Source organism: Eleutherodactylus coqui, chromosome 2, assembly GCF_035609145.1.
Source record: "Eleutherodactylus coqui strain aEleCoq1 chromosome 2, aEleCoq1.hap1, whole genome shotgun sequence".
NCBI classification, from domain to species: domain Eukaryota; kingdom Metazoa; phylum Chordata; class Amphibia; order Anura; family Eleutherodactylidae; genus Eleutherodactylus; species Eleutherodactylus coqui.
The window spans coordinates 27,491,223-27,604,435 of record NC_089838.1 but is presented as its reverse complement, the minus strand read 5'-3'; the positions used below and the strand labels follow the sequence as shown (position 1 = coordinate 27,604,435).

The 113,213-nt window shown below is 45.2% G+C and overlaps 2 protein-coding genes and 1 long non-coding RNA gene across 5 annotated transcripts; 2 read left to right on the top strand and 1 right to left on the bottom strand.

Annotated features, from left to right (window-relative positions):
• Positions 1-19,506: 19,506 nt before the first annotated feature.
• On the top strand, positions 19,507-39,993 carry LOC136609917 (troponin I, slow skeletal muscle-like). The gene is made up of 6 exons (XM_066589203.1): positions 19,507-19,851; positions 21,453-21,494; positions 32,693-32,824; positions 34,006-34,095; positions 36,366-36,539; positions 39,877-39,993. Exons 1-6 carry the CDS (start codon positions 19,507-19,509, stop codon positions 39,970-39,972), a joined length of 879 nt encoding a protein of 292 aa, XP_066445300.1. The 3' UTR covers positions 39,973-39,993.
• A 14,644-nt stretch (positions 39,994-54,637) lies between these two features.
• On the bottom strand, positions 54,638-65,406 carry LOC136611197 (uncharacterized). Its single transcript, XR_010790231.1, has 3 exons — positions 65,368-65,406; positions 62,837-62,988; positions 54,638-54,723 (listed from the first exon to the last, which is right to left on the bottom strand). It is a non-coding gene; the product is annotated as an uncharacterized lncRNA (long non-coding RNA).
• Positions 65,407-65,663: 257 nt separating this feature from the next.
• Positions 65,664-92,208, top strand: BPGM (bisphosphoglycerate mutase). 3 transcript variants are annotated; one of them, XM_066590511.1, is made up of 3 exons: positions 65,664-65,750; positions 73,509-74,162; positions 90,419-92,208. In XM_066590511.1, the coding sequence occupies exons 2-3, from the start codon at positions 73,562-73,564 to the stop codon at positions 90,595-90,597; spliced, it is 780 nt and encodes a 259-aa protein (XP_066446608.1). In that variant the 5' UTR covers positions 65,664-65,750; positions 73,509-73,561; the 3' UTR covers positions 90,598-92,208. The 3 variants fall into 3 exon arrangements, with proteins under 3 accessions (XP_066446608.1, XP_066446606.1, XP_066446607.1); XM_066590509.1 differs by lacking the exon at positions 65,664-65,750 and adding an exon at positions 68,102-68,235; XM_066590510.1 differs by lacking the exon at positions 65,664-65,750 and adding an exon at positions 68,115-68,231.
• Positions 92,209-113,213: the final 21,005 nt, after the last annotated feature.

Genomic DNA, 113,213 nt, shown 5'->3' with positions numbered 1-113,213 from the left:
GAACCTGTTCCGTCCCTACGGCACTAAATAGGTTTACGTATAAAAAGTGGCCGATTTCTTTGGTGCTGCGCGCCAACTTCAGAGGGTAACCAGCGTCACGGGCGGGCAAGTATAAGAAATCCATCACCTTGCCCCGTGTCACATCCCCAGTTTATGGTGCTGTGAGGACGCGACCCGCCGGTTTTGGGACGCAGTACATCCCCTGTAGTTGATTCTGTCGGTGTCGCTCCGTTCTGCCAATTCTTGGTGTTGATTTCCTGCAGTGGAGTTAGCAGTCACTGGTGTCTAGCTGTACTATGCTCTGATTGGTTAGCGCTGATCAGTCACAGAGCAGGCATACTGCATCGGTAGTCCTAACGCCACCAGTGCACCATTAGGTAGTCTAAAGATGATGACAGCCATCTTGGCCGCCCGAGAACAGAATCCCAACCCGGCTGAACCGAACAATGGCCGACACAATCCACTACAGGTAATGTTCCTCTGGACATCCCCTCTGTAGTTACAGTAGTCGCTAACAGAGCTGAACTGGATCGGCTAGAACCCTGCAGCTGTGCCTCGGTAGGGGGCGCCCAGCGGTAACGTGATCATCGGGTTGAATAGCAGAAGTAGCACTTCTGCTTCCTCTCTTCACTACGTAGCGCTCATTGAGCGCTATGTAGCCTGCAAAGGACAGGACAGAAGTGGTTAAAAACCACCTCTGCCTTCTCCTCCGGGTCCTTGGCTGTCACTAATAGCCGAAGACCCAACCTTACTATTTGTGGTAATATAAGTGCACTACTGCCTGTTTACAAGGAAAGATATGTCGTTCAGTTTTCTGCATGCAGTCTGATGGAACTCGCACAGGAAGATCATTCGTGTAAACACACTCTAAGGCCGGGCTCATACGGGAGAACTGGATCCCGCAGCGGAATCCGGTTGTGACCCTGGCCAGCAACCCTGCATACTTGCATAATCTGTAATGCAATGACTGTGGACGCTCACCATGTTTATTGCGTGTGGGCTGTGGGTCAGACGGCCTCTATTGACTTCAGTGGAGGCTGTTCACGAGAAATCCACGGCAAAATAGAAAATGGTGCAATTTTTTACATTTTTTTTTTCCTTTTCTCCACTTGCAGAATACACAATTGTTATCTGCGAGTGTGAAGGAAAAATCAAAAATACATGTTTTTCAATTACCGCATTTTGCCGCAGATCCTCTGTGTGGATTCCACAGTTGGAATCCACCGGTGTGAAGCCGGCCTAAGGGCTTATTCAGACGACAGTATATCGGCCGCGTATTCACGCCGGCCGATATACGGCATTCCTCTCTGCAGGGGGAGGAGGCTGAAAGAGCCAGGAGCAGTGCTCTGAGCCACCGCCCCTCTGCACTATTAGCAATGAGGGGGGCGGAGCTAATTCCCAGAACTTAGCCCCGTCCCGTCTCCGCTCTTGCAGTATGACGTAATGCTATAGCATTACATCATGCTGCATTCTGACAGGCAGCCTACCAAGCCACCCCACAGGGATGGCTTGATAGGCATACTGCCAAGACAGCCCTCGGGCCTTTCGAAAGATCTCCAGCTGCCATGACACTTGCACGGCTCCCCTGATCTCACCGCGATGGGGCCGTACGGGACGGATTTAAATGCCGCTGTCAGAATTGACAGCAGCATTTAAAGGGTTAATAGCTGCCAGTGACCGATTGCAGCTATTGCCTGCGGGTGTCAGCCATAATAAAAAGCTGACGCCCGCGCTGTATTCCATACATGTCCTGCAATGGCAGGACGTAAAAACACTATGGGGCCGTCACTAAGGGGTTATCATGGAGGGGAAATATTAGCAGATTTGTTAAGGATTTTGACATTGAACACATAGAAACGTTCATAAAAAGCTGTACATGTGAATGGAGGTCCTAAAGCTGGAGGCAGATAACACAAGATCACTCCCTGACAATAAGTAATGGCCACAACCCACCTCCTCCCCTCCCTGCAGGCACCAATTTTGTGCTTTATGTGTCTGTTCACTGATCAGCAGTTTTGGTGAGACACTTATTAGCGTTATCGCCATCAGGAGAATTTACACGTACCGAAATATAATCTGTTGACTGGTTAAAGGGCGTGAGGTTCTTTGGTGGGCATGTATTTGAAAATTTGACCCTTTCCCAATGCATGCTCATTGGTTGCCTAGTCAACTATTGAGTCGGAGGACAAAAAAGTGAGAGACAGTAAGTGTTCTTTCGAAGACCAATGAGTGTTAAGTGGGGGGGGGGATGGTAAAAAAGAAAGCAGCAACCAATCAGGGTTTGGTGGAAGGCACATGCCGAAGAAGCGCACACCTCCCACCAGAGTTTTTGTCTAGTCGCTGAAAGACAATAATTACCTGTTTTCTCCAGATGATTAATCAACCAGCAACTATTTTTAGGTATGTTGAAACAAAGCGGCTAGTGAAGAAATTCTAATGCGTCACCCTGTTTATACAGAACTGTTGCTTACATTCACTCTATTGAGTGATTGTTCGGACAGTAATTGTCCTGTGTAAATCCACCCTAAGGCCTATTACATGGTACGCCAATTGTACAACTCCTAAATATGAGGCAAGAATGGTTTTGAGCAGGTTTGGATGTTTTGTGTGATGAGTTGTACTGTTTTACATATGTCCATATCTCAAAGACGTCAGTAATATAATTGGACGCATTAGAAATTGGAGTCAAAATCAGTGGCAGAAATGCCAACAACCTCCGATATGCAGATGACACCACCCTGCTTGTGGAAAGTGAGAGGGACCTGGAATACCTTATCCAACAAGTGCAAAAGGAAGGTGGACGCATGGGACTGTACCTCAACAGCAAGAAAATGAGTCATGACCGCGGTAGGCAACAGTACAGCGAGCATAAACATCAACAACGAAGAAGTGGAGTCGGTCCAAGAATTCATCTTTCTTGGATCCAAAATCGCTCGCAACGGGCAATCTGGACCTGAGATCAAGAGATGCATTACACTTGGTAGGAATGCAATGCGAGGAATGGAAAAGATCTGGAAAAGCAGGATATTAGCATTGCAACAAAAACCAGATGGGTCGATGCAATCGTCTTTCCCATAACGACGTTTGGTTGTGAAAATTGGACGCTCAGAAAAACGGACAGAAGGAAAATTGATGCGTTTGAACTCTGGTGCTGGAGGAGAATGCTGCGGATACTTTGGACCACCATGACAACGAACAAGGTAGTGTTAGATCGCGGCAAACCAAAAATATCACTAGAGGGCAAAATCATCAAACAGCGGCTCTCTTTTTTTGGCCATGTGATTCGCGCTAACTCACTGGAAACAGTACTGATGCTTGGCAAAGTCAGTGGAAAGAGAAGATCAGGACCACAAAGAACAAGATGGTTAGATACAATCAAGGCCACCACCAACATCTCAATCGCCGAACTGAAAGAAGCAGTGAAAGGCAGGAATGCGTGGAGAACATTGATCCATGGAGTGACTGAAAGTCCATGCGACTGAATGGATAATCATAGTCATCAATATATTTGGCACATAGTAGATGCCAACTTCTGCATTCAGCAAAAATTAGATTGTTAGCTCACAAGCCCAGGGAATCTAGCAGAAACAAAATGTCACAAGTCTAATAACACACGTAAAAAAAATTGCAAACACAATACTGAAATGCTTCATAGTAAGTGTTGAAGTGCACGATATATTACTCTTGACTGCATAGCAGGCTATATGGGTGAAGTGTCGGCAGCCTGCGTTCCCTGTCATACATCACCAGCCGTCAGCTGCCGGGGTAAAGGTGAGCCTAGTAACTGGAAAGACAGTGATCTCTGTTCATAGCGCATGGTTCAGGATGTCAGCGGGGGATGGAATAGGCTCTTGAAATAAATTCTCTCCCAGATGAGCAATTTAAAGATCTGCTGCCTTATGGGTCCTGAGGCAGAAAGCAGCCTGAGGCATGTCTCCTCCATCTGGTATCTTCCTTTGTATCTTGAAGCAGAGCTGGAGCCGCCAAAATGACCGCTTCCTGCTTTGTCCGTGAGCCAATTCCGAGGTGAACGGACGGGCACCACGTCACAAGCAGTGCCTGCTGTGGGCGGCCCGTCCGTCCTGGCTGAGCTCGGAGTTTTGCGCATGCGCAGTGGAGAGGCGGCCCGTCCTGACTCTTGTCAGAGGGCACCTGTCTTCTGCGCCTGCGCGCAATCCCGGAGGGGGGTGTCCCGTCCTGGTTTGCCGATGGAAGATGAATGCCTGCTGGGAGATGCCCCGGCTGCACAACAACAGAAAAAAGGTAAGTATAAGGTTTTTATGCTTTAGCACGCCAAAAATCATGCGTTCCTTGTCTCCATTAGGCAGACCAGGGAACAAGGGCTGTTAAAGGATAAAAACCTTATTCGTGTCAGAACCCCTTTAAGGTAGTAACAAGCCTGGTGATTAACCCTTTCCAATCCACTGTCTGACGTCTGAAGACATTATGATTTAAGGCTGTACAGCTCCGATGTTGGAAGATGTCCATCAGTGTTCTCTTACTGCATATTGCCAGCCCCTCTCCTGTCGGAGCCTATCCAATGTGTCACCTCATGCAGTACTGACTTTAGCCAGCAGATAGCGTTGTTGTATAATGGCAGAAAAAGAGTAAGCCCCCAGGATACAAATTGGATTGGAAAGGGTTAAGGGGTTAAGATAAATTGGCCTTCTGTTCTCTCACTTGGAAAATTATCAAAAATAATGATTTTATTTTTACTTCTCAGCTTTTACGTGACTCTGGCGTAGCGTTACGCCATAAATACTGGTGTAGAAAAGTTGTAAAATTTGGCGCAAGACCTGCTTGCGCAAAAATGTTATTACTTTTCTATCCTCTGCTTGTCCTTACCACGTTCATGCAACGTGACTGGCCACCCCAGAACTGACATGATTTATGTATTATTATGACATAATAGTCTATGAGCCTATGTCAGGATGAGCCTAATATAAAGAGCCATGTGTCTGTTCATGTATTGGGTGCATGGTGCGCCGGGGGAAACTATACTAAGACCGGCGTTGGAAATGCTGATCTTAATAAATTTACCCCAAAGTTTTCTGTTGTACTTGGACGAACAATCATGGTGGGGGAAGAGAAGGTTGCGGGCTAGCCACAGTAGATGGTACCCTGGCAGATCAAGCTTTCTTCGTGCCGCTCAGTCACATTGCATGGAGGCATCACAGCCCAACGCTTCCTCTATGTCTTCAGCGCTTAGAACAATGTACCTATGGAGTACTGGAAATGGGAGCAGTCAGACTCTAAGGCCTCATGTACACTTGCACGCATGGATACCACTGCTGAATCCCGCAGTAGTATCCGCACGTGCCCGCGGACATGGAGAGGAAAAGACATGTTCTTACCTCTCCAGATCCACTGCGGGTCTGCTCTGAGCCGGCCGGATCTTCTTTCTTCAGCACGGCGGATGCGTCTGGGAGCAACGGCCGACGCGCCCGGCACATGCGCAATGCTTTCTTTTTTGTTTTTGAATCCCCTGCTTTCCCGTGGATCCGCGGCACCCCCACAGTGACAGCTGCGGGTGTATCACGGCTGCCATTAACTTCAATGCCAGCCGTCCCTGCAGATCCACAGGAAAATGAAGCATGCTGCAATTTTTTCTCTCGTGTGCAAATCACATCCACGTGCTTTAAATTGACGAGCGGATGCTAATACAGCCCTATGGGCGGCAGGAAGTGTGGATCTCCCGCCCGTGGACATTGGGCTTAAAGCTGACCAGAACTCACAGCAGCAGCTAAAGATGTCTTTGTATCAAACTTTGCAGAGGTGAGGGTTTTGTATAAAGTGAGGGCCAGAGCTGAACCCACTACATACACCAGTGGTTGGCTGTCTTTGACAGCTGATACACGGCTACAACGACTACGAATTCCAGTTGCAGCTGTTAATCATTTAGATGCCCCTGTCAACTCTGACTGGCATTTAAATGTACTGAGAGAGGAAGTTCTTTCAGTCTCCAGAATGGCCCTCACACAATGAGATCATGTGTTGCCCCCAGGGCTACCATTTATTGCTGTCTACTAAGCCAGGCCTGTGGCAGGGCTTAATAGGTGAATGAAAAAAAAAACAGCAACATGGTGCAATACTGAAGTATTGTAGTGTATTGTATGAGCAATCAAATGATCGGTAGTTCAAGTTCCTTATGGGGACTTAAAAAAAAAAGTTAAAATAATAATTAAAATAAAAGTATTTTTTTTATTCTAAAAAAAAAAAAAAATAGAAAAAAAAGCTTTTTCCATTTTAAAAATGAAAAATCAACAAGGGCAAGGTAGGGTGGTGATTAACAGTCACAGTATGGCAGTGCCATCCAGTCTTGGTATGGTAATGTTATCCAGTTGTGGTGTGTTGGTAATACAGAGCAGGTGGTTGTTGGGACTCAAGCTAAACTTTTGCACCAGGGCCCGTGAGCCTGCCACTACGCCCCTGGTATGTCACATTCAACATATAGCTTCAGATTCAAGATCCGAGTTGTTTCCTTTTTTCTCCACAGTCCCATTAAGTCTTCTTTCCAAAGTGTAAGCATCTCAGAAATACATGTTGGATACATTACATATGTGCGGTGCAGATATGGGAGTAGCCTAGAAGTAGGGGGTCAGCTACACATTTTTTAATATGCCATTCCTACTGACATTGTGGGCTAAAGGTGGCCAGCTGGAGGTTTCTCTACCAGCGGTGTAACTATAGGGTGCAGTCATATCGGACGTCTCATACACTTTATCATATGTTAGAAAGCTTGCTGCTTAAGAATGGCACTTGATAACCAGAGAGGGGGAATATAGGAATAGATTTGGTATAGCGACCATCAAGCTAGACTGCTGATATCCAGCTGTTTTTGGACATTGAGCCAGATCATGATCCATGGTAAGTATGGAACTACCTCTCTGGAAAACAGCGAAAGGGACAATTGCTCCTAAAAATTGAGCTGAAAACGGTGTCCTATAGTTCCCAAATAATGTGACCATATAGAAACCAAATAACAGTGCTATACAGTACCAACATAGTAATACTATATTGTGCCCATATATTGCCACCATAGAGTACACAAAAAAATGATATTGTGCTGAAATAGTGGAACCCAATTATCAGAGCTTCTGCATACAGTACCCAAATAATATCAAAAAGTAACCAAGTAATAGTACTATACAATGCCGATATATTGCTCACAAATAGAATTGCTATACTGTGTCCACATACCACCAAATAACAGTGCTATATAGTGTCTGTATATCGCCACCATACAGGATATAAAGTGTTGGATCATTCACTACTCAATTGGTTTAACCCTTTCCAATCCACTGTCTGATGTCTGAAGACATTATGATTTAAGGCTGTACAGCTCCGATGCTGGAGGACGTCCGTTGGGGTTCTCTTACTGTGTATTGCCAGCCTCTCTGCTGTCGGAGCCTATCCAACGTGTCACCTCATGCAGTACTGGCTTTAGCCAGCAGATAGCGCCATTGTATAACGGTAGAAAAAGAGTAAGCCCCCTAGGAAAACCAGGATACAAATTGGATTGGAAAGGGTTAAATAACGATTGTTCAGTTGTTCCCATTGGTACTGCGACATGAATGATCCTGTAAAGAAGAAATAGAACAATTTATCTGTGTTTAACCTGACCGCCCGAGCAAACTGCTCAGGTAACGGATTATTGCTATGTGTAAAAGTACCCTAAAAAGAAAAAAGGTTTGGTGCCGTATCATATCTACAAGATCACTTGGTTTCTCTTGCTGAGAACAATCACATTTTAAAGTACCCTAAGAAATGTTGTCATGTTGTCTTCTATACATTGCCTGAATAATACCACCCTACAATACTCAAATAACAGTGCTATACGGCAAACTAAACACTGCCACCATACAGAACCCATGTAGGAAGGCTATATAGTGCTCAATATAAAAGTACTATGCAGTGCCACAGAGGAGCCAAATAATAGTACTATACAGTGTCTAAATATTTTCACCATATAGGGTACAGATAGCATTGCCATATTGTGCCCAAATATTACCGCCAGACTGAACTGCTTTACAAAAACAATACAATATAATCCATACATGCTGCCAAACAGTCCCCAAATAACACAGTGCGCAAGTGATGCTGCCAAACAGTGCTATACCGTCCATGCTGGATGCCACCCATTCAACTGCCACCTCAACTGAACAATTAGGTGCCCAAAGGCATATTATGGAATCAGAGGCGTAACTTGAAGCTTCTGGGCCGCAATGCAAAATCTGTAACAGGGTCCCCAAATACAATGGTTTATTCATAGTACTGGGCTCCCTATATAGAGAAGAGAGGCCTTATGGGCCCTCTAAGGCTCCTGGGCCCGGGTGCAACCGCATCCCCTGCATCCCTTAGGCCTTAGTCAGACGGCCGCCCTTTTTAACGCGCGATTTGCGCATGCGCATGCGTCCGGCGATTTTTTTAAAACCATTGCTTTGCAATGGTATCAGACACATGAGCGCTTTTTATGCGCTCGTCCGATAAATTATAGAACAGAAATCGCAGATCGCACCTATCTGCGATCTGCGATTCCTGTTCTCTTCTCTATATGCGCTCAATGGGGCCGGCGGCAGCAGCGTCGACCCCATTGAGAACATATAGAAGACAAATCATTCTTCTCTGCCACAGCTGTTCCAGCTGTGGCAGAGAAGAACGATGTTTGCCCATTGAATTCAATGGAGCCGGCAATACAGCCAGCTCCATTGAAAGCAATGGGCTGCCGGTGTGCGCGGGATGAATTGTCGGGAAGGGCTTAAATATATAAGCCCTTCCCTGCAATTCATCCAGAAAAGTGTTAAAATAAAAAATATATATATACTCACCTGCTCCCGGCAGCCGGAGTTCCGCGGGGCCGGCAGTGGGTGTGAAGGGGGTGTGAGTCAGACCTGCCCCCTGATTGGCTCAGCACTGAGCCAATCAGAGGCAGGTCTGACTCACACCCATTCATGAATTCATGATTGGGTGTGAATTCACGAATTGGTGTGAGTCAGACCTGCCTCTGATTGGCTCAGCGCTGAGCCAATCAGGGGGCAAGTCTGACTCACACCCCCTTCACACCCACTGCAGGCCGGCCGCGCGGAACTCCGGCTGCCGGGACAAGGTGAGTATATATATATATATTTTTTATTTTAACACTTTTCTGGATGAATTGCAGGGAAGGGCTTATATATTTAATCCCTTCCCGACAATTCATCCCACACTCGCCCGCAGCGCATTGCTTTCAATGGAGCCGCTGTATTGCCGGCTCCATTGAATGCAATGCGCTGGACAGCTCCGACCCGTTTCTAATGAAACGCGGCTAGGAGCAGATTTTCGGGCGATTTTCGGGCACCGGTCACGCGATTTGCGGATGCGCATCCGTCATGCGATCCACAAATCGTGCGAAAAAACGCCCGTCTGACTAAGGCCTCATAGTTACGCCCCTGTATGGAATCCATACCCCCAAAAAGCTTGTAACAAATCTGCCATGTCTCAATGTAACCTAAATGGTAAATGCAGCCGGCTATATGGCCATAGCATAACTAGGCAGATTTGCCACTCAGGTGTTTGGGAAAGCTGGGTAATATCTCCCGTATTGGTTGTCAGGCAGCTTATCTAATGGATGGACATATAAAGAAAGGGGTTTTAGAATTCTCAGCTTTGGGGACCTAAGAGCCATATATCTATTGGGGTTTTAGGGGTAAGTGCCCTTCGTAAGAATGTCTGGTCCTACGAGTCACATCTACCAGGAACCTGTCGGCTGGTGGCATTTGTTCTGGGCTGGCACCATTTGTTTCCATACCCAGAGATGCCAAGGCTAATTTTTGTCCAGCAACGTAGTTTATATTTATTAGGAACTCCAGTGTAAGGTCAGAAGAATGACAAGGAACAATAGGAGCGTGGCTGTGTTCTACAAATAGACCGCATGCCTGAGAGTATTGTTTCACGCCATTATTGCTATTCTACCTAGTCCTATGGGAGTAAAGGGCACTCATCACCAGGAGACAGGCCGTTACAAGGGTTGTGTCACGAAGACAACCCCTGTCCATATGCCCAATTATGGACGTCATGGGGGGGGGGGGGGGTCCCGGGGCAGAGAGCAGTGCTTCCTTTTCTAGCAGATTCAAGACATCCTTGCTGATTCTTTCTACTATATTTCCCCTACCTCTGCCACAGTCTGCCAAGGACTTAAGCGATCATCTGATCTCCATGGGGACAACCTTCAAAAAGGGATTGCCTCTGATGAAACAACCCCTTTAACACCTATATTGAGAATTAAAGGGTTATTCCGGTACCAACAAGCCCATAGAATAGGGGATAAGTAGCTGATCGGGGAGGGTCCACTTTCAAGACCATCATGATAACGGGGGTCCAGTCGGTCCCCGAATGAATGAAGCGCAGGTCGGGCAGGCGCACTGTGCGCCATTTATTTCAGTAAGAACGCCGGAGATTGCTACACATCTTTATTCAGTCTCTAAGGGTGAATTCACATGAACGTATATCGGCTCAGTTTTCACGCCGAGCCGATATACGTTGTCCTCGTGTGCAGGGGGGGGGGGGGGGAGGATAGAAGAGCCAGAAGCAGGAACTAAGCTCCCGCCCCCTCTCTGCCTCCTCTCCGCCCCTCTGCACTATTTGCAATGGGGAGAGGCGGGACAGGGACAGGGCTAATTCGCGGCACTTAGCCCCGCCGCCGTCCCGCCTCTCCCCATTGCAAATAGTGCAGAGGGGCGGAGAGGGGGTGGGGAGGAGGCGGGAGCTCAGTTCCTGCTCCTGGCTCTTCCATCCCCCCCCCCCCCCCCCCCGCACACGAGGACAACGTATATCGGCTCGGCGTGAAAACGGAGCCGATATACGTTCGTGTGAACGCATCCTTAGGGCGCCCACCCACTGGCGTTTTTTTTTCCTTTGCGTTTTGCGTTTTTTCTCAAGAGCAATTAGTTTTGAATGTGTTCCTGTCCACTGGCGTTTTTTTTTTCGGTCCGTTGCGTTTTTTAACATAGGAACTGTCAGTTGCATATGTGTCCTTATTTTTCTCGTAATGCACCCATGAATGTCAATGGAAATGGCGCGAAAATGCCGCAAAAACGCCGCAAAAAACGCTGCCGAAAACGCGCCGAAAACGCTGCGTTTTTCACGCACGGAAATCGCAAACGCCAGTGGGTGGGCGCCCTAAGGCTGGATTCAGACGAATGTATATCGGCTGGGTTTTCACGCCGGCCGATATACGGCGTCTCTCTCTGCAGGAGGGGAGGCTGGAAGAGCCAGGAGCAGTGCTCTGAGCTCCCGCCCCCTCTCTACCTTCCTGCACTATTTTCAATGAGGGAAGGTGGGATGGGGCGGGGCTAATTCTCATAATTTAGCCCCGTCCCGCCTCCTTTCATTGCAAATAGTGCAGAGGGGTGGAGAGGAGGCAGAGAGGGGGCGGGAGCTCAGTTCCTGCTCCTGGCTTTTCCATCCCCCCCCCCCCCCCCTGCAGATGAGGACACCGTATATCGGCTCGGCGTGAAAACCGAGCTGATATACGTTCGTCTGCATCCAGCCTAACTGTTTATATGTGTGTAGCCACGGTCGACGTACACCATGGCATTTATCAGTTGGATTTGCAGACCTTCTGTCTTTTTGATCTTCCCTAAATAATATGTTAACGAACAACTAATAAGCACTTTGTGTAAAATGGTTCCCACAACCGCCGCTCGTACGCTCCCGCGACTTGTCTGCATGATAGCTGCTCAATGTACAGGCGTACTACTTGTCATTTCTTTAGCCTCAGCTGGCATCCAAGCCAATGTATGATCTGCAAGTTGGGCTTAAGGAATGAGGCGGTAACTTCACCACAACACATGTGCCGCTTTGTGAGATATTTTAGGTTCAACGAATGTGTGAAATGACCTTCCTAATTCCATTACAAAGGGCACCTTGTCATCAAGCCCATATAGGCTATAGGATGGAACAGCGGGCATCAGATCTGCCCACAATGCAACCAAGATCAAATTTCCAGCAGACAAGGCCATGGTCAAGAAAGATGCTATTTTAACAACCCATTCATAAGGGGAGACAATAGGAGAAGCTCAGTCACTGCAGATCCTCTCTTCAGGAAGACACATACAAGGTAAATTCACAGTCAGCTTATTAAGGGTTAATAACAACCGTATTGTAGAGATTCTATGTATGCCAGCCGTTGATTGTAGTGTTCCCTTTCTCTTCACGCCTCAGCTCCTGCAGAACCTCATAATACATATATCACATGTTACAGAACCACTTTGTGAAAAGTAGCAAGAAACGTAAAAGCAGTTCTGAAGCAGCTGAGGCGTGTATTATGGGAACTAATGGCCTCCCACTAACAATATAAGAAGAAACCTCAGAGTTCTGTGTGTAGATGCGCCCAGCCCGCCGGATTCTAGCTTTATACAGAACTGCGCAAAATGTTAGGCAGGTGTGAAAAAAAAGCTGCAGAGTAAGAATGCTTTCAAAACTAGAAGTGGTAATACCCTGTTTCCCTGAAAATAAGACATAGCATGATTTTCCAGAATTTTTAAGGATCCAAAATGATTTTTCAGGCTTTTTTGAGGATGCTTGAAATATAAGCCCTACTCCAAAATTAAGCCCTGCTAACAGTTAATTAAAAAAGTCAATTTAAATAGTGTCCAGGCAGCTATACATGTAAAAAAGTTAAACCTTTTGAACAAAAATTAATATAAGACACTGTCTTATTTTCGGGGAAACAGGGTAGTTTATTTCTGTCATGTAACAAAATGCAAAGGGAAGTAAGCATGACCCGTCTTTCATCTGCTGCACTAAGGCTAGTTTCACATCTGTGTTGGAACCTCCGGCTGCAGATCCTGCACAAAATCCCGGAAGGAGAAGCACTGCATACAGCTGAGCAGAAACCGATCGGACCTCATTATAGTCAGTGGGGTCTGTTTGGTGCTGTTCGCTTACGTCCTAAGACAGAGCCAATCAGCACGGGGCTCCATTTGTGGAGCAGGAAAGCAGAACTTCCGACGCAGGAGTGAAACCACCCTAAGTTTCCTTGGCTCTTTACTGTATATATGATCCTCAGCATCGCCCATTTCTTTGTGCTTCTTTAAAAGAGCTTCAACGGAACTCCTTGGACCCCCAGTTTGCTTTGAAACCTTTGCCTGGCAGAGACCCTGCTGATGCAGTATAACTACCTTGTGCCTGGTTTCTCAGTCTTGACCTGTGACATGAAACTGTCTTCCACAACCTCACCTTTGTAGCAGAGTCTGGCTGTTCCTCATCCAGTTTTAAGCCTCCTTCACTGCTGGTTCTGATTCCGTTTCAACCTGCCCTATGATGATTAGCACCTCTTTGGTATACTTGGTTATCATACACTTGATTGTGTGCCTAGAAGAGTTGATGTTGTTTTAAAGGCAAAGGGGGGTGATCACACCAAAAATGGATTTGGATTTAGATTTTTATTTTATTCATTATTTTTGCATTTTGTTAAAAAAATAAACTATTATACTTTTATATTTGAAAGCATTCTTACTTTGCAACATTTTTTCTACCCCTTCCTTAAACTTTTGCACAGTATTGCATATATTGTCACTATTCTTATAATCTATGAGGTGGGGACTCTATCTGATCCATCCATCCATCCATCCATCTATCTTACCAGAATGCATAGAAAATATTGCTACCTATTCCTCACTTGTACTATAAACTACACCGGCTGTACAAATCCAACATAGTGGATCAATGTATCGACAGATTATAATTTACACAAATGGGCTAGCCAAAGGCATTGTTGGCCACCGGTGAGATGACCTCAATGATGGGTCTGTTAGGCATCCTAGACTTGATTGAACTTCAATTCCAAAACTTAAAATTTGTAATATCGCCGTCTCTCCTCTAGGTGGTGCTAGACACCATTATCCAGAGAGAACGGGATTCTATTACTATTAACTTTGATTATAAATGCTTTGTGTATCTTGTTGAAAAATTCTATCAATGAAAACTGTAATTATACATAATCAAATATTGGCTGGCTGCACACGGCCGGATTTGAATTGGGAAACTGCAATTGGCACCCGCACGCACCATCCGCTGTTTTTGAGTCGGCCATAGTAAAGAATGATTGTATGCAGCTCCACGCACACATGGAGACCAAGCAGGGGAGACGATCCACTGTGCATCCGCGTAGAAAAACCAAAGAATCCGCGATAGTCCGCAAGCATTTTAAATTAATTTCCACAATGAATCGCAAGTCTTCCGCGGCGGAAATCCGCATGTGCAGGTGGCTTATATCTATCTATCTATCTATCTATCTAATATCTATCTATTTATCTATGTATGTATCTATCTCATATCTATCTATCTCATATCTATCTATCTATCTATCTATCTATCTATCTATCTATCTATCTATCACATATATATCTAATATCTATCTATCTATCTATCTATCTATCTATCTATCTATCTATCTATCTATCTATCTATCTATCTATCTATCTATCTATCTATCTATCTATCTATCTATCTATCTATCTCCAGGTTATAAGATGTATAACATGACTGTATGTGATGACCAACCACATTATTGCAGGCATTGTTATGTATATGTGAATTGCTGTACCATTGTATAGTGTGCCTTTAAAAGGGTTGTCTAGAGTTAGAAAAATATGGCTGCTTTCTTCTAAACACAGCACCACCCTTGTCCATAGGGTTGTGTTTGGTATTACAGCTCAGCTCTATTGAAGTGAATGAGAGTTTAGCTGCAATCCACGGACAAGGGTGGCACTGTGTTTGGAAGTAAGCTAACCCTGTACAACCCCTTTAACTCATTTAGGACCAAGCACAGCAAATTTACAGCGTTTGGTCCTGGGCTTTAATCTCAGACGATAGTAAAAATAAGGCGAGGGATTAACCCCTTGAGTGGCACGCCCGGAAAATTTCCGGGGACGAGCTCCACTGCTCATAGCAACATAGCCCGGAAGATTTCCGGGCTATGTATCACTATGGGAGCTGCAGAGCACAATGCCACAAGCTGTGACAGTGTGCTCTGCCTGCACAGACCCACAGAGAACAAAGCAAGGGCTTTGAAAAACCAGCAGAAGATATTGCCGACATGTCGGCAATGTCCTGCTTTGTTTACAAGTTGCCATAGAGACCATCGGCTTGTCAGAAGCAAGCCAATGGTCTCTGTGGCAGGGAGAGCTGGTTGTTAGCTGTCAGAGGACAGCTAGGTACTAGCTCTTACAGCAGAGATCAGAGAAAACCTCCGATCTCTGCTGTGTTAACCCTTTACATGCTGCAGTCTATGTGACTGTAAAGGGCTGTCACCATCAGACCCCCGGAATGTGATCAGGGGTCCTGATGGGTCCCTGTGGAAGTCCCCTAAAGGGACAAAAAAAAAACAACATTTTTTAAAAATTAAAAAAAAAAAAAAGTTAAAAAATTAGTAAAAAAATTAAAAAAAACACTTGTCTCCCTTTACTTTGTAAAAAATCAAAAATACAATCACACATGTGGTATCCGTGTGCGTCGTAATGACCCAGAGAAGGAAGTTAATACATTATTTAACCCCTTAATGACATGGCCCCTTTTTTTCTTTTTTCCCCATTTCTTTTTTTTCCTCCCCCCTGTTTAAAAAATCACAACTTGTCCCGCAAAAAAACAAGCCCTCATATGGCCATGTCAATGGAAAAATGAAAAAGTTATGGCTCTTGAGACGCAACTGCAAAACTAGTTGAAATTCAATGATTAGACCATTTAAAAAAACCTGCCCTGGTGGGCACGACAGGGTGGTAGGAAACCTGCCACTCAAGGGGTTAAAGCCTTTGCTTCTACAATCAATCAGAAGCAGGATGGGTTGTCAGCTGTTAGACACAGCTGATAACTCAGAGGAGGAGGAAGAAGTGGTTTTTAACCCCTTCTGCATTCTCCTTTCACTAGTACATAGCGCTCAACGAACGCTACGTACTAAGGAGGGAAAGTGGAGATTCCCTGGCACAGCAGAGCTGTAAGGTCCCAGCAGACCCCGTTGAGCTCTGCAAGTGTCTATTGTCAATACAGTGGATGTTTTACCCTGTAACCGGGGCTCCTATGGATGCGGCTCCCATAAATTCCCAGTTACAGTGGAAAAGTGTCAAATAAAAAAAAATAAAACATGAATGTCCCCCAGAGGTCTTATATGACATCACAGGGACATAGTTAGTAAAAAAAAACATAATTACATACATAAGTAAAACAAAATGGCAGAATAAAATAAAAATATATACATTAGAAAAACAATAACCCAAAGCCGACGCCAACTGAAACTGATGCTTTATGCACCCTGTAATGTCAAACTATGCATATTATATATCAGAACATCTGAAACAACACGAGGAACCCATACTTTATTTTAGTGTAAATATACTAATATAAAAAAACAAACAACTATAAATGTTATAATTTTTTTAAATTTTTTTTACCCCAAATAAAACTAAAAAACGTGAAAAAAGGTCAGGGAAAAAAAGATATAAAAATATAGCCCTATATGTCACGGAAAAAAAAATGCAGCCAAAATACTTTTGGTAGCTGAAGGAAAAAAATAGTAAAACCACAACATGGGTAAAATCCCTAAAAAGTGTCTCGTCCTTAAGAGTTTAAAGAAGTGACCAGAGTCTGTGACCAAGACACCCTGCAAACTGCCCGCTCTGACTCTGCCGCCCTGTGCGCAGGGCAAAGACCATCCTGTCTCTTTGAACAGTCATGCTGTATTAAAGGAGATGTCCCGCGGCAGCAAGTGGGTCTATACACTTCTGTATGGCCATATTAATGCACTTTGTAATGTACATTGTGCATTAATTATGAGCCATACAGAAGTTATAAAAAGTTTTATACTTACCTGCTCCGTTGCTAGCGTCCTCGTCTCCATGGTGCCGACTAATTTTCGCCCTCCGATGGCCAAATTAGCCGCGCTTGCGCAGTCCGGGTCTTCTCCTGTTCTCTATGGGGCTCCGTGTAGCTCCGTGTAGCTCCGCCCCGTCACGTGCCGATTCCAGCCAATCAGGAGGCTGGAATCGGCAGTGGACCGCACAGAAGAGCTGCGGTCCACGAAGACGGAGGATCCCGGCGGCCATCTTCAGCAGGTGAGTATGAAGACGCCGGACCGCCGGGATTCAGGTAAGCGCTGTGCGGGTGGGTTTTTTAACCCCTGCATCGGGGTTGTCTCGCGCCGAACGGGGGGGGGGTTTAAAAAAAAAAAAACCCGTTTCGGCGCGGGACATCTCCTTTAAAAGAAGATCTTGGTCCTTCCTATATGGACTGTTATGGAAGATGAGTGCTGATTGAGTCTATATCCAACTAACCAATGCTTACCACCTTTACTGCCCATGCTGCTGTATGCTGGATTGCCTGGAGCAGCTGTGGGAGCTGGCCAGAAGTACTGACTACTGGGGAACGAGTTTCTCTGTGCTACCCTAGGCAAAATAAATAATGGCCCCCTTCCTCTGTTTTTCTTCCTTTTCAGACATAATCATGCCTCTACAATTTCTGCTATTAACATAGCTTTATATATTTTAACAGCTGTGAAACTGCAATCATGTCTAAGAGGTAAGCCACATTAACACATCTGTATGCTTAGCAGTCGGCTGTTATGTTCCATGAACACAATAAACACTTTAAAGAGCAACTACTTGTTCAGGTATATAGTGCCTTCTATATACCGTATAGAGATGTATAGAGAGTGCTATATACCTCTATGAAGCCGTCTACAGCTGCCGGAAGCAGCTGAAACCCAATGAAAATAGCTGAGGGGGCATAGCTCTTGGGCTCTGCAGCCCCCTTCAATCTAGTGATCAGAAAGGGTCTCGGTAGTGGGACCGCCACTGATCAATAATTTTGACATGTCTCTATGAGAATGCAGTTAATCTTCAATTATGTAGCTGTCGAGAGGTAAATTCAGATCTTGGCCTCTGCTGGATAGAGGTGCATTCAGAGGTTTTCAATGGTGGTCAGAGGTAAATTCAGAGATTGTCAATGGTGGTCAGAGGTAAATTCAGAGATTGTCAATGGTGGTCAGAGGTAAATTCAGAGATTGGCCACTAGTGGTCAGAAGTAGATTCAGAGGTTGTCAATGGCGGGCAGAAATAAATACAGAGATTGGTCCCTGGTGGTTAAGTGGTATATTTACTCATTGATTCTTAGGGTCAGTGATTATGCAGAGATTAATCCCTGGTGGTCAGTGGTATATTCAGTGATTAATGCATAGAGGTCAAAGGTACATTTGGAGATTGGTGGTCATGTGTGAGCGACATTTACATTCTGGATTTCCAAATGTTAAGTTTAATAAATTAAGTAAACTATTCTATGAGTAGACCCTTGTCAGAGGTACATTTAGAGATTGGTCCCTGGTGGGCAATATTGGCCCCTAGAGATGAGTGGTGCAGCCAGAAGTTGATCTCAGCTATTTAGTGGTACATTTGTGTTCCGATTAGAGATGAGCGAGCGTACTCGGAAAAGCACTACTCGCTCGAGTAATTTGCTTTATCCGAGTATCGCTGTGCTCGTCCCTGAAGATTCGGGTGCCGCTGCGGCTGACAGGTGAGTCGCAGCGGGGAGCAGGGGAGAGCGGGCGGGAGAGAGGGAGAGAAAGATCTCCCCTCCATTCCTCCCCGCTCTCCCCTGCAACTCCCCGCTCCGTGCCGGCACCCGAATCTTCAGGGACGAGCACAGCGATACTCGGATAAAGCAAATTACTCGAGCGAGTAGTGCTTTTCCGAGTACGCTCGCTCATCCCTAGTTCCGATCCCTGGTAGTCAGAGGTACATTCAATAACTGTTCCCTAGTGGTGTGTGGTACATTGATTCAATAACTGTTTCCTAGTGGATAGTTATTGCTACTAGTGCCCGGGGATCAAACGTACATTTCAGATTCTTACTTCGTGGTTGATGTTGATACTCAATTACTGTTCCCTGGTGGTCAGGGGTACATTCAGTAATGGTTAATTTAATAACTTCGTGCCAGGTGGTTCATTTAGTGATACATCAGTGTCCCTGGTCGTTAGTGGTATGGTCACTGTCTCTTTTCAGCGAACAGTTGCTATAGTAGCTAGTTTTAGAAATGGTATTCAGTCCCTGGAGGTCTTCTAAAATACAAAGGTTTATCAAAATGATGGAAACACCTCGGATTGATAATGCTGTTGGTAATGTATGCAGTAATAACACAACCCTGACCCTGTGTATGCAAACCAATAGTAAAACAGCAATAGTTCATCTTCATAGGGCATTTTCTGTTCCGGATGTTGCAAGATGTTCGACCTTAAGGACCTTCAGAGAGGGAAGGTTATTGGCGCTCATCAAGTTGGAGCATCTGTCAGCAAAACCAGTGCTGTATCTAAAGGGAAGTCATAACAGCATACATTACAGCTAAACGTAATAGTGACCGAAAGTGTCAATTCAGTGGCTGTCGAGCTCCGTCATCATCAGCGATTTGCAAACCACTGGTTACACAAACGAGTGCACAGACAATTAAAATGTTGCCATTTGGTCTGATGTTCCATCGAAGAACATGGTTATGCCTGGCATATGCCAAAGAATGCCATCATCCCATCTTTCTGCTTCCCACAGTCAAGCAGGTGCTGGATCCATCATCGTTTGGACAACCAGCGCCTGGTTTTCGGCAGGACACATCGGCGCCTTAAAAGGAACAGTGACTGCCAAGGACTATAATGACATTTTGGCTGATCAGGACTGCCCAGTGGTGGAGGCCTTGTTTGCTGATGGAGATGTGATTTTCCAGGATGATAATGCCCCTGCCCATGCAGTTCGCTATGTCCAGGCGTGGTTTCAGGAGTATGAAGTCAAAGATCAGCATCTTTCATGGCCAGCACAGTTACCCGATCGTGAAACAAGAGTGAGAACGTGTTATTCCCCAGCAACATCTCTCCTGGGGCTTGAGCAGTTATTGCATGTCAAGTGGTCTAGAATCATAGAATGGTAGAGTTGGAAGAAACATCCAGGGTCTTTGGGTCCAACCCCCTGCTAAGTGCAGGATTTACTAAATCATCCCATGTCTGTCCAGCCTCTGTCCAAAGACTTCCATTGAAGGAGAACTCCCCACCTCCCATGGCAACCTGTTCCACTCATTGATCTCCCATACTGTCAGAAAGTTTTTTCTAATATCTAATTTGTGTCTCCTCCCTTTCAGTTTCATCCCATTGCTTCTAGTCTTTCCTTGTGCAAATGAGAATAGAGCTGATCCCTCTGCAGTGTGACAGCCCTTCAGATATTTGTAGACAGCTATTACGTCTCCTCTCAGCCTTCTTTTTTGCAAGCTAAACATTCCCAGATCCTTTAACTGTTCCTCATAGGACATGATTTGCAGACCGCTCACCATCCTGGTAGCTCTTCTCTGAACTTGTTCCAATTGTCAATGTCTTTTTTAAATATTGGTGCCAGAACTGGACACAGTACTCCAGATGAGGTCTGACCAAGAAAGAGTAGAGGGGGATAATTACCTCACGTGATCTAAACTCTATGCTTCTCTTAATACATCCCAGAATTTTCCTTTTTTGCTACTGCATCACACTGTCGACTCATGTTCATTCTATGTTCTATTAGTAGACCCACGTCTTTTTCACATGTGCTGCTGCTTAGCACAATTCTTCCCATTGTGTATGTGCTTTTATTCATTTTTTTGCCCAGATGTAGTACTTTGCATTTCTTCTTATTAAATAACATTTTTAAGTTGCTGCCCACTGTTCAAACTTGTCCAGATCTTTTCGAATCATCTCTCTTCTCCATTGTTAGCCATCCATCCTAGCTTTGCGTCGTCGGCAAACTTGCTCAGTTTCCCCTCAATTCCCTCCTCTAAACCATTTATAAAAATGTTAACAACACTTGGCCTAGAACAAAGCCTTGTGGTACCCCATTCCATAATATTGTATTATACACCATTCAGCGCTTGTATGAGTCTATTCTAAACCAAATTCATACTGAATTAATTGTTAAAGGCATCCTACACATGGCTAATACAGAAGTCTCATCAAATATCTAGGTGTTTCCATTATTTTGATAAACCCATGTATGTTCCAGCATAGAGGAAATACAGTCCTCTGCACTATAACTCATTTAATAACTGGGTCCAACCCTGTCCCCTGTGGATTTTGAGGCAGCTTTCGAGGCTCAGAGATCTACAGCAGCAAAAGGGGAGTGTGTTGATCTTGTGGGAGACAGTGACCTGTCCGTCTCGGTGGTTAGGCTACTGATGAGCGTAATAAGGCATATGGGGGCGAGGGGAGGTCACATTATAAAAACATTCATAGAAAACACTTGAATTTAAGATATATTTCCATGCCCCATCCATATACTAAATGAACCATTTGTTTTCTTCCCTTTGGATATGGTCATGTGATTTTTACAGCAATGAGGTAAGTTTAATATTCATTTTTGGCTTAATAATTGACTACGCCCCGCAGCTTACAAGTATCTAACACTTCTTTTTATTTATCTCAGAGGAAATCTAAAATCCCGGCTTCCAGGAAGCTGCTTCTTAAGGTAAGAAGAATATAAAACATATTATGTGGTTCGAGTAACTTGCAGTGTAAAGGCCACAGTATGTCCACCTATGCAATCATAGGTGTCTCTAAAGACCCCATTGCTTTCATGATGGGGCTTCCCTGCATGGAGATTAGACCGGTGACCCCGGAGTGCAGAATAAAATCATGTTACAGGTTTTCCATGGATCAGTTTCAGTGTGACTCCACATTAGATGGTAATATCCAGTGATCTGAGCAACTTCCAACGAGGGATGATCATCGATGCTAGACTAGCTGGGTACCACTGGCGTAACTATAGGGGATGCAGGGGATGCGGTTGCACCCGGGCCCAGGAGCCTTGGGGGGCCCATTAGGCCTCTCTTCTCCATATAGGGAGCCCAGTACTATGAAGAAAGCATTATAGTTGGGGGCCCTGTTACAGGTTCTCATTGGGGCCCAGGAGCTTCAAGTTACGCCTCTACTGGGTACATTTCATACACTGACAACCTTGTGGGGTTTTCTCGTATACCAAGAATGGTGTGATCACGGAAAAACATCCAACGAAAGGGGATTCTGTGAATGCAAATAGTTAGTTGACAAATGGGGTCTGAAGACGATGTCAAGAATCGTTCTGATGAACAGGCGTTACGTAGTCTAGGAAATTGTGACCAAATACAACACTGGTGCTCTAAGTAACCAAATGCACATCTTGTCGTTCCTTAGCACGGATGGGCTATAACTGCAGGCAACCAGTTCCAGCATCATTGTGTCTAAGAGAAACAGAAAGTCAAGACCAGTGGGCAAGAGTGCAAAAATTGCTTAATTAGGCTATCTTCACACGGGCAAGAGTGATATTGGACCAAGAAACCTGGCCCGATATCACCTTGGTCATGTGAAGGTACACATGAAGAATTTCCGCCCGTGGAAGCTGCCATTGGATTGCGTTAGCAAACGCAATCCTAGGCAGACTGACGCGATTTGTCTGCGCGAAATCACGCGCAGAAAACTAATCCCGGCATGCTCTATTTCACTCCCCGGCCTCTGGCTCCGGTCTGCGGAAGCAGGTGAGTACGCGCTAGTCCCTGCAGGGGCATGAGTCGGGTCCCGCTGTGAGAATTCTCGCAGCCGGATCTGACCCGGCCGTCTGCAGGCGGCCTTAAGCAGTGAAAAAACATCACAAGGTCAGATGAATCCAAATTTCTGTTGCTTATGGGAAAGTCAGAATTTTGCGCAAACAGCGTGAGCCGGTGACCTCTGCCTGTCAGCTGTTCAGAGCATGTCAGCACCTCCACTTAATTTACAGCAACTGCAAAAAGTTATCCTGTCCACGTGGGGCAACATTAATTTGATTAGTTTGCCCCTTAGGAGCCCTGAGATGCTGTTTTTACACAGAATTTGCTAAATTCGCTTTTCACATTTAACATAGCACACGCCGCACCGCCATATATCATAGAAGTAATCTCCATAGCCAGCTCCGCCCTAGCAGCGGTCTATAGGTAAGTTCTGCGGTAGGCTGGACACTGGATTCAAAGCTGAGCAGGGAGATGACAGCGGGAAGAATTCTCAAGCAACTTGCCATAACGCCTGGGAGACCATCGTGCCGGGGATACAGACGCTGGCTGGGGAGGTGAGTATTGCATTTTTTCTTTACCTAGTATATACTCGAGTATAGCTAGGCTTATACTCGAGTCAATAAGTTTTACCAGTTTTTTGTGGTAAAATTTATTGACCCGGCTTATACTCGGGTCGGCTAATACTTGAGTATGTACAGTATGTATTCCAGCATTATGCTGCACCTGCTCATATCACTGCTTCTCTATGTATGTACCCATCTATTAACCTTCTTCTATCACTTCACAGTTACACATGTAGCCCAGTACTATACTGCACTCATTGATATTCTGCAAAAAACAAAACTTCATATGGCTATTTTTTTCAGTTCATGTAACAAAAAAAGAAAATGAAGATTAAAATCCAGAATCATCCATAAATTAAAAAAAAAAAAAGAAAAAATCGAGATTTTCATTTTTGGCAAAATCGCCCAGCCCTAGTCTCTAATAAAGTGAGCATTCAGTGTATGTGTGGCAAACATCAGGCAACCTCAATATGCATAATGCTGTTTTCATGCAGTTCGATGTAGAATATATACACAGACGCTTATAGACCTTCTCCATATAACTTCACACTTATCACATTTTATCAGTCCTGCATTATTACCGAAATTTATAATGAGTGGAATTGCCAAAAAGTCTTAAATTCTAGATTAAAAAGAGAGCTGGAGGAGAAATCTCTTGGCCAGAGCATGCTGTTGGCACACAGAGATAATTCCTCAACGTCTAATGGAGTCGGGTATGTTATCGTCCGGAGTGACAGATGTGGAGAGAGAACAATTGTCATTGCCCTGAGGGCGGCTTACAACACCCCTCAGTTTTACTCAGAGTCTCGCTCTGAATAATGAGGGAAATAATATTTTCTTTACAGGACGACCAGGTGCGCATGAAATAAAGCTGGATTAATAACCGTCATTAACGGAGGCACCCTGGCTGGGGCACTGTCCGACACTATTCACTTCAGACTAATAATGGGGGTAGTTCAGCTGGCACTATTCAACATGGCAACCTGTCAGGTACTTTCATACCTGCCACTACTTGGTACTGTTGTATCTTGTCTCCACCAGAAGAATCGGAGGAGAAAAGATGCACGCCCAAAACTTGATTGGCTGGGCCGGATAATCAGCTCTTCCAGTTTCGTCGATGTCTGTTTCCTCCTCCCCTCCACTACATTCCCCCGCTGTCAAGTTCCCATGGCGGCAAACCTCTGAAGGCAGCACCGCTGTGGGCTCGTAGCTCCGCATTGCCCGGAGACCTTCTCCCCTACCGGTGGCCACAGAGCTTCTTCCCTGCCAGCGCTGGCGCCTTTTTCCCCCCCTCCCCGCTGTCACTGCCCCCTGGCCACACTTTTTACCTTGTAGTCTCAATGTCCAGTAGATGTCCTAAAGGGTGCAGCACACTCTTAAAAGCGCAGCACAAGCACCCAACTTTTTGTCCCAAACCTACTGAGATGCTACTTGGGTTATGTAAGGCACTCTCCCCCATGGGAGGGTGCCTGAACAATAGGTTCTGTGCTGGTGTTCCTGTTTTATCGATTGACTCCTGGTTTTGACTCTTGCCTGTGTATCCAGCTGTCTGTCCTGAACTCGGCTTGTTCTTTCGCTAAGATTTGCTTAACCTGACCCTCGGCCTGACTCTCCGTATTATTACAGCCTGGTATATTAATTACATCCCTGCTATCCCTCCGGTACCTGACTTCGGTGCTTCTATCCTGCCCATGTCAGTTGTCACTACACCGAGAATACTCCTGGGAAAGTCACTTGGAGGCTTCTTCACCAAAGACCAGATCTCTCAGAAAGTGGTTAAAGGGTGAAAACCAGAGGACCCCTTGGTGCGACTCTCAGGAGAAGCCCAAAGTCAAATGGGTCAGTGACCCAGTGGGACCACACTCGCTGCTTGACACAGGATAGTTGGGACAAATAATGGGTCACTCTGACTGGCACAATTGTTTAGGGCACTCTAGCTGGCACTATTTATCTGGCTACACCAACTGACATTGTTAGTGGAGGCACAAATAATGGGTGCATTCTGGCTGGCACTATTCATAAAGACATGCTGACAAGTATTTTTATAAGGGCACTCCAGCTGGCACTATTTTTGGGGAACTTTGGCTGGCACTATTCATAGGATTTGGCTGCGAGGCCTTCCAGCTGGCACTTTTCATGGGATTCAGCTGACAGTTCATGAGTGGAGGTATAGTCAGTATTTCAGGTTGGGAAGCATGTATAAAAATCATCTTACTTAAAATATTTCTTAAAAGCTATCATCTCTAAAAAAAAAAAAAAAGGAACAATGAACTACAGGCACATTAACCTCTTAATGCCACATGACGTAAGATTACGTCATGGCAGTGGGATACTTAACGCAACATGACGTAACCTTATGTCATGTGGAAGCCGCGAGATCAGAAGAGATCCCGCGGCATCCGGCAGTGGGAGCCGGCTCAACAGCGTGGGTGCATCGGGACAGCGACCCCGGCTGTTAACCCCTTACACTCCGTGATCTATGTAGACGTCATTGGACCCCGTGATGTAATCGCGGAGGGCCGACGGGTTGCCAGGGTAACAGGACGCCAGATAGAGGCGTCCTGCTCTGCCAGTGCTTATAATTGCTATAACAAGCGATAAGACATTGCAGGACAGAAGTCCTGCAATGCTTTATCATAGTGATCATAGGTGTTATGCATCAAGTCCCCTACAGGGACATAAAAAGTGTAAAAATAAAAATAAAAAATAGAAAACATATATATGTGTATATAAAACTGTGCTTTTCCCCCTATTAGTAGAAAAAATGTAAAAAAATTAAAATCCTACATATTTGGTATCGCCATATCCATAACAACTCATACAACAAGTTGAACACACTTGTTATCCTATATGGCAAAAAGCGTTTAAAGAAAATTAAGAAACTGAGGCAAAATGCTTATTTTTTTCATTTTGCCTCCCAAAAAACACAATAAAAACCCATATGAACCCCAAAATGGTACCCATAAAAACTACAGCTCTTTATGCAAAAAACAAGCCCTCACAGAGCCCCATCCATGAAAAAATGAAAAAATAGGACTTTGAATGCAGCGATTTAGAAAAAAATATAATTTAACAAAGGGGTTCTACTGCGGAAAAGTGGAAAAACCTACAAAAAAACCCAAAAAACCTATTTTGGTATTACTGCAATCGTACCGACCTGCAGAAAGAAATGTATCGTGTCATTTACGCTGCATGCTTAATGCTGGAGAGAGAAAAAAATCCCCCCAAAACAATGACGGAATTGATGCGTTTCCTCTCCGTTTTATCATAACAAAACGAATAAAAGTTTTACAATATAGTCTGTGTATCCAAAAATGGCGCCAGTAAAAACAGTTTGCCACGCAAAAAACAAGCCCTCCTACAGCAGCGTAGATGGAAAAATAAAAAAGTTATGGCTTCTAACAAATTGGAATGAAAATCCCCCAAAAATCGTTGCGTCCTCAACGCCAAAATAGGCCATGTCCTTAAGGGGTTAACACTAGAGATGAGCGAACACCAAAATGTTCGGGTGTTCGTTATTCGGAACGAACTTCCCGTGATGCTCGAGGGTTCGTTTCGAACAACGAACCCCATTGAAGTCAATGGGCGACCAGAGCATTTTTGTATTTCGCCGATGCTCGCTAAGGTTTTCATGTGTGAAAATCTGGGCAATTCAAGAAAGTGATGGGAATGACACAGTGACGGATAGGGCAGGCGAGGGGCTACATGTTGGGCTGCATCTCAAGTTCACAGGTCCCACTATTAAGCCACAATAGCGGCAAGAGTGCCCCCCCCCCCACTGTCAGCATAAAGATCGTTCTCCTCTGCCATAGCTGTAACAGCTGTAGCAGAGAAGAACGATGTTTGCCCATTGAATTCAATGGAGCGGCAATACAGCATGTTCCACTGAATGCAATGGGCTGCCGGCGATCGCAGGATGAATGGTCGGAAAGGGGTTAAATATATAACCCCTTCCCTGCAATTCATCCAGAAATGTGTTACACTAAAAATATATACCAGCGTATAAGGCGACGGGGCGTATAAGACGACCCCCCAACTGTCACCTTATACGCCGGTAATACAGTGGAGCAAAGAATAAAAATCATTACTTACGTTTTTAGATGCTCTGCGGCGCTCCTGCAGGCTGTCACTCCCTCCTAATCCACGGCAGACAAGCTTTCTCTATGAAAGGCTTTAAATCCCTGCCTCCAGGAAGACACGTGCCTTCAGCTAATCACAGCCAATGACAATGATGTCATTGAATGGCTGTGATTGGCTGTGTTTCTGGAGGCGGGGATTTCAAGCCTTTCGTGGAGAAAGGAATACTCTGCCGTGGATTAGGAGGGAGTGACAGCCTGCAGGAGCGCCGCAGATCATCTAAAAACGTAAGTAATGATTTTTATTCTTTGCTCCACTGTATTACCGGCGTATAAGGTGACAGTTGGGGGGTCGTCTTATACGCCCCGTCGCCTTATACGCCGGTATATATTTTTAGTGTAACACATTTCTGGATGAATTGCAGGAAAGGGGTTATATATTTAACCCCTTTCCGACCATTCATCCTGCGATCGCCGGCAGCCCATTGCATTCAGTGGAACATGCTGTATTGCCGCTCCATTGAATTCAATGGGCAAACATCGTTCTTCTCTGCTACAGCTGTTACAGCTGTGCCAGAGAAGAAGGATTTGTCTTCTATATGTTCTCAATGGGGTCAGCGCTGCTGCCGCTGGCCCCATTGAGCGCATATAGAATGCATCCATAGCGAACCGCGGGAGGGGCAGACTTTTATATCAGGCGGACACCTTATCTCCCCAGCCACTCACAGCAGGGGGGTGGTATAGGGCTTAAACGTTGCAGGGGGAAGTTGTAATGCCTTCCCTGTCTTTATATTGGCCAAAAAAAAGCGCTAACGTCTCAGGGAAGAAAGTTAAAGTAACCCGGACACCGCATGGTGTTCGTTACGGATAACGAACATACCGAACACCCTAATATTCGCACGAATATCAAGCTCGGAAGAACACGTTCGCTCATCTCTAGTTAACACCCACAAAACAGAAAGATGAAGTTATCATCATAGGGCTGGAAAATAGCTGCCCCCTTGTACCTATGAGAAAGCTGGGTGATAACCAATATAGCCAGCTCCCAGATGGGTTTCTGTTGCTCAGCTTTCCTAGTGTCCTGAGCAGCAATGAGTGGCAGTGCAGATGTATAACCGCTTTTAGGGAGGTAGTTGGGCGCAGCGCATAGTGATCTCCATATACAGTGAATGTGCCATTCTCTTGGCCCCAGCCATCGTACATTTATCTCCTATCTTGTGTATGAGTGATGCATGTTTTTGGTGGGATGACCCCTTTAAGGGGCAGTTCTTACACAAATATGTTTTGTATGGTTTATGCCATGTCTGTGATGATATCTCCTGCAGCCAGATCAGCCTTATCTCCCTACCCAGAAATGCCACAAAATGTCTCTATGAATCAGCATGTGACAATCAGACCAAGCCGAGAGCCGTGAAGTCAGGGCCGTGCCGTCAGCCTGGACATCCGCGTTATCAGCACGCTCCTCTCCCTGCTGGCTCCTCATCTTATGTAACTTTCTATAATGGAAAATCTTCTATGATTATGTAGAATTTTCCCAAGTGCCGTAGCAAAAAAAATCCCCGAAATAATATAATAAAAATGGAACATAATAAAATGCAATGATTCTAAAAAAATAACCGCAGTCATTGTTGCAGAATGCACTTAATTTGGCGCTGCATTTCCCAGTAGAAGGCACATTGGAGTAGGTGCGCTGCTGAGGAATAAGGGTTGTCTAGGTCGATGGCTGCACACCAGGGGCGTAAGTAAAGGCTCAGGGGCCCTGATGCAAAAAGTGAGCTGGGGCCCCCCCTCTATCTGTTTCTGTACCCGTACCCATACCTAAACCATGCTGCACAGAGACATAACTTGAAGCTTTTGGGCCCCAATGCAAAACCTATAACAGGGCCCCGAACTATAATGCTTTATTCATAGTACTGGGCTCCCTATATGGAGAAGAGAGGCCTTATGGGCCCCCTAAGGCTCCTGGGACCGGGTGCCACCGCATCCCCTGCACCCTCTATAGTTACGCCCCTGCTGCACGCTTCAACGGTTAGATTCCAGCGTTTTTAACCTCCACCCGCTTTCTGTCTGACAACGCACCTAAACACCAGAAATCCAACGTGGCATACGTTTCTCTGATTATTCTGCAAAATCGGTCAGTAGGTGGAAGATTTAGGCAAATCTGTACAAAAGGTGACCAAATAGAGAGAAGGAATCCGATGGTGAGAAGTAGGATATCAGCGCCGGATGTCAGAGAGTAGGGTAAAAATAATTGTAGTCCAGTTCATTTTAAAGTGGTTGTGCGGGATTTTAAAGACATGGCTGCTTTCTTCCAGAAACAGCGCCACACTTGTCTGAAGGTTGTGTCAGGCATTGCAGCTCAGACCCATTTAGTTTCAACAAAGGGCAATGTGACGCAGAAAGGTAGAACATGCCACAATTTGTTTCTCGCATCACTCACGTGTATGACGCCCCCCCCCCAAAATAGGGCTCATATTCGTGTGAGACTTGTGCGCCTTGCAACGCACAAATCTCGCAAGCTTTTCTCGCCCGTATGAAAACAGCTTTACTGATATACGAACAGTTTTAGGTTTTGGGTGGATAAGCTCATGTGATTGACAATTATATCATAGATGTTATATACATATTTTTATAGATATTGCTTTTTAAGCTACTTTTAGGGTGCCTTCACACTGGCAATGAAATCACCTGATTTCCCAGCACTGCAAGGCTGCAAGAAGTCGCAAAAGTATGAAGCCAATGGCTTCAAATGGCGCCCTGCATATGTGCGATGTTCATGTCCATTCTTTTTGCAATCTTTCCCTATTCTTACCAATGGGGCCGGTGGCAGCAGCGCCAGTCCATTGAAATCAATGGGAGATGCTCGCTATCAGTGGAAGGCGACTTCCAGTAGCGAGTATTTTCAGGGGGTGGGGCCTTGAAATATAAGCACCCCCTCGTATATAATTCATGAACTGTAGAAACATTAAAAAAAAATATATATATTAATACATCACCTTGGAAACACAGTCATCTCTGGTGCGTCTTAAAGCAGGTCCCCGGCACTCTTTTTCTCCTTTTCTTCTGGCTGGGGATTTAAAATTCCCTGCCTCTTGAAAGAGCTGCCTCTGATTGGCTGAGCACTGTGACCAATCAGAGGCAGCGCCCAGCCGTCCTTGAATAAAACCAAGTGACTATCGGGTCGTGTAAACAGGAGCCTCTCTATGTTTGAACAACTCCTATTTACTGTGAATGGAGGTGGGGGTCCGGAACACCCCCCGGCCGCTCCATCTCCATTCATTTAAACAACTATTGCTCCTTGGTAACATGCATGAGTGATGGGGCGGTGGTCCGTGGGATGTCTATCAGGTGCCTATATGCCGACAATCGGTCCATGTAAAGGTACCCTTCCATTTGTCAGTGCGTCTTATCATATCACTGATCAGGTTACAGCAGCTGTGAAAAGGCTTCAATTCTTCAAGACTTCTGAGAAGACATGTTTAAAGCGACCCTGTAGTCCTGAACAAACAAAAATGGCAGCCTGATGCGCACTACATGGTCTCTGACTGGCCAGTGCGGTTCACATGGGCAGCACTGGTCAATCAAAGCCGGTGTAACGTCTCAGACGAACGATGCATACTAATGCGCAGTGTGCGTCAGGCAGTCATCGGTGCGGCCATCTTTGTTTGTCCAGGACTGGAAGGTCACTTTAATTACTAAGCCTCTAACACAAAAGATGTGTGAGGGTACGGTCGCTCAAAGCGATTGCCACACAATGCCAGTGGGTATGAGATGCAGCTGAAAGCTATGTCTAGCTGTGTCTCAGTAATGATCTAGGCTGGGTTCACACGGGCGAGTGCAATATATGTCGGAGAAATTGGGATGGATATCGCACTCTTTAAAATCCGGAGCGGATCACCCGCAGCGTCATCCGCGCCCCATAGGGATGCATTGGACCACCGCAGGTAATTAAATACCTGCAGATGTCATGTTCCACTGAAGTGCGGATTGCGTGTGCGGGAAAACACCAGCGGCATGCTCCATTTTAGTGCGGGTCTCCAGCGCGGACTTCTATCGAAGCCTATGGAAGCCGCCTGGATCCGCGGCACACCCGCAGCTGAATTTCTGCTCTCTGTCGCGGGAGAGCAGGAGTTAGAAAAAAAATAGAGTGCACGGCGCATGCGCGCGGGCCAAAGAAAGAAGATGCGGCCACGATGGAGGGCAGATCCGCAGCGTCCGGACAGGTAAGTAATTCTTCTCTTCAGGCCTCATGTCCGCGGGAAAGCAGGGACCCGCTATGGATTCTGCATGAAGAATCCGCGGCGGGCCTGATTTTCCCCGTGGACTTGAGGCCTTAAACTTACAAGTTTAGATGTGAGTGCAATCCATTTTTGCTTAAAAAACGCATCGCATCTATGTATTTGCAGTTCTCAAACAAGTGAAAAAAATCGCAAGTGCTTCCAATAGTTTTAGTGGTAAAAATCGCATTGCCATCCCATGGTATGCAAATACGTACGATGTGTTGTTTTTTTTACGTCCATAGGACGTAATAGGCGATTTCTTGCAAGGAATCCCCCAGAATTACGACATGCAGCAAGGGTGATCAATGAGTGGAAAAGTTTGCCACGGGAGGTGGTGAGTTCTCCTTAAATGGAAGTGTTCAAACAAAGGCTGGACAAATATCTGTTTGGGATGATTTAGTGAATCCTGCACTGAGCAGGGGGTTGGACCAGATGACCCTGGAGGTCCCTTCCAACTCTACCATTCCATTCTATGATTCATTCGGCCTTACATACTATGCTACTATCCCCCCTTCCCCAACAACCCCATACACATACACTCTCAATTTTTCTATATTGCAGCATTGCTATGAATGAAAAATCACTCATATGAAAAAACACATTGAAATCAAATGGGTTATATTGTTATCGGACAAAGCTCCACCCGTGTGAAACCAGCCTCAGGCGGTTATTGACTTTTCATGGGTATTGGTTGTACAGTTTGCCTAAAACCACCTAACTGTTAACTCTGCACAGTCTGGAACCAAACTCTGATAGTTGGTTGTATTCTAATGGGTTGCCTTCACGTTGACTCTTGATGAAGAATGGATGGATGACAGACAATGAAAAAGAGTTATCACTTCAAATAGGCAATGAAAAAGTGAGGGGGGGCATTATGATTAGAGATGAGCGAGTACCTGCCCGCTCAATGACCGAAGGTTCGGGTGCCGGCGCGGGGGTGCGGTGAGTAGCGGCAGTCAGCAGGAGGGAGCAGGGGGGAGAGAGGGAGAGAGCGATCTCCCCTCCGTTCCGCCCCGCTCTCCCCCACAGCTCCTTGCCCGCCGCCGGCACCCGAACCTTCGGTCTCGAGCGGGCAGGTACTCGCTAATGGCAATGCTTGCTCGAGCAATTGCCTTTAGTGAGTATACTCGCTCATCTCTAATTATGATGCCAGCTTCTGACCATCTACCATTATATGTTTTGCCTCGGATTTGCTGAATTATATATTGAGCTGCTCTTTTCATAGACTCTTTTGCTTGCAAAAGCCACTGAAGATCTAGAAAACGAGAAAAGAGAATCCGAAGAGGAAAAGGCAAGGATTCTATCAGAGAAGGTTCCTCCCCTACAGAGTCACGGGCTGAGCCTCCAGGAGTTACAGGTAATAATCTGCATGGTTCGTAGGTTGACTCAGCCTTCCATCCTTCCGAGGTCGGTAAAATGAGTACCCAGTAAATAAATGACCTGAAAGCGCCGCGGAATGAGTTGGCGCTATACAAATAACACGATTTATTTAATACAACCTTAAATGGGCTGAATGCAAATGCCCACAAAAAGCTGATTTTGTTTAGGGAAGGCCAACCAAGAATTTGTTCTGCAGCTACAGGACACTACAGGGGTAATATAATATTACCACTTACATAACCATCCAGCCTGTAATAGAAGGATGGCACAAGGTCCACCAGAACAGGAGCGCTCTCCATTCTGAGTTCATGAGCAAGGTCCACCAGAACAGGAGCGCTCTCCATTCTGAGTTCATGAGCAAGGTCCACCAGAACAGGAGCGCTCTCCATTCTGAGTTCATGAGCAAGGTCCACCAGAACAGGAGCGCTCTCCATTCTGAGCCCTTGAGCAAGGTCCACCAGAACAGGAGCGCTCTCCATTCTGAGTCCTTGAGCAAGGTCCACCAGAACAGGAGCGCTCTCCATTCTGAGTTCATGAGCAAGGTCCACCAGAACAGGAGCGCTCTCCATTCTGAGTTCATGAGCAAGGTCCACCAGAACAGGAGCGCTCTCCATTCTGAGTCCTTGAGCAAGGTCCACCAGGTAGCCAGCAGGAATTTCCATTCTGAATCCGAATGTTATTTTACTATAAATGTAAGTGCGGGTTTTATATTTGTTTATCTCCTGAAGAAAGGGATTCAATTACTCCTGAAATGCGTTGGGTGGTGTAACAATAAACTACACTGTACTTCTGTGAGTACCCATTTGCTATTATCCATCCATTATCGATTCCCTTGGAGGCTATCATTCTGTTGAGTGCCCTCTATTGCTTTCCTCTTGCCTGCAAGTGGGGGAACCATCTCTATGATGTTCATAATCCCTTATAGGACGTATGACAGGGGTTGTGCTCTTGTGGCACAACCCTATTAATGCTTCTCTATGGCAAAAAACATCCAACTTGGCTGGACTTGGGTAGAGCAGCCTTATTTTCCATAGGTTTTATTGGAGAAATGCCATTACCTTTTTACAACCCGATCCCTAGTCTTACTGTACTTACCCTTACTATATTACTTCACAGCTCCTTTATTGCATTGTTTTTTGTGTGCTTTTTTTTTTTTAGCAATTATGCATAAAACTTCACAAACAGATCCAGGTCGTTGATGAAGAACGTTATGATATTGAAGATAAAGTCAAAAAGAATGCTATGGAAGTAAGATTTCTCTGATTTCTCTTGTGTTGTTGTCAGTTATCTATGGCGGGTCCGAGGACCATTGCACAACAGTCGTCGCCTGCAGTTTTTTGGGCTTCTGCCTTTTTGGACATAGCTATAACCTTGGAAGTGCTGCATCCTGTCGCCCCCCTGTTATGACTAGCCAATCACATGGAAGAGCTAGTGACCCTTACCAGATCCATAGTAAATGGGATTTTACAATAAAAAATATTATAGTTGGAGTAGGTCCAACTGTACACTGAACGATACCCTATAAGATACCTTCTGTTAGCGCCCTCCTATATGGTGTTCTATTATACACAGTACACATTTACTGTACACATGCACTATACAATATGGTGCCTAAATACCAGTGCCATACATTGGCCCAATGGCACTGCTGTTCACTAAATTTATACAGTGCCACTACCATCATACTGTAATATACACTACAGTGCCATGCAATGCCTAATTAAATGCCACCATATAATGTTGAAATCATACTAATATATAGTATCCAAAGAACAGCTGCACATAGAAGGTAATCTAATAGCAGTCCTAAATACGGTAGTACTGCAACACAATTAAAGGGGTTGTCCCGCGGCAGCAAGTGGGTCTATACACTTCTGTATGGCCATAATAATGCACTTTGTAATATACATTGTGCATTAATTATGAGCCATACAGAAGTTATAAAAAGTTTTATACTTACCTGCTCCGTTGCTGGCGTCCTCGTCTCCATGGTGCCGACTAATTTTCGCCCTCCGATGGCCAAATTAGCCGCGCTTGCGCAGTCCAGGTCTTCTCCTGTTCTCTATGGGGCTCCGTGTAGCTCCGTGTAGCTCCGCCCCGTCACGTGCCGATTCCAGCCAATCAGGAGGCTGGAATCGGCAATGGACCGCACAGAAGAGCTGCGGTCCACGGAGGCAGAGGATCCCGGCGGCCATCTTCACAGGTAAGTATAGAAGTCACCGGAGCGCGGGGATTAAGGTAAGCGCTCCGGTGAGCTTTCTGTACGTCCCTGCATCGGGGTTGTCTCGCGCCGAACGGGGGGGGGGTTGAAAAAAAAAAAAAACCCGTTTCGGCGCGGGTTATTAAGATTCATGGTTGTACCAAGCTTCCAGTGCCAGGGCATTTCATATGCCCCCTTGAATTCAGTGGCTGTACCTGCAGTACCCAACCAGGCCACTGCAATACGGACAGTGCTGCTATCTGTGCTGGGAGTCAGCTGATCCAGAGTGACAGACTCCCGTCAATCAACTACTGATGACCTATCCTGAGGAGAGGTGATCAATTGTAAAGGTCCGGACATCCATTTTAGCATTATTGTCGAGAACTGCAAAATGAGCATTTCTCTAATATCTTTTACCAATCTCACTCCTTCTAAAGGAATCCCATAAATAATCGTGAAGCATAGTGGTGCATACATAAGTCACTATTACTGCCCTACTGGTCACATGAGCACACCAGGGCAGCATTCATGTAAGTAAGCTGGTAGATTGAAGGCTCATTCCCTTGAGGTCCTGCATCAGACTAAGGGTATGTGTACGGATACAATCCACGTTAGATAAATCCAGCGTGGATCCGCCAACATAATCCGAGGCAGAATTCTGAAGCCGAGCCTCGTATTTGCATTTAAGGATGCTGCAGATCCGCACATAGATTAGCCTCTTTCGATAGGGATAAGTAATAGAGATGAGCGAGTATACTCGCTAAGGCACATTACTCGAGCGAGTAGTGCCTTAGCCGAGTATCTCCCCGCTCGTCTGTAAAGATACGGGGGCCGGCGCGGGTGACAGGTGAGTTGCGGGGGGGAGAGAGGGAGAGAGAGATCTCCCCTCCGTTCCTCCCCGCCGCTCCCCGGCCCCCGTCGGCCCCCGAATCTTTAGAGACGAGCGGGGAGATACTCGGCTAAGGCACTACTCGCTCGAGTAATGTGCCTTAGCGAGTATACTCGCTCATCTCTAATAAGCAACATGCTGATGTCCCAAAGCGAACTGCATGCGAGTGACATGTCACAACTTTTTTTTTTTACCCGCAATGCAGATTTCAAATCTGTGCCATATCAGCTATAGACGCGGATTCCCATTCCAATTAATGGGCAGTGTAATCATCACAGATTTTCTTCTGAGTTTGCCACGGAATCGTAGCAGACTCTATGTGGAGTCCATGTAAAATCAACAACAAATTCTGCTGCATGGTCTAACACTGCTACTGATTTTCCGCCTTTCATTTTTCACATTTTTTCCTTATTTTTTTTCCCCTAACAGATTGAGAGTTTAAATCAAAAAATTTTTGACCTGAAGGGAAAATTCAAGCGCCCAAACCTGCGCAGAGTCCGTATCTCCGCAGATGCCATGCTTAAAGCCCTGCTGGGTTCCACACACAAAGTCTCTTTAGATCTGAGGGCCAACTTGAAGTCAGTCAAAAAGGAGGATGAGAAGGTAAGTAGTTGGTCAGTGACATATAAGCTCACCAGAATTTATGCCGCTCATGAAAAAATCCAACCCATTAAAGAAGATTAGAGATGAGCGAGCATGCTCGGTTAAAGAAATTACTCGAGCGAGCATCAGTCTTTTTGAGTAACTGCCTACTCGTCCAAAAAGATTCAGGGGGCGGCGGGAGGAGATCTCTCTCTTTCTCTCCCCCCTCCCCCAAACCCCGCTACCCGCCGCCCCCCCCCCCCCCCCCCGAATCTTTTCGGATGAGTAGGCAGTTATTCGAAAAGACCGATGCTCGCTTGAGTAATGACCTATCCGCTCTGACATGTCTGATGAAATCCATGGGAGCTATACCTTCTATTGCACTTCTGTCTCCGAACACAATGTGGATGCCCGGCCCCACTGCAGTGATCAGCAGATCGCTCTGGACCCTCAATGGTGGACTGTTGCCAATCAACTATTGATGACCTATCCTGAGGATAGCTCATCAATACTGTAAGGGGTTAACTGCTCGGAATACCCCCTTTAAAGTAAAAAATAAAAAAAACCCAGTCTTCACAACAAGAAAAAAATAAATAAAGCATTGAAAAGCTGGTATCGCTGCGCTTGTAAAAGACCAATTTTTTGAATATCATAGTATCAATCCTACACGGTGAACACCATCAGAGAAGAAACATGCAATGCCCTGACTCCAAGAACAGAATTGAATGAAAACGGATGCAAGAATCATATGTACCTTTAACCCTTTCCAATCCAATTTCTATCCTGGTTTTCCTAGGGGGCTTACTCTTATTCTGCCGTTATACAACGGCGCTATCTGCTGGCTAAAGCCAGTACTGCATGAGGTGATACATTGGATAGGCTCTGACAGCAGAGAGGCTGGCAATATACAGTAAGAGAACCCCGACGGACGTCTTCCAACATCGGAGCTGTAAGCCATAAATCATAATGTCTTCAGATGGCAGACAGTGGATTGGAAAGGGTTAAAATGGTACCAATAACAACCGTAGGTCACGTTGCAAAAAATGAGCCTCCATACAACCCCATAGATGGAGAAGTAACAAAGTTGTGGGGGTCAAAAATGTCTACAGAAAACAAAAACAAAACCCCAACAATGGTGGACTCAGAAAGCTGATTGGCTGCTGAGTCCACTGAATGCATCTAAGTTGTCTTCGAGTGAACACTCACTGCTGCCGTCTCTCGCTGGTTCGCCGGAACAGTCAACGCAGCGCAAGTTTATCCATGAAGACCAGAACCAGCGAGGGACTGTAGCAGAAAGTGTTCTTCAGAGGACCAGCAAGGACGGTTCAGTCGAGGATCACTCGCACATATTTATGTACTTTTGGGAATCAGTGAGCGTTAAGTGGAAGGGCAAAATGTGAAATAAAAGGAGCCAATCAGCATTTAGTGGGGGGTGCATATCTCTCTACAAAACTGTTGGCTAGTCAGTGAAGAACAACTATTACCTGTTTACACCAGACAATAATTAATGAACCAGTGACTATTTTTAGGTGAGCTGAAATCTAGCAGCTAGTGAATGAACGGTTGGTGCCGTGCTTATACAGAAAAAGTGTTGCTTACATTTGCTGTATCGAGCGACGATTCAGACAATGGTTGTCCACGTTAAGCCACCATTAGTGAAATATGCTCCACCCATGCCCTGTTAAACCAGCAGCACTGTGCCCATAGTGATATACAGTTCATAATATCACAGCTGCCAAGGTTATACAGTCATATAGAGCCCAGTGGTGGAGTGGACTGTCCCACGTGAAAAAGTGTCATGAATTTATAGTGGTACAGTGGCCCAGTTGAGTACTACTGTACTTACTGTTGCCCTCATCCACTGACGGCTCGATTATTGCAACTCGTTGCTGATCGGCCTCCCCTGTGCCGGACTCTACCCTCTCCGATCCATCCTGAATACGGCAGCCAGGCTCATCTTCCTGTCCAGCCGCTACTCGGATGCCTCTGCCCTGTGCCAGTCACTGTACTGGCTGCCCGTTAAATATAGAATTCAATTTAAACTCGCTACCTTCATTCACAAAGCCCTCCACAGCACAGCGCCCCCCTATATCGCCTCCCTCATCTCAATCCATCACCCAGCCCTGGCTCTCCACTCTGCTAACGAAACCAGACAGAGCGCCCCTTTAATTCGAACTTCTCATTCCCGCCTCCAAGACTTCTCCAGAGCAGCACCGGTCCTCTGGAACGCACTGCCAAAGGCTACCCGGGCAATCCAGGACTCGCAGAACTTCAGGCGTGCTCTAAAAACGCACCTCTTCAGGGAGGCATACCGCATTCCCTAAACAAACCCCTCTGTACTCCGCCTGATAACATGCTCTCTGACCTACTGACTGCAATCCCTGCTAGCCATCATAAACCGCTCCTGCAGTCATACCGATTCTGCCGTCACACGGCTAAATGTCTGACCATTGTCTATGTGTATAGAATCCCTCACTCTCCACCTCCCCATACCGCACACATCTCCAGCCCCTTTACCTTCTGCTCACCCCATTACTTGTAGTATGTAAGCTCGTTGGAGCAGGACCCTCACCCCTATTGTTTCCATCAACTGATTACTATGTAACCGTGGTTCTATAATGTTTGTACTTTTTGTCTTTCTGTATTCCCCCCTGTCTATGTAAACGCTGCGGAATATGATGGCGCTATACAAATAAAGATTATTATTATTATTATTATTACTACTCTAGTCCAGCTTGCACAGTCACATAATGCCCTCAGGGAAGCAATAGACTAGTATCCTGGACTTCCCTATGTAGCACATAAATGTTGTATGCCAAACACATGTGACATAGTATTATAATTAGAGATGAGCGAGCATTGTCCTTAGCGAGTACCTGCCTGCTCAGAACATAAGGTTCGGGTGCCGGCAGCGGGCGGGGATCGGCGGGGGAGAACAGGGGGGAACGGAGGGGAGATCTCTCTCTCCCCCCTGCTCCCCCCTGCTCACTCCCGCTACTTACCGCTCACCCGCGCCGGCACCCGAACCTTTTCTTCCGAGCAGGCAGGTACTCGCTAAGGACAATGCTCGCTCATCTCTAATTATAATGTATCTGATACACCGAGTAGTGTCCTGTCTCAGGTTATATGCGGTTATAATGGGGTATATGCTCACAAAGAGGATAACATTGTAATATAATGCACTGATCCAGGTGACACAGTGGTATACATAATATCCAGGTGACACAGTGGTTACACCGCTCTGGTAGTTTCCTAGATTCCCAGCACTACAGCTCACCTAGGACCGTGAATGTTAATGGTGGTGGGACCCTCTTGGGTTCCATATGTGGTTTAATGGTGATTGTTTGGTCTATTACAGGAGAAGACTGTTGAGGTTACTGACTGGCGTAAAAACATTGAAGCCATGTCCGGCATGGAGGGCAGAAAGAAGAAGTTTGACACCAGTAACGCATAAAATGGAAACAAACCATTACAGGTAATACAATCCCAGCTCATCAGCCTGAGTGTGATGGGATACGTAGCGGAGAACACTAGCCTCATTGCCAGGTTCACTAGTCTCAGTGCCTCAGTATCTCATCCCATTGTCACAATGACTAAACCTATTGCCACGGTCACTAGTCGCATTGTCTCAGCCATTAGTCCCTTTATGTCTATTACTAGTTCCATTGCCTTATGGCCCATTTACACGGGACGACAATCGGGCAAACGACTGCACGAGTGCTGACGTCACCGTGATTCACGGCCCGATATCGCGCTCCCCAGCATGTGAAAGCCCCGTGGATGCGAGGCGTTTTCATGTGAATACAGGGGATAAAGGGAATCCTCGCCGCGGCAGAGGATCGCGATCATCTCACATTGCTATCAATAGGGCCGGCGTTGCTGCCGCTGGCCTCATTGAAAACAATGGGTGATCTCGCAGAAAAAACGAATATACTGGTGCCATGCAGGAAAACATTGCTAATGCGCATGAACCCATTCAAAAGATTACTTGTGCGAGATTTGTGTGTCTCGCAATGCACAGATCTCGTGCAATTTGCTGGCCAGTGTGAAGAAGCCCTAAGGTCGTTAGCACTCGTGCAGACTGTTTAGACAGGCAGAGTTTGCCTCTGGATCATGGGCTTCTCATTCATCGCTTCACCTTCCGTTTACACGGAACGAGAAACCAGTGAGCCAGCGATAGTTTTTATGCTGACTGAAAGTCAGTAATAACGAACTGCGAACAAATAGCGAGTATTTATTTTCTTGCATTTACACTAAACGATTATTGTTCATTTGAATGGATTTTGAGCGATAATCATTACATGTAAATGGGCCATTAGTTAGGATTCTCGTATTTTACTCTCTTATCCCAATATAAAAGTCAGTAGCCCTGCTTCCCTGCTTGTCCAATTGCTTTAGTCACTAGTCTCACTGCCTATTTCACTAGTCATGATGCTTTAGTCACTAGTCCCACTGTCTATTGCACTCGTTGTAACTTTAGTTTCTAGTCGTTCTGCCTATTCCACTAGTCTTAAGGACTATTTAGACACAAAGATGATCACTCAAAAGATGGCTTTTGAGTAGAGATGAGCGAGTATACTCGCTGAGGCACATTACTCAAGTGAGTAGTGCCTTAGCCAAGTATCTCCCCGCTTGTCTTTAAAGATTCAGGGCCGGGGGACAGCGGGGAGGAACGGAGGGGAGATCTCTCTCTCCCTCTCTCCCCCCCGTAACTCACCTGTCACCCGCGCCGGCCCCTGAATCTTTAGAGACGAGCGGGGAGATACTCGGCTAAGGCACTAATCTCTCGAGTAATGTGCCTTAGGGTGCATTCACACGAACGTATATCGGCTCGGTTTTCACGCGGAGCCGATATACGTCGTCCTCATCTGCAGGGGGGGGAGGATGGAAGAGCCAGGAGCAGGAACTGAGCTCCCGCCCCCTCTCTGCCTCCTCTCCACCCCCTATCCGCCCCTCTGCACTATTTGCAATGAAAAAAGGCGGGATGGGGGTGGGGCTAAGTAACGAGAAGGAGCCCTGCCCCCGTCCCGCCTCTCCCCATTGCAAATAGTGCAGAGGGGCGGAGAGGAGGCAGAGAGGGGGCGGGAGCTCAGTTCCTGCTCCTGACTCTTCCATCCTCCCCCCCCCCCCCTGCAGATGAGGTCGACGTATATCGGCTCGGCGTGAAAATTGAGCCGATATACGTTCGTGTGAATGCAGCCTCAGCGAGTATACTCGCTCATCTCTACTTTTGAGTGTTCATTTTGCATAAACTACTACTTGGTACTAATGTACTGTATTCAGGGAACAGACCATCCGCTGTTCTCTGAATAAATTCCCTTTGTTTTGCAGCGGGGCTGACAGCTGAGACGATGTAATCAGCGCTCCCCAGGCAGAACACAGCATGCGGTCCGTCTTATCAACTCTTCTGCCGAACGATGCATTTCATGCTGAACTGAAAATCATCGTTTGTCAGAAATGTGAAAGGTGGGCATATTTACACCCAATGATTATCGCTCAAAAGACGGCTTTTAGGGTGCATTCACACGAACGTATATCGGCTCGGTTTTCACGCCGAGCCGACATACGTCGTCCTCATGTGCAGGGGGGGGATGGAAGAGCCAGGAGCAGGAACTGAGCTCCCGCCCCTCTCTGCCTCCTCTCCGCCCCTCTGCACTATTTGCAATGAGAGGAGGTGGGACGTGGGCGGGGCTAAGTGGCGCGAATTAGCCCCGCCCCTGTCCCACCTCTCCCCATTGCAAGTAGTGCAGAGGAGCGGAGAGGAGGCAGAGAGGAGGCGGGAGCTCAGTTCCTGCTCCTGGCTCTTCCATCCTCCCCCCCTGCAGATGAGGTCGACGTATATCGGCTCAGCGTGAAAACCGAGCCAATATACGTTCGTGTGAATGCCCCCTTAAGGGAATTTTGAGTGATAATCATTGTGTCTAAATGGGTCTTTACTGCTTTTGTCATTAGTCCTACTTCACTAGTCTGATTGTTTTAGCCACGAGTCCCGTGCCTGTTTCAGTCGTCTTATTGCTTTAGGTTGCATTCCCACGAACGTATATTGGCTCGGTTTTCACGCCGAGCCGATATACGTTGCCCTCGTGTGCAGAGGGGGGGGGGAGGATGGAAGAGCCAGGAGCAGGAACTGAGCTCCCGCCCCCTCTCTGCCTCCTCTCCACCCCCTCTGCACTATTTGCAATGGGGAGAGGTGGGGCGGGGCTAAGTTTCGCGAATTAGCCCCGCCCCCATCCCACTTCTCTTCATTGCAAATAGTGCAGAGGGGCGGAGAGGAGGCAGAGAGGAGGCGGGAGCTCAGTTCCTGCTCCTGGCTCTTCCATCCTCCCCCCCCCCCCCTGCAGATGAGGACAACGTACATTGGCTCGGCGTGAAAACCGAGCCGATATATGTTCGTGGGAATGCAGCCTTAGTCACTAGTCCCACTGCTTATTTCACTAGTTATTTTGCTCTTGTTACTAGTTTCTCTGCCAATTATACTTGTCATATTGCTACACTCACTAATTGTCTGTCTATTTCAGTAGTCCTATTAGTTTGGACACTAGTCCCTTTGCCTATTTTACTAGTCCTATTTCTTTAGTCATTAATCCAAGCGCCTAGCTCAGTAGTCTTATTGCTATAGTGACTGCTTCCCCTTCCAATATTACCAGGCCCATTGCTCTGATCACAAGTCACATCGTTTATTTAATTAGCCCCATTGCACTAATCACTAACCCATTTGGCTCATTCACTAGCACCTGTGCCACAGTCATAAGCACTTGTGCCTTAGGCCTCATTCATACAAGTTTGGCGATTTTTGTCAGCCCACATCGCAGCCGAAAATCCCATGAACCAAGTTGTGGCTTAATCTCGCGTTTTCTCAACCATTTACATGTCAAGGTGCAATGTATATACTCCGCAGCCCGGAATTCCTTCGGCCGGCATAAATCTTTCAACTGGCTCAATGGAGCCAGCTGACATAGTTTGACATAGTGCTGCTAAACTTCCTTCCTCATCCCTCCCCTTTCCAGCAGCTCCCATAGGCTTCTATGGGAGCTGCTGGCTAATCGCGGCCAAAAGATAGGGCAAGACCTATCTTTGCCAGTAGCGTCAAAATTCAGCCACCGGAATCAGCAGTGTATGTGCTATTTTTTCCAACCGGCTGATTTTAAACGGCTAAACATCGCCCATCTGAACGAATGCATTGAAATCCACTGCTTCAGGTGGTTGCCATTTTTGGATGATGTGTCATCGTGGCTAAATTTAAGCCGCGATTAAACACTTATGTGAATAAGCCCTTAGGCTGGCGTCACACGGGCATATGCGCATTTATGCACTCATTTCCGTCACAAATTTGAGAGATGGGCATTGTATTTTTGTGCTTGCCTGTACGTATTTTGCGTGCGCATGCGTATTCGCTCCCATTGATTGCAATGGGCAATTAAGTTAATTAGTTCAATATGTGCAAGAAAATAGAGCATTTGCACAGGGAAGGAGCACATGTTGACCTAATTACACTAATTGCCTATTTCAATAAATAGCATGGTTGTGTGTGTTTTTTTGCACGCACAAATATACATGCCTTTCCTGCACAAAACCCACAACTCTATACACAGGCAAAGCTGCAACACCCATTGGGCAAACATGACACCGGCCATAGGGATTATCAACACTAACACGTCGGTGTCGCATTTTACGGGTGCGGTATGCAGTGAATAGAACCCATTGATTTCAATGGGTTTGTTCATGTGCGGGTTTTTTTTTTTTTGCACACGCATTTCAGTTACGCAAAAAAATCCCGCAACCTGTCCTATTTTTGTGCTTTGTGCGTACGAAAATAGCACATATTTAACTTAATTGCCGATTTAAATCAATAAAAGCATGCTTGCAAATTTTTTTGCACGTGCAAATGGACAGGGCATGCAAAAAATACAAAAAAGTAAGCCTGCGCGCGCAAAAAACGCAGTGGCCATTGCGCAAATGCGCACGTAAATATGCTTACGTCTGTGTGAAGCCAGTCTGGGGCAACAACTTTTTAGTGGTTGGAAAAGCTGAGTGGCAAATACTATGCCCACCATGACTGCTTCCACATGGGGGACTCACTGCTTCTACACCACACTATAAAGAGGGAGGTTTACCATTCAGGATCCTACGAAAGCTAGACAAAAACTGTGTTGGCGAACAGACTACCGTGTTTCCCCAAAAATAAGACAGTGTCTTATATTAATTTTTGTTCAAAAAGGTTGAACTTTTTTTTACACGTGTAGCTGCCTGGACACTGTTTAAATTGACTTTTTTAAATTAACTGTTAGCAGGGCTTAATTTTGGAGTAGGGCTTATATTTCAAGCATCTTCAAAAAGCCTGAAAAATCATTTTGCATCCTCAAAAATTCTGGAAAATCATGCCATGTCTTATTTTCAGGGTATGTCTTATTTTCAGGAAAACAGGGTAGACGCTACTCAGCTTTCCTGGAAACAGACTGAATGTGGCCAAATACAGCAATGGCAGTGAAAATGAAAAGTTTTTGAAACTCCTCAAGCCCCTCTACCTGCGGTCTACCCCTGAGGGGGGTCTCTGTCACCTTGTGTTACTGCTGCCTGGCACTGGCTTGGCTGATGCTGGCATGTAGTGGCGCTGTTGTGTTTCCTTCATTAGACCTACGGCGCACGCTCGTTATGAGCTACCGCTTATCAGGCTTCCGCAGGGCTGCTTCACTGTGACATTGACCTTAACAGTTCAGGTCACATCAAAAGGGAGCCAAAAAACGGAAAAACACTGGAGGCTTTTTTTTCTCTTCAAATACAACGTGTTTTATCTGTCTGATCCAGCGTCCAATAATCCAGAATTTCTCAATAATCTGGCACTTATTCCCCAGCACGTAATCGCACAGATAATTATAATTTAAAGGGGTTGTCCACTGGGGGGGGGGGGAACATAGCCTATGGCCAGAGGGGATGTATGTGTATTTTTTCCCCTGCGGTTAGGGCTTAGATTATAGCATTCCCTACTGTCAAAGTCGCATCGCATGAAAAATGCGTTTTCGTGCGATGCAACAGAGAGGAAGGCTCCATAGGTGAACATGGGCTACAAAACCTCACGAGTCACGGGCATATCGCCGGACCCGCGAGGTTTTTGTGTCGGGTTGTCGTAGGCTACAAAACATTGGATGGCCTTCACATACATGCGATTTGTAGCGTTGTAGCAACGCTACAAAATCGCGCGACTTTGTCGCCCGTGTGAAGGAGGCATAAGGCCACTCTCACACATGCGCTTTTTACCGCAGTGTTTTAAACGCCGCGGTAATCGCAGGAGAACGATCCCATTGATTTCAATGGGGCCTCGCAGACATGCACTCGATCATGGCGTATTTTACTGCGTTTAGCACTAGAGATGAGCGAACGTACTCGTTTAGGGCGATTTCGCACCGCTTTTTTTGAGTAACTGACTACTCGGAGCGAAAAGATTCAGGGGGCGCGGGGGTTGCAGAGGGGAGTGGGGGGGGGGGGGGAGAGAGAGAGAGAGAGCTTCCCCCTGTTCCCCACTGCTACCCCCCGCTCCACCACCACGCCGCCCCCCGGCGCCCCCTGAATCTTTTCGCCCGAGTAGTCAGTTACTCGATAAAAGCGCTGCTCGATTGCGAACCACTGAGGCCAGCAATTGGCCTTTGCAGTCATGTGCTTAGACATCATGTGACTGCACTACCTAGAAGCAGGAAGAGGACAGAGGAGGCTGGAGCACCCAGGACGTCGGTAAAGTCAATATTATTTCTTTTTCACACCGCCCAAACTTTTAGGCTATTTTAACTCCCACCGGACACCCATTTAAATTAAAGCATAGCGGAGATTGAGCAGAGAGGAGATTATATGTAACAGTTTTGCCTCAGTTTTTGTTGCAATTTTTCCTAACAATTGTGGCAAAATGTGTTACAAAGTGCCACGTGCGAATTCTCCATTAAAAAGGTTTTCCGGCACTAAGATATTAATGACAGATCTGTGGGGATCCTCTTCTCTGCACCCCAAAAATCAGCTAATTAAAGTGGCGAGTGCTGGTTTCACTCTACTGTATACCAAGTAGAGCGCTGTACATCTCTTAGTGTCTGTGTTTGGTATAGCAGCTCGATTCCATTGACTTAAATCAGACTTAGCTGCTTTTAGGTCGTGTGACCAATGAACATGACGTCATAGGCATGAGAAGAGGATGCAGAGCTCACTAGAGTGCTGCGGCCTCGTTAATCAGCTGCCTGGCAGGGGTCCCGATTGGTGGATCCTCCACTGATCTGTTATTGGTGACCTATCCTGAGGATGGGTCATTAATATCTTAGTCCCGGTTTATAGCATCATATATTGTAATTGTGCCCTCCTTACGGCCCTTAAAAAAAAATTATAATGTTATATATCTTTCTATTATGACCAATAATCCGGAATATCTGATAACCTGACACCCACCATACCAGATTAAAGGAATTTCACTGCAATCAGATTATATTTTGCAAGGTACCTGTGAGTGTAAGTAGTCATCCTTAGGGCGCCTGCACACGAGCGGAAATTCCGTGGCTGGATTTCCCGCGGAATTTCCGCCCCTGGAAGCTACCATAGGATTGTGTTAACTAACGCAATCCTATGCAGACGGCCGCGGCATGCTGTATTTCTCGCAGAGCCCCGCACAGAAATGTCACTCACCGGCCGCCGGTCCCGCTCTGCGCATGCGCCGGTTGCCCGGCAGCCGGCACATGAAAGGGCCGGGGCCGTGGGAGAGGTGAGTGCCCGCGCTGCTCTCTGCAGATGCTCGGGTCGAGTCCTGCTGCGAGAATTATCGCAGCCGGATCCTACCCGGCCGTCTGCAGGCAGCCTTACCGTAGCATCATGCTTGGTCACTGCCCTACTGCTTTGCAATGTGGGAGATGAAGTGTTCTGTTGACACACAGATTCTCCCATCTAAGGATCCTTATACATTGGACGGTTTTGGAGCATGTAAGTGTCTGGCAGTCGTCCCAAGGATTATAGCTCCTGTCGTTTCATCCAGGAGTGAGGATCAATGAGTGAATGGAGGTGGAGCGGGCCGGAGATCAATACCAACCGCCCACCTCCATGCACAGTAAACAGGCAGTCATTCATAGATGAAAAACTGCCTGTTTACACGGGCAGATCGTTGTTTGATCTTCATGCCTGCAGAAATTGGTCGTTCAATCGATGGCAGCAGTTACACTGCATGATTATCATACAGATTTGCACAATCCAGCGAGAATCTGAAGGATAATCGTTCCAAGTAAAAGGGCCTTAAGCAGTAAAGATGATCTACTGCTCCGGCAATGCACTACAGCGGAGTATACTGTAAAATAAAGTATATTTATCGTCTACTGAAACGCGCTGCGACTGTAACGTACTTTGCATTTTAATTCTTCATCGTTTTGTAGCTTTCTGTCAGTGAACGGATCAGGGCTCCCTTTGTCCTGCGCTCATACATTTTGACAGGGGATGAAAGACATATTTGCCATATTTTTTTAAAGATGGCTGGATTCATATGGCTGCATCTTGGCTGCTGATGGATAGTAAGTAGCAAAATTCTGAATGGAGCTCTGGATATGAATGAGATATAACACATGGCGTAAGTTAAGGACATGATAAAGTAGAGCAATGTAGTTACTCAGCAATATATATATGTCTTATAGGCGGCGAAAAATATTACTCAGCATTATATGTATCTGAGGTCTACATGTTACAAAGCAACCACATGAACGCTGCCTTACAGCATTTTGTAAGAGGTAAAGAATCCTTTCCATGGCGGCGCTATATTTCCGGAGACCACAGGTAGTGCATAGCATAGCATGAATCACTTCTACCACACTAATGATTCAAACCTGAAACTTATAAGTAAGCCACAGAACCACTCATAAAAGTGTGTGCCAACCTCAGATGCTCTTTAAACATCTTAGCCCCATGTGCTAACTTTAGAGGCTCTACCACTGATGTGCCCAATGATGTCTTGACCCCATGTGCTCACTTTAGAGGCTCTACCACTGATGTGCCCAATGATGTCTTGACCCTATGTGCTCACTTTAGAGGCTCTACCACTGATGTGTCCAATGATGTCTTGGCCCCATGTGCTAACTTTAGAGGCTCTACCACTGATGTACCCAATGATGTCTTGACCCCATGTGCTAACTTTAGAGGCTCTACCACTGATGTGCCCAATGATGTCTTGACCCCATGTGCTCACTTTAGAGGCTCTACCACTGATGTGCCCAATGATGTCTTGACCCCATGTGCTAACTGTAGAGGCTCTACCACTGATGTGTCCAATGATGTCTTGACCCTATGTGCTCACTTTAGAGGCTCTACCACTGATGTGCCCAATGATTTCTTGACCCCATGTGCTCACTTTAGAGGCTCTACCACTGATGTGCCCAATGATGTCTTGACCCTATGTGCTAACTTTAGAGGCTCTACCACTGATGTGTCCAATGATTTCTTGACCCCATGTGCTAACTTTAGAGGCTCTACCACTGATGTGTCCAATGATGTCTTGACCCCATGTGCTAACTTTAGAGGCTCTACCACTGATGTGTCCAATGATGTCTTGACCCCATGTGCTCACTTTAGAGGCTCTACCACTGATGTGCCCAATGATGTCTTGATCCCATGTGCTCACTTTAGAAGCTCTACCACTGATGTACCCAATGATGTCTTGACCCCATGTGCTCACTTTAGAGGCTCTACCACTGATGTGCCCAATGATGTCTTGATCCCATGTGCTCACTTTAGAAGCTCTACCACTGATGTGCCCAATGATGTCTTGGCCCCATGTGCTAATTTGAGAGGCTCTAGTACCACTGTTGTGCCCAATCACGTCTTGGCCCCATACAATTAAAATAAATTGTCCAAAGCAAACAAATTCCTACAGCCTCTATTAGTGCCGCTGTCTGAAGTTCTCCCTCTTTTTTCCTGGTTGTGTTCCTAAGCCTTAGCTGCTTTCCAGGTTGTCTGTCACAAATGCACCCTTTAAGAGGGCTTCATGCGATGGCCAGGAGTACAGAAAGATCTGAGCAGGCCATGCTGCCCCATCCCTGTTACTCCCATGAAAGTGAATGGGAGTTAAGGAAACCATGCAGAACAGTCCATAACTCCTGACCATACCTGGCCACTGCATGCAGTCTGCTGAGGGTGGTGGGGCTTCGTTCTTGACATAAGTGTGGATCTCAGAGGTGGGACCTGCATCCATCACATTTTAATAGCATACCCTGAGCACACTTTATGTTATACAAGCCTGAGATGGGAATACCCCTTCGGCCAAGAAACATGTGCATTGCAGGCGCACAAATATGAACCCCATTCTTTTTAATGGAGTCATATACACGAGCAATGTTAAAAAAAAAAAATCATGGCATGCTCTATCTTTTTGTGTTCCTCGGAACAGATTGCCCATTGATTTCATTTGAATCTTTAACGCACCGCATGGCTCTCACGTGCCGTGCGATGTGCATGCGAGTGCGATGAGAGGTTTCTCATTGAAATCAATGGGAAACACTTCTGATCCTCTATCGTGCATTAAACTCGCACTAGTCTGTAGGGAGGGCACCAAGCAGATGTAGGATGGGGGCAATGATCTTCCTCCTATTGGCTCTCCCCTCTGATATTTCAAGGCACTGCTGTTAGCCTATCAGCGCCCGCCACAACACAATTGCTTAGTTCTGCTACTGTATTTATGTTATGAGCTAGGTTCTGGTATTGTACTTATGTACTAAGGTGGATTCATGCTGTATCTATAGTATGAGTTTGGCTGTGATGCTGTATTTATGTACTGAGCTTAGTTCTGGGACTAAATTTATGTATTGAGTTTGGTTTGGTACCGGTTTCTGCATAGGAAGTCTGCTTGTATTCTGCTTATCAGTGCAATATAGATACGTTTTTTTCTTATGCCGGAGGGCAGAAAAAACAATTTCGAACAAGATGCCATCGAACTAAGTCCGGCGCTGGACCTGTAACAGTTATCCACATGGAACATACACTAAGGCCAGTCTGAATAGAACCTAAGATACGCAGCTATAATAAGACTATGATGAGAAACTAGAATATCTGGAGGGAACATTCTTAGATTATGCCCTAGTTAGAGTTGAACTCGGGTGTCCGTGCCAATCATGCGTAGAGGAGGAGCCATATTGTGACATGAAAAAACAGGGACTGTTGACCAGGGGCGTAACTATAGAGCATGCAGGGGATGCGGTTGCATCCTGGCCCATTAGACTTGGGGGGCCCATAAGGCCCCTCTTCTCCATATAGGGAGCCCAGTACTATGAATAAAGCATTATAGTTGGGGGTCCTGTTCCAGGTTTTGCATTGGGGCCCAGGAGCTTCAAGTTACGCCTCTGCTGTTGACTGAGGTAACACCACCTGAAAATGTCTACATTTTGGTATTTGTTGCACAAAGTCTTCAGAAAGTTGACTCTCAGCCAACAATTGTATGACTTTGAAAGGTGAGTTACACCCATAGTTGTTATATTATGTAACAGAAGGAGGGAGAAGATTCTACTGGAAACACTGGAAGAAGTGTAAAGACTATGCAAACAGAGCGAGACACTCTTTCCACAATGTGGTAATCCTCCGTCCTATTATCAATGGCTCTATTATGTTACTTGCTCTCTACTATATGCTGTTGCGTAACTTTGCACATGCTGGGGAACATTTACTAATCCTGGCATCTGCGACGGTGGGTTTAGCATGATTTCCTTCAGTGCACCGTGCGCTTAATACATGAAGAGGAGCATGCCGGCACCTCTGTGCAGGGGCGTAACTATAGAGGATGCAGGGGATGCGGTTGCACCCGGGACCAGGAGCCTTAGGGGGCCCATAAGGCCTCTCTTCTCCATATAGGAAGCCCAGTACTATGAGTAAAGCATTATAGTTGGGGGCCCTGTTACAGGTTTTGCATTGGGGCCCAGGAGCTTCAAGTTACGCCTCTGCCTCTGTGCACCTTCTCAGAAATGAGGTCTGACCAGGCGCACATTTCTAGTGAAATTGACACCAGTTTTTGGTGTACATTACGCATATATCTGTTAGTCCGGGGCGGCCACACCCTTTCCCAACAAGCCCAACACTCTTATCGAAATAGTGGCAGGGCCGGCACAGAAAGCTAAAAATTTTTGTGCAAAAATGTGCAACTTTTTTATGCCAGAAAATGGCGTAAGAGCTTTCATAAATGTGCGCCTCTGTGTTTTACATATCTCGTACTGATCATGACTTACATAACTTCGTAAAAAGGTTATCCGGTGAGTTAAATTTCTTACCGGAACGCTCAGAGTTGGACCCCGCACTTCCGCTTGCGTTCTGACAAGAGGCCATATGGCATTGTGGACGTTATAGGAGAGTGACGAGCTGCCGGCTCATTAAAATAATTAGGCAACGCTCTCTTTCTATTACTGTATTGGCCTTAAAGGGGTTATCCGGCAATTTAAATTCCTTACCAGAACATGCACTGCATGATCCGGTTGGGCTACAACAAGAGAAGGGGCGGGTCCAACTGTGCACATTCTGATAAGAAATCGAAATTGCCGGATAACTCTTTTAAGGTCCTCTTACGTTAACAGATGATGATAACCAGCATTGCTATACCTTTTGAAATGTACGGCGGTCGGACTGGTATGTAGTATAGTGCCATGGCCACTTCAATCAGCGCTCATCTATTTGAACGTCGCATGGACCGATTCATATGGTTATTCATCCTCATAAAGTATCATTATTGTCGGCAGCAAATCTCTCATTTAATTGGGTACATGTACCACCATTTCCGTCAGCCCCATAAAAATCAATGGAGTGGCGCTGCACATATGTGACAGTCATGACATCCCTGCAGGTGGGTGCAGCGAGCTTGGAGTGAAAAGCAGTGGGGGGACTCGGGATCCTCATTCTCAGCATTGGTGGAGTCTTAGCAGTGAGACCCCCATTGATTAGACTTTTATCACCTATTCTATAGAGGGGTGATAAAAGTCTAAAAGGTTAAGCTGCAATACCAGATACAGCCACAGGGATGTGACTGAAGCTGTGTCAATTACTGGCAGGAAGGGGCTATAGTGCTGCAAGGTTCGAATCTCCACCAATCACGCTTTCCTTTCTTATGAGTAGACTATCAATGTCGGATTGCAGAAACCCACAATTATTGGCAGATTGAAAATATTCTGGATTATTAGTCAGTAATAATTAGTATTTATAATTTACTTTTAAAAAATGGAGAGCGACAGTCTGATGATATTATGATTTTATGTTTTGCAGAAGAAAAAGAGAAGAGGAACTTCAAGATTTTGAATATCTTAATAAAGCTAGTTGGATTATTTTCAGTCCATCGCCATGTGTGCCGTCAATGCAAACTGAGCACACGGCTACATTCTCAGTCTTCAGTAACATCGGTCACGCTGTATACAATTTGCATAGTGTCTGTCTCATTGTGTTATCGTTAATGTAAAAAAAGCAAAAAAAATTAAAAATATCAAATAGTGGCCAGTTGTGATATAAAAGACATGTTTCAATGGTTACTTGATATTTATTGTCTTTAGTCTTGGCTGTTCCATTAGGATTTAAGAAATGTGTTTTCTGGGAGCGAAATGGAAATTCTGTGCCTTTTAGCTACCTCTCTGGACCCTCTTTGTCCCGTTGAGCTGCAGATTTGCCGCTGTCTTTACATACATCACTTCTGCAGTAAATACAGCATCAGACTGTTACCTACAACTTCCGTATAGTGTCTTTACTGGCTCCGCCCACAGCTTCCAGGTCCTACAACTTACTAGCACCAACCTCCTTTTCACTGAGAGTACCAGAGAAAGTTGCAGCAGCAGACAGAACCATCCGGCACTCTAAACTGCAATGAGCAATACAGCACAGTACTTCCTCCACTGTCCTCCCATCATGCACCTGCAGTGTCTGAGGAGCGAGTACACAGCTGAGGAGATAGTGGAGTAGATTAAGGCCTTGTCACAGGCCTCTACCGTCTCCTTCCCTGGGGGTTGCACGGGACCCGTCCAAGTTACTGCTGAGGAAATTTCACAGGGTAACCCAAGTAGCAATTCACTTTAAGGTCCTTTTGTCATTCGTGACGCCAATGTTCCATCCTCTGCGGTGAATCCAGACGTTGTTAATAAAGAGTCCACACACAGGAATAACGTTTCAGAGCAGAAGCAGGAAGGGTTGGTTAAGCTCGTTTACTTGTACAAACGGTTAACAGTCCAAACAATTTATACAAGCTATCAGAACACTGGTGCAGACAAGGGAGGAATCACAGGATGACAGAGGAGTCCACAGTCCAAGTTATCTGTGGGGTTCTGTTCCGGCCACTCTCCTTCTCTCCAGCTCTCTACTGATCAACACTCACATTTAGGGAAGGGCACACAGCGCTGCATGGCGGCCCCTCTCACTCTCTCAGTCCTCCAGGTCAATAGCAGGAAGGCCTGGGTGAATTGGCACAGAGAGAAGGCACAGTCTCTCCTACTCAGTAAAGGTTTCTTGCTTCCTCCAGACTGCTGCTAAACTCTCTCAAGAAGAAGAATAACAACCACCATGCACTACACCTTGCTATCACAAATTTATAACATGGTCACATGGCACACAACAAGATACATTTTCCAGACATAACCCAGACAGTAACCCATTCAGTGCTGCAGAGGTGCAATGCACATCAAATTCACTCACATAGAAGACACTGACAGTACATAGGCACAAGACAAACACATTCAAACTTATGGAGGGGCCCTGTTAACTCTGGGCCACTACACACTGCTCACAGGATGTTGGATGATGGACAGGGAAGGAAGTAGCAGATGAGGACAAGAAGTAATACAATAGTTTACAACTGGACAATCCTTTTAAAGTTTACTGTCAATCATATCTGTGCCGGCAACCGGCACATCAGAGAGCCGGAGCCACGGGAGAAGGTGAGACCCGCACTGGTCCCTACAGGGGCGTGGGTCGGGTCCTGCTGCAAGAATTCTCGCAGGGGATCCGAGTCGGCCGTGTGCAGGCAGGCAAAATATCTGACCTATAATAAAGATATTGTCTGCTGTAGTTGATCTATATTATACGGTTTCTATTGCTGGAGGACACTTAAGAACATTTTCCACATAGACAGACCCCATCGGGACTGTCTTGGAATGTAAGGAGGGATCTGTAAGGTAATCATGCTTTAGGTATATGATGTCTTCAGTCTGTACATTCCTCCTCTGGTATTTCCAGTCTCCTGTTTTGTTTGCTGTGAATGACATACATAGGTTGGCGGTGCTAATCGCTGTAATATGACTTAATGACATTTTGTGCAGCCAGCATGTCCTCCGTGTTTGATGTGAACAAGCTGCAACGTGCCGCAGAGTTAGTAGAGAACAATATCAACTTCTGTGATAACTATTATTACATAAAGAGAACAATCTGGCTCAACGCGATTGGCTGAAGTCAAATTAACATTCACTCCCTTACATTCCAAACACAGATCCTATTATGTCATTCTTTACATGGGACCACTCTCCCTCTTGGACGAGGGGCAACTACTTTTGGTCCCTCAGACAGGTCCTGTGTTGTGGATGTGATACTTATATGCTTGAACATAGTCTTCTATATGTTCAATGGTGGACCTCATTTTATATTCCCTTTTTTCTCCACCGCCTTCAGGGCTAAAAAATGTGAAATAATAGGTTTACTTAAAGGGGATGGACTAGAAGTGAATACCCACATTTGAGAACCATTTTGTACATTTAAATGGGTTGTCCAACATAAATTTAAAAAAAACATTCCCCATGCCAAAAAAATAAATAAACATGCTTATATTCATATACTCACCTGTCCCACATCTTCTGCAGTGGGGGGTCTGGGTCTCCCTTGTGATGCAATGATTACAGTCTAAATCAGCCTGTTTAATGGATGTTAAAGGCTGCTGCAGCCAATCACAGACCTCAGCCTCTGAGCGATTATTTATGTATTAAGCTTGGTTCTGGTGCTGTAATTATGTTTTCAGCTTGGTTCTGGTGCTGTATTTATGTTTTCTGCTTGGTTCTGGTGCTGTATTTATGTTTTCAGCTTGGTTCTGACGCTGTATTTATGTTATGAGTTTTGTTCTGACCAGTATATATATATTATAAGCTTGGTTATGGTACACTATTTTTTCACTAAGCTGTTCTGGTCTGGGTATGCTGCTATCTTGCTACTTTCTACACAAGTTGAATACAGGCAGACTGCCTATTAGTGCAATTTATATCGTTTTTTTTTTTTTTAGAATGGGGAATAATTCTGCATAGGGTGATTGATGTGTTTTAAGCTTGTTATAGACTTTATCCGGTGCCTGGCAGCTGCTTATCTCCCTTCTATCACTATTAAAATAACATGCTTATTGAGACAGGTTGAAAATGCCTGCTAATGGATGAGTGGGAGTGATATCTATGACACCTATGTAATAGCATCGGTGGAAACGGAGGTAAATATTCTAATATTCTAATATTCCATGGCAATTATTCATTAGAGTCCTGGTGAGTCTTTAATAAATGATATTTTTAAGTCCAGAGTTTCCTATGTAGCACTCTAATGAGTTCTAGTAGTTGCCTAATGACAGGCCTCCATCAGCGGAGGTGCCTATCTTAGTTCTTTTCGTGTAGCTGTGATGGCGTTGTGTACGCTACCATCATTTTGCCCTAGTGATAGAGTATAGATGCCTGTAGAGGTGGGAGCTACTACTTTAAATGTTACTTTGGTTGGAGTCACAGATTGTTTGCACTTTTATGAGCGTGGGCGTCCTGTGGCTCCAATTTGCTCGCTTCCTCCAGTATGACTCATTTTGTCTCCTCATTAAGTATACAGTTAACCTAGAATAGTGTCCATCTGGACAATGCGGTTCACCACTGTCTAATGCCATGAAAGCAAAAATAAAGGAACTGCAGCTGGTAAATGTGTTTAATCAAAAGGAAAGAAAAACAGCTCAGGGTAAAAGGCCGCATGACCTGAGAGGACGTCTCCGAGGAATGCATACAGCACGCTCAACCTAAAACACCGCTCAGTTGTGTCAGTCTCCACACGCAACTTAAAGGAGCAATGAACTTGAAGCTGACTGCATAGAACTGCTAAGACCAGGCACAGATAATAATGGATGTAGATGTTTTTGGAGATAAAGTTGAAGATCATGACTTCCTGTCTGCTTTTTGAGAACTTTTTAGAGATTCCCCACCCCTGAATATATAAGCTACGCCCTTAAACATACTCAACTGCCCATGAGTAATACCTATGATCTATATCGAAACACCTATCATTGAGATGGAAGAAGCCAACTCAATAATGAAACAGGAGGAGGTTGGGACAATGCAGAACTGCAAAGACTCCTGATCAGGAAAACTCTATTCTCTTCTGCAGCCATTTCTAGAATTCAGCACCCAAGTCACAAAGACCTAAACATCCAGACCTTTTACCCAGCAGCCAGACATTAGAAAGCAGATTCCGGAAGAAAGAACGCAGCTCCGAAACCCATGCACCCAGACTTCACAACGCAGGCCCAGATAGTTCAGCAGACCCCCGTGCCTAGACCACAGAGACTTTAGTACTAGACCTAAGCACCCAGACCGCAGCAGCCAAACTTCAGATCCAGATGTCATTGCTCAACAGGATGAGTTTTCCATCCAGACGGTTCAGCAGACCTCAGGTCTCAGATGGTGACCTTGACTACTCACCACCACCAAGTCTATACTGTGAACACTCAGAAGAAGACCCCCGCACAGGAGAAAATTTATTTTTTTCTGGGGGTCCAAGAGGTTTTGGGAAAGCTGTGTGACAACCAATATGGCTGCCATTATAGATGACACATGATTTGTCACCCAGCTTCATAGACTTCAGATCAGTCTCAATACACAGACGTATGAGAACAAGGGATATACTGTAGTACTAGACAATTAGAAAATTGGGAAACTGGGTGACAACCCCAATGGGTGCTCTAATGGCAGTCATACAAGTTGCACCATTACTGAACAAAGTTTAACGTAATCAGAAGTGCTTGCGATTGCATTGGTCAACTCTAGTGACTAAGTGGCCCCAAGGGCCCTGCCACACAAGGGGATGGGGTAAAACCTCCGCTTTCACTGCTTCTTCTTCCAGAATACTTTACTGGCCAGAGACGATTGTATATGGATGGAACTTAGCTGACACATTTATAGGAAGCACTCTGCTGGCGCTATTATTTAAGGGGGTAATATGAGCCTCGTGTGGTGCAGAGTGTGAAGCTCTCACTCTCGCTCACAACCTGAAGGTTGCAGGCTCATTCTCCACATGGTTCAGGTAGCCGATTCAAGGTCTCATCCTTCAAAGGTCAATAAAATGAGTACCCTTGCTTGCTAGGGGGTAAAGATGACTGGGGAAGGTGATGCAAACCACCCTGCAAAAACACTCTGCCTAGAAAATGTCACAATGTGACATCACCCTAGTAGTCAGTCACAACTCAGTGCTTGCACCAGGGGACTTTACCTTTTCATGCTGGGAATGCTGTGTACAAGATGCGTTCAGCTGACATGCATATGTTGGGCCCTCAGTTGGCTGTAATTATATGGTTATGAAATGTATGCACTGTATAGCAGCATTATTTATTTGTACAGTAGGGCACCATTCTTTATATGCTCTGTATATTGGCATTATTTATTTGAACAGCATGACATTATTTATGTGCTCTGTATGGTGGCATGTGTTCATTTGTACACTATAGCAGCACAAGTTCTGTATGCTGACATTATGTATATCATTATGTGTTTAGCATGGCAGTGTTATCTATTTACACAGTATAGCAGCACTAGTTCTGTCTACTGACATTATGTATTTGTTTAGCATGGCAGTGCTATCTATTTACACAGTATAGCAGCACTAGTTCTGTGTACTGTGTGATGGCATTGTTTATTTGTACAGCATGGCAGCAGGTCTGTATACGTACTGTATACAGCATTATATTTTTATTCAGCATAGCAAGACGACTTCTGCAAGCTGTATGATGGCATTGTATATATTTGTACACCATGGCAGCATTTTCTATGTGGATTGTATGGTGAGATTACATGTTTGTACAGTATGACAGAGTCTTGTATTTGTACTGTAAAGTGGTATTAGTTATGCTTAACTAATGTACTTATGTGTCTTAATGTACTCTCTCAGGAAAGCCAGAACTGCATATATATATATATATATATATATATATATATATATATACACAGTTCTGGCTTACCAACATCAGCAAGCCGTAATTGAGGGCAGACATGTGTGAGTTAGAATCTGAAGACCATATATATATATATATATCTCCTTCAGTTTCTAACTCACACATGTCTGCCCTCAATTACGGCTTGCTGATGTTTTGTAATAAGTGGAAAGGTCTCCACATGTTCTGATTGTGTTTCATTGGCAGGATTAGTAAACCTAAATGGTTTTGCAGTAATACTGGTTGAGTGGATTTGGCGCCAGGACAGTATGAATGAGTCACCGTGAGCCCGCAGCTAGAAATAAAAATCTGTGTAAAGCTGTGTACGGTTAATTAAAACGACAAATAAGAACGCCATGTTTTGTCTGGCTGAAAATAGCACCAATATCGCATTGCATACATTTCCTCATATTTGATTTATTACATATTTACATGGTAACCATAACTGAAGGTGTGCTAGCCTTCCGAAATAGCAAATGCGTTTAGCTCTGCCGCAGTTGTCTAGAAGGAGGTGTACACAGCGCCACTGCATAGTTAGGCACATTTGCCATTCAGAAGTCTAGGAAAGCAAAGTGAGGAAAGGCAGGAGAAAGTTGAGCTGTCCCCATATACATTAGAGAGTTGTCTGACTCCACTGTTATCAGTGGGTTTGGCTGACTAAACTCTAATGGGAGCCTTAAAGGGGTATTCAAGCCACAGAAGATCTGTTTAAAATCTAATGTACACAATATGTTATTCTGTAATAGGTTCACTGCAACTGGACTAGTTACTTCTTGTCCAGATTCCCATGCATTTCAGTGATAACTTTGCCTGCAATACCAACCCTGGCCACTACTGTAAGAACGGAGCTGTCTACTTCGTGCAGAAATCAACTCAGTGTGCAGGCTCAGCGAGTATCATAATAAGTAAATTATCTGTGAAAGGGAGGTTTGCACCCTAGTTTAATTGCTCTAAGATCCTAATTTGTTGACTGTTCTCAACATCTCAAAAGAGATAATAGATGATATTGACAACCAGCAGGGCCTAAAAATCCATGAAGGGAACCATTTTTTTTTTTGAGTCTGCAATTGCAAATTGAAGCTCTCAAGATATACATTAGTGGAAGCAGTTTGATCCTCAGAGCTGAAAGTACAGACCTCTACATAGGCACTCTTTGTAAAAAGAAATTCAAGCCCCTAGGAGTTGTCGTTTCGCTGCAAAACTCGGCATGTAATTACATGACAGGCCATTCTGACCAGACTGTAAGGAGATGTTGGGACTAGTGGATGTGTGAGGACTTGCCCACAAAGCATCTGGGCTCAGGATGTTGTCAACAGACCACCAGTAGAGAGGATCCTCCTATCATTCGACAAGTACAAGCAGCTCCAACTGTTGTGTTGTCCACCATCCAGAGACAGGTGGCGCCATCGTTACACCCCTGTGTCTGTCCGAACTATATCTAGGCGCTTGGCTGAAGGATATTTGGTCTCACTGCGCCCATCACATGTACGGCCTTTGACACCCATCGTCGGCTCTGTTTGCAGTGGTGTCATGAACACCGACACTAGACTGCTACAGGGTGGAACCAGGTTGTCTTCAGTGACTTATCCAGGTTTAGTTTGGCTGCTGATGACGGCCGTGTTCATGTTTTGAAGACCTCGGGGTGAGCGCCTCAATCCTGTCATTGCTGTGGAGCTGCACACTGCCCCCGGCTGGTGTGATGGTCTGGGGGGCCATCGCATGTGACAGTTGGTCACCCCTAGTAGTGGTACGAGGGACAATGACAGCTCAGCGATATGTTCAGGACATCCTGCAGCCACATGTGTTCCTCTCATGGCGGCTTCCAAGAAGCTTCCAGCAGGATAATGTTCGGCCGCACACACAAGGGGGTCACAGGAGCCCCCACAACATTGTCACACATCCGTGGCTGCCCGGTCACCAGATTTATCACCAATAGAACATTATGGGACCATGTGGGATGCCAACTTCTACAGCCTACCAGTTTGCACGATTTAGAGGCTCAGTTACAGCCAATGTAGAGCGATATGCTGTAGGATACTATATGGAACCTGTATGCCTCCATGCCCACCTGTATCACATCTTGTATCCAGGACAGAGGTGGCCCGACAGGGTACTAGAGATATATCATATCTTATAGGACCAAAAAACAAGTGCAAACACCTGCACAGAAAATAGAGAGTTCCTCGGCGCTCTTGTAGGACAGTATATCACTGGTGCTAATTTTCTCTACTCACATATAGTGACATAGAGGAAGCTGGAAGGGGTACTGCTCAAAAATAGCCCACATCAATATAGATTAACCATAGATTATATATAAAGACAAGTGGATGATGCCAAAATAATATATATAAATATCAGTTTAATAAATCCAAGACAAACTGCAACGCGTTTTGGCACTCTACAACGTGCCTTTCTCAAGCAGACAGGCAATACCAAGATACATTCAGTATATACAGATAGGTCTCATTTCATATCTTGTATCCAAGCTAGAGACAGCCCAACAGGGTACTACAGCCTCCATGCCCATCCATATCACATCTTGTATCCAAGCTAGAGGTGGTACGACAGGGTACTAAAGCCTCCATGCCCGCCTGTATCACATCTTGTATCCAAGCTAGAGCTGGTACGACAGGGTACTAGAGCCTCCAATCCTCCTGTATCACATCTTGTATCCAAGCTAGAGGTGGTACAACAGGGTACTAGAGCCTCCATGCCCACCCGTATCACATCTTGTATCCAAGCTAGAGGCTGTACAACAGGACACTAGAGCCTCCATGCCTGCCTGTATCACATCTTGTATCCAAGCTAGAGGCGGTACAACAGGGTACTAGAGCCTCCAATCCCTCCTGTATCACATCTTGTATCCAAGCTAGAGGCGGAACAACAGGGTACTAGCGCCTCCATACCTGCCTGTATCACATCTTGTATCCAAGCTAGAGGCGTTACAACCGAGTACTAGCGCCTCCATACCAGCCTGTATCACATCTTGTATCCAAGCTAGAGGCAGTACAACAGGGTACTAGAGCCTCCATGCCTGCCTGTATCACATCTTGTATCCAAGCTAGAGGCGACACAACAGAGTACTAGAGCCTCCATACCAGCCTGTATCACATCTTGTATCCAAGTTAGCGGCGTTACAACAGGGTACTAGAGCCTCCATGCCCATCTGTATCACATCTTGTATCCAAGCTAGAGGCGGTACAACAGGGTACTAAAGCCTCCATGCCTGCCTGTATCACATCTTGTATCCAAGCTAGAGGCGACACAACACAGTACTAGAGCCTCCATACCAGCCTGTATCACATCTTGTATCCAAGCTAGCGGCAGTACAACAAGGTACTAGAGCCTCCATGCCCACCCATATCACATCTTGTATCCAAGCTAGAGGCGACACAACAGAGTACTAGAGCCTCCATACCCGCCTGTATCACATCTTGTATCCAAGCTAGCGGCGGTACAACAGGGTGCTAGAGCCTCCATGCCCATCTGTATCACATCTTGTATCCAAGCTAGAGGCGGTACAACAGGGTACTAGAGCCTCCATGCCCCCCGTATCACATCTTGTATCCAAGCTAGAGGCGGTACAACAGGGTCCTAGAGCCTGCCTTCAAGGGGTCGGTTTTCTACAATAAACGATCCTTTTGCTCTGATATTGTAATCACACAGAGAAAGTTACTTTCCATTCCGACAACTTCTAGAGGAGGGATTGTTTTGGACAATCTGTGTATATATCTTGCCCACTTTCTCCTCAACCCTAGCCCTCGTTAACGTACCCTTACACGATTCGATTATCGCCCAAACAATCGCTGGAAACAGTGACGTTTGGTGATAGTCGGCCCGTGCCAGACATTGAGCAAGAAATCGCTCACTTGTCGGAGTCGCTACTTTTTAGTTCACCTTAAAACCAAGCGTCTATCGGTCTGTGTAAACAGGCAGTCGTTTATCTATGAACGACTGCCTGTTCGCAGTGGATGGAGGCGGGTGGCCGGAAGAGATCTCTATTGTCTGAACGAGGATCAATCCTGTGTGAAAGGAATGATGGTCTGTGGGATGGCTGATGAGCCCATAACAATCGTCCCGTGTAAAAGTGCCTTTAGATGTCTCAGCTGCAAAAAGGGGGACGAAACAAGATATTTATACTACAAGTTTTGCTTACTTGTGGAGTCATTCTGGTTAAAAGTTCACAGGGAGGTTCTAAGAGGTGGCAAATCCTGATACAGAATGGTGGCTGCACTGATAATGTGCCTGTCGGGGCGGTCAGTCACGGTCTTCCAGCACCAGATAAAACTATTTTACAGAAGTCTTCAACTGGACCATGAAGAAGAGAAAAAAGTATCTCATTACATGTCATTTTTAATACTATATTTCGCCACATTTTACAGCCTAGTATCCTCGGTGAGCCCTGTGTCCATTCGTTCTCCTGATTGTGGGGGTCCTGGGGGACAGATCCCGGCTGTTGATACATTTAGGCCTTGTTCAAACAGCAGAAGTAATATAATATCCTATTAATGCATGGTGTGTTTACAAATAAACATCTGACATCTCGTCTGTTTGTCTTCTGCAGCTCGTGTACAAAGGGAAGTTCCAAGGAGGTGATGGCATGCTATTGTCTTGGCTGCTGCTTCTACCAGCCTGCAAGCTTATTACACAACTAGCTTTAATTTACCAGAAACACATCCTCTGCCAACCATAAACGCGGTACCCTGACTAGTTATTATATTCTTATGTAAGCTATAATCACCCGCTGAACGCGTACGCTGGCCCCAAGACATTACACCCTCCCCAATTGTAATTGTACGTAGTGTTTTACCTTCAGTTACTGAGAAAAGAGGTAACTGTCTGACCAATGTCACCCCTATTACCTCTCATGGAGCTACTTTGTCTGGAACCTCTTCCCTCTTGCAACACTTCCTGGCAGTTAAGGCCCATTTAGGCCTCCTGCACACGGACGGATTTGCATTGCAAAATCCGGAGCGGGATTCTGCCTCTGAATTCTGCAGCAAATCCAGCCCATAGCATGCTATGCGAAAACACGATTTCCTGCCCATGAACAGGAGAGAAATCGAAGCATGCTGCGATTTTGTGCATACTACGCACGGCCGGCTTCCATTGAAGTCAATGGATGCTGTCCGTTCCGTGGCCACTCTGCAATCATCATTGCAGAATGGCTGCAGGAGCCGCGTCATCGCCATAGGGACGGCACGGCATCCCGTCGCTCATCTGTGCGCCAGCTGGCACATTCTCAGCAGGGGAGGCTGCGTCATGGCCATAGCGGCGGCACAGCGTCCTCCGTACTGCGCATGTGCTGCAGCAAAGAAAACCGGCAGAGCAGTAAGCTGGGGTCACCGGCTGGGCACCAGGTCGAACTCTGCTGCGGGAATCCCCCATGCAGGGTCCGACCTGCCTGTGTGCCTGTCTTTTGAGCGATAATTCTCACGTGTAAATGCTACCATGATTTTTAATTCAGCATAAAAACCATTGTTCCTCAGGCCAGCTGATAGCAGGGACCATATGCTGTGATTCTCCACGGGAGCGCTGTTAACATTGCTGCTGTTCCACTGGGAGAACAATGGTGCTGTATGCAGATAACAGACCACCCACTGTTATCAGCACACAGCGAAGGGAGCTTCATTTAAATGCAAATAAAGCCAATAAGTTACTAATGGGCATTAGTGCCCATGCCAAATGATCGCTCAAAATTGGCACTCAAACTGTCTTTTGAGCGAATTTTGAGCGATCATCTTTGCGTGTAAATGGGGCTTTAGAAATAGTGAGGACTCGCCTCTCCTACCAACTGTGCAGAGGCATGCTTATTCGAATCTGTCATGACTGGGTGTCAGTAACCAAATGGGGAACTGCAGACAGACCTGAACATTTAGGCCTAGTGCCCACGGCTGTGACGGGCTCCGCAAGCGGAATTCCGTAGCGGAGCCCGTCACGGCACCCCCCCCCCTAGAAACCCCATACTTACCTACGTATTTGCCGCCAGACGTCTCGCATGACGCGGCCGGTGGTAGGCGGGGAAGCGTTTTGACTAGAGATGAGCGAACGCGTTCGTCCGAGCTTGCTATTCGTGCGAATATTAGGGTGTTCGGGATGTTCGTTATTCGTAACGAACACCATGCGGTGTTCTGGTAAATTAAACTTTCTTCCCTGAGACGTTAGCGCTTTTTTTTGGCCAATATAAAGACAGGGAAGGCATTACAACTTCCCCCTGCAACGTTTAAGCCCTATACCACCCCCCTGCTGTGAGTGGCTGGGGAGATAAGGTGTCCGCCTGATATGAAAGTCTGCCCCTCCCGCTGCTCGCTATGGATGCATTCTATATGCGCTCAATGGGGCCAGCGGCAGCAGCGCTGACCCCATTGAGAACATATAGAAGACAAATCCTTCTTCTCTGGCACAGCTGTAACAGCTGTAGCAGAGAAGAACGATGTTTGCCCATTGAATTCAATGGAACCGGCAATACAGCCGACTCCACTGAATGCAATGGGCTGCCGGCGATCGCAGGATGAATGGTCGGAAAGGGGTTAAATATATAACCCCTTCCCTGCAATTCATCCAGAAATGTGTTACACTAAAAATATATACCGGCGTATAAGGCGACCGGGCGTATAAGACGACCCCCCAACTGTCACCTTATACGCCGGTAATACAGTGGAGCAAAGAATAAAAAGCATTACTTACGTTTTTAGATGATCTGCGGCGCTCCTGCAGGCTGTCACTCCCTCCTGGTCCACGGCAGACAAGCTTTCTCCACGAAAGACTTTAAATCCCTGCCTCCAGAAGCACATGTGCCTTCAGCCAATCACAGCCAATGACAATGATGTCATTGAATGGCTGTGATTGGCTGTGTTTCTGGAGGCGGGGATTTCAAGGCTTGAAATCCCCGCCTCCAGAAACACAGCCAATCACAGCCATTCAATGACATCATTGTCATTGGCTGTGATTGGCTGAAGGCACATGTGCTTCTGGAGGCAGGGATTTAAAGTCTTTCGTGGAGAAAGCTTGTCTGCCGTGGACCAGGAGGGAGTGACAGCCTGCAGGAGCGCCGCAGATCATCTAAAAACGTAAGTAATGCTTTTTATTCTTTGCTCCACTGTATTACCGGCGTATAAGGTGACAGTTGGGGGGTCGTCTTATACGCCCGGTCGCCTTATACGCCGGTATATATTTTTAGTGTAACACATTTCTGGATGAATTGCAGGAAAGGGGTTATATATTTAACCCCTTTCCGACCATTCATCCTGCGATCGCCGGTAGCCCATTGCATTCAGTGGAGTCGGCTGTATTGCCGGTTCCATTGAATTCAATGGGCAAACATCGTTCTTCTCTGCTACAGCTGTTACAGCTGTGCCAGAGGAGGACGATCTTTATGCTGACAGTGGGGGGGGGGGGGGGGGGGCCACTCTTGCCGCTATTGTGGCTTAATAGTGGGACCTGTGAACTTGAGATGCAGCCCACCATGTAGCCCCTCGCCTGCCCTATCCGTCACTGTGTCATTCCCATCACTTTCCTGAATTGCCCAGATTTTCACACATGAAAACCTTAGCGAGCATCGGCGAAATACAAAAATGTTCCGGTCGCCCATTGACTTCAATGGGGTTCGTTGTTCGAAACGAACCCTCGAGCATCACGGGAAGTTCGTTACGAATAACGAACACCCGAACATTTTGGTGTTCGCTCATCTCTAGTTTTGACGCTATCTTCCGCTGTGCTACAGCGGAAGATAGCGTGATGGACGGCTTCCATTGACTGCAATGGAAGCCGTCCGCGTGTACACCCGCGGCAAATAAAGCATGCCGCGGGTGAGGACGGGTGAATTCACGGGGCGGAATTCCGCAGTGGAATTCCTCACAATGAGCATTGAGCTATTAGGTTCAATAGAACCTAATGGCTGCGGGGCAACACTGCGGATTTCCGCTGCGTATCACGCGGCGCAAATCTGCTCGTGCGAATTAGCCCTTAACCTTTTCTTCAGAAAATTATTTTTGCAGTTTTTTTGTTGTGGCCTATAGGGCTATTGTTTAATAGCTTTTTTGTTTTTCTACTGATTTTTTTCCAATTTTTTGTGTTATTAGGGGTAAAGTGTAAAAAAAATATATATATATTTTTAAAATGTATAGTTCTTTATTTTTAAAATGACTATATTTGTGCTAAAATAGTCCAGAAACGGGTTATGGTACTCATTTTGCTTTGGATGTTTTGATATATAATGTGTATGGTCTGGGACTACATGGCGGATATGCCGACAGTTTAGGTTAGCGTTGGCGGTGGGTCGCTTTTATTTGTTGCTGCTGCAGGGCTGACCACGGGTGCCGAGCAGTAAGGCCGCCTATCCACGGCCGCGAGGATTGCAAGCCGCCCATTTGTCTAGTGCGTCGCCTGTATTTATTAGGGGGGCCGCATTTGTTTAGGGGTTCTGGTTTGGGGTCTGTATGTATTTGGAATGTCTGATCTGCGTTAGGCCGGCTTCACGCGACTGGATTCCTATTGCGGAATTCACAAGCGGCGTCCGCAAAAGATCGCACGTATTGAAACGTACGTACTTTTGCTTTTTCCTTCACACTCGCGGATACGAATTGCGTATTCCGAGAGCAGAGAAAAAAAATGGCAGCATGCTCGATTTTGCTGCGGACTCCGCACAGACGGCCTCCACTGACGTCCATTACAATCAGTAGGGATAACATCGCAGACATTGGCGCAGAATCTTCCGCACGGTCGGCTGCGGGAAGTCCAGTTCTCTGCTTGCTCCGACGGAGGATTTCTGAGACTTCCGCGGACGCGCTCCGCTGTTTCCTCGCTTACTAGTGGATGGCCGGATGATTTTTGCTTTACAGATACAATCTTTTTCCTTAAAATTGGAGCCCCGCTTACGAATTGAGGAGCTTCACCAAACTTTATGCGAAGATGACACTGCACACTAATAACAGACTGGTAGACGTGAGAATCAAGAGTATAAAACGCTGTTTATTGCCAGCCATTTTGGCTCATATTCCCCTTAACGAAGACGGTAGAATAAAACGTTTTGGGCCTCATTGAGCAAAACTGCCTAGCAGACGTCCTTGTTGCCCGTAGCAACCAATCACAGTGCAGCTTTCATGGAACCTCAGCAGCTTGCGCGATGAAAGCAGCGCTGTGATTGGTCGCTAGGGGCAACAAGGACGTCTTATAACAGACAGTTTTTGCAAAGGAGTCTCTGTTTCCATTGATATTAAACTGGTGTATCTGCGTGTCAGTAACCAGGAGTGTTGGGGGTCACGCCATTCCAGTCAGAGCTCCACAGCTGCCATTGAGCTGCGACGCCAAAACAACTCGGCCGTTATCTTCCTGGGCGCCCACGGCCCCCGCACGCCATTGGCCGCTCGTGCTGTCAATCATAACGACAGAGGGGCGGGGCCAGAGGCAGCAAGTAGAGCGGAGAGGAGAAGAGAGGAGCGCTGGGCTGCAGAGCCTGGAGGAGGAGGGAGCCGCACAACAACAACCACTGCAGCCGCCCTGCACGCTCGTATACACCGACGGGGGCGACTCTGCAGCTGCACCACCTGCTTGTAGGTGAGTACTGGGCTGCAGTGCATGTGCATCCTCAGAAGGCTGCAGAGACCAGCTCGGCTCTGCTACATCTTGCTTGCTAATGAACTGTATATTTGCACTGGTATCTGCAGTCCTATGTAAGCCAGTGTGACGTGTGCTTCCATGGATGTTACTACTTCTTATGTCACCTCTATGAAAATGATACATTTTTTTGTGTGTTGTGTCAAATGACAAAGCCAGCTCTGCTACATTTGACCAACTCGGCTCTGCTGCATTTTTTTTTTGTTCTTCTGTAGTTCCCCTTACTGTAACTTCCCCTGCAGTCTTATACTCTCCCTCTCCTCTTGTCCTTCACTATCGGTCATTCCTTCTGGTTGACATCAACATGTTTAATAATATTATTAATTGCGCAGGAAGTCTGCGCGTTCTGTTTGCGTTCTCTTTATCCCCCCCCCCCCTCCCCCCCCATCATGCAAATACTACATACAAAAAAGTTGTCCAGAAGTTGTGGGTAACTTTTATTCTCAGTACCCCGTGTCGCACTCACAGGGTCCGGGTAGCTGAGAGGTGGCGTACTGTTGGGTGTGGACTTCATACTGTTGGGGGTTATCCCAAAACGGAGTCAGAAGAAGGGTGGTAAGTCTGATCGTGGGGATCTCACCGCTGAGACCCCCGCCCCCCCCCCAGCAAGCTTTAGAACGGGTGTCCCATATCCCCTCCTCCTCGCAGATGGAAATGAATGGCGCGGCGGTCACACATGCGCGGTTCCACGCGTTCTTCATTGCCGGAGATGGCCAGCGCTTGTACTTCACTATTTCTATTAGCCCCGTTAAAATAAATGGAGGGGTACTGCATGGTGGTGCCACTACCATCCAATCTCTACATCATTGCATTTAGGGGGACCTGTGCCCTCTCTCTTCCTTCTTTCCCAGGATCGAGACCCCCACAGATCAGACTTCCCGCCTATCTCATGAATGAGCGCTAAAAGTCCATTTTGGCACAACCCCCTCTTAAGGAGTAACTTTTATAGTCCCCGTTGAACTTCTTCCTCTGTTACATTATTATTTCTTTTTGCCTTTCTGCTTCATTGTTCAAACAGCATCTTATATCTCTGCTTCTTGAACCCCTTAGAGTGATGTTAATGGGGGGCACATAGATGATCAGGTTTGGAGTGTAGTTGCGCTTTCAATAAATATTGGAGTCCCTCGTTGTAAAAACCTCTAAAGGTACCCTTACAGGGGTGCCAAGCTCATTTTCAGGATTTCGGCTGCCTTCATAGGGCCGTTTGTAATCGTAAGACCGTATTTTAAAGGATGTATTAAAAAGGGCCGGGGGGACAGACGGACCGAGCAGGGTTCTAGTCCAGCACAGTTGGGGCACCAGACCCCCGGCACAGACACTGGACTCTAAACTGCCAATAAAAATGATGGGAGTTAGCAGAACTTGTGAAAAGTTCCCAAAAATATTCCTTAAAAAAAAGTTCCTTCCAAAAATATGTCAAACTCCATGCCCAACCTACGGCTGCTGGGCACAGGAGCGATAGTCGTTGAGAGAATTGGGGTGTAGCGGGCTGGAGATCTCTTCTGGCTACCATTCACTGCAAATGGGCAATCGCTCAGAGGTGGAGCGACTCCTGTTTATACTGAGAGAGAAATCGCTCCGCAGTCGTTCCACGGAAGCGGAATGACTAGTGACTACTAAGTATCTTCTCGCTCGGCGCCCTGTTGGGTGGCCGTGTGTACGAGGGCCGACGGTCGCCCTAAGAGCCTTTAGGCTAGGATTACCATATTGGTGACTTTGGACATGGCCGCGACACCAAGGATCACAGGGTCGCCCCGCCTGCGTTGTACGACCTGTAAGAGTCCAGGTTCCTTCACATGTTCTCCTTCACATCTGATTCTCTGCACTAAATGTCCTTTTGGATGTCTTATCTTAGAGAAACAAAAATTTAGAGCCACCTTCCGGTTTCGGGCCAAAATGTGGCTCAAGACGAGAGGGGGCAGGGCTGTGTTACCTACAGTTCTCCTTCTATGCTTTCCCTTTGACTTGCCAGTTTCGGGTTCCTGTTTTCGGCTGTCCAAGATGGCCAATGGACTTTTCAGACTACCTAGCCCCCCGCAGTGCATTGGTAGCGTTGGACTACTGATGCACTATATCTACCTTCTGATTGGCCAGGCCTCTCGCGGAGGCCTGCACAGAAATGTCAGTAGTGCCGGGCCAGCTCCGCTCTGCACATGCGCCGGCTGACCAGCACATCAAAGCTGGAGCCACGGGAGCAGGTGAGAGCCGCACTGGTCCCTGCAGGGACGCAGGTCGGATCCCGCTGCGTGAATTCTCGCAGGGGATCCGACCCGGCCGTCTGCAGGCGGCTTTATTCTTACTCGGTGAGATATTGAGAAGACCGAATTCCTGTTTATAGGCATATTCATCACTGCACTCCAAGCATGCTCTGAGCTCGGCAACCATGTTCTGCCTGTTCATCATTGCGCTCGGGCCATGTATCATTACTGGGTCACATTCAAACGGGGACACCCGGAGTGTGTTTGCCGTGCTACAGAAATTTGCAGGGCTGATGGAAGATCACGAACGCTGTGGTCCCCGGGGTCCAAGTTGTCTGAACACTGCAGCACTGAGGGGTCTTTCGAAGACCAAAACCAGCCGGAGATCACAGCAGCGAGTGATCTTCCAAAGATCAGCAAGAACGGTTCAGTCCAGGGTAAGTTTGGGAGGCGCACGCTGAGCAAACGCACCCCTCCCTGCAAAGTTGTTGGCTAGCTGTTGAAAGACTATTAATTATCTTCTGGTGTAAACAAGTAATCAACCAGTAGCTATTTTTTTTAGCTGAGCTAAGACAAAGTGACTTGCAACTAATGAATGAATTCTCACTCGTCACACGGTTGGTTTACGGGCGCCAACGGTCACATTCGCTCGATTGAGCGATTTATTTGGACAACAGTTGTCCTGTGTAAAGCTAACTTAACCCTTTCCAATCCACTGTCTGACCTCTGAAGACATTATGATTCAAGGCTGTACGGCTCCGATGTTGGAAGACGTCCGTCGGGGTTCTCTTACTGTATATTGCCAGCCTCTCTGCTCTTTGAGCCTATCCAACGTGTCACCTCATGCAGTACTGGCTTCAGCCAGCATATAGCGCCGTTGTATAATGGCAGAAAAAGAGTAAGCCCCCTAGGAAAACCAGGATACAAATTGGGATTGGAAAGGGTTAAGGCTTTTCTTGGCCGTGTGAAAGTGGCCTAACCCACAAGTGCCATGATGAATACGCCTTCTTGCACCAACATATTCAACAATGTACTACAGAGGTTTTCATCATTCCTCCTCCCCACACTTGGGGCAACTGGCTTCCTATAAAATTGCCCTATGAGTAGATGAAGCCCCCACAATTACAGGGAGAACATACCAACTCCATGCACTAGTTGACCTTGGTTGGATTCACTCCTAGTACCCCAGCGCTGTAGGGCAACAATGCTAACCACCGAGCCCCTGTCGTTCCTCCATGGACACAAGGCAGAGTCCAAATAAGTTCTGATGGCCCCCATGCTCCTGTGCGGCTTACTATACAGCAGAAGGGTTGATGGTGGTGTGTATGCTTAGAAGGCAACGTCATTGCATTAGTAGGAACTAGAGATGAGCGAGCATACTCTCTAAGGACAATTACTCGATCGAGCATTGTCCTTAGCGAGTATCTCACCGCTCGGTAGAGAAGATTCGGCTGCCGGCGCGGGTGACAGGTGAGTTGCGGCCAAGAGCAGGCAGGAGCGGGGGGAAAAGAGGGAGCGAGAGATCTCCTCGCTCTCCCTCGCCTCTCACCGCCCACCGCCGGCAGCCGAATCTCTGCTCCCGAGCGGGCAGGTACTCGCTAAGGGCAATGCTCGATTGAGCAGATGCCCTTAGCAAGTATGCTCGCTCATCTCTACTAGTAACTAGGCATGGACATCCTAGATGGCACCACCTTCCTCTAGCAGACCCGGGCTAGTCAGTATGGCCACCATATTTCCTCTACGGTAGTCTCAAAATCAAAAGATTGCAGTAGTGGCTCACATTCAAATTAAAGGGGTATTATAGTTTTTTTTGTTTTTGTTTAATGACGCCCTTTTCCTTGCATAGTCATCAGTAGTTGACTATCCAAGGAAAAGGGCGTCATTAAAAAAAATATATATAATACCCCTTTAATTGATGATGGACAGGGGTTTGACATTGGAGATCCCGTCCATCAGCTTGTCGTCTGCCCGCTATCAATGTGCGTCATCGGTGGTTATAGGAAACCTGGGTAGCTGCAGTCCCACTGAAATCAATGGGAGCACCGCGCTGCCCCGATCCTTCCCGCTCCGGACGTCTCGGATAGACTTTCTGTCTTCGATAGAGATGTAGCATTGATTAGGTACTTACTTATATGAGTGATCACAAGGCAGTTAACAAGAAGTGACTTATAAACTCCACTCTGCTGTCTGCCGTAGATGTGCAGTATTTCTCTGTTGTTGGATAAACTTTCTACGTGAACTCAGACTTATTATTGCATATACAGGACAATTTAGGTATTGACTTTATATATGGAGTGTGTTGGATGCAGCTCAATTCCGCCTCGGGCTGCTGTGTACTCGTTCCAGATCCACGTGCCTGATATTCACAGTTCATGGATGTCAGATACTATTAAGAGGGAGAGCAGCCTGCACGTGTCCAATATAGGCGTTCTGTCACTTTAAATGAGTCGTCAAGCAATTCTCTTGAAACTTTAAAGGGGTATCCGCATCACTAGGAAACACCATAACATTATAATCGGTGTAGTTTCGACCTCTTTGACCTCCGTTGATCAAAGAATGAAAGCTCTGAGGTGGCTGTGGCTATGACTTATTCCCTGCGTAGCAGACCTCCTGGACACGTCTGTGCAGGGAGCTTCATTCATAAATGAAGTTGTGGTGGAAGAATTTTTTTAAAGCGGTAGTCTGAAAATACATTTTTCTAAAGCAGACAATCTATTGAGGGTAGCCCCTTGTTTCGGACTGCCATCAGTTAGCCATAAAGGAGAACAAGAGCATCTCTGTCTTTGGCGGTCCCACAGCTCATCGATTTCAAAGATCACCATGTAGTTCCTAATTTGTCCTGTGGAGGCACTGCAGGGAAATGGAATACTTGGTTCCAGGTTCCTTTGCAGATTACAGCTTTGGTATAAAGAAACTTCTGTGCTAGCAATGACATAAGTCAAAATGGCTGGATTTTCGGTGCTTTTTTGGATCTGAGTAGAGTATAGAACATAATGTACTGTCTTTCTTCACCAGGTGAACACCTTCAATCAAACCTTCTGCCCTGGAAGTAAGCTACAAAAGCCAACATGTCCAAATATAAACTTGTAATGCTGAGGCACGGCGAGGGTGCCTGGAACATCGAAAACCGATTTTGCAGTTGGGTTGACCAAAAGTTGAGCGAGGATGGACTCCGAGAAGCTGAGATGTGTGGAAAGCATTTAAAGTCTCTAGGATTTGAGTTTGACCTGGTCTGCACGTCGGTTCTGAGCCGTTCCATCCAAACCGCTTGGCTTATAATGCAAGAACTTGGGCAAGAATGGGTCCCGGTACGGAGCTCATGGCGGCTCAACGAGAGACATTACGGGGCACTTATTGGTCTCAACCGAGCTGAACTGGCCCTGAACCATGGAGAAGAGCAGGTGAAGATCTGGAGGAGGAGTTATGATGTTGCTCCTCCCCCAATAGATGAGAGTCATCCTTATTATCAGGAGATCCATACGGATCGGAGGTATACGTGTTGTGACATCCAGAAGGATAAACTGCCGAAATCTGAGAGCTTGAAGCAAGTTTTGGAACGGCTTCTTCCCTACTGGAACGAGGAGATCGCGCCTGAAATCAAAAAAGGGAAAAGGGTACTTATATCCGCACACGGGAACAGCACAAGAGCTTTATTAAAACATTTAGAAGGTACAGTAGCATTGGTTTTTCTAGATTTTATTAAGCGATATTCATTTTTAATCTGGCACCAACTGCAGTATAATATGGAGAGAACCAAGATGGAAAGTCTCCTAAGAAAACTAAAAGTTTCTTTTTTTTTTTTTTTTTTTTTTCTTCCACTGAAGGTTCCTAATCCTTACATGATGATTTTTCACCATCTCTGATAATCTCCCATCTGTCAATATGTTCTGTTTTTTTTTTTGTTTTTTTGTTTGGGATGAGCTGTGAAAACCTTGCAAACAGTCCTGGGGATTTTCCTGCTGGGTCCTGCACTGAATGATGTAGTAGAAAGTTCTAGCAAGGAACTTTTGGACCCAAAGGCTGTTCTGTTCCCAATTTAGCAAAAAAAAAAAAAAAAAACCTTAACCCTGCGGAAACTTTGTACTGATGATGGGCAGGTGTCCCACTGATGGCATCGTCTTGGTGTTGGCTGTACTTGACAATATCCTTATATTGTATGTTACCCCGTGTAGAACGTTCTTCTGTGTTGCCCCCCTAGGGTGAACTGCGCACATGTCAAATACAAGGCTTGTGGGCCGAATCTGTCTCTCAACCTCATTTAATGTGGCCGCCACCCCTGTGAAATGGCTGGTGCTCGAAATTGCAGTCTGAAGTCCCATTTGCTTCAGTGAAGGTGCGTTTGCAATTACAAGTGCCGGCCACTGCATAGGGGCTGGAGCAGCGCTTCCGCTCTGACCCCAGTAAATCCTGGTGGGTGCTGCTTGGATACACCTTTTAAAGGAATTCTCAACCTATCCGCAGCTTTGGTCTGGCGGTGCAGAGTCTGTAACCTCTGATGGCGGAGCCAAGAGGTCAGCGGGCACAGGCTCGTGAGCGGCTGCTGCTGCCGCTGACTGATTGGGGTTGCAGGCAGGGTGGGGGATAAGCCTGTAGGGATGCTGCCTGGGAAAATGGGAGCTGTGTTTGCTATACCACACTGGGTTAATGCATAATTAAGCACATTTATGAGTTTTTACACCAGTTTTTGGCTTAAATTAACTAACCAGTGTACAAAGCTTTCTGCTCCATACGTGTGACAGCAGGCCCGCTGAAGAGCTCATCGGGGTTCCCGGGCTGTGGAACTCGCCAATCCCCCAATTTTTTTAACAGCTGTAAAACGCCTCTAACTAGCAGTAAACCATATGGTGGCCAAATAACACCTTCATACTGTTGCCTAAATATTAAAGGGGTTGTCCCAAGTAGTCGACTTATTCTCTACCACTTCCTCTCCTTAGGGACCGTCAAAGAGAGGCCGAGTATATCTGTCATTTCCATAGAGATGAATGGAATGGCCCTGCCCATGTTCAACCACTGCTGTTCATTTATGGGGACAGGAAAGTCCCGCTCTTGTGATTGGAGAGGAGGTGAAAAAGCCAGGACTCAGGCGTGACCTATAGTCGGTGTAGTCTTATGGGACGAACCGGTTTTTATACTCCACAGAGTCCAAGTAAAGCTGCTTTCACATCTGCGTTGAGGGTTCGGGGTTCCTGTTCCGTTTGGGGAGCAGGAAAGGGGAATCCCCTGGCCGACTGGATTCGTCTTATGACCGCTCCGAACAGACTCCGTTGAACAGAATTGGGTCAGTTCGGTTTCCGCTCAGCCATCCGGCATGTTACCAGACAAAGTTCTCCTGCAGCACTTTCTTCTGGTCTTTCCTGCTGGATCTGCGGAGGTTCAGCGCAGGTGTGGAAGCGGCCTAAACGTACATGAAGTCAAGTCCGTTTTGTAGCGTGAAGCCAGTGGTGTAGAATCCAAATAAAGGTTCGTCTCGGAAAATCAAGCCAATGGCTTAACTCTACAAAACCGTTATTTGGCTTCACATACGTTGACTTGGACTCTATGGAGTATACAAACCTGTTAGTCCTAAAAGACTACACCGACTAGAGGTCATGCCCGAGTCCTAACTTTTTCACCTCTTCTCTAATTTCAGACACTGCTAACACCATTGATGCCCTGGTGTACTAGGCTGCCAGCACATGCTCTACCCTATGTCCACACCCTTTTGTCCATTGACCTCTACCCTATTCTAACATGCAAGTACACTAGCTTCTATTGGCCTACTGTCTGTTTTTCTGTGTTTTTGTGATGCGTTGGGGTCCCAGCAGTCAGTCCCCACCCCCCCCACACATTTACTGTGGATAGGGGGGGTAAGCTTATCTTTTGAAACCCCCTTAATACTGTGTGGTGTTGCCTCTACCATGCACTGAAAGTTAATATACTGTAGTAATACTACAGAAGAAGAAGAAATGGGGCACCTAATCTGCATATCTATCCCCAAGATGGGGATAAGCAGCTGCCAGGCACATCTGGCTCTGCTTCTCTCATGAATGAGAAAATGATCATCCATCTTCAAAACCAAGATGCTAATGGAGAAAACAAGCATCAGCATTTATCTGGTGTCCTCGTACAAAAGACTGTCGCTACATCTTTTTGTCACTTATGCATGTCTAACTTATGTTGGACATATATGATACTACTACTGGGGAGGGGCCACTGCCATATTTGTTACCCATGGGCCTCCACCAATCTTGGATCGGACCATGCTCAATGTATATCTTTGAAATGGAAAGGGTTCTTTCCCCCTGCTGTTCAGGCATGGTATCACTGCGCCTATTTCATATGGTACAAACCATTCTGAAATTCAGGTCCAACCTTTTAACTTTGTAAGTTTTTTTTTTTTTTTTTTTAATTTAATAATGGGTTCTAAAAAACATTTTGCGGAAGTAATCTCATCTGGACCACCTTAATAGTTCCTCTTTCCCAATCGTTAGCAAGAAGTAGTAGACAGGAGGTCTAGTTGCTGGATCAGACTACACAGGATGGGTTTGTAGTCTGTTACCATGGAGACACCTATTTATGAAGCTCTGTAAAGAAAATAGAAAATAATTGTCACACAGGATAGATTAAAAAAGTCTTGATTAGTGGGATTTGCACCGCTGAGACCTCCACCGATCCTGAAAATGAAGATCCTGTTTTATCTTTTCCTCACTGCAGCCTCACCTGCAGTAGCGAGGGGATTGAATGCAGTGGTGGTCGTACATGCGAAACCACTCCATTTATTTCAATGGGACTGACAGAAATAGCCAGGCGATTGTATGCAACGATCTCAGCAGTCCCACTGAAGATGAATGGAGCAGTGGGGGGTGCAGTAAACCTAAAGTGAGGAGAAGGGAGCACGGGGCACTCCAGTCTCAGGATTGGTAGGGGTTTTAGTGGCGAGACCCATCCCACCAATTATACTGTTTTGTTACCTTTCTTATGGATAGGTGATAAAAGTTAATTTTGGGATAACCCCCTTTTAAACAAGACAGTTGAATCACCTTTGCAAAAAAATTTTAGATTTTGAAAAAAAGGGTTGCAAAAGTATACACACCCTTTAATACTGGAAGACCATCAGCCTCGAAACTTTGACAAATTTAAGCTCTTTCACTTGACTTGGCCCAGGTGTCACTCGGTACCAGTATGTTTTTGCAGGTTCGGGTATTGACTGCTATGTTGGTCGCAGCCGTCTGGGATCTCTGGGGGAGTATCCAGCTTTTCTTTGTTTTTTCTCTTTTAATGCCCCTTTTGTCCAGGATGGCAGTATGACACAAGACTAAGCTTGGGTGATCACTTGGAACAATTTGGAGCCAGACCATGTTCACATTCCTAGCAGGCAGCAGACCACAAATGCTGACAAATTGCTTTTATTGTGTGATACTGACGAAGGCCAAAAACGTTTTTTTTTTTTTTTTCCCCCTAACACTGTTGTTGTAAAGTTTTGTCAACATGTGGACTCTTAACTCAATTAGACCAAGCGCCGCCTACATGCACAACGCTCGGTTCTGGACTTTAAACCTGCTCGATTGTACGGCGGGGGTTTAAAGCTCCTGCAATCTAGCAGATACATGCCAAGTGCTGGGCTGCCAACTGCGACCCCAGAGACGTTTCCGATATTGGACCCCGTGATCACATGATTGCCGGTACCCCTCAGCATGGCGGAGTAGCTCAGCTCCGCCAGCGACCGAGGAGGTTTTCATTTATAACTCGGGCTCAGTTACAATTTGAAAACTGCATTCTAAGAAAAATGACATCATGAATGTCACCCACAGGCCTTTATGACATCATGGGAGTTATGTATGTAAACGTATATACCAAATTATGTAAATGTAGAATAAAATACAAATTAACACAAACAGTCGCCATAACCACCCTGAAATAGGAGACTGAAACAATATGGGGAACAAATTCCTATACTTCTGGCATAAATATACTAATTTTAAAAATATATTTAACAACCCCCCCCCCCCCCCCCCAAAAAAAAAAATAAAAAAAATATATATATATATATATATATATATATATATATATATATATATATATATATATATATATATATATATATATATATATATATATATATATATATATATATATATTCGGTAGGCCAAGAAAGAATAGGACTGTTAAACCACCACAAGTGTAAAATCATCAAAAAGTGTATGTTTAGGACTGTAACACTGATTGTTGGGGGTTGAAGTGCAGCTTTGTTTTGGAGGCATTTTATTGATTCTTCTAGGGAACCGCAGACGTATTTACACCCTGATCTAATGTGCTGACTTGTGCCAAATTAATAAAGGCATTTTCAATATTAATGCTGCCTGGATAGGAACAATCTAAAAATAAGGATGTCTCCGGCACAAGCCATCCTGGCCGGGCCGACCGTGATGGGTACTCGGGGTTACGGGAGTCGTAGGTTGTAACCCCAGTAGAAGCTCGCATTCAGAGCAGCTGTTTGCTTTGTGTTTTGTAAGGGATCGGTTTATTTGAGATGGATAGCAAACCAGAATGTAACCAGAAACCATAGTTTTCATCATGTTTAACAGATCTGATACACCCGTGAAACGCGCCATTTCCATCAATTTTGTATATGTTTTTAATAGATCAACACTAGAGGCCAATTTTGTCTTTCTTGCCTTCTGCATATACTAATATAAAATACATAAATGGATCCATTACAACAATAGGAGAACCAAACAGAAACCTGTATTAAGAATATCGTAAAAGGGAAAGATCGTTTCTCGTCAGACGATGATTCTCAGGATGCCGCCACTCACATTGCTAAGAATTGACAGATTTTTTAGCAATCTGTGGGTCACGGCTGCTTGACTTTGAAGCTGCAACACGACCCCATTGACTTCTATGGGACTGCTACATTATGAACTTCAGTCACACAATCCCCGCTGGGACCAAAGTCGCTATGTAGCCCCGGTCTAAATGTTATATCTCATTGGTCTGTTTACAACTCTTCCATATCTAGCGGTACGGAGAGGGCTGCTGTGACTCCGCTGCTTCCTAAAATATTGACTAACATTTGTTTGCTATAATGATGCTGAGTGGATTCCTGTCTATTTCTGCAATCGCCTCCAGAGCTGTAATCATCATCATTCTGTTGATTGCCTTTGGAAACAGATGGCAGCTTAGCCACCAGCCAGTCAGACCTCTTATCTAATGACTAAGCCTTGTATAACTTTTTCATAGAGTTTCCACAATGCAGTGTTTCTCTGCTTTTATAGGAGACCATCAGCATTCCTAACGCTTCGGTCATCGCTGATACATTTTATTTTATGCCTAGTGCAGGCCTCAGGGGGACAATACACAATAAGTGCTCTCTGTTGTTATTAAGGCCCATTTAAACGCGAAGATGCTTGCTCAAAATTAATTCAAAAGATAGGATGATTGATTGGTTTTAGCGATCATTTTGCATAAGCTGCCAATGCGCATTAGCAGCTTATTACCTTCATTTGTATGTAACTGAGTCTCCAGAGCGGTATGCAGAGAACAGCAGGTGGTTTGTTCTCTGGATACAGCTCTTTTTGTTCTGCCGTGGGGCTGCAAGCTGAATACAATGTAATTAGCTCTCCCGTGGAGGACACAGGATGCGGTCCCTGCTATCAGCTCTCTGGTCGAATTATGGATTTTATGCTTGTCTAAAAATCATCTTTCTGGCAAAGTAAACGATGCTAGCATTTACACGCAACAATTATCACTCAAAAGACATTACTTGAGCGATAACTGTTGCATGTAAATGGGCCTCTAGACCCTTGTGTCATGCCCTTTTACTCTGGCCTGAACTGGTAATCTTTTCAACCGAGCAGATGCGTAGTGGACTGCGCTATCCAATGACTCCATTGGCCGGGCCACCTGCTGATCCCTAGCCATGTCTGTGCACCTGCTGCTTTAATTAAGAGCTCCAGCCTCCCAGTCAATGTCTGACCGCTAGTTACTCTGCCTCCTCGTGAGTCCTGCGGGGCAGCGTCAGGACATTCGGTGCAGGCAGAGCTAACGCTGCCTCTGAGCATATTGACTCTGACTTTCAATGAATCCTGCGCTGCCAGAGCCCAACACTTATTTCTCCGGGCTCTGGCTTGCCTGCACAGTCAGACCCACCACCATCATTCCTCCAAGTGCAGTCCTTCAAATCCAAGCTGATTCTCAACGAGGACCTGGCCCTTAGCCGTCACTCATCCGCAGCATTGAGAGGTTGTCACTAGCTGGTATGGACTAGTCACAGTATCCACAAGACATTACAGCTAGTAAATGGTTCAGATTTGGACGAGCGGGGCGGGCCCTCTGCTAGTGATCCCTATCTTACTTGGCTGGGGGTTACTAAATAGCCCTGGTCTAAGGCTGATCTCACATGACTGGATTTGAATTTGTGGAATCCGCAATCTTCACCTGCACGGACGATCCGCTGCATTCCGCACACATTATAAAGATAGAACGTTCGCTTCTCCATGGACAGCGAAGCCGTCCGACCTGCGTCCTAGTCGCAGGTGACATCGCGGATAGGTCGCGGTTACCCATGTCATTGCCTAGTGGCAGCAGGGGAAGTGCAAATATTTTAAAAAAAATCTCTACTGCGCATGACCGTCGACAAGTGAGCATGGTCATCCGCAGTAAAGGTAATTCGGGGTCGCCGGCCACGGTCTACCACACGCAGAATTCGATCCATCCATGTGAGACCGGCCTAATCCGGCCACCATTTCACTATTCAACCTACCAGCGCTGACCAGTAGGTGGCAGATTAGATGGTATAACATAGTTGCATACACCGATGTATTCAGCGCCAATTTAATGCACAGATGGTTGTTGGGAACTCGGTGCTATTTCCGTAGTCCATTGTAGTCTACCGATTGCCAGACTAAGCAAATGGCGTAGGCTCACTACAGTAACGGTGTAGCTTGCTGAGCTGGTCAGGTTGGCACGGACTGCATCTACAATTGGGATAGCTGGCAAACCTTGTCTGTGTGTGCCAGGGATGCTTTACCATCCAAGTTTGGCATAAAGATTCTTTTACACGGGCAGATCATCCGCTCGTACAAACGACAATGAACAACTTGGTCGGTACTTGTCCATATTCTTCAAACTTGGTGTTCCTTGAAATACAAAGCCAGGTACTGTATAGTCTCCTAGCAGGTGCCAGTCTTCCTGGCAACGGGTCAGAAAGTCTACGTGACACCACAGCCGGTAATGCCTTGCACTAAAAGGAAATAATTTTCTATTAACGGTGAACAGCCGTCCTCTAGGCATAATTATACCTTGCACCTCGCCACTCTTCATGCATGGGAAACTTTATAGGAAATAATTGCTTTGCCTATTAACAAAAGATCCTACCTGGAATACCTTGTGACCTTGCACAACCGATGCCGGGGCAATGATCCCCGGGACTTAGTTGATTGTCCACTCCAACATTCAGGTTTTTTTTGGTTTGTTTTTTTTCAATATATTCTTGCCAGATGTAAGACAAGGGTCCTTCTCCTTTTTTGTTTTTTTTTTAAATTCTTCTTTAATCACACTGGTCTATGTCCGTATACACTATTCTACCAAAAGTAAAGGGAGCAAGCATCAGAAGTGAGTATTAATATATGTAAATAAGTAAGTGGGGCCGCCTTTGGCCCTAATGACATCGGATACTCTCCATGGCATACGTTCTAGCATTTGATACACTTCATCTAGTATTTCCCTCCATTCATCCTGCAAACATCTGGAGAGTTCTTTTAAAGAATATGGACGATGTTCATATTTCCTGATCCAACGTTGAAGTTCATCCCAAAGATGTGCTGATCAGTTCAACCGTGGAACATCCATAGCCTCAAACCAACATAAATCACTGTTGGAATTGTGACAAGGCACGTTGTCTTGTTGGAAGTGTTGTTGACTATTCCCTGAGTATTGTCACATTGTCGGCAGCACATTATTGTCTAGAATGTCAGGGTACACCTCTGTTTTCATGGTTCTTGCATTAATGGACCGAATCCACGTAAAACCTCCCCAGACCATAAAGGAACCTCCGCCAGACTTAACTGTTGGCACAAGACGTTCCTCAGGCTCCTCCACATTCGGGTGCTTGCATCTGACTAGAAGATGAAGTGTGATTCATCACTACATAATGAAAGCAAAGGTTTGGTACAGTGTCACTCCATAGAATGTTCTTCGATTGCTCAACGGTCTAATGATGACTTGCAAGTTATTTGCAGGATGAATGGAGGGAAATATCATTAGAAATGTAATGGATGTTAGCAAAAGTATGCCACAGAGTATCTGATGTCATTATGGCCAGAGGAACCCCACTAATTCTTAACATATTAAAATTGATACTACAGTACTTTTGATTCTTGTTCAAGTGTCTAATTACTTCTGGTAGGATAGTGTAACTCCACCCCCCCCACCCCCCCGCTGTATGTTATTGTGCAGTCTGCTAGGCTATTGAATACAGAGACATGCAGTAAATAATTTATGTATCTCTCTATCATAACTATTTCATAATGTTGAACAATAGCGTGTTTCCCTTCATTTAGGCATGAAGTGACAATTTATGCATTCATTCGGTATCATTTAGGTCCCCTAGGTCTTTCTTGCTAATAGATGCCTGCAGCTGTGAAAAACGACCAGCAGGAAGGAGTGCGGTGCGCCCCTTTATCCTGTTTTGCAGGGAAGCTGTATTGTTGCCCAGTATGTCCCAGAATCCCCGTTCCCCTGTCCTTGGGATCATGTAACTATGGGACTGTTACTCGTACTACACAGTAAACTCATTGGGCACGGAGGACATATGCTGGTGACGTTGACCAGATGGAGTTCATCAGCGGCTCATGTGCTTCTTTATCTCATATCCTACCATTTCCTCATTATTAAACATACTGCTCAGCCAGTTTTGGTTCGGTTTCCTTAAAAGCTGAGTAACAATTGGCTAAGCCATTGCCTTTTCCTTCTCTGCTTTTCTAGAGACCTGAATGGCAAGTCTATTGAGTCATGCAGCAAGAAATCAACAGACATAGGGAATGGGTGATTGCACAAATTGGTTGCTCAGGACTCTTCCAAAGCCGGGTGATGACTAGTATGGCTACAATTACAGCTATGAAGGGGTGTTCCTGGCATTTACTATTGATGACCTATACTAGGGAAAAGTCATCAATAGTTGATCTGTGGAGGTGTGCCACTCGAGATCCCCACCAATCATATGATCTCCGGCCTGCTGTCTGTGGGGTTGGAGCTGAAAGTGTAATAGAAGGCATTGCTTCCTTTGATATTAGTGGGAGTGATGCCTTCTGTTAAACATCCTGCTCCAACCCCTATGAGGACGTGCGGCTCTGCTGCACTGATGGCAGGCTGAAAGATCTGTGGGGATCGCAAGTGATGGACACCTGCTGCTCAACTAATGATGATGGTATATACAAGGAAAACCCCTTTTAATCGGTGCAAAGTTTTGTGTATCAGCTTATTTTAGGTCATGGAAGAATTAACTAGACTGGATATAATTGTAACATGCCCTCAGCTGTGAGTAGTATTACAGGAAACCTTGCATTTCCAAGCCTATAAAACTGTCAACAGCGATGCAACACTAAAGTAGAGCTGATTGGCTAGAACATCTCCACACCTACCAGGAGTACCTGGTTCAGTCCAAATTTTTGCAGACCTGCCCCATCCATGCATGCTAGGTGCAGAGGCCTCCGTCCCATAACAATGGTGCTCTAACGACTTCACTAAAATATATATGGAACTTCCTATTTCCCTTGTCTCTTGTGCATAACGGGTCATTAACTATCCGCATGTTAGAAGAGGGCCGGTCACCTAACTGTGGCCAACATACCTTGGTACTTTACTTCGATGAACTCCCAGCACTCCTCAGGATTTTTAAACCTATTAAAGATGACTAACAAGTCAATAGGATGCACGCCAAACATGCAGGGGTAAGAGCTCCAGAAACCCCAAAAAGATATACTCCAATGTCTCAATAAAGGAATGGCAGCATCCTGGGGGTAATGCAAAGCAGTAATTTATTCCTCCAAAATCTTGCTACGTTTCGACCCCATTGGGGCATTTGTCAAGCATGAGGGTACCATACAACAAACTCCAACTTTTGTACCAAGACCACAGAGAAAGTCACGGAATACAGTTGGAATACAGTTCCTCGAACCAGGAATCGCCAACAAGATTCTACTTCAAACCCGAAGAGAACCCTTCACCTGGGCCATCTTCACAATAAGAAGACCTTGCCTAAGGCACTTACTAAATTTGGCCTTGTTGCAGCTCACCATTGTGCCTAAGCAACTTGTGAGGGACTAGTAAATTGGAGCTTATTTTAGAATACGAACAGTCCCAGCAGCGAACGGTCGTCCTCCTCCCTCAGGAGGGTCTGGGGCCTTATTTTTATGTTCGTCTAAGACAGCGTTCCCAAGCTCTGCTCAACTGAGCGACAGTCAGGGGCTGCGACCGAGTGTCTCCGTGGTGATTACTGGTTGGGTGCTCGAGGAAGAACTGCTGTTAGCGTGAAAGAGGAAACTGCAGCCTGCAGCAGCGCCGCAGGCCATTGTGAATGACCCAAACGCCGGCTGCTAGGTGAGTATTGTTTTTTTTTGTTGCATGTAGCCTCGATAGGGCTTTTTTTCAGGGGAGAGCTTATATTTCAAGACCCCCCCCCCCCCCATCACCCCGCCTCCCTTATTATTGGGTATTTACGGTAATATTCCGCAATGTAAGAGGCTTTAATTCCCCTATGGAGCATAGACAAGTATTTTTGTCTTGCCTCAAACATAAGGGTTTCGGGCTACAAAACCTCGCTCATGTGAAAGAACCCACTGGAAACCATGAGCTTCACATACATGCGTTTTGTAGCAATGATTTGTTAGCGAGATTTTGTAGCCTGTGTGAAACAGGCCTAAGGGCTCTTTCACACGAGTGTATGTCGGCCGCTACCAACTGAGGCGTAAAAACTGAACGAGCACACAAATCGAATGTTTGTGCGCCTGTTCAGACCACATCGGCCCCGACGCATCTACGCCTTGGCTACCATTCTGTTGCCCCTTTCCCTCCCCCTCGCTGGCTCACCTCTCTGGCTGATTGCAATGGGAGGGGGCAGAGATAAGCTCCCGCCCCTTGTCAGCAAACAGCAATGTGAGGAGAGAAGAGGGAGTTTAGCAGTCAAGCTGCTAAACTCCCTCCTTTCTCCGGCCGCTGTCATTGGCTTCCATAGGAGCCCATGCAGCGGCCGGCGTATTCCGGTCCAAAAGATAGTCTTGGAACTATCTTTTGGGCTCAATGTAAAAACGACTGGCACCATATTGACCCAGCCGGGCGCTTTTACGTTGTGGGAATACAGCCATGTGATCTGATGCATTGGAATCCAATGCATCAGAACGTAGCGTATATCGGCTGACTGTGAAAACGGCGGCCAATATACTTTCATGTGAAAGAGCCCTAAGCCTGATATGTCTTTAGGAGACTCCTTTCTCCAAGTTTGTCCATAGGCATTTTGTTGACCCAGGAGAACACGGAGGAGTACTCGTTCTGCGAAACGCCTTCACCTTTCAAGTGTCTGAAGTTGAGACTAATTAAGCTAGGCATTATCTGATTCTTAGTGGGTTCTATTGGAGACCAAGCAGTTGTGTTTAATAAATTTGTGCCTCCTAGCAGAGGATCCTTGGCCCTCTTTTATTCCTATTATATCTCACTTGGTAAATGAGTCTCACAGGAATATTATTAGTACGGGTGCTGCTATTATTATTAATATTCACCCTAAATCTGCATTTGTATAGAACCTCAATTTTCCAGGATCCCCTAACTAATTTGAAGTCTCTGGTCCTGGGTGGCACATGGAGGGATTTCAGACTTGGAAAATAGGAGAAGTCACAGTAAATTGGAAAAGGGCAAAGGTCCCTATCTTTAAAAAAGGGAAGAAAGTGAACCCAGGAAACTATAGGCCTGTGAGCCTGACATCTATACCAAGAAAGATCTTTGAACAAATTTTATTGAACGGCATGTATACAAATACTTGGGTGAGAATTAAGTAAACAGTTAGCATGGATTTTGTAACAAACACGTCATGCCAGATGAATCTAATTTCCTTCTTTGACAGAATCCCTGACTGGGTTGATCAGCGGTAGATAGTATTAAATGCTTTATTAAGGCAAGATGCAAAGTATCTCATACCATCCTTATTGAAAAAATGACCAAATCTGGGACTGACAAGGCAACTGTTAGGTGGTTTAACAACTAGCTGAGTGATCATACTCAGTGGTCATAAATGGCTGCACATCCAATTGGAAGAATGTCTCAAGTGGGGTACAACAAGGCTCTGTCCTGGGCCCAGTGTTCAACATTTTTATAAATTATCTAATTGAAGGAAAACTGATCAAATGTGTGGATGACACCAAGCTTGGCTAGATATTTTTGAACCTTCTCTAGTATTAACCATCCCTCCCAGCTTTAACAGCGGGCCGAGACTAACAGAATTCATTTCTCCCAGTTAAATATCAAAGTCCTACATCTGAGCAAGCAAAATGTGGGGGTGGGGACACACAGAATGGGAGTAATTGAACTAAGCAGCACATGTGAAGGAAAAACTTGGGTATACTAATAAATCACAGACTGAACATGAGTCAACAGTGTGACGCAGCAGCAAAAAAAAGCAAACCCCATTCTGGGATGGATTAAGAGAAGCATAGAGACTAGGTCACATGAGGTAATTATCCCCCTCTATACATGGTCAGCACTCATCTGGATTACTGTGTCCAGCTCTGGGCACCCCATTTTTTAAAAAGTGAAGCAAGTTCAGAGAAGAGCTACCAGGATGGTGAGTGGTTTGTAAACAATGTCCTTGAACAGTAAAGGATCTGGGAATGTTTAGCTTGCAAAAAAGAAGGCTACAAGGAGACTTAATAGAAGTCTACAAATATCTGAAGGGCTGTCACAGTGCAGAGGGATCAGCCCTATTCTCATTTGTACAAGGAAAGGCTAGAAGCAATGGGATGAAACTGAAAGGGAGGAGACAGATTTGATATTAGACAGTGAGGGGGATCAATGGGTGGAATAGGTTGACACGGGAGGTGGTGAGTTATCCTTTAGTGGAAATGTTCAAACAAAGGCTGGACAAACCTCTGTCTGGGATGACTTGGTGAATTCTGCACTGAGCAGGGGGTTGGACCCGATGACTCTGGAGGTCCCTTCCAACTCTACCATTCTATGATTTCAGTCTGTAAACAAGCTCTTATACGGGTACATCAATGCGTTATGACTCTTGTAATATGACTATGAAAACCACTAGGTCTTTAAGGCAAAAAAAAAAAGGCTGGTCACTAGGGGGTTAATATATTAGGCGCATCTTCCTCCAGCAGAGGTCCTATAATGACTGGTGTACGAAACGCCGATCTTTAATAACCTTTCTCCTGCGTCTTTAGGATTTGCTGGCCTAAACACCACTGTTCTCTTTTTCACTTGCATGGTAAATACATCTACCTAGTGCCTTTCAATAAATGGCGGGAGCGGGGCCACGGTCCAGGCCTAGATGGTAAAAATATCACTGCTAAAAACAACTCCCTGGCAATGGGCAAGTGATGTATAACTACTGCTATGTGGAAGTGAGCAGCCTGAATGCATACTGTATTTCTATATATAGCCCAGGTGCGTGATATACAGTGTGAGATATCTCATATCCGCCTAGGCTATATCTGTCTTGTTTCATAGGTCTTTTTGTCTGTCTCGTATCTCTATACCATAAAGACAGAAATGATGCAGAATATAAATGGATATGAGAAATCTCCCCTCCCTCGCTCCTCTTTATTTTCAGAATTTCTTTTCTTCCTCGCCAGTAAACGGTAAAGCCTTGGCTTATCCTTTTGTCTCAAAATCTCGGTGACTGCCAATATGGCCGCCACTACAGGTCCTACTCTGCTTTTCCAGACTCCTTGCATAAAGAGAGGTTTCTACTACTGACTTGAGCGAGCAAATGAGGTCTGATAAGTGCGAAGATGTGGTCAGAGAGTGAGCCCAGATCTTTCTTGGCAGTGTCTTCCGAGACTGTAGAATGACCTTTTCTCCGAGTGTCAGAGGGCTGGCAAGAAAAGTTTAAGGTGTAACTCTATCTATATAAGCTCCGAGTGACCTTTTACAGAGTTAAAACCCGTCGCCTCCTATCTATCTAATCTACCTTCTTGGGCGGCCATGATGGCATAGAATACGGGAAGGAACTATAAATATGTATAGACTGCACCAGGGTGTGTTCTTAAAGGCTGTTGCAATGAATGAATGGTTAACCCTTTCCAATCCTCTGTCTGACCTCTGAAGACATTATGATTTAAGGCTGTACATCTCCGATGTTGGAAGATGTCCGTCAGGATTCTCTTACTGTATATTGCCAGCCTCTCTGCTGTTGAAGCCTATCCAACGTGTCATCTCATGCAGTACTGGGTTCAGCCAGCAGATGGCGCCGTTGTATAATGGCAGAAAAATAGTAAGCCCACCTAAGAAAGGGAGACAGGATACAAATGGATTGGAAAGGGTTAATGGTCAGAAAAGCATCAATAGACTAAAGATGCTTTTATATGGAACAATTATTAATCGTTCGGGACTCGAACTTTTAACAATTGCCGTTCAGTGTAAACGCATGCAGCGACTGAACGACGAATGAGAACCTGATTTGCTTCTCATTCGTTATTCAGTTTCTGCAAGCAGAAACCTGATGGACGGATTATCCCGCCTAAACCGGTAGTCGTTCACTTATGAATAACTTCCTGCTGTGAGTGGAGGCGGGCCGGCCGCTACAATCCCTGGCGTACTCCGCCTCCATTCAGTCAGCGATGCTCGTTCCCGTGTGAAGGCAAAAGAACGATTACTGGGATGACCTGTCGGGCATCTGTTGCTCTACAGATTGTCCCATGTAGAAGCACCCTAATGGTCTCTAGGCAGACAAAAGGCCCATTTACACGTAACAATCGTCGCTCAAATGAACGCCCAATAATTAATCTAAACACGAAGCTGTTGTGCACTTTTTGTTCACCTTCAGTTTATTGCGCCAGGTCAGCCGGTATAAAAATAATTGGGGGGGGGGGGGGGGAGAGACCGCCCTCTAAGGCTGGGTTCACACGGGACTGACATTCCGTGGAAATCTCGCGGCATGACCGTACTGAAATACTGTGAGATTTCCGCAGGAGAAACGTAGCTTCAAAACCCACAGCCTTTCACCGCCTGGATTCTCCTGCGGCCATAGAGAGGAGGTAGGCGGCCGCAGAAACGGTGAAAAAATTGATACGCAGCGTCTTTGAATTCTGCGCGGAATGTCCATTTCCGTGCGGCTTGGCCGCAGTGTGTGGACGAGATCTTGTCCACTTTGCTGGCTAATCCGGGGAATAAAGTAGGCGGAATTTTGGTGCAGAAAGTCTGCACGGAAATTCCGCGGCAATTATGCCCCGTGGGAACCCATTTTTCCCAGTCTATGCAGCAAAGGTGACAAGTGTGCTGCAGAAAACAGGCAAAGTAAGTCTATTGTGTGTTCCCTTGTGGCCAGTAATGAGAACTTCCTTTTTTTTTAATTTTTTTAATTTATTTTTTTAATTGGATATTCAAATAAAAACCTAAACGTAAACTGTTTTCATTATAATCTGATTTATATAGTCCCAATCATTTTGCATTTGAACGACTTGCAAACAAATTTGCATTGAGATCCCCCTATGAGCGATAAACAACTATTGAACAACGATTCTTTCTGTTGATAGTCGCCGAGTGTAAAGGTACCTTAACTATAAGCTGGTCCCAGGCTGAAGGTAGCAATTGGCTGTAATTTATAGTGGAGTGTTCAATTCTCCTGCAGCACCTCCACAGGAAAAATGAAGTATTACACAGTTCTCATTGAAAACCGACTGCACTGTCACAGCTGTAGCTTCTAACTTTCTTTTTTTTTTTTTTTGTTGCAGGGATCTCTGATGAGGCCATAATAAATCATACACTTCCTACCGGTGTTCCTGTGCTGCTTGAACTGGATGAAAACCTGCGCGCTGTCAAGCCTCACGAATTTTTGGGTGACCAACAAGCTATTCAGGCTGCTATAAAGAAAGTGGAGGATCAAGGCAAAGTTAAACCTGTTGATAATTAAGATGCTTCCAGATGTCTTTACTACTCAAAAGAGGTCAAGGGATTGTCCACAGATTTAAAATAAAAATTAAAAAAAATGTCTGCTTTCTTCCAAAAACAGCACCGCCCCTGTCCTCAAATTGTATGAGGTATGGCTGCTCCGCATCATTCAACTCTGAGGCTGACCTGACCTACCAAACACAACCCATGGACAAATGTGTGGCATTGTTTAGGGAAGAAAGCCGCCATGTTTTTCTAATCCTGGACAACCCCGTAAGGCCAGACTCACACAGGCATTTGTAAAACGCCGCGGTTTAAGGGCACCGCATCATTGCAATGGGTGATGAGGTGCGTTAAAAATCGCTGAAACGCACTAAAATGGCACAGACAGCGTTTAAAAACGCTCGTCTGAGACGCCCCATTGTAAAAAAAAAAAAAAAAAAAAAAAAAACTGCCTGTGTGAGCGTGGCCCTAACCTGCGGTGCTTCAGAGTAAATGGCTCCTTATTTGTAGCAAGCTGTGTAAATAGATTTCCTTTTGCTGGCACAGAAGTGTTCAGATTTTTTTAAGTGTATATTGGCAAATTTATGTATAGTGAAATCTCCCGTAAATGTTTTGTCAGCAGGCACTTACAGGAAGTTGACTTTTTTGCACCTTAAATACAGTATATTTTTTCTCCCCCATACATTTTTTTTTTTTAATGAACAAATTTTTGGAGCATTGGTATTTTTATTACTTTTTACATTTTGGTATTTTAGTATATAAATTACCAAAAATAAAAACTGACATTAATTTTTTTATTTTTTTTTTTATTATTATAAACCGTGATTATTTTTTAAATTCTATTCCCCTCCATAAACTTTTTTTTTTTTTGCCCCAAAACATTTTGTTTCTGTGCTGTCATTTTTTGGGGTGAAATTGCATTTCTTCTATTCTTCATGATGACTTTTTTGTCTATTTTCAGATTTAAAATCTTGTTACAGTCTCTAAATTTAGCTTTTATCCTGCGATGACCTCATAGAAAAGAGAGAATAATATTGTTGACACAGTTCTAAAGAACTATAAAGATATTTTTAACCCCAAACAACCCCCCCCCCCCCAATCCCGTCATTTTAATGTTTTGCTTTTTTGTCTCTCCTGGTTTGTCTTTGTGTCTTTTTTATTTTTTATTTTTTTATTTTTATTTTTTTTTTCTTTCTAATTACAGATGGGATTTGCCTAACCCTTAATGCTTTTCCCAGACAAATCCTTAATAACGGGGCAGACATCTTTCCCTTTCTTGCTTAACCGTATGTGGAAGGTGACCTTTTATAATTGCCATAAAAATAATAAACAACCTCTAATGTAGCATTACATAAGAAAGCATTGCAGAATTTCCTTTATTTTAAGGTTTAGGATGGTATTTATTGAACTACATTTAAAGTTGTAATGACAGATTAGTTGACTAATCCTAAATGGGATAGAAGGTTTTTTTTTTTATTTTTTTTATTTTATTATCTGTTCCAAGTATTTTAATATGTAGGCTGTTTGTTTGCTTTTTTGTTTAGATTGAATGGAATTTGCATCAAAGGTTTATTTTTTCCTGCTGTCTGATTGTGTAATAAAAGTGCAAAACTACTGTATATGACGATCATTGAGTCGGTGTTTGTGCTTTTTTTTGCTTTAAGGAAAAAAAAAAAAATAAATTGTTTTAGGCTCCCCATCAATCCAAGAGCATAGTTGCTCTGTCACATTATTGTTTGCTTTCCTAGAAAGGTAGTGAAATGATGAGGACTTGCTCATCTGATCACTCCTCTACACCGTATTGTTAATCGTGGCATCTAAACATTTTTGAAAAGTGTTTTTTTTTTTTTTGTTTTTGTTTTTTTTTCCTTGCACAAGGCTTTAAATATTAAAGAAAAAAAACCTACACAATTGGTATCACCACATCAATAACACTTGCTTACTATAAAATATTACATTATCCAGCACTGTAAAATCGTAAAAAAAATTAAATTTAAAAAATGTCAACCTAGCAGTTTTCTGATAGCTTCCCCAAAAAGGGGGTAAAAAAATCCTATATACCTCAAAATAATTTTAATAAAGCCTACAAGTTCTCCCACAAAAAAGTCTCATACAGCTGTTGCAACTGAAAAATAAAACTGTTCTTGGCTTGAAACATGGTGCCAAACAAAAAAAAAAATAAAAAAAATTGAATTAACAGCCATTCTACCAATCTGTAGACTAAGGCCCCCCCCCTGCACACGGGCGGAAATTCTGTGGCGGGATTTCCCGCAGAATTTCCGCCTCTGGACGTCTGTATAGGATTACATTGCAAAACGCAATCCTATGCAGACGGCCACGATTTGACCGTGTGAAAAAACACACGGAAAACAAATTGCGGCATGCTCTATTTCTGTGCGGGGCTCGCAGAGGCGCACACAGAAATGTCTCTCCCGACGCACCGGCACTGCTCTGCATGCATCGGCAGCCGGCGCATCACAGAGCGCAGGAGAAGCTGAGACCCTCACTGGTCCCTGCAGGAGCGCGGGTCGGGTCCCGCTGCCAGAATTCTCGCAGGGGATCCGACCCGGCCATCTGCAGGCGGCCTAAAGGTAACACAACATACCACACTAAAGGCCGTAACAAGTTCTTTTCCATTGCCCCCAACAAATCAATACAAGTTATTCAGTACATTATATGGACCCAAAACAGGTTTCTAGACAACTACAAGGTCTACAGCTGCAAGAAAATGTAAAAAATGTATGATCTCTGCAACACAAAAAGGGGATACGATTTACGGACTCTTAAGGCTAAAATTAGTTATGTCACGAAGGGGTTAAAAAAAACTGTTGCTTGGGGTGCGGTGTCACATATATTTACTGGGGGAAAAAAAATTAAAAATCTGCTGTGTTAAAATTACATTTTCAGGAGGGTTTTTCTAACTTTAACATGACTGTTGGAGGGGCGATTAAAGGGCCACTCCAGCATTTGTTTGTTTTTCCCCTTTACATTCATCATAAAACTAGTCCCCCAGTGTGTGTGTCGGTTAGTGTTCTCTTGGGCTCCGAGGTCGTCATCCACAGGTGAGTTATGTGATCTCCATCTAACCAGCTCAGATTTACTTGACGTTCTATTCTTTCAAGAAGTTAGTTTCTCAACTGTGAGAATTCCTATGTGATATTGCATTGGCCCTACTACACAAGCTCTTCATGGATGTAGGGAGAGGAAGGGAAGGGGGGGGTGGAGGAACGCATCACGGACTGTGGTGTCACTCCAGTCTTTTCAAGGGGACTGACCGAAACAGTACTCTATCTCCAGCAGTCCCATTGAGGATGAATGCATGCACAACTACCACACCATTCAATGTGTTCCTCACTGTGCGCTGCAGTAAGCCAAAGTGAGGAGGAGAGGGGGGGAGTCACAGGACCACTGTGTTCAGGATCAGTCGGTGCCTCAGCAGTGAGACCCCCAATGATTAGACTGTTATAACCTAATCTATGGATGCATAATAAGTGTACTTCGGTACAACCTCTTTGAGACTGCGGGCAGGTGAGCAATTTTTTATTTATTTTTTGTGAATAGGGCCAGCTCTAATACCAAACGTACCCCTTGGACAAGGGTGGTGATGATCTGCAAAGTATCCATAAGGGTGACTATCCACTACAGTTCTTTTTCACTGCGAAATTTGCAGCATTTTCTTTTCTCCAGCGGTCTCTGGGACTTGTCAATGTTAAAATGGCACCGCGCAGAATCGCAATTTCGCAGAAAATTGCGTTTTTCTTTTTTTTTCCCGCGATGCGTTTTTAACAGCCCCACAGACACCTAGGAAAAAAAACGCAGCAAATTCGCAAACGCTAGTGGGTAGGCACCCTAAAAGTGAATGTTTCCTTTTTACTTGTCACCTTTTTGGCAGATCATCTGCTAGGTCATGGTTTCAGGGAATTGCCAGATAACCTTTTGCATTATGGTCTCTGTTATACCCTATTCTTGGTAAGATTATACCGTATTTTTTGCAGTATAAGATGCCCTTTTTTTTCCCCCTCCAAAGTGAAAAAGAATTGCTGCGTCCTATGGAACGAATGTGCCAAAATTTGTCGCGATTGTGATTTGGTTAGCGGGATCGAGCATTAAACTGGCGATCACACAAATGTGCAATCAGCAGTGTTCTCTCCTCCTACTGCTGCCCAAACGTACCGCTGATTGGGGGAGGCCGGGAAGCAGCAGCAGTTCCTGCCGGAGCTCACCACCAAACTGCTTTTTCCCCTCCTCCTGCCGCACACAAGCGCCGCTGTGATACGGAGCTCTGGTTTTTCAGACCGCTGCTGCTGCTTCTGCTCAATCACCTGGTACCATACCCTAGGTGAGTCCAAAATATTTTTTCCCTATTTTCCCCCTCTAAAACAGGGGTGCGTCCTATCGTCCGGTGCGTCTTATAGAGAGAAAAATACGGTTGCTAAGACTATACCCCATGTCAATTACTGCCTTGTACCTTTTATGTTGCTCCGTCCTAGAAGCGTAGCAGTGAACAGTAGACTGTTGTATTCAAAGTGATCACTAGAGGCCACTGGCGTTCTACAATAGTGTACTTCAAGTGTATTTATCATTTTTGCTATTTTTGGGTTTGTTTTTGGACAAAAAAAATAAATTTGGGATAGGTAATGTCTGAGATTGTGTTTTAGGGGTGACGTCTTCCCTTAAAATTTACAAAACGTCAAGCCCCCTAGGTGAGGGAGCACATAATTGCCTCAACCACCCATTTCCTCCTTCGGTTTCCAGATGGGGAACCCCAGTTTTTTTGTGTGTTGCTCGTTTGTTGAATGAGAGCTTGGCACCTACTCTAACAGTGGGGACCGAAGAAACCTTCAATCACTGGTGTTTAACCCTTTCCATGCTACTGTATGTGCGACTACGATTTGTAAAAGGCTAAGAGAGGGAGGGGGGCGCTCTGTTACCCATCGGACCCTCGCAATGTGAGCACGGTGTACCGATAGGTTGCTATGGCACCTGTAGGCTTGACTATCACCTCCAGGTCCGCTAGTTATGGTGGCCTATGAGGCTCGCCTCTGGCTGAGCTTCATGGGCTTTGCAATGCACTACTACACTGAAGCAGAGGAATGTATTATAAAATGTAATGATAATTCAGTTCCCTAGTGGGTCAAAAATAAAAAGTTAAAGTATAAAAAAAATGAAATGCCAAAACCCCACCTTTACCACTTGACTATGTAAAAATAAATAAAGCAATGACACGTGGTATCGCTATGTTAATAATGACCCAGAGGAAATGACACGTGGTATCGCTACGTTAATAATGACCCAGAGGAAATGACACGTGGTATCGCTACGTTAATAATGACCCAGAGAAAAAAAGTTAGTACATTATTTATAAATAAATACAACTTGGCCAACAAAAAACAAGCCCTCATATGGCTGTGTCAACAGAACAAAAGTCATGGCTCCTGGAATGCGACGATAGAAAAAACCCTGAAAAATTAGTTGATCATTAAGGTGAAAAACGGATATGGTCACTAAGAGGTTAAAGTAGTTATCGTCTTTACAAAACCCCTGTTGATATGATTTTTATATAGAGACTCAATCCCCCTTGCCTTGCCCTCCCCACCAGATGCCCATGGATTTCAATGAGCGCCTTTGTAATGTGATGCCCCGCAGAGAGAGGATCAGTCAGTAATGAAGGCCTCTGGACAATCCCTCTAAGAAGATGATACAGAGGAAGATTTAACTTTTTGATTTTCCCACAACCTGGATATTACAATCTTGTCAACTGGACTGGCCTTCTATTATACTGATATGTTTAAGCTTCAAGCCAAACAATAAAAAAAAAAGGAGCAGCTGGAATTATGGAAGTTGGAAGGAGATCATTTGAGGTAGAGCAGAGGACCGTTTGTTATTTTCAACGTGTATTTCAAAGGAGCCACCATCAATCCACAGCAGGTTTATATGTCTACACCAAGGATGTCACATGTACGACAGAAACTGTTGTGGGGACTGTTTAGGCCCGGACTGTGTCTAAAACTACGTGCTTGGGAAGTGAAGCTTTGTGGACTCTGGTGAAGAACTGTTGTCCCTTCTTAAATTCAATTTCTGCCTTGAAGAACTTAACGAATGAAATGCTATGTTATGTGATTTCTGGCAAACCTCTCTTTACGGGTTCCTTCAGATTCATTGATATGTACAAATACTACATGCTGAAATTGACTGCTGAAGACTCAGACTGGATGGTGGTTAGCGGTAAACATGACAAAAGTACTGATTGCTCGGGTGTATGCAGGATTTTGTTTACATCCTAATGGCCAGCCTGTTCTGGGCCCTAATGACCAAGCAACTGGTCTTACGCGGCTAGTGGCTTTTATCTTTATCCAGATCCTGGATCATGGTGCTATCATCTACTTCAAGGACCATGTTCCTTGTGGAAAAGGAGTTTCCCTCTCCTTCCATGCGGTCTATGGTCATTTTTTTGGCCTCCGGCTCGTCGGGGCCTTTTGTTACTTTTGGTCTTGTGTCCTGGGGACAGCGTTCAGGTCACCACTGCTTTAGTCACTGCCATGTACTCTGCAGGCCTCTGCCACACCTGGGACTGAAACTGTGTCACAGCCCTTACATAGTGCGCCCCTGTGGTGCCAAACTTTTTCCAGGCTTTTTACTGGGCTCAGGGCTGGGTCTTGCCTCTTCACTGTATCCCCCATCAAGAAGCTGATATGCAAAATTGCAGAGACTCAGGACAGCAGAGCAGATTGCAGCCGGTGGGTGAGCGTGTTAAATTTATTAACCTTTTCCATCAGCCAGAGTTTTAGCAGCGGGAAAGGTGCCCTGGATCAGAAGAGGGCACCTGGTGGCACCCCCTTCATCTAGGTGGAGTGATGCGCCCTGGACTCAAGTACAACCAGAGGCATAACTCGAAGCTTCAGGGCCCTGGTACAAAATCGGTAACAGGGCCCCCAACAATAATAATTTATTCGTAGTACTGAGCTTCCTATATGGAGAAGAGAGGCCTGATGGGGCCCCTGGGCCTGGGTGCAACTTATTCTGCAGCACTTTCAGGTAATTTTATTTATTACCCTGAAACAGCTGTCTATATATGAATTCTGACTTGGTTTTCAATTCCCAATGATTGTTCTAAAGACCTGTATAAAGGGTCGTACATTGATTTGTAGGAATGCTGCCATCCAATAGGTGGCGCTGCAGAGGTATTGTTCCATCTTCCTGATCTGCATATATGTCAAAACTTTTAGATTTTATTTTTGGCAGGCAGAAGAAAAAAACAGCAATTCTGGTATCATAATTTTTTTTCAGAGTTAATTGCAATTTTATAGTTTGAGCCTTTATGGATGCTGTGATACAAATTTTATGTTTTTGCACTTGGGCCATGGAAATTATCATAAGGTGAAGGTCTCCATTGTACAGGCTTATATACTCAATAACAGAGTTCTTATTATATTTTCCTTCAGATCTCATCACTTTTATCAGTCAGGCAGTAACTTACTGACATTCTCACTGGTTCCCAGTAAGCTGTTAGGATGTATACTGGCACCATCTACAAATAATGGTGGGATATAGTCTGCCAATGGTTGAAAATGGTGGGGAAAGAGAACGTTCCCTTACTATGGCCTCAAACCAAAGAGTTTCCATTGTAACCATCTCCAGTGGTCGCTTCACAAACATATGTTCTCTCATCTTCTAGCCTGTCATCAGCTGTTCTACACCGAGCGCCATAGGATGCGCCGTCAGGTCTTATGGCGTTATGAAAAAAGCACCACTGAGAATGAAACGAAGATGCCATCAGCTTGTTCTGAGTAAGGATCTATTCATCAGATTTGGACAACGCCATTGCGTGACACCTGGACATTGGCGTGACAGACAGCAATTCTTATAGATCCAGTCTTAGAGCCTGGTCTTATTGCATCTTGCTCATGGCATTGCTAGCCTGAAATAAAACTGGTTTTACCACATTTTACAAGTCGTTTTATTGACGTATATGGTGATAGAAAATCTTCAAGGTCCTTATTTCTGATCCATCCATCCATCCATCCATCATCTGTGTAGACAGTGCACCAGGGTATGTTTTTTAAGGCAATTCCAATGCATGGAAGTTAGGCTAGTTTCACACGGGTGAGGGCGATATCAAGCTATGATTCATGGTCCGATATCACACTTTCCACCATGTGAAAGCCCCATGTTAAAACAGCCTCACATCACTGCGAGGAATCCCTTTATCCCATTGCTTTCAACAGGGTGGCAGCAGCGCCGGCCCCATTGAAAGCAATCTGAGAACTCTGCAATCCTCTGTGACATCAGCAGCAGGGGATTCCTTTATCCCCGCGGGGAATCCCTTCACCCCGCCACATCTGAAAGGATTTCCCCACGGTGTCTGAAGGGGTTCCCCGTTGGGATGAAGGAATTCAAAGCATCAGCAGAGGATCGCGGAGTTCTCCCATTGCTTTCAATGTGGCCGGTGCTGCTAGAAGATAGAACATGCTGCAATGTGTTTCTCACACCACATCACGGTGACATGCGCAGGAACATCGCTCATGTGTATGACCCCATTCAAATGAATGGGGGTTCATATTTGTGCGAGATTTGTGCTGCAAACATAGTCTAAAGGTGCTTTTACGCAGAACAATGATTGCTTAAAAAAACTGGTTGGATCATTCAAATGTTAACAATGATCGTTCAGTGTAAGCAGGCCGATGATCGAACGATGAAAGATAATGTGTTCATTTATCATTCATTTTATGCAGTCATAAAAATCATCTTTGGCTGGTTCACCAATCGTTCGATGTAAACACCAGTCATTCTCATTCTCTGGTAGAGGTAAAAAAAATGACTGAATGACCCTGTTTAAGAAAACAAAGAAAATTTTATCTTTGTGCTTAACCCCCTAATGACCACCCATATGACTTTTCACAGCGTCCGTTAATAGGCTTTATTCTGACGCTCTGTCTTTTGACAGTGCGGCATCAAAAGCTTGGCACAGGTCTCCCGTGCAAGGAGGAGTGGGTGCTCGGCTGTTAGATAACAGCCTGCCATCTGCTCTAACAGCGGGGATTGAAGAAACCACAGATTCCTGCTGCTTAACCAGTTACATTCTGCCGTCAGTGCGACCGCGACATGTGAAATGCTGACAGAGGGAGGGGCTCCCTCTCTCACCCATCAGGCCCTCCAGATCTGCCCGCTACGGTGGCCTATGAAGTATAACAATGTATTACAAGAACTATAAAATATGATGATATTCAAATCGCCTAGTGGGGCAAAAATAAAAAGTTAAAAAAGTATAAAAAAAAAAATTAAAAAACGGCAAAACCTCACAGTCAAATTCCCACATTACTGTGTAAAAAAATTAAAAGGGAAAACAAAATCACACATGTAGTCCTGCTACATTCCTAATGACCGGGAGGAAAAAGTTTATAGGTGATTTAACCCACGCAGTGCACGTCATGAAAAAAATACTAAAACTATGCGAAAATAGCTCATTTTGTCTATGTTGCTTTACAAAAAACAGAATACAAAAGTGATCAAAATGTTGCATGGATCAACAAGTGGTACCATTATAAAGAACAACTCATCCTGAAAAAAAGCCTACACAGCACCGTTGACAAAAAAAATGTTTTAGTCATTAAATGCAACGATAAGCAAAAAATACGTTTTTTTTTTAAGTGCAAAAAAGTTGCAAAAAAAGCAATATCAATTTGTTATTGACATAATGATACCGGCCTGCAGAATTAATTTATCGTATACTTTAAGCTGCACAAAATTGAAAATGGAATAAAAAGGAATCAAAATATTAAAAATTGGATAAATGAAGACGCAAAAAACAAGTTCTCAGAGAGCTCCGCCGATGGAAGAATAAGAATGCTCTGGCTCTTGGAATGCAGCAACACAAAAGCAAAGTATGAAAAAGTGGTACAACCTTGGTATCACCAGAATCGTGCCGACCCAGAAAGTAATGTTATTACGTTATTTATATTGTACACTGAACACCGTAAAAATGAAAGCCAGAAAAGAAATGGCAGAAAATCTTTTTTACACCCAATTCTCAAAAAAATTTTTTTTTTATAAAAGTTATACAATACATTATATGTACCCAAAAATGCTGCCATTAAAACATACAACTTGTCCCATAAAAACAAGCCCTCATCTGGCTATGTCGACTGAAAAATCAAAAAGCTTTGGCTCTAGGAATATAACTATTAAAAAAACTGAAAAATTAGTTGGTCATCAAGGTGCAAATAAGCTTTGTCATTAGGAGGTTATACTGAACGCCCGAGTGAACGAGCACTGGGTCATCGTTTCTTCATGAGCTTGGGTGAACGATTTCTTGCTGTGTGTAAAAGCATCCTAATTAGAGATGAGCGAGCGTACTCGCTGAGGCAAACTACTCGAGCGAGTATTGCCTTATGCGAGTACCTGCCCGCTCGTCTCAAAAGATTCGGGTGCCGGCGGGGGTGAGTGGTGAGTTGCGGGAGTGAGCAGGGGAGAGCGGGGGGAAGAGAGTGAGAGAGAGATCCCCCCCCCCCCCTCGTTCCTCCCTGCTCTCCCCCGCCGGCACCCGAATCTTTTGAGACGAGCGGGGAGATACTCGCATAAGGCACTACTCGCTTGATCATGTCTAATCCTAATCTGTATGTATAGTGTTATGATATTGCTTTATCTACTCCTCCTGGCCATTATTAGATCCCCTGCCCTCTTATAATGATGACATTACTTTGCTTATTTGCCCCAGTCTATACAACAAAGGTGACAAGTGAGCTGCAGAAACAGGAAATGTCAGCCTATTGCGTGTTCCCATTGTATCCAGTTTAAAATCTGAATAGTCATATCAAAAATAAAAAGACAACCAGAACATAGAAAAATACAGATAGTCCCCGACTTGCGAACATTCCATTTACGAATTTCGCTAGATACGAACAATCTGTCCTGCAAAGTATGATGTAATGCTATGGCAATACATCATACTGTGCAGGCACTGGACAGGCTTCTATCAAGCCTGGTAGAAGCCTGTCCGGTCAGATCGCGGGACGCTGTGCGGTTGCTAGGCAGCCGGGGCCTTCTGAAAGGCCCCAGGGCTGTCTATGCAGAGCGCCTATCAGGTCGTGCGCTTGATGGGCCCTCTGCATAGGCAGCCCTAAGGGCCTTTCAGGAGGTCCCCGGCTGCCTAGCAACCGCACAGTGTCCCGCGATCTCATCGTGGGACGCTGTACAGGCCCGCTGAACGTCGGGTGCAGGCTGTATTTAAAGTGTTAACAGTTCCGACAAGCGGCGCGGCTCGCCGGAACTGCTGCCGCCGGGTGTCAGCTGCAAGAAACAGCCTGCACCCGACGTTGTATGGAGCGGGATCCACCCGCGATCCCGCTCCATACAACCATTTGTTCGGACTTGCAAACAAAATGGACTTGCGAACGGGCTCCTGGAACGGAACCTGTTCGTAAGTTGGGGACTATCTGTATATATAAATATTAGAGATGAGCGAACGTACTCGTCCGAGCTTGATATTCGTGCGAATATTAGGGTGTTCGGGATGCTCGTTACTCTTAACGAGCACCACGCGGTGTTCGGGTTACTTTCACTTTCCTCTGTGAGACGTTAGCGCGCTTTTCTGGCCAATTGAAAGACAGGGAAGGCATTACAACTTCCCCCTGCAACGTTTAAGCCCTATACCACCCCCCTGCAGTGAGTGGCTGGGGAGATCAGGTGTCATCCGAGTATTGAAATCTGCCCTTCCCGCGGCTCGCCACAGATGTATTCTGACATTAGTTCAGGGAAAGTGCTATCGTGTTGGAGCTGCTATAGGGAGAGTGTTAGGAGTATTTTAGGTTTCAAGAACCCCAACGGTCCTTCTAAAGGCCATAAATCGTCTCTATATGCGCTCAGTGGGGCCGACCCCATTGAGAACATATAGAAGACAAATCCTTCTTTTCTGCCACAGCTGTAACAGCTGTGGCAGAGAAGAACGATGTTTGCCCATTGAATTCAATGGAACCAGCAATACAGCAGGTTCCACTGAATGCAATGGGCTGCCGGCGATCGCAGGATGAATGGTCGGGAAGCGGTTAAATATATAACCCCTTCCCTGCAATTCATCCAGAAATGTGATACACTAAAAATATATACCGGCGTATAAGGCGACGGGGCATATAAGACGACCCCCCAACTGTCACCTTATACGCCGGCAATACAGTGGAGCAAAGAATAAAAAGCATTACTCACTTCTTCAGACGATCTGCGGCGCTCCTGTAGACTGTGTCATTCCCATCACTTTCTTGAATTGCCCAGATTTTCACACATGAAAACCTTAGCGAGCATCGGCGAAATACAAAAATGCTGCGGTCGCCCATTGACTTCAATGGGGTTCGTTACTCGAAACGAACCCTCGAGCATTGCGAAAATTTCGTGCCGAGTAACGAGCACCCGAGCATTTTGGTGTTCGCTCATCTCTAATAAATATATAATAATAGTAATTAAAAAAAAAATCTAATTTAAATTAATATGTAATTTTCTGATGGCACAACCCCCTTAAAGAGTTCTATTACTGTATAGCCCATGAAACCTTATATTCGAGTCAATATGGTGCAGTGTGAGGCTCTCACAAAGGCTCTGGCTGTTCTTCCTATTGCTCTTGGCAGTGATGGCTCACAATGAGTTATGCTGGTGATAAGAATACTATTGATAATGTTCCTTAAAGACTTGCAGAGCTAAGACGGGCCACCATTCATGTGAAATATAACAGTATGCTGAGGCAGCGAGTAACCACACCATCGATTATAAAGAAACATGGTAGTGTCAAGAAGAAATCACCAGTCAGAGTTTAGATAAGGTAAAGTTTCATCAAACAGTCGTCCAAAGTTCCTAAAACCACACAACCTGGGCTTATATGGGATAGGGCTAATGAATTCCTCTAGGCTCGGCCAAGAAGCATAGTACATTATGTCTATCTATAGCAGTAATCTTAAACATGTTGCTCCCCAGCTATTGCTAAACTTCAACTCCCAGCATGCTCCTGGGACCCCACCCCAATATATATAGACACACACACACTACAAGGACACTGCGGGCTCTGATACATTAGCTCAACTCCAGTTTACCTCTAAATAATATGGTCACCACATAATAGTCAGATGCCAATTCTAAGCAATGATAGTGATCATCTCTGATTTTGCTTTTCTCATCTAAGCCCGGACCGCCATGACAACTTCTTCCAGCCATGACTCATTTTTGCACAATCTCCCCATCCTGCCACTAACCTCCCACTCAGTGCTCCCACAAAGTAATAATGCTTCTCACCTTGATGCCGCCACAGAGTAATAGTGCAAAGCCCTGTCTCAGGCTCCCAAGTACAGTGTGTGTAGATGAAGGAGTTAGGCTGTACAATGAGTAGACAGCACTAGCTAGGACTGTGAAGAAAGAAGATACTTCTTATGCTCCTATCGGTGGTGGAGCAAAGGCCATTTGGCCCCAGACACCCTCTGCCAATGGGCCTTTGTATAGGTGAACCAGCTGCACAGGCGCTACATCCGCCCGAGACTATTATTAGTGGCATCACTTCAAGGAATTTTCCAGTTTTATGTAAATAAACTCAATCATTATATAATAAAAGGGTCAGCAATTTTTTTCATATACTATTTCTCACCATCTCTGCTCACTGTCAATGAATGGAAGCTGTGTTTATATTGAGAGGCTGCAAAATAGCTCTCCTCCCAGGTCAAAAAGTGTCTCTCTAGTGCCATCTATAGGTGGCTGCCATGTAAGTCAGTTTCAGGCCCTTCAAAGAGCCATAAAGCATGACTCCAAACAAGAAGTTTCCGTACAGCACTGTGCTTTGTGGGGGTGCGAAATAGAGAAGCCACTGACCCATAACTATATACAGTACATATATGTCTGCAATCTACAGTGAAGAAGGTCTGCAGGACGGCGCACAGACTCAGCATCGGAGGGCAGCGTGTGAATGTTAGGCCAGGCTCACACGAGCATCTGGTAAAATGCTGCGTTTTTAATATCCCGCTCTGTTGCTTGGCGACATTGCACATAAATAGCGCACATACGCAACGTAATTACATATATACAGCGTTTTGTACGCACCCATAGAGAACAATAGGGACAGCGAAAAACAATGTACTTGAATTTCCGCGATATACCACTAATTATATGTGCGTATACCTTGCATGTAATATGCTATTCAAATACACTCATGTGAGCATGGCCTTATGAATTTAATTCCTTACTGCAGTCTGAGTTTTAGAAGTCAGGGTGGGAGGCCCAGTGTTAGATAAGCATTTACTATAGGGGGGACATAAGAGCTTACAGGCTATGAGGAAACAAAGGGGACACGAAAGCTTACAGCCTATTAGGAAACAGGGGGAACACAAGCTTCCAATCTATGAGGAAATGGGGGGACACCAGAGCTTGCAACCTATGAGTAAATATGGGGCAGAGAAGCCAAAGCTGTCTGGGCCACATACTCTACAGAGGCAAGAATTAGCTGGAGAAGTCATGAAGGTCTGGAGCAGATGGAGAAAAAAAGGAGCCCCTTTAATCGCTTTACTGCCCTAGACCACTTGCTGTATTGTGACATTAACCCCTTCAATAACCTAGACCACCATGGATACTGACATTAATCCCTTCACTGTCCTAGACCACCAGGGACACTAACATTAATCTCCTCTATAAACTAGATCTCCATGATCTATAATACCATTTACCTGGATTCTATGTGATCCTGTATACCTGGTTGCTATTTGCTGTATTTTAGCATTTGCTAGATTCTGTTCTGTTTTGCCCAACTAAGGGTAAGGAAACAATAGCAACAAAGATTTACGGTGCCGATACTTATTATATGTAAGTTGGCTGAACCTGCCATTATCTACGAGACTCCTTGCCTCTTATATATGTATAGGGGTGTTGTGATGGTAAATATAGGGGGAAATAACACATACCTGCTCAGCTGAGTACGCATGTATATGGGGGAGTCAAGAGGAATAGCCTGAAGCATTTAGGGCATGCTGGTAGTTGTAGTTAAGCAACAGTTGGTAAGCAACATGTTCAACATTAGAGTATTAGAATTTCCATATTACTGGATGCTGGATTAAAGGCAACGACTTGTATAATATGACAGATTGCTCTTTCGGGTTGACTATTTTTTAGATATTTGGATGTTTGATATTACAGTTTACTTCTATTTTTATGGCATCTTAAGCCTAAAGGAATGTCCTGATACGTTTTATTGGATAAACCTGAGGTTTTCTTTGGTTGAAAAAGGCAAAACTCTTCCTACAATCCATGACAGAGATTTATAGGCCCTGCAGATCCCATCTTTACAAGGTTATAAAAGCGGCATGGTCTGTATCAAACATTCTGCTGCTGCCACTAATAATGCTTTATAGGAGGCGGGAGGGAATATAAATAAAGAGAGCGGGGGAACATGTAAGATGGATGGGTCCCAGAGCCTCTCCAGGAGGATTAACGCAGCTCCAATGGAAATATTCACTTTCTGATGTTCCCAAATACATCTACTACATAGAAGGCGGTGTACACTCACTGTGGAGACCCAAAGAGCACTAAAATTAGAATATATGGGTATAATCAGTTAATTTTTGGCGCTATATAAACATATAGTCTTAAAGGTACAGTAATTTCCTGGTTTAAAGAATGGGGTTCTATTGGCCAGTAGGGTGGGGGGTAACAAGCAGCACAGGGTAACAAAACTGGGAATGGGAGCACGTCATTGCTGGGGCTAATCCCCTGCCTCAGTGTTGGTACAGTTTAGGCCAGTGATTGGCTGCAGCGATCATGCGCTAAGGGCCACGTCTGTATCCTGAAACAGCTGTCTGTACATGGTTAACTTTTCCTTCTGAAGATTCTGTCTCACAATTCCCAGTCATTGTTACAAGGCTTGTTAAAAAGTATGACATTAACTTGCAATAGCTCTGTAGAGGCATTGTTTTATCTTCTCATTTGCATATTTCCCAGAGGAGCATGCCTGGGCTTATAAGTCTCCTCAAATCTCCTGGGTGCTCTCCCTAAGGAGAAATGATACCGTTACTGACCCAACGGCAACATCACCATGCTACCTGAGAGTGACCAATGCATCAACAGGAGTTGTGGGAGTGAAAGTGTGAGTATAAGAAGTTTTCTATTTTACTCTATTCGCAGTTGCTCTTCCCCCCCCCCCCCCCCCCACCAACATGTCTCCTTTTTCATGGGACAGCAGAGCAGCCCCAAATTCCGGGACTGTACCATCGAATCTGGTAGACATGAAACCAGTCCCATAAGTAGTCACAAAAAGGCCCTTATCAATAAAATTTAAAAAAATTTTTATTTGACATTAGCTTTAATTTTAACACATGCATAAAAATGAATAGTGAGTCTCAGGCACAGGCGGACCAGATAGAGATGGATACTGGTGGTACGGTGTCGTCGGTCTGGGAGGAGAGACTATGAGCTTACCAAGTGGAGTCTGGCATAGTATGGAGTGATACTGTAGTGGAAAATATCAGGACAGGCAGCTAGGACTGTGGGCATATTCAGCTGGACAAGTGGTCACAGATAGAGGGCGATCAGCAGTCGGCTGGGACATTCAATTCAGCAGGCCACTGGGGATGGCAGGAGACCAGTTGAAATCCGGGACTGACCCGTTGGATCCAAGACAGTTAGAGCATATGGTCATAGTATAGGTAGAATGAACACAGTAGTTTCACAGTACTGGGATAATGTGTGCAATGATGTTGCAAGCATAAAGCATTCTGTATAGGAACTATGCAAATAGTGATGTCATCGTACAGGGACCACCCACATAGAGATACTGCAGAACAGGAATAAAGCACAGTAATGTTATAACACGGGCATAGTGCACAGAGTGATGTTGCAACACTGGGAATAGACACAGAGATATAATAGTGCAAGGATAATCTATGTCAGTGGCCTGCTACCAATAAAGGCAGACCACACAACTGCTATGTGACCTGTGGGACACCAATGACTTGTTGGGCCTGAGTCAGTTTCTGCCCTGAGTTGACTTGTGGCCAGACTGTGAATTGCAAAGAGTGTTGTGCTGCTGGCCAGACTTTCAGGGAAGAGACACAGAGTGGGCACTATCATTTTGAGGAGCGTAGAAGGGGCACTATGATCTTCAGAGGCAAAGTTGGGGTACTATAATCTTGAAGGAAATAAAGGGGGCACTATAAGTTTTAGAGGAACTATTACTTTGTGGGGTTACAGAGGGGGCACTATTACTCTGTAGGGCAGGGGTGTCAAACTCATTGTAATTGTAAGACTGTATAGCAGAGGCGTAAAGGCCCTTTTACACACAAAGATGTTCCCTCAAAAGGTGGCTTTTGAGCGATCAATTTGCATAAACTACTAATTGGTACTAATGCCAATTAGTAGCTTATTAATGCGTGTGAGCCACCAGGAGCTATATTCAGAGAACAGCGGGTGGTCTATTCTCTGAATACATTTCCTTTGTTCTGCCGCAGGACTGACAGCTGAGACAATGCTATCAGCACTCCCAGCGGAGAACACAGCGTGAAGTCCCTGCTATCAGTTCTTCTACCATACGATGGCTTTTATGCTGAACATAAAATCATCGTTCGGCGGAAAAGTGAAAGATGGGCACATTTACACGCAACAATATTGCTCAAAAGATGGCTTTTGAATGAATTTTGAGCGATACTCATTGGGTGTAAAAAGGTCTTAACTTGAAGCTTCTGGGCCCCAAAGCAAAATCTGTAACAGGGCCCCAAACTATAATGCTTTATTCACAGTACTGGGCTCCCTATATGGAGAAGAGAGAGACCGTATAGGCCCCCTAAGACTCCTGGGCCCGGGTGCAACCGCATCCCCTATAGTTACGCCCATGCTGTATAGTAATAGTGACCTCCATAGTGACCCCAGTAATAATAGTGACCCCCATAGTGGCTCCAGTAGTAATAGAGACCCCCCTATTGGCCTCTGTCTAGGCAGGTATCCCATTCACACAGTCTGCAGCCCTGGTGGGCCTCCTAAAAGGAGGTGGTGGGCCATATTCAGCCCACAGACCTAACATTGGACATGTGTGCTGTACGGTTACAGAAGGCACACTATCATTTTGTTGGGCCACTGACTTTTGCTATGGGGCCTTATAAGTTCTATGTACACCTCTGATCTATTCAGCACGAAAATTGCATTTTTCTACCACTGGGTCCCCAGTAACCAGCTGTCATCGTTTGTGGAACCCGAGAACAAGTGTCCAAATCCCCAACAGCGGGAACACAGAACAGGTCCTTGTACACAAACGTCCCACAATTTCAGTATCAGCACATGCCGTTGTTCCATTGAGATCAAAGAAAATGCAAGAACTGACAACTTTTCTATAAGTTCTGCTGATTTCAGTGGTGACGATAATCATCAATGCCGCTTGTGTGATGTATTCATCAGTGTCCAAAGACAGGTTAGAATTTTATTACGGCACCAGAACCTAACTGGGCCCTGTGCCACAACTAATAAATCACCCCGCGTCTTCTACTTTTTGACGATATAGCTGTAATTCCGGCTTCACCACTAGGTGGCAATCTATCCAAGCCGTAAAACATTGGTCATCTTGGCCTTGCCATCAACATAAACAAATAAACATGACTTTAGTCTTGTACTGAGAGTTACTTTATAAGATGGAAAGGAAAATGGAAGCAGACAGTGTGGAGAAAGTGATGTATTGTGAAGAGGGGCTCAATTTTTTATTCTGCAAACCAAGTTGGGTGTAGCTAAAAAATTTATTTGAAACCCGATGAAGTGTGAGTTCAAAACTTACTTATAGCCCATAAGAAACCGCTTTAACCCCTTGAGTGGCAGGTTTCCTACCACCCTGTCGTGCCCACCAGGGCAGGTTTTTTAAAATGGTCTAATCATTGAATTTCAACTAGTTTTGCAGTTGCGTCTCAAGAGCCATAACTTTTTCATTTTTCCATTGACATGGCCATATAAGGGCTTGTTTTTTGCGGGACAAGTTGTGATTTTTTAAACAGGGGGGAGGAAAAAAAGAAATGGGGAAAAAAGAAAAAAGGGGCCATGTCATTAAGGGGTTAAATAATGTATTAACTTCCTTCTCTGGGTCATTACGATGCATGGATACCACATGTGTGATTGTATTTTTGATTTTTTACAAAGTAAAGGGAGACAAGTGTTTTTTAATATTTTTTTAATAATTTTTTTACTTTTTTTTTTTTTTAATTTAAAATTTTTTTTTTTTTTTTGTCCTTTTAGGGGACTTCCACAGGGACCCATCAGGACCCCTGATCACATTCCAGGGGTCCGATGGTGACAGCCCTTTACATGCTGCAGTGACAGCCCTTTACATGCTGCAGTCACATAGACTGCAGCATGTAAAGGGTTAACACAGCAGAGATCGGAGGTTTTCTCTGATCTCTGCTGTAAGAGCTAGTACCTAGCTGTCCTCTGACAGCTAACAACCAGCTCTCCCTGCCACAGAGACCATCGGCTTGCTTCTGACAAGCCGATGGTCTCTATGGCAACCTGTAAACAAAGCAGGACATTGCCGACATGTCGGCAATATCTTCTGCTGGTTTTTCAAAGCCCTTGCTTTGTTCTCTGTGGGACTGTGCAGGCAGAGCACACTGTCACAGCTTGTGGCATTGTGCTCTGCAGCTCCCATAGTGATACATAGCCCGGAAATCTTCCGGGCTATGTTGCTATGAGCAGTGGAGCTCGTCACGGAACTTTTCCGGGCGTGCCACTCAAGGGGTTAATTTAGTTATATTTTGTCAGTATCTATTGATTATAATATAATAAGGTCAAAAACCTCATAACGGGCGCCATATAGTGCTTTCACAGTGGCTCTTCAGGGTACTTCTGATGGGATGCCTTACTACGGAGGCTGCTCAGAATAAAATAGCAGGTCCATGTGCCATGCACTTCCAATGCCTAAGCAGTTCTAAAAGCCTTATGGTCTTCGCACAGGAAGGAATATGCTGCAGGACGCTGCAGAATGTGCAACCGTCAAAATCCGCAGGTCTAAATGTGGATTTTAAGCCTTTCCAATCCAATTTGTATCCTGGTTTTCCTAGGGGACTTACTCTTTTTCTGCCATTATACAACGGCGCTATCTGCTGGCTAAAGCCAGTACTGCATGAGGTGACAAGTTGAATAGGCTCCAACAGCAGAGAGGTTGGCAATATACAGTAAGAGAACCCTGATGGACGTCCTCCAACATCAGAGCTGTACAGCCCTAAATCATAGTGTCTTTAGATGTTAGAGAGTGGATTGGAAAGGGTTTACAACGAATTGCCAGTTGAATTCTGACATTTTCAGTTCCGCATCAAAATCTGAACTTTAGATTTTTCCGCATGGAGGAGTATTTCAGTGTCATGTGGAATATTCAATCCCATGTTAAAGAGCCCTTACACAACACAGATTAGAGACTAGTAATATTAGTCTATGATCGCTTCAACCCCTTAGATGCTGGGGTCATAGTGACTGCAACACCTAAGCAGTTTGACCCAGGGAACAGGCTCCCTCTGTCATCCTATAGGGCACACATAGTTGCATAGGGTTGATGTTTTACTATGGCAACCGAAGGACTTAAAGGGGTTTTACCATAACTTAAAATTGCTTCATAACCACTGTATCCTTCCTGGTTACTGCTGACCAGGACATGTGAGTGCTGCAGCCAATTACTGGCCACAGCAGTGACCTTCTATAGGCAGTGATTGGCTGCACCGGTCACATGTCCTGGTCAGCAGCAACCAGGAAGGATACAGTGGTTAAGAAGCAATTTTAAGTTATGGGAAAACCCCTTTAACAAAGACCAGGATAGACAAAAGCATTTGCCTATTAAGCTGCCTTCACCCTGGCGATACAATTGCACGATTTTCAATGGTTTAATGCACATTCAATGCTTTTCAATGGTTTAATGCACATGTGCAATATTTTCACTCATTCGATTTTGCGAGATTTGAAAATCGCAGCATGTCCTATCTTTCTGCATTTCGCTTCTTTTTATCTCCCATGTTCCCCCATGGAGCCTCCGTTTTATCACATCACAATGCACGAAGTTGCGATTATTGTGCAATACGATGCGTTTTTAACATTAGAAACTCCTATTGTCTTTTGATGCGATACATGATTTTCTTGCAGCGATACTGCGATTACCAGTGTGAAGGAGCCCTTAGGCAAAGTGGCAAAAAAACCCCACAAACAACAACGGTGGAACTGCAGCTTTTATACCCCCAAAATATAAAAATGAATCAATCATTTGTAGCTCAAATTACTACCGCAAAAAACAAGCCCTCATACAGCTTTCTTTTGTGACTTATACAGTATTTAGGTGAAACCATGGGTGGCGCTATTAAAACTTGATCTTAATATAGGGATTACAGATATGAAAAAGGAAAGTGCCAAAGACATCTGTGTGGCAAGAAGAGACTAGTTGTGTCCAGGAGAAGCTGTCATGTCGATTTGGCCTGGGTGGAGAAGAAAACCACAAAGCCAATTAGAGATAACATCACTTGTGAGTCACAATGACATTGTGTCATTCTGCCTCTGATCAGTCATTTAGTCACTGTATTGTCTGTAGAACAATGATGGATAGTAACACTCTTCTTTGTAAACTGACAACTCCCATCATACAAGTCTTACTAGGCAGTTCAAACTTATATAGCAGGGGTTGACTTGACTTTAGATTTTACCCCATTAATTGATCTTGGTTCTACTGCTGTATTTTTGTACTGAGCTTAGTTTTGGCACTGTATTTATGTATTGAGCTTGGTTCTGGTACTGCACTTGTCTACTGAGCTTGGTTTTGGTACTGTATTTATGTACTGATCTTGCAATGATGTTGTATTTATGTACTGAGCTTGGTTCTGGTACTATATTTATGCACTGATAGAAGATATAGCTAGACAACTATCAGCACCTCGTCTTCAGGAAAGCCAGCAGTATATAAAATAGCAACAAGCACTCACCTGGTGCTCGGCGGAATTCCCTGGATAGGTAAATCCACCGCCACCTAGTGTCCAGAATAGCCTGCCATCCTCCTTTGATCTCAAATCCTACCATGTGGAGATGCATCCTGGGATAGAAAGCTCACTGGATGACCAGGGCTTGATGAGAACAACTTCACAAGATAGGAAAAAAGGATTTCCCCGCGCTCTAAGAGTCAAAGGATTGTAATGGACCCAACGGTCCGTACGTTATACTATTAATTTTAATGCAACGCGTTTCAGTGTGATTAACACACCTTTCTCAAGCATAAGATACAATTATAATATACAAATACATCTATATATACACTTACATATAGACATATAGAATATACTCACACATATTGTGCCTGCAGCAGATGCCGGTCCGGTGGCCGCAGCCGTGTTGTAAGATGGGAGGGGTTTCTCCGTGCATGTGATCCGGAGCGTCACTAAGTGGAACGCTGCAGGCACCACATGTGTGAGTATATTCTATATGTCTTTGTAAGCGTATATATAGGTATATTTGTATATTGTAATTGTATCTTATGCTTGAGAAAGGTGTGTTAATCACAGTGAAACGCGTTGCATTAATATTAATAGTATAACGTACGGACCATTGGGTCTCTTACAATCTATTTTTCCTATCTTGTGGATTTTTGTAATGAGCTTGGTTCTGGCGCTGTATTTTTGTACTGAG

Bases quoted from the DNA above. Each gene is read 5' to 3' on its own strand.
- LOC136609917 (XM_066589203.1), top strand. From the start codon at position 19,507: ATGGTTATGCCTGGCATATGCCAAAGAATGCCATCATCCCATCTTTCT. The intron at 32,825-34,005 runs GTAATAATCTGC...TTTTTTTTTTAG, and splicing joins TGAGCCTCCAGGAGTTACAG to CAATTATGCATAAAACTTCA. The intron at 36,540-39,876 runs GTAAGTAGTTGG...GGTCTATTACAG, and splicing joins TCAAAAAGGAGGATGAGAAG to GAGAAGACTGTTGAGGTTAC.
- BPGM (XM_066590511.1), top strand. From the start codon at position 73,562: ATGTCCAAATATAAACTTGTAATGCTGAGGCACGGCGAGGGTGCCTGG. The intron at 74,163-90,418 runs GTACAGTAGCAT...TTTTTGTTGCAG, and splicing joins TTTATTAAAACATTTAGAAG to GGATCTCTGATGAGGCCATA.